At 48.1% G+C, this 141,383-nt stretch overlaps 7 protein-coding genes and 1 pseudogene across 9 annotated transcripts; 4 read left to right on the top strand and 4 right to left on the bottom strand.

Annotated features, from left to right (window-relative positions):
• The first annotated feature begins 13,376 nt into the window (after nt 1-13,376).
• Nucleotides 13,377-14,315, top strand: LOC123370272 (olfactory receptor 5B21-like). The gene has a single exon (XM_045016651.1). It carries the CDS (start codon nt 13,377-13,379, stop codon nt 14,313-14,315), a length of 939 nt encoding a protein of 312 aa, XP_044872586.1.
• Nucleotides 14,316-22,510: 8,195 nt separating this feature from the next.
• Nucleotides 22,511-23,455, top strand: LOC123369090 (olfactory receptor 11L1-like). The gene has a single exon (XM_045014453.1). The coding sequence runs from the start codon at nt 22,511-22,513 to the stop codon at nt 23,453-23,455; it is 945 nt and encodes a 314-aa protein (XP_044870388.1).
• Nucleotides 23,456-37,224: 13,769 nt separating this feature from the next.
• On the bottom strand, nt 37,225-38,157 carry LOC123369091 (olfactory receptor 10Q1-like). Its single transcript, XM_045014454.1, has one exon. The coding sequence runs from the start codon at nt 38,155-38,157 to the stop codon at nt 37,225-37,227; it is 933 nt and encodes a 310-aa protein (XP_044870389.1).
• A 10,654-nt stretch (nt 38,158-48,811) lies between these two features.
• LOC123370234 (olfactory receptor 10Q1-like) lies at nt 48,812-50,931 on the bottom strand. Its single transcript, XM_045016597.1, has 2 exons — nt 50,799-50,931; nt 48,812-50,110 (listed from the first exon to the last, which is right to left on the bottom strand). The coding sequence occupies exons 1-2, from the start codon at nt 50,842-50,844 to the stop codon at nt 49,155-49,157; spliced, it is 1,002 nt and encodes a 333-aa protein (XP_044872532.1). The 5' UTR covers nt 50,845-50,931; the 3' UTR covers nt 48,812-49,154.
• Nucleotides 50,932-67,100: 16,169 nt separating this feature from the next.
• On the bottom strand, nt 67,101-86,296 carry LPXN (leupaxin). Of its 2 annotated transcripts, XM_045012719.1 has the most exons (10): nt 86,148-86,296; nt 81,473-81,737; nt 77,293-77,447; nt 76,868-76,920; nt 74,766-74,868; nt 73,999-74,181; nt 73,494-73,667; nt 73,283-73,364; nt 68,176-68,324; nt 67,101-67,816 (listed from the first exon to the last, which is right to left on the bottom strand). In XM_045012719.1, exons 2-10 carry the CDS (start codon nt 81,507-81,509, stop codon nt 67,550-67,552), a joined length of 1,203 nt encoding a protein of 400 aa, XP_044868654.1. In that variant the 5' UTR covers nt 81,510-81,737; nt 86,148-86,296; the 3' UTR covers nt 67,101-67,549. The 2 variants fall into 2 exon arrangements, with proteins under 2 accessions (XP_044868654.1, XP_044868655.1); XM_045012720.1 differs by lacking the exons at nt 81,473-81,737; nt 86,148-86,296 and adding an exon at nt 80,750-80,838.
• Nucleotides 86,297-99,835: 13,539 nt separating this feature from the next.
• On the top strand, nt 99,836-130,437 carry ZFP91 (ZFP91 zinc finger protein, atypical E3 ubiquitin ligase). 2 transcript variants are annotated; one of them, XM_045012718.1, is made up of 11 exons: nt 99,836-100,827; nt 101,769-101,794; nt 114,509-114,724; nt 115,220-115,256; nt 117,513-117,602; nt 118,472-118,600; nt 123,869-123,919; nt 124,395-124,473; nt 125,054-125,168; nt 125,773-125,872; nt 126,086-130,437. In XM_045012718.1, exons 1-11 carry the CDS (start codon nt 100,478-100,480, stop codon nt 126,594-126,596), a joined length of 1,704 nt encoding a protein of 567 aa, XP_044868653.1. In that variant the 5' UTR covers nt 99,836-100,477; the 3' UTR covers nt 126,597-130,437. The 2 variants fall into 2 exon arrangements, with proteins under 2 accessions (XP_044868653.1, XP_044868652.1); XM_045012717.1 differs by having other exon boundaries at nt 99,841-100,827; nt 117,510-117,602.
• Nucleotides 130,438-132,143: 1,706 nt separating this feature from the next.
• Nucleotides 132,144-139,056, top strand: CNTF (ciliary neurotrophic factor). The gene is made up of 2 exons (XM_045012744.1): nt 132,144-132,364; nt 136,325-139,056. Exons 1-2 carry the CDS (start codon nt 132,248-132,250, stop codon nt 136,799-136,801), a joined length of 594 nt encoding a protein of 197 aa, XP_044868679.1. The 5' UTR covers nt 132,144-132,247; the 3' UTR covers nt 136,802-139,056.
• A 2,174-nt stretch (nt 139,057-141,230) lies between these two features.
• LOC123369649 overlaps nt 141,231-141,383 on the bottom strand; it is a 2,700-nt pseudogene continuing 2,547 nt past the window's right edge.

Consider the following 141,383-nt stretch of genomic DNA (forward strand, 5'->3'; position numbering starts at 1 on the left):
TTGTACCCAAGAGGCAAGGTTTTTTTTGTCAAACTCAGATCAATAGCCCACCTCTGTCTATTATTCTATGAAATTCAAAAACTTAATTTATGTAGGGCTCAGTTTAGCACTAAGATTTTCTAAAGAGTCTAACACGTGCAAGATGCTCAAACTAGTCTCCTCGCTCCCTTTAGAAGCCCCCTACCCCCCTCACTTTTTAACACCCAGAAGTCAAGAGGCACAAAATTAAGGTTACATGGCATTGTTTGTACTGTCATTTCAAGGGTGTCCTTCATCCCGGCAAGGCATTTTGGACACTGCAGATTTGTGACGCCAGCTTCTGTGACATGGATAGAGACGTCTGTGACACAGGACTTCATTAACAGACATGTTTCCCTGCAATCGTCTACCTTCACAGTTCAAAATGTACCCCTTTTGAAGGTGAAAGGAGCTGTAAAAAGCCTGCTTTTTAACTACAGGAAGAGAGGATTTTCAAATGTGTTGTAACTTTAGAACCATGTCACAAAATTGCTTTAAACTTGAGGATAAAATTCAACTCCATCCTCACAGGCAAACATTCAGAGGCAAAAATCTTTCCGCAGTCCTCAATCCGAGGCAGAGGTGTGTACATTTGTGAGGAAGTCAGGCCTGTAACGAGGGCTTGGTTGCAACCTTAACATCTCTAAGAACATAAGAACGGCCATACTGGGTCAGACCAATAGTCGATCTAGCTCAGTAGCCTGTCTTCCAACAGTGGTCAATGCCACTGGTGCTTCAGAAGGAATGAACAGAACAGGCAACCATCGAGTGAGCCATCCCCTGTTGTCAGTCCCAGCTTCTGGCAGTCAGAGGCTATGCAGGGCCATCCAGAACATGGGGTTGCATCCCTGACTATCTTGATTAATAGCTGTTGTTGGACCTATCCTCCAGGACCTTCTCTAATTCTTTTTTGAACCCAGTTATACTTTTGGCCTTCACAACATCCCCTGGCAACGAGTTCCACAGGTTGCTTGTACGTTGTGTGAAGACGTACTTCCTTTTGTTTGTTTTAAATCTGCTACCTATTAATTTCATTGGGTGACCCTGGTTCTTGTGAGATGTGAAGGGGTAAATAACACTTTTTTATTCGCTTTCGCCACACGAGTCAGAAAAGCAGGGAAGCACCGCATGATGGGGGATCTCTGCTCCAGATGTTAATGAACCCGCCTGCACACACCCAGCTCAGCAGTTATCAGACCAATTCTAGTAATAAATCCTTTATTGGTATTCAAAATACTGAAGCCCCCTAATTGCATTGTGAGCTCCCTGGAAGGAACATCATCCATAGCCAAGAGTGATCAGCTCCTATTGTCCAGCCTGAATAAAACAACTTTGGTTTACTCCATTGAGCCATCATTTACCCATAAACAAATCTAGTGATCTCCCTTGAACCATGGTTCTTTCACTACAAAACCCCCTACCCACGCTCAAGTAAGTGCTCTGATGCCTGGATCCAACATCTGCATCAGTTCCATTGGGACTTCATCTTCTCCTGACTGATGGTGCTGGGGGCTGTGCCTGTCTCCAGCACTCTGGACCCTTAGCTACCACCACCACCTGGGACCCGCGATCGATTCAAGCTACATGGAGTGGTGAGAACCATCTCTCTCTCTCTCGCTCAGTATAGGCTTCTGACCCTGACTTGTGTGATCAGTTATAGGTTTCTAAACCTGACTTTTATATTCAAATTTAAGTTAGATTTAATATTATAACTGTTTTGTTTGTTTGGCTCCCCTTGTATGGTTATTACCTGGCAATAAATAACTTTCATGGTTAAGTTGGTTGCTTCTCTCTCTCTCTCATATAGAATCATAGAAGATTAGGTTTGGAAGGGACCTCAGGAGGTCATCTAGTACAACCCTCTGCTCAAAGCAGGACCAATCCCCAAATAAATCATCCCAGCCAGGGCTCTGTCAAACCAGGCCTTAAAAACCTCTAAGGATGGAGATTCCACCACCTCCCTAGGTAACCCAATCCAGTGCATTACCACCCTCCTAGTGAAATAGTGTTTCTTAATATCCAACCTAGACCTCCCCCACTGCAACTTGAGACCATTGCTCCTTGTTCTGTCATCTAATACCACTGAGAACAGCCTAGCTCCATCCTCTTTGGAACCCCCTTCAGGTAGTTGAAGGCTGCTATCAAATCCTCCCTTACTCTTATTTTCTGCAGACTAAATAAGCCCAGTTCCCTCAGCCTCTCCTCGTAAGTCATGTGCTCCAGCCCCCTGATAATTTTCGTTGCCCTCTGCTGGACTCTCTCCAATTTATCCACATCATTTCTGTAGTGGGGGCCCCAAAACTGGATGCAATCCTCCACATGTGGCCTCACCAGTGCCAAATAGAGGGGAATAATCACTTCCCTCGATCTGCTGGCAATGCTCCTACTTATGTAGTCCAATATGCCGTTGGCCTTCTCGGCAACAAGGGCACACTGCTGACTCATATCCAGCTTCTCATCCACTGTAATCCCCAGGTCCTTTTCTGCAGAACTGCCGCTTAGCCTGTCGGTCCCCAGCCTGTGGCAATGCATGGACACTATCCCTACCTTCCAGCGTGTCTACCTCTCCCCCTCAGCTTAGCGTCATCTACAAACTTGCTGAGGGTGCAATCCATCCCATCATCCAGATCATTAATAAAGATATTGAACAAAACTGGCCCCAGGACCAGTCCTTGGGGCACTCTGCTTGATACCAGCTGCCAACTAGCCATTGAGCCGTTGATCACGACCTGTTGAGTGTGACAATCTAGCCAGCTTTCTATCCACCTTACCGTCCATCTTACAGTCTCTCCCTGTCCTTCTTACCTGTGGGTGTTTTTTTGGCTTCCCCATTTGCTCTGCAGCAATGCTCCTTGTATCTAAGCTAAAGATCCCTGCAGCACCCAAAAATCCTGTGGGGTTTGCTCATCAAGTGGATTACTACCAGGAAATTGTAATGTGAAAGTGAGAATAGGGATGTACTGAACCTGGGACATATGAGGGTGGGAGATTGAAAGTGCTGCCCAACCCAGCCTGCTCAGACGTATTCTATTCCGGTGTGGTGGTGCCCATGGCATAGGAGGGTGACAGCATGGTGGTGCTGTTCAGCCCAGCCTACAGAGTCCAGGGACATATGGGGTGTCGGCTTGGGAGTGCTGATTAACCTGGGCCTCTCAGACGCGCTCTCTTAATGTGTGTGTGTGTTTGTCTGATTCTGGGGCTGGAGGAACCCAGCCCTGGGGAACCTAGGTCCTGCAAGGTAGCTCCATTGGAAGGGAACTTGCAGAAGGGAGAAGTAGAGTGCTGTGTGAGAACATGGGTGACACAAGCAGTACATCCACGGCGTTACAGAACACCCCTCCCCTCCGACCAGAAGACTAACCCTAATAAATAAGCATACCCCAAAGTAACGGCTGGGTGACCTGAAGTGAGAGCTGGCCTTGTGTGAGATGGTAGCAAGCGTTCAAGAGTCGGTCATTTCTCCCCTGAGCCTGCAGATCTACCCAGTCATAGACCTACCTCAGCAGCAGCAGCTCCTCAACATCTCCTTCACATGGTACTATCTTAGGACATGCTCTTGCTTCATGAAGCACATTATCTCGGGCACAGAACTGATCAGAGCCGCCCAGGTGGAGAGCATGTCAGAGCAGCATCTCGATTCATTCCCTTTGCAGTCAGAGTCCTGATGTTTATAGAGCATCGCCCTCTCTCCAAGGGCCCCACCACAGCCAATGGGGTGAGGAGTCAGGTGTAATCCTGCCTGTGATTCCACAAAATTCTGAACTTGAGATGTTCCCGTGAGACATTTTGGGTTTGACGAATTGGCATTTTCTGCCCAAACTCTTGTTTCATTGGAAAATTCCTGACCAGTTCTGGTTGTGACCTCTGTGAAATGATCTCAGCATCACCAAGCCCAAGCGGTCATGAATTATGAGTCAGGCACCCAAAATCATGAGATAGTTTTACAAATCATGCGATTAAAAATACTACTACTGCATTTTTGGGTTCTGTTTATTCACCTCCTGGCATTTGTACTGTTTGCAAACTTATCTCTGTAACCAGGAGGGGGCTAGAAAGTTACTTTTTTTTTTAATTAAAGGTGTAGTCCCCTGGATCCAGGAGCTCAGGCTTTAAGGAAAACAGCTAATATCTTGAGAAGTGCAATACAGTTGTGAGGGGTGGTGAGTTACTGGGGTCATGGGCCCATTCTGAGTGGCAGCATCATAAAAGCACCCTCACAATTAGTCCAGATTGTCCCTCATGCTGCCAGTGGCAGAGAAGGCAGTAGAGTGACCAGATGTCCCGATTTTGTAGGGACGGTCCCGATTTTGGGGTCTTTTTCGTATATAGGCTCCTATTACCCCCAACCCCTTGTCCCAATTTTTCACACTTGCTGTCTGGTCACCCTAGAAGGCAGGATGGGACCAGAACATGGAGACCAAACTCCATTCCATCCTTAGGGCTTCTCTACACACAGAAGTGACACCAGTTTAATGAAAGATGTGATGTTAAACTGGCTTAATTAATCCAGTGCAGCCATGAGTGTAGATGGATATCCCACCGGGTCAGGGGTGAGGCAGGTTGGTACAGGGGGAACTTGTGCTGCCTCTGCCTACGCTGTGCCTGCTTTGGAGCTGACAGCTGTGTCTTCTCTGCAGAGTTAACTCGAGTTATCAACACCGGAGTGACTCCTCTGGAGCGAGCCAAGCTCAGTGTCCTCGCTGGCACTGCACTCCCTTGTCTGTGGCACTTATGGGGCACAGCTCATGGTTCGTAGCAAGGCAGCAAGTGGAGCAAATTCTTTCCCAGTGAATTGTGGCAGAACTTGTCTGTCCCTTCCTGGGCATCCAGGGGGATTGTGGAAAGGCATTGGAGGGCACTTGGGAGGCACTGGCTTGCGTCCTCACTGCAGAGTGGTGGTGTGAGCAGCTGGTGAGTTGTGCTCCCTTGAGTTTAGCCAATATTCCCCTGATGGCCCAGCCAAATGGAGTTAAAAGCATCACCAGGGTTTGTGTGTGGATGGGACTCGGGTTAGAGGCGCCACTTGCGTTATAACTCGGGATAACTTTTCCGTGAAGACACAGCTGTATGCAGGCTGCCAGTGCGACACCTTCTACTGAGAGTAAAATTCCGTGATACCCCCAATAAAATTTACTGATCATCCATAGTGGGATATTTACTGCACGCTTTGCCAACAGCCCAGTGGGATGCTGGCTGCTGACTAGGAAGATCACATGCTGCTGAGCCCCAAAGCTGCCCAAAGATGAAGGAAGTTTCTCCATGGGACGGAAAGAGGGAGAGAATAGTTTTCGGTGCTCCACAGGAAACTCCTCCTGCTCTTGGGACCCTGCTAAGTACTGTTAGGGGGCGCAAAGGGCCTCATTAGGAAGTTGTTTTCATGACCAGATGTTGTTCTGCAGCTTGCTGGAGCAATGGTGAATAAAAGGCCACTAAGTATTGCTAGGTGCCTGGGGATTTATTAACACTGAAGAAACCTGCACTGGTATCCTCTGAGGTGATGCTGGGTGTGTCACGGAGAGAGGGTGGTGGTGCGCAGAGGCATCTGGCACTGGACTGGTGATTTAACTGTCGGGAAGGCAGGGGCTGGGAGAGGGGAGATGAGCTGTTATTAGCGCTGTGTGGAAACCCAAATTGCCCTTTTGCAAGAAATGCCACGGTTTCAAAATTTGTTTTCCTTTTGCACCAGAACGAAACCAAAGTATTGTGACATTTCTGGAGAGAGAATATGTTAAGAAAAAAAATGTAGTTTCAGGTCATTGGTAAAGTTGTGTTTCAATAAATAGCGAGGGTATGTCTACACTGCAATCAGAGGCATGACTATAGCATGTGTAGACATTCCCCAATGTGTGTTCATCTACAATAGCAGTGAAGCCACAGAAGCAGTGGCCAAGCCAGTGGTTCTCAAACTGTGGTCCCCTGACCCCTGGGGGTCCGCAGAGTATGTCTAAGGCAGTGTCAGAGAGTCATAGACTTTAAGGTCAGAAGAGACCATTATGATCATCTAGTCTGACCTCCTGCACAATGCAAGCCTCAGAATCTCACCCACTCCTGTATCAAACCCCTAGCCTATGTCTGAGTTACTGAAGTCCTCAAATAATGGCTTAAAGACTTCAAGGTGCAGAGAATTCTCCAGCAATTGACCTGTGCCCCACGCTGCAAAGGCAAAAAAACCCCTCCAGGGCTCTGCCAATCTGCCCTGGAGGAAAATTCCTTTCCAACCCCAAATATGGCGATCAGTTAAACCCTGAGCATGTGGGCAAGACTCACCAGCCAGCACCCAGGAAAGAATTCTCTGTAGTAACTCAGATCCCATCCCATCTAACATCCCATCGCAGACCGCTGGGCATACTTACCTGCTGATAATCTAAGATCAATTGCCAAATTAATTGCCAAAATTAGGCTATCCCATCATACCATCCCCTCCATAAACTTATCAAGCTCAGTCTTGAAGCCAGATATGTCTTTTGTCCCCACTACTCCCTTGGAAGGCTGTTCCAGAACTTCACTCCTCTGATGAACCTTCATCTAATTTCAAGTCTAAACTTCCTGATGGCCAGTTTATATCCATTTGTTCTTGTGTCCACTTTGGTACTGAGCTTAAATAATTCCTCTCCCTCCCTGGTATTTATCCCTCTTATATATTTATAGGGAGCAATCATATCTCCCCTCAGTCTCCTTTTGGTTAGGCTAAACAAGCCAAGCTCTTTGAGTCTCCTTTCATAAGACAAGTATGTCTTATGTGCCCCCTCCTACAGCATAACCCCCTGCCCCAGCCCTAACCCCCCTCCCAGAGCCAGCGCCTTGTACCCCCTCCTGCACCCCAACACTCTGCCCCAGCTCAGAGGCCCCGCCTTCACCCAAACTCCCTCCCAGAGCTTGCACCCCTCACCCCCTCCTGCACCCCAACCCCCTGCCCCAAGTTCAGCCCAGAGCCCCTTCCTACAGTGAGAACCCCTCAGCCCCAGCCCAGAGCCTGCACCCCCCCCCAAGCCTCAAACCCTTACCCCAGCCCAGTGAAAGTGAGTGAGGGTGGGAGAGAGTGAGTGATGGAGAGACGGGGGGATGGAGTGAGCAGGGTGGGGCTTTGGGGGAGGGGCAGGGTAGATCTTGGGTCCCTAAAATTCAAAAAGTGATCTTGGGCATAAAAAGGTTGGAGACCACTGGTCTAAGGGTTTTGTGAAAGATTGAGACTGCAAACGGACTGAACAGAATTCAACTCTCCAGAGAATAGATTTGCAAAGGGGTCCACACTTCCATCTGAAATTTTGTAGGGGTCTGAAAATGAGAACCACTGGGCCCTACAACTCTGCCGAGGACCTTAGGCATTTCCTCAAGTGGCTAATCTGCCACCCATTGTTTGAGCTCGGTGTGTCTACCAGTGTTGCAGTCATACCTCTGATTGCCGTGTAGATGGACCCTAAAACTAGAGGAATGATGCTGCAGTGATTCGGACTTGGGTGACCTGGGCCCTCTTCCCTTTTCTGCTACAGACTTGCTGTGTGACCTTGGGTAAGTCACATAGCCTCTCTGTGCCTCAGTTTCCCTTTTTTACATTCATTTGTATGATAAAAAGTGGAGCTATCAGCACGGTCCTATCTTGCAGGGATGTGAGGGTAAAACCATTAAAGCTTGCAAAGTGCTTGGAGAACTAGAGCTGAAAAGTGCTCTCTAATTATTTAATTGTGACTTTTTACATGTTTAAACATTTTTATAATAAAAAATAAAAATCAATTTTGAAATGACAGGTCACGTGGAAGTATTACATTCCCCAAATGGTACCTATCCTCAGCATCAAAATGCCTTCCCCACCCCCGCAATTTAAAAAAATAACGAAATTTCATTGGAATTGACACATTCCTGCAGAAAGTTTGGGTTTTAACAATTGGCATTTTCTGGCAGAATAATGGGCCATTGGAAAATTTTCAACCAGCTCTACCTGTTTATGCAAATTTGCATGGATATTTTCATATGCAAATTTGAACCCCTAGAGGAAATAAACAAGCCAATTGGCACCAAGATGTTGGAAAATTAAAATATTCTTTCATAATCTGAATTTGCTGCTCCTCTTTCCCTGCATTTCTCCTGGTTCCTATCTGTGTTCTGGGAGGCCGGGTTCAAAGTCATTTCAGAACTCAACTGCTGGAGTTCTGCATGGTTGGCTCAGCTGAGTGGAGTTGAAATGAGTGGCCAAAGGAGGCATGAAAGCAGACCCTCGGCGAATCCTGCAGATGTGGTCTTCCTCTCCTCATGTCACCCAGGGGGCTGTATGTGGTGGTGGTGGTGGAAATCCATTGGGTGATGTGTGTGTGTGTTGTGCATGTGTGCTCATTTGTGTGCATGTGTGTGTATGCGCATGTGTGCATGCATGAGTGTGTGCTCACTTGCATGCAGCGGTGTTTGTGTGTGTGTGTGTGCATGTGTGTCTGATGACTTACATGCAGCTGTGTGCATGCGTGTGTCTATATACTCATTTTTGGACATGTGCATGTGTGCTTGTGTGTAATGTGAGCTCATTGGTGTGCAGCTGTGTGTGTCTTTGTGTGCATGCGCGTGTGCTTGTCTGCATGCACATGTGCATGCATTTGTTTGCCTGTGTGCATGTGTGTTTGTGTACTGGTGTGTGCTCATTTGTGTGTGTTCAAGAGCATGTGTGCATGCATGTACTCATTTGCGGGCAGCTGTGTGTGTACATGTATGTGTGCATATTTGTGTGCATGTATGTGTGTGTGCACACTTGTTTGCATGCAGCTGTGTGTGTTGGTGTGCATGTGCAAGCTCGTTTGTGTGCAGTTATGTGCCTTCATGTGCAGCTGCAGGTGCATGGACGTGCAAGTGACAGGTCACTCAATAATGCCGTCAGTGATAGTAACCAACTTCCAAAGAAGACACTGACGGGTGAGATCAGGGCTCTTGGAGGAAAGTACCATCAAACTGTGTGAGAGCTGGGATGCTCACCCAGGGGATCACCCTCTAGCTGCTCCTGGGGTCTCCAGATCCTTCATGCAGCCCCGACACCAGGAGTGTCTTCCTTCCTGCAAGAGAGAGAGATGGAGCCGCGGCTGGAAGGAGAACCATGCATGTCCCCTTGTGTCCTAGCAGTTTCCATTGGCATGTCACCTGCCAGAGAAAGTCACCTGGTCTCTGCAAGTTGACTTGAAAGTCAACTGGCCAAGCATCTTTCCTTGGTCTTAAACGTCCAACAAGATCCTTGGCACCTTCTAATCCTGTCTGGGCCTGAGAACATTGAGACCAATTGCCTGCAGGGGGGTACAAAAGTTCTTACTTTTCTACCGATGAAGAAACTTCATCCCCAAAACTTCCCAGCTGTCTGATATTGGGGTTCTTCTGGCAAGGAGGCGTGGCCTTCCCACCCCACACTGCTGTGCTGTGGAGACCTTGTTTTAATGGCTAATTTCCAGGATTCCCAGGCAATGAACAAACCACCGCATGTGCAGTGTGGGGCCTGTCGGGGCAGTGAAACTGAGCATCTAGGATTGTGAAAGAACAGTTTTAAAGACAATGTTTGTTAAGGAGTGGACTGGTCACTACAGTCCAGACATGCACGCTGCCCCTCCCTCCCTTCTACCAATGGACCTCAGCCTAGACCATGAAGGATTTAGGATCAAGAGAGGAGTCAGTTTCCATGGCCATTCAAGCTTTGGTCTCTCTGCCTAGACTCACAACATGAGATGCCAGTTGTTTTTGAGATGTGTCCTTCTGGGAGCTAAATGGAGAATCTCCATCTCATTTCACAGAGACCAGCAAACAGCCATCGCACAATAACAGAGTTTGGTCTCTACAGATCTGGGACTAGACTGGAATCAGTGAGGCTAGCGCTGGATGGATCCCCTTCCCCAGAACCTTGAGCCATTTGGGGTTGCCCAGGGGCTAGTCTGTGTCAGCAGTAACACCAGAACAAAGGGCCATTCAATGAAATGAAGAGGTGACACATTCAAAAAGGACAAAAGCAAATATTTTCCCCACACAACACATAATTAGCCCATGGAACTCACTGCTATTGGATGTTGTAGAGGCCAAGAATTTAGCAAGATTCAAAGAGGGACTGGAAGTTTATATGAGTAACAAGGATATCCAGATAGTTAAGGCTAGGGGAGATAGGGAAGGGAGATTAAGTCTCATGCTTTGTGGATTAAGCAGATCAGACTATTAGGGGTAAGGTTGAGACTTCATGGAGGATCATTCAAAATCTGCCTGCTTTGGGGTTTCTTGCACCTTCCTCTGAATTTTCTGGTAACAACCACTGTTGGAGACAGGAGACTTGGCTAGATGGATCACAGGTCTGACCTGGTACGGCAGTTCTTATTAACCAGTGCTTTTCCCCAGTGTGTGCACACATACAGAAAACTTCTGAAGTGTGGGGGGCTCCTTTGGGGATGGATGGCGCGATACATGAGGGGATAATTTTGAAGGATACAAATTGCCAAGCTGTGCCACTCGCCTTGCCGCTGAGCAGCTCTGAGCCTCCTTCTCAACTGCCTCTGAACCTTGTGCATCACTCACCATCAGCACAAAGTGTGTGCAAAGAGCTGCCATTGTGATATGGCAGTATTTCATCCTAGCTTTTCACCGGGGTAAGTGATGACATAAGGTGCAAGACCAGGGAGTCTCTAGCTCTTTGACTGAGGTGACTGACTGTATTGTGTACTTGGGAGGAGAATCCTGGGGGCTCATCTAGCCCCGATATGAAGCTCCTTAGGTGAGTGATGAAAAGTCCCAGCATCTCCACAGGTCAAGCTGGTCTTCAGACATCTGTCCAGGAACAAGAAGTGCGGGAGTTTCTACTGCAAGGTGGGTCTTTAGCTGCTTGGATATCACAAGCATCCTCTCCTTTGTAGATTTGCCTTGTGCCTTGGTGACGACAACCAGGGGAGCTGGGAATCAACTCAGAGAATAATCTGTAGTCTGGTTGAGTATAAAATTCTGTATCAGTCACAGGTATTGGTTACTGCACCTATCTATGGCACTTATGTGGCCTGCATGACCCCAGTATCTGAGTACCTCACAATCATTAATATATTTACCCTCACAACTAGAGCTGGATGAATAACTGATTTTTCAGTTTGCTGGGAGTTCAGAAACAAAATAATTGTTTTGGATTGTCCCCGAAAAAGAATTTAAATCTTTTTTCAGCAAATTAAAAAGTTGGAAAAAATTGTCGTGGGTCAAATGAAATATTTTGTTTCAATTCCAAGCATTTTAATTTTTTTTCTTGAAAATTTAAATGAAGTTGATGGAAATTTCAGAATGATGGGAAATTTGGTTTTAATTGAAAAAAATAAAAAAAAATTATGATTTGGGGGGGATTTTGTTTTGTTGGGTTTTTCCTCGACTGAAACAATTTGGCAAATTTGCCACAAATTTGCAAAATGTTTCGGTCATCCTGAATCTGCGTTTTTCACTGCAAGAAGATTTTGTTGAAGAATGTCACCCAGCTGTATTCACAATCCCCTCTGTGGCAGAGGGGGAACTGAGGCAAAAGCTATGGGCCAGATTTCTAAAGGTGTTTACGTACCTCAAGAGCCCCTACACATCTAACTCTGGAGTTAGGCACTTAAGCACCTTGAGAATATAGCTTTAATTGACTCACACAAGGAATCTGTGGTAGAGCAGGGACTTGAAGCTGAATTTTTTCGATCCCAAGCTAGTGCCACTGGACCAACCTTCTAGGGTGACCAGATGTCTCGATTTTATAGGGACAGCCCTGATATTTGGGGCTTTTTTTATATGGGCCCCTATTACCCCCCACCCCCTGTCCCGATTTTTCACATTTGCTATCTGGTCACTCTAAAACCTTCCTTCCTGCCTGCTTTCTTTAGGATGGGTGGGTATCGATGGGCAATGGGACACAGTTATGCACTTCCAAGTAAATTAACTCCACTGAGATGTCCTGCTCAACCAAACATAAGAACCATTCATGAATGCAGTTAAGTCTTCCCCAGTCAGTGTGCTGGGCACCAAATGCCTGAGCCTGAATTTGGTTCCTGGGTGACACTGGTGAGCTCCAGTGGCCTAATCCAAGGCCCAGTGGAAGCGTTTTGAGGCAAAAGACTGTCTTTTTTTTATTTTGTATTGGTACAGCGGCTGGCATAGCCCTGCCACAATGCAAATACAGAATAATGATAATTATTGATTGCAGTCCATATGAGGCTTTTTAACTGACTGCAAAGGGCTCTGGCCATAGAATAATAGAATCATAGACTATCAAGGTTGGAAAGGACCTCAGGAGGTCATCTAGTCCAACCCTCTGCTCAAAGCAGGACTAACACCAACTAAATCATCCTGGCCAGGGTTTGTCAAGCCTGACCTTAAAAACCTCTAAGGAAGGAGATTCCACCACCTCCCTAGGTAACCCATTCCAGTGCTTCACCACTCTCCTAGTGAAAAAGTTTGGAACAAAGTCCCTAGTTTGCCAAGTGTTCTCACCTCGACAGTCTCAGTCAGAACTGACTCCAGTTGGCTTCCTGCTAGCAATGGTGATTGGCAGGCCAAGCATGGGATGGGCCAGAGACTGAACCGACCCTTGCCTCTTACCTCAAGGTGAAGGTACATTGGCAGGGTGTGTCTGAGAATGAGTGGTGAGGTGATCAGCACACCTCCCGCTGCCCGTGTCGTGCCTGTTCTGTGGGCACGGGAGCTGGGACTCCAGCACTAACCGTGTACTGTGTCCGGGCCGGCTCCAGGCACCAGCCGACCAAGCACGTGCTTGGGGTGGCACCTTGGGGCAGGGCGGCGATCGAGTTTTGTTTTTTTGTTTTGGTTCGTCGGGGCAGCACTGGAGGGGTTTTTTTGTTTTGGCGGTGGGGCGCTCGGGGGGGGCGGGGCTCTGGGCGGTGTGGCACTCGGGGGCGGGGCTTTGGGCAGTGCGGCACTCGGGAGGGCGGGGGCTTGGTACGGCGCTGGGGGGCGGGGGCTTGGCATGGCGCTCAGAGGAGGGGTGGGGGCTTGGGGCAGCGCGGCACTTGGAGGGGGTGGGGGCGCAGCACGGCGCTTGGAGGGGGCGTGGCTTCGGGCAGCATGGCGCTCGGGGGGCAGGGTTTCAGGCAGCGTTGTACTCAGGGGCAGGGCTTCGGGCGGCGTGGTGCTCAGGGGGCGGGGGCTGGCGCAGAGCTTGGAGGGGCGGGGCTTCGTGCACCATGGCATTCGGGGGCGGGGCTTCGGGGGGCGTGGTGCTCAGGGTCAGGGGTTTCGGCAGCACGGCGCTCACGGGGGGGGGTACAGCAGGGCGGCACGCTTCTTTTTTGCTTGGGGCGGCAAAAAAGTTAGAGCCGGCCCTGACTGTGTCTCACTGAAAGGTGTCTAATGTCCGCTCCCCTCGGCAGGTGAAGCACCCCAAGGCGATGGCTGCTGGAGGCAATGGCACCGCTGTGACCCATTTCATCCTGCTTGGCCTCACAAACCGTACAGACCTGCAGGGGCTGCTCTTCGGGTCCTTCCTGCTGATTTACACCGTGACACTGATGGGAAACCTGGGCATGATGGCCTTGATCCACGCTGACCCCCACCTCCACACCCCCATGTACTTCTTCCTCAGCACGCTCTCCTTCGTCGACGTCTGCTACTCCTCCGTGGTCACCCCCCGGCTGCTGGCTGATTTCCTCGCCATCGACAAGTCCATCTCCTACACTGGCTGCATGGCACAGATGGCTTTCTTTTTACTCCATGGCACAGCCGAGTGCCTGCTCCTGGCCACCATGGCCTATGACCGGTTTGTGGCCATCTGCCGCCCCCTTCTCTACCACACTCTCATGTCCAGGGGGATGTGCATACGGCTGGTGACTGTGGCCTACACCCTCAGCATAGCCAACTCAGCCGTGCAGACCAGCAATGTCTTCCGGCTGCCCTTCTGCGGCCCCAACCACATCAATGACTATTTCTGTGATATCCCCCCTCTGCTGCAGCTTGTCTGCAGTGACACCACCACGGCCAAGGGAATTCTCTACATCTTCTCCGCCCTGGCAACCATGACCACCTTGACCATCATCCTGGTATCCTACGGCTACATCCTGGTCACCGTTGGGAGGATGAGCTCAGCAAAGGGCCGCCGGAAGGCCCTGTCCACCTGTGCCTCCCACTTCATGGCCATCTTTCTCTTTTATGGCACAGTCTTCTTCATGTACATCAAGCCCAGAGCGGGGGACTCAATGGACGAGGACAAGGTCATCTCAGTGTTCTACACCATTGTCATCCCCATGCTGAACCCCCTGATCTACAGCCTGAGGAACAGGGAGGTAAAGGACTCCCTGAGAAGGAAGATCTGTGGGAAGATATTTCCTTAATGACCTCGATAGAGAAAGGGGGTGGGAATTACTGGGGGGAAGGGAACGCACAGCCCCACATACAGTCATTTGGTCTCATAAGGAGGAGCTGCTAACCACTACAGTTTGGGCACAGAAGGCATTTGCTAAACAGCAAATGTGACTTAACATATTAGAAGGAAAAAACATCTTCAGCCTATTTTGTGTTCAGGGAAATACAAAATGACGTCAGTTTGGCCCTTCTGTGAGGAGCAGAGTCTCCTGGCCAGACTGAGCATCACTGTGTTTGACGTTCTTAGATTTCACAGATTCATAGATGTGAAGACCATTAATATGAGCTTGTCATAGGTGATGACTCTGGACTATTCTGTCATAGATTTCAGAGATTCATAAAGTTTAAGGCTAGAAGGGAAAATTAGATCCTTTAGTTTCACTTCCTGAGTCACACAGGCCATTAAATTTCACCCAGTTACCTTTGTATTGAGCCCAACAACTTGTAATTGGCTAATACAAATCTTCCAGAAAGGCTTGATTAGAGGATTCCAAGAGATGGAGAATCCACCAATTACACTGGGAATTTGTTTCAATGGTTAATCAACCTCCCTGCATGCCTTATATTCAGCATGCATCTCTCTAGCTTTAACTTCCAGCCATTGGGTCTTGTTATGCTATTTTACACTTTTAAAGGGCCTTTTTGCAAATGGGTACTATCGCTAATTGCTCAGTCATACTGTTACTAACAGGAAAGTACTGATGTTGGAGAACAGTAGAGTGAGTATGAGCAGTGTGATGCTTTGATGAACTGAAATAAAGTTGTTCTGACAGTGTTGCCAATCCTGCATGTTCAGAAATTATGAGTTGCCCCTCCACCCCAATCCAGAGATCAAGTGAAAAGTCTTGAGATTTTAAAAAAGCATAAATTTGGGATTGTTATTCACCTGCTGGTTACCGAGCCTGCAAGGTTCCCTGGCTTTGCATTTGTAAGCTTTCTTCTGTCACCACCAGTGGTAGAAACTGGCATTTTATATTGAATGGAAGCTGTGAGTCTTAGCCAGTCTTGTGAGTCCAAGAGCTGGGGCTTGAAGAAAAAACATGAGCTATTGCAAGATACATGATAATATCTCAAGAGTTGGTGACACTGTCCTGAATTCTTGTGGACCCTTGGCTGGCTTTTGTTGACTTGGAAATCGCTGACTGTAATCCTCCTCTGCACCCTAGTTAGTCCTTTGTGACACTGCACCCTATATTCTTCATAGTGATATTAGTATAATATGATTATATCATAATTATGATGTATTTTATGCAAGATGAGGCATGTGAGATGTCATTGGAAAGGTTGATTTGATGAATATGATTATCCTATCTGTATGCATGTATCATTTCTGTATCTAAAGTTATTAATAATTATTCTGTATCTCACATGTAGTTACATCTGGGTAATGCCCACTAGGCAAAATGCTCTCAGTCTAGATGGCTGGCTGGGAAGGGCCCATTCAAATTAATAAGCCATTAGGAAGAAACAATAGGCCTTAGGAGAAGCTTATCTCCCACCTTGTGAGCCTTCCTAAGGGTGCTACGGACAGCCTCCAAGTAATGGCTGCTGTGACACTTCAGGGACATGTGACCAGGTCACCTGATGCTGGACTCCATCTTGGGATGTCAGTATTTTTCCACTGCCTGGCGTGGGAACCAAGCTTTAAAACAAAGGGTTCCCGCCCTATGCAAAAGCTATTTAAGGCAGGGGAGTGACATCATCTTGGTTCTTCATTGACTCCCCACCCAAGAAGACTCCTGAAAATACCTGAGGAACAAAGACTGAACTGGGGGAAGTGCTGGACCCAGGCTAAAGGGATTTTTGGCCTGTAAATGGAACATCTGGGCATTCCAAGCTGTAAGGAAGTGCAGCTGGCCCTTAAGAATTTGCAGCCTGCTTGTATCATCACTTAGGGTGAGGATCTGCTATTCAGATCCAATCTATTTAGTATATTAAGCTTAGTTTGCATTTTTGTTTATTTGCTGGGTAATCTGCTTTGATCTGTTTGATATCCCTTATAATCACGTAAAGTCTACCTTTTGTAATTAATAAATTTGTTTTTGCTTTGTCTAAAACCACTTTCCTGTCAGTCAGCTCCCCCCTTCAGTCTTCTTTTTGCGAGGCTAAACAAGCCAAACTCTTTTAATCTCCTCTTCAGTTAAAATAGGCCCTCCATTCCCCTGGTCCCATTCCTAGCAACCCTTCTCTGAAGCTCTCTGTGACTTTAGAAAGCAGTGCTCCACCAGCTACTGTTACCCTGTCTGTGTGATATAGTATAAGTAGACTGAATGGCTTCCAATTGTTCCTTCCCAACAGAACCTAGAGAGCAGTGCTGGGTACCTGCCCCTCTTTCTCCAGGGTCCTCACCTCCATCCTGGTGTTTACACTCTCTGGATAGAGGTGCTAACCTAGCAGAGAGCTCATCATCTGCTCTTCCAATAGGATTAAAGAAAGATATGTGTCTGATATAATTTGTAATTCTTCCCCTTTAAAATGAACTCTTCTCTAGTATGGATTTTTTTGGGGGCCACTTAGAAAGCTCAGTGCTACACAGGACTTGGGCCTGGAAGTTGCACGTGTACTTCTCCTCCAGGACACAATGACACATGGTAGGTTGCCTTAGCTAGTTACAAAGCACTTGGATGCACCCCTTAATTCTACAGAGAAGAGGAAAGATGGGCTGGTAGAAGTCTAAGATGAGAGCCAGCAGGATGGTCCATTGGGATCCTAGCACTGGATGTGGAAGACCCAGGTTCAATTCACTGATTTCCTGTGTGCACCTTGGGCAAGTCACGTAGGTCCAGATTGTCAAAGGTATTTAGGTGCCTAACTCCTATTGAAATAGGTGTCTTAATACCTTTGAAGATCTGGCCTTTAGTCTCTGTGTGCCTCACTTCCCCACCTGTACAATGGGAATAACAGCACTGCCCTACCTGACAGGTGTGTTGTGAGGGCAAATACATGAAAGATCATGAAGTGCTCAGATGCAGAGGTGATGAGGCCATACAAGTAGCTAGTATTCAAGTACAATTAATCCTGAGATCTTCCCCATGACATAGTCAAAAGCAAAAATCCTATCCCAGGCAGAGTTATTAATCCTAAAAAGGAAGACGTGCCAGAGACTCCATGAAGTCTACCAGGGACTTCGCTGTCACTGTTAATTTTCCATGGATGGTGCACAGACTCTGCAGTGAGGGGCAGCAAGATGAAACTCTAAGATTAGTGCTGATTTTTGCCCTGACCCAGGGAAGCCACTGAAGGTGCAATGGGTGTAATCCAGGGTAATGCCAGGTCCAGTTGCTGAACCATAAAAGGTTCAATTGGAGGGAAATGGGAGAAGAAAATCCATGGAAACATTTCAGTGGCTGAATAGAGATTTTTTGGAGACAGCTATCAGTTTCCAGGATGCTTTTACTGAGGGAATAAATATTTTAGGGGATGAAAATATTTTGGAAAGGAAAGTAACTTTATTCCTCGTCTCCCCACATTGCACTGATCCCTAAGCTACCATGCCCAGCCTTTAAAATAATCCCTTGATATGGCAGAGCAAGTGCTACCTTCCAATTAGTCAACAAGAAGATAATTGTTTTGGGGCTCTGTCACACAAGCAGCAAAGAAGGGTCCCCAAGGTCCCTGGATGGAGTTAAAGGCAGAGCAGCTTCTAACAGAGACTTTAGTGCAACAGCTGCTGTCTCCTTTGGCTCATCTGGTGCGGTGTCTGCAGATGGGACCCCACAAGGGTCCCTCGGTTCTGTTTGTGGGTGTGGGGATGCCCATCCAGCAGCTCGCTCAGGTCCGAGGACCCCACTAAATATTCCCCCTTGAAGCACCTGGCTGCTGGTTGTAGCAAAACCAGACATCAGCGAGCATCTTTCCTCCCTCCAGAAGAACGTGACCTGCTGAAGAACATGATTTTGGAGTGATCCCTTTCTTAGTGGACAGGGGGAAGCTTGGCAGGTATTGTATGGACTATCTATGTTTGCAGTGGTTGCATCTTCATGTAAGAGTGATGGTCTTGCAATTAGGCATGGAGCTTTGTTCATGAATTATGGCAGTGCAGCGGTGATTCTATAGTTAAGGCTGAGTTTGGAACTCCATTGCAATCTTCTTCTCACCTGCCCCCAATTCCCACCCTAACTTTTGATCCACATGAGACATTTATTTGCAAATTTTTCCGTGTAAGAGTCAAGAGTGAAAATTTGGTGCCCAACCTGCTTAAGCACCTTTGAAAATCCTGCTAGGCACCCAAGTGCATCTTTAGTAGCCTAAATACCATTGGAAAACTGTCCCTAAATCCCGTTGAGATCAGTTGGAGCTGTTAGGGCTGAGAAGTTTTGAAAAATCTGGCCCAGTGTTTAAAATTCTCACATGAAATTCTCAGGTGATGTAAATTAATGCACTCCCATTCATTCCTCTCTCTCTCATGGCCCTCAACATCCTTCCATCTTTGCCAGTCTCCTGCTGCAGTCTTAGCTTTTGGTAGCTTTCAGTTCTGCTTCATTGTGCATGTCCATGTTATCCTTGGTCTACCTGGTCGCCTCTTGCCCTGGGGGTTCCAGTCTAATGCCTGCTTTGTTATGTTATTTGGGTCTTTCCTCCATGTATGTCTTAGCCATCTCCATTTTCCTTCCATAATTTCCTGTGCTATCAGTTTCTGTTTTGTCCTTCTCCATAATTCTTGGTTTGTGATAATTTCTGCCCATCTGATATTGAGGGTTTTTTCTAAGACAGCTGTTTATGGAAACTTCTGGAGTTTAGACAGTAAGATCTTAATAAGTCTCCAAGTTTCAGCATCATATAAACACCATTCACTTCATTGGAGCTATTGTGAGAGGAGGTGAACAGCAATGCCTGAGCAACCTTCTCTAGATCATTCATTATTATATATCCCATGTCATGTCCCCATCTCATTCCTCTCCTCTTTAAGCAAACCTAAACTTTGATTATTCTTTTTGTACAAGCATATTGGTTAGTTGGTGTTGAGTAATAACATGAGAAGACAATGTTATTAAAATTAATCTAGCCGTTTATTAAGAGAACTATTTACAGAAATGCTGCAACTACAGATAGGATTCCAGCCATGTGCACACAGACTAATTCTCTGGTGTCTCCTCCAAACTCTTCCCTCTGCAACCTGGGCTTCTCCCTCCCAGTTCCATGTACGTAGCTATGTGGTGCTGAGTGCCTTCAACTCTCTGCAGGAGGTTTTGAGAATGCTCAGCATCTCACAGGATTGGCCTTAGTCCCCGTTGAACAATAGGGAAGTTCTAGTATCTCAATATTAATAGATTCCAAGGCCAGAAGGATCCATTATGATCATCTAGTCTGACCTCCTGTACAACACAGGCCATAGAACTTCCCCAGAATAATTCCTCTTTGAACTAGAGCATATTATCTAGAAAAATATCCAGTCTTGATTTATAAATTGCCAGTGATGGAGAATCCACAACAACCCTTGGTAAATTGTTCCAATGGTTAATTACCCTCATTGTTAAAAATTTATGCCTTATTGTCAATCTGAATTTGTCTAGCTTCAATTTCTAACCATTGGACGTTTGCTTTGTCTGCTAAATTGAAGAGATCATTATCAAATGTTTATTCCCCAGGCAGATACCTATAGACTGTAATCAAGTCATCCCTTATCCTTTTTGTTACGCTAAATAGACTGAACCCCTTGAGTTTATCACTCAACTGATTGCAGAGACAGCAGAAGAAGCTAGGAACTTAAGCAGCTCCCATATACATCCTTCATCCATCCTCCAACCCAATAAAGGATGCTGGCCTGGGGACTCAGATGTATGAGTACCTTGTCTTTCTCTAGGGCTCGGGAAAACGTTTCCTCTGAAAGTTTCTGATTATTGCTGTTGGTACCGCAGGAGAAAATGCATCTGGGTAACTATTTGCTCCTCGTAGAAACTAGGGATGAAAAAAATCAGTAGGTCCCCTCCAGCCCATAGGGTATGTCTACACTGGGGGGGGGGGGATAGCTCAGTGGTTTGAGCATTGCCCTGCTAAACCTAGGGTTGTGAGTTCAATCCTTGAGGGGACCATTTAGGGAACTGGGGTAAAAATCTGTTTGGGGATTGGTCCTGCTTTGAGCAGGGGGTTGGACCCCCTGAGGTCCCTTCCAACCCTGATATTCTGTGACGCCTGGGGCAGGCTGGCCTATGGCTGCTGAGTCAGGTTAAGGGGTTTTCTCATTGTGATGCAGACATATGGACTCAGGCTGCAGCCCAAGCTCTGGGACCTTCCAACCTCATAGGGTCTTAGAGCCTGGGTCCAGCTTGAGCCTGCACCTCTACACTGCAATGAAACAGCCTGTAGCAATGTGGGACTCACCCCTGCAGCACCTCCTGCTGGTTGTCTCAGGGAATTAGCTCATCCAGCCTCCAGAGCATCCTCTGCAGGCCAGGGTCCTGCTGCCACTTGGCCCCCTGTGTCCAACCCAGTGACCTTTGTCTTTGGTCACTGCCCCCTGGCAATACCCCCACAATCTCAGGGTCTCCCTACCAGGGGAAACCCCAACCCTCTATCCCTGCCTTGCCTCAGTCATGGGCTACTGTCAGTCACCAACTAGCCCCCATTCCTGAGGCAGACTGCAGTATAAGCCACTCATCACTGGCAAGGAGGGTTTGGACCTGCTGCCCCCTGCAGCCCCAATACCCATTGGCCTTCTGCTAGGCTGCAGCCAGGGGCTTTCCAGACTGGAGCTCCCCAGCCTTTCCCCAGCCCTGCTCCACTCAGGTACCCTGCCTCTAGCTCCCTGCAACAAGATCCACCTCCCTCTACAAACAGAGAGAGGCTCCTGGCTCCCAGCCTCTTTATACAGGCCAGCTGGGGCCTGATTGGGGCATGGCCCAGCTGCGGTTGTTTCCCCAATCAGACCAAGGTTTTCTCCCTTCTGCAGCCCCAGCCCTCTGCAGGGCTTATCCAACCCCTTCAGGGCTGGAGTGGGGGTGTTCACCTGGCTACACAGCCCATTAGCCTGAGCCCCGTAAACCAGAGTCAGCTGGCATGGGCCAGCCCCAGGTGTCCAACTGCAATGTGGACATATCCTTAGTTTGCTCCCTGTAGTGAACTGTGCAGTTAGTTTTAAATGATTCAAGAGATGTGACTCCCAGGGCTTCTGTGTTACACAGGCTGGCTGGCCAGGATATCAGGAAATGTCCCTCATCTTCTGCCTACATTTTCCTTTTATCAGATTCAGCCCATCATCCCTAGGTATGTATCATCCTTGGAGCATCCTAAACAATTCCTCACCATCCTGGATGTGTCTATGGACTATGTCCCCAGCTGGTGTCAATTGGCTGTAGCTCCACTGGAGGTAATAGCTGCACCAATAGTTGCACCTCAGCTCAGGATCTGACTCAATGATTCTATCAGATTCTCAGTTCAGCCCTTTACTAAGCCCTCTCTTCATGCTTAACTCTGCTAATATTTCCTCATAACTATAGCTGAGCTAATAATTACTTTTTCAGTTTGATGGCTGAAATGAAAAATCAAAAAAAAAATTGTTTCAGGTCAATCTGGAATTTTTGTCATGATCTTTTGTTTTGTACCATTTGCAGGTGGATTTGTGGTTTTTTTGGAAAAAATAAAATAAAAATAAATGTAACTAAATATGTGAAACAAAATGCCTTTTTGAAATGAAAAGCCAGAATGTTTTGTTTCAAAAATGTCAAAACTAAATGTTTCAACTTTTTAAAAACAATCTTTTTTTTTCTGGCTAAAACTTTTTGCTGAAATTCAACCTGAATTCGTGAATAGTTTTGGTAGCTTCAAAACTGCATATTTCATCAAATAAACTATTCCTCTGAAAACATTTCACATTTCACCTTGCTCTGCCCATATCTCTGTCTCCAGGGCCCTCCACTTCAGATACCATCTTATGGTATCAAGGTGCCCAAAACTGAACAGAAGGCATCAAAGATCCCTTTTCTCCCCTTGCAGGATGCAAATAAGATACTAGGAGCATCTTGTATCCTGCAAGGGAGAGAATATAGCCCTCGGTTTGGTCACAGCAGAGACACAGAGAGAGGCACCAGCCCTTCTCTGATCTCTGTGCCTGCTGTCCCCTGAATTCTCTCTCTGCTTGCCTCTTGCCCTTAGCCCCCATCCCATTCCTCCTCCTTCTCTCACAGCTGCTGTTCCTCTGAAGGTAACACCCTTGGCCTATACGAGCATGGAGAATCGAACGTCTGTCACTGAGTTCATCCTGCTGGGCTTCCCTCTCCTGCGCCAGCTTTGGCTCCTCTCCTTTGCCATCTTCCTGGCCATCTACCTCGTCACGCTGCTTGGCAATGCGGTGATCATCGCCCTCTCCCAGCTGGAGGCTGGCCTGCGCACCCCCATGTATTTCTTTCTCAGCAACTTCTCCCTGCTGGAGATGTGCTACACCTCGGTCACGGTGCCCCGGCTGCTGGGAGATCTCCAGCATGGCCATCGTGCCATCTCCTTCCGCGCCTGCATCGCCCAGATGTACTTCTTCTTCTTCTTCGGCTCCACAGAGTTCTTCCTCCTGGCTACCATGGCTTACGACCAGTACCTGGCCATCTGCCACCCGCTGCGCTACCCGGTGCTCATGAATGGCCGAGCCTGTGCCCGGCTCGCCCTCGCCTCCTGGGTGAGTGGCTTCCTTACCCCCTTCCTTCCCACAGCCTTCATCTCGCAGCTGCCCTTCTGTGGCACCAACCGAATCAACCACTTCTTCTGTGACACAGGGCCCCTGCTGAGGCTGTCAACCGGTGATACCCACATGGCCGACATCTTGGTCTTCCTGGTCTCGGCGGTGGTGGTGCTCAGTTCCTTCCTCCTGACTCTCACCTCCTACACCCTGATTGTCTCCGCCATCTGCCGTATCCCGTCAGCCACGGGGAGACACAAAGCATTCGCCACATGTGCCAGCCACCTCACCGTCGTCACCATCTTCTACGGCACGGTCATATTCATGTACATTCGTCCTGGATCTGGCCGGGCCTCCGACATGGACAAGGTGGTGTCGGTCTTCTATGCCATTATCATCCCGCTGCTGAACCCTGTCATCTATACCCTGAGGAACAGGGACTTCAAGAGAGCCCTAGGGAAGGCCCTGAGGAGAGTGAAGGTTGCCTTTACTGTCCTGACCTGAACCTCATCACACCCCATCCATGGGATCAGGAGTGGCCAAGCTGGCTATATATATGCAGAGAGGAATGATCTTCATGGAGCCGACTCGCCAGCTGGGACTCATTTCCAGACATCTTTCATAGAGCTTAAGGCCAGAAGGGACTATTAGATCATCAAGTGTGACCCCAAAAGCTACTGTAACCCCCAAGGAGATGACCTAGATTCCTGGAGCTCTGTCTGCTGGCAGCTCAGGGAGGAGGAGCCAAGGCAAACTCAGAGTCTACCCGGCAACCACTAGGGAGTGAGATGCCCCTCCCAGGGAGTTCAGAAAAGGGGAGAAGCTTTTTGGAGAGGCTGGAGCCAGCCAGGGGCCAGGGCAGGACTGGCTGTGTGGGGAGCTAGTGAGTCCCAGGCCTGCATGCAGGGTTCCCCCTGAGAACTGGCCTCTAGGGACCCGACCACAGATCCCTCAGCTGGGTTTTCCTTCCCCATGGATGATTCCCAATTGTTACGTTTGGGGAGAAATTTCCCCAGCCAGGCTGGGTTCACCTCCAGCTCCCCTGGTGAGACCAGTCCCCACATGGTCAGCGCTGCTAGTCCAGGGAAGCTGCCTGCGGAGAGTGTGACTGGAGGCTGGGCTAGGAGGCTACAGTTTGGATGTTAGGGTAGTTGTATAACTTACACCTTGAGCCCTGCACCCCTTTGTGGTGAAGGGAGATCCTGGGACCAACGCAGTCTGATTCCTGCCTAAGGAGGATCCCTGACAGCGGACCGCAGCCCCTGGAATCATCCAGCGTCATCTTCAAACCTGAAGATCATTCATGGAGTTTGTGAGTGCACCAGCTTTTAGTTAGTTAGTCAGGGAATTTATTTTGGGGACCCCCTACTCCCTGAACTGTGTCCTCAAGCCAGGGAGTGAGGGTTTGAGGATTTTATAACCGGCTGCTTATTACACCTGTGGAGGGATTCGCCACCTCCTCCCACTTGTGGGTCTTTTGGGCTGTACTGAACCCAGTCAGCCACACTGCTAAACGACTGGAGGGAATTTTATGGGTCATCAAGGGCCGCAGCAAAGTACGCGTACCAACGGGACACTAATTTTACACTTGTTACATCAAGTCACGGGTATTTTCAGTGTGGGCACCGGTGACCCTAAAAATAGTGTTTCACCCTGTTATGTTGTATTTGTTGCCTGTTTAATATAATTATTGTGTTGAATATATTTTTAGGTGTTGTGTTATTTCTTGGAAGTCTCCAACTATCTGACAAGTAAGTGGGGATTCCTCTGTAGGTAGAATTTTCCGCCCAAGCTGCCCTGATGACCCTGCCAGGAAGGAGCGATGGGGGTGGAGGCACTGCCAAATAATTTCATAGCAAAAAAGGAAAAAGATTCACCCTGCTGAGTGAGTGGCGGGATCCAAAAGAACCCAGACCTGCCCATCAAAACCTGTAATCGGATTGCCATCAAAGGAGGTAACCAGGTGGAGAGGGGTGCTTCACTACAGCTGGAACTGTGACAGGAATCCTGGACCCTCAGATTAAAAGTTTGTTACTCTTCTGACTGAGCTATCCAGGCAGGGATGGAGGTCAAGCAATAAAACCAATGTACTCAAGGTGTGTTAAACTCTCTCCCTTTCTTTCTAAGATCAGACATTTCCTGTTATTGTTAATTATTATTATTATGGCCCTATCTAGAGCGCCCAACTGTTTTCCGTTGCGCTGAGGACTGTACATGCACAGGCAGCTCGTTTCACAAGGGGGGGGGTTATACATCTATTTGTGACAGTGCAGGTGAGCCAGCATGCCGGAGTTTAAAAATCCTAGTGGTCAGAGAAGGTGATACGGGCATGGGGCTTTCTGAGTTCTAAGCTCACTGTTGCTATTGATTTATGTGCCTTTGGGCAAGTGGTTGCATTGCTGTGCCTCAGTTTCCCCAGTCATGAATGGGAACGACGATAACACTCACCTACCTCACATTTCCCCTATGGAGAACCATGAAAAGTCTGATCTAGTTTTATGGAAAAAATAGGTGTGACTCAGTTTCCCCTCTTACCTTGTATTGCTATCTGGCGGAGGGGAAGGGGTTAATTTCTTTCTCGTCCTGTGGGACGCTGTGACAAAGTGAGACCTTATAAGTGTGGAAACATCAAAGACTATTATATTGAGGTGCTGCAGACACTATTGGCACATGGGGTAGTCACTGTATTGTATTAAGTGACGTATGTATCTCTGTGTTCCTGGCTCACTGGTGCGTTACCTGGGGAATCTAGAATCACTAGTGGGGAATTAAGGCAAATCCCTAGACAGTTAAACAAACCTGAAGCAGTACCAGCCCTGGTGACTCCATGTGTCAGATGGGTGATGCCTGATAAGCTTAGCATGCATGTAGAATATGTATTGTTTTATTATAAGTTTCCTCTGTAATGCTTGTGCCCTAAATAACTGTACTGTGCTCTGTGCAAAATGGCTGTTCACTAGTAACCCTGTAACACTAGTAAGCCTGAATTTATCTAGCTTCAGCCTCCGGCCATTGGATCTTGTTATGCCTTTGCCTGTAATTTAGGAGCATAGGCATTGCCAGATTGGATCAGAGCCCAGCTCCATCTAGCTCAGTGTCCTGTCTCCGACAGTGGCTGGTATCAGATGCCACAGAGGGAGGTGTAAGAACCCCACAGTAGAAGATGTGGGATAATCTGCCTCCACATTAGGGCTCATTCTGGTCTCTGATAGCCAGAGATCAGCTTCAACTCTGCAGCAGGAGGTTTAATATCCCAACCGCAATATTTGTTAACATTGACTGTTCTAACTCGGGAGAGTCTTGTCATCCATAGAAATGACCAGTCCCTTCTTGAATCTTGCTAGGTTCTTGGCCTCAGCAACATTCTGTGGCAGGGAGTTCCACAGGTTAATGAAGTACAGTGTGAAAAAGTGTTTCCTGTTATCAGTCTGGAATTTACCGCCTCCCTATCTCACTGACTGTCCCCTTGTCCTTGTCTTAGGAGCCAGGGAGAACAGCAGCTCCTAATCTCCCTTTTCAGAATCAATCAGTATTTTATAAACTTTCAACCTGTCACCCTCCTCCCCGCCCCCTCTCTAAGGTGACAGTTCTGATCTTTTCAACTGCTCTTCATAGGACAGTTTTTCCAGCCACTTGATCGTTCTCATCGTTCTCCCTCTAGTCTGTGATAGCCTTGTGGAGATGGGATGCCCAGTCCTGCACAGTATCCAGATGAGACTGCACCACTGACTGATAGAAAGACAGTAACATATTTTCCATGTTATGCTCCATCCCATTCCTTATGCATCCTTACATCTTGTTTGCTTGTTTGGCCACAGCTCCACCTCAAGCAGGGAACTCCATTGAGCTGTCGACAGATGAGCTCCACCTAACGAAGAGAGGGAAGAGCATCTTTGCAAGCAGGCTGGCTAACCTAGTGAGAAGGGCTTTAAACTAGGTTCACCAGGAGAAAGAGACCAAAGCCCTGAGGTAAGTGAGGAAGCACAAGCAGGAGAGCACAAGAGGGGAGGACTCCTGCCTCCTACTGAGAAAGCAGAACAATGAGCGAGTTATCTTAAGTGCCTATGCACAAATGCAGGAAGCCTGGGAAACAAGCAGGGAGAACTGGGAGCCCTGGCACAGTCGAGGAACTATGATGTGATTGGAATAACAGAGACTTGGTGGGATAACTCACATGACTGGAGCACTGTCATGGATGGATATAAACTGTTCAGGAAGGACAGGCAGATCAGAAAAGGTGTGGGAATTGCATTGTATGTAAGAGAGCAGTATGACTGCTCAGAGCTCCGGTATGAAACTGCAGAAAAACCTGAGAGTCTGGATTAAGTTTAGAAGTGTGAGCAACAAGGGTGATGTCGTGGTGGGAGTCTGCCATAGACCACCAGACCGGGGGGTGAGGTGGACGAGGCTTTCTTCTGGCAACTAACAGAAGTTACTAGATCGCAGACCCTGGTTCATGGGGGACTTTAACAACCCCGATATCTGCTGGGAGAGCACTACAGCGGTGCACAGACAATCCAGGAAGTTTTTGGAAAGTGTAGGGGACAATTTCCTAGTGCAAGTGCTGGAGGAACTAACTAGGGGCAGAGCTCTTCTAGACCTGCTGCTCACAAACAGAGAAGAATTAGTAGGGGAAGCAAAAGTGGATGGGAACCTGGGAGGCAGTGACCATGAGATGGTTGAGTTCAGGATCCTGACACAAGGAAGAAAGGAGAGCAGCTGAATACGGACCCCGGACTTCAGAAATGCAGACTTTGACTCCCTCAGGGAACTGATGGGCAGGATCCCCATGGAAAATAACATGAGGGGGAAAGGAGTCCAGGAGAGCTGGCTGTATTTAAAGAATCCTTACTGAGGTTGCAGGAACAAACAATCCCGATGTGTAGGAAGAATAGTAAATATGGCTTTGGCTACACTTACACTTCAAAGCGCTGCCGCGGCAGCGCTGCCGCGGCAGCGCTTTGAAGCGCTAAGTGTAGTCAAAGCACCAGCGCTGGGAGAAAACTCTCCCAGCGCTGTCCGTACTCCACATCCCTGTGGGGAATAACGGACAGCGCTGGGAGCGCGGCTCCCAGCGCTGGGGCTCTGACTACACTGGCGCTTTGTAGCGCCGCAATTTGCAGCGCTGCAGAGGGTGTGTTTTCACACCCTGCTGCAGCGCTGCAAATTTGTAAGTGTAGCCAAGCCCTATGGCAGGCGACCAGCTTGGCTTAACAATTAAATCCTTGCTTATCTTAAACACAAAAAAGAAGCTTACAAGAAGTGGAAGATTGGACAAATGACCAGAGAGGAGTATAAAAATATTCCACAGGCATTCAGGAGTGAAATCAGGAAGGCCAAATCACACTTGGAGTTGCAGCTAGCAAGAGATGTTAAGAGTAACAAGAAGGGTTTCTTCAGGTATGTTAGCAACAAGAAGAAAGTCAAGGAAAGTGTGGGCCCCTTACTGAATGAGGGAGGCAACCTAGTGACAGAGGATATGGAAAAAGCTAATGTACTCAATGTTTTTTTGCATCTGTCTTCATGAACAAGGTCAGTTCCCAGACTGCTGCACTGGGCAGCACAGCATGGGGAGGAGAGGACCAGCCCTCTGTGGAGAAAGAAGTGGTTCAGGACTATTTAGAAAAGCTGGACGAGCACAAGTCCATGGGGCCGGATGTGCTGCATCAGAGGATGCTAAAGGAGTTGGTGGATGTGATTGCAGAGCCATTGGCCATTATCTTTGAAAACTCATGGTAATCGGGGGAGATCCCAGATGACTGGAAAAAGGTTAATGTAGTGCCCATCGTTAAAAAAGGGAAGAAGGAGGATCCGGGGAACTACAGGCCAGTCAGCCTCACCTCAGTCCCTGGAAAAATCATGGAGCAGGTCCTCCAGGAATCAATTCTGAAGTACTTAGAGGAAAGGAAAGTGATCAGGAACAGTCAGCATGGATTCACCAAGGACAAGTCATGCCTGACCAACCTAATTGCCTTCTATGATGAGATAACTGGATCGGTGGATGAGGGAAAAGCAGTGGACATGTTATTCCTTGCCAGCAAGTTAAAGAAGTATGGGATGGCTGGGGCCAGTTTTGTTCAAATATCGTCATTAATGATCTGGAGGATGGCATGGATTGCACCCTCAGCAAGTTTGCAGATGACACTAAACTGGGAGGAGTGGTAGATATGCTGGAGGGTAGGGATAGGATACAGCGGGACCTAGACAAATTAGAGGATTGGCCAAAAGAAATCTGATGAGGTTCAAAAAGGACTAGTGCAGAGTCCTGCACTTAGGACAGAAGAATCCCATGCAGTGCTACAGACTAGGGACCGAGTGGCTAGGCAGCAGTTCTGCAGAAAAGGACCTAGAGGTTACAGTGGACGAGAAGCTGGATATGAGTCAACAGTGTGCCCTTGTTGCCAAGAAGGCTAACGGCATTTTGGGCTGTATAAGTAGGGGTATTGCCAGCAGATTGAGGGATGTGATCATTCCCCTCTATTTGACATTGGTGAGGCCTCATCTGGAGTACTGTGTCCAGTTTTGGGCCCCACACTACAAGAAGGATGTGGAAAAATTGGAAAGAGTCCAGCGGAGGGCAACAAAAATCATTAGGGGGCTGGAGCACATGACTTATGAGGAGAGGCTGAGGGAACTGGGATTGTTTAGTCTGCAGAAGAGAAGAATGAGGGGGGGTTTGATAGCTGCTTTCAACTACCTGAAAGGGGGTTACAAAGAGGATGGAACTAGACTGTTCTCAGTGGTAGCTGATGACAGAACAAGGAGTAATGGTCTCAAGTTGCAGTGGGGGAGGTTTAGGTTGGATATTTGGAAAAACTTTTTCGATAGGAGGGTAGTGAAGCACTGGAATGGGTTACCTAGGGAGGTGGTGGAATCTCCTTCCTTAGTGGTTTTTAAGGTCAGGCGTGACAAAGCCCTGGCTGAGATGATTTAGTTGGGGATTGATCCTGCTTTGAGCAGGGGGTTGGACTAGATACCTCCTGAGGTCCCTTCCAACCCTGATATTCTATGATTCTATGAATGTTTTCAGAATGGAGACAGGTAAATAGTGGTGTTCCCCAGGGGTGTGTACTGGGACTAGTCCTATTCAATATATTCATAAATGATCTGGAAAAAGGGGTAAACAGTGAGGTGGCAAAATTTGCAGATGATACAAAATTGCTCAAGATAGTTAAATTCCAGTCAGACTGTGAAGAGCTACAAAAGGATCTCTCAAAACTGGGTGACTGGCAACAAAATGGCAGATGAAATTCAATGTTGATAAATGCAAAGTAATGCGCATTGGAAAACATAATCCCAACTATACATATAAAATGATGGGATCTACATTGGCTGGTACCACTACAAAAAAAAGAGATATTAGAGTCACTGCGGAGAGTTCTCTGAAAACATCCACTCAATGTGCAGCGGCAGTCAAAAAAGCAAACAGAATGCTGGGAATCATTAAGAAAGGGCTAGATAATAAAAGAGAAAAGATCATATTGCCTCTAATAAATCCATGGTACGCCCACATCTTGAATACTGTGTGCAGATGTGGTCGCCCCATCTCAAAAAAGATATATTGGAGTTGGAAAAGGTTCAGAAAAGGGCAACAAAAATGATTAGGGGTATGCAAGGTTTGCTTTGAGGTTTGGTTTTAAGCAGTCTGAGGCCCTGAGCCAAAACCCATTGGAACTGCTGGGAGATTTTCCATTGACTTCTGAGGAATTTGGATCAGGTCCTAAATAATAACAATCCCTAGCTTTTCCTCAGCAGACCCCAAAGCGCTTTTCAAAGGACATTAGGATCATTAGCCCCATTTTATGGATGGGTAAACTGAGGCACAGAGAGGGAAAATGAGTTGTTCAAGATCACCCAGCAGACCAGCAGTGGATCAAGGAATAGAACCAGCTCTCTGAAATCCCATTCCAGTGCTACACCCTGTAGAAAGCACATAGGGCAAGGAGAGTCCATTATTTTTTGTCAAGATCCACATTTCTTGGTCAAGGTATAGTAAAGATCCAGACACCAGAGAAAATAAAATAATAACAATAATGATAATTAAGTAAATAAAAATATTTTGAGAACCTTTCGAAAGTGTCTGGTGATCCAGATTTGGCCCACGGTCTACCTATTGACTACCTCGACATAGAACTACGTGTGGACTAGTGGGCTGAGCATTGGGCTAGGAGCCAAAGACTCCTGATTATATAATCCTGGCTTTGGCACTCCCTTCCTTGCACATGTTAGTTCCCCCCATGCCTCAGTTTCTCCATATACCTACTGTCATAAACAGATAGTTAAGGGTTAATGTCTCTTTTACCTGTAAAGGGTTAACAAGCTCAGTGAACCTGATGGACACCTGACCAGAGGACCAATCAAGGGACAAGATAATTTCAAATCTCTGTGGAGGGAAGTCTTTGTTTGTGTTCTTTGTTTTTTGGGGATTGTTCTCTCTTGGGATTAAGAGAGGCCAGACGTACATCCAGGCTCTCCAAGCTTCCTGAAATATTTCCTTCTATTCAGTATAGTGAGTATTAGCAAGGCGGATTAGTTTTGTGATTAATTTCTGTATTTGCAAATGTGTGTTTGCTGGAGAAATATCTTTATTTCTGTTTGCTGTTACTTTTGATTATTCTGAGAAAGGAGGGGGGGGGGGGAGTCCCTCTAGGTTTATAAGCTAGACCCTGTAATATTTTTCATCCTGGTGTTACAGAGATAGTGTTACTTTCTTTCTTTCTTTTAATAAAATCTTTCCTTTTAAGAACCAAATTGTTTTCTTCCCTTGTTTGGAACCTCAGGGGAAGAGGACGGGGGAAGGTGAATCCCTCTTTGTTTTGATTTAAGGAGTTTGAATCAAGGTGATCTCTCCCGACGGCTAAGGGAGGGGGAGGGGGGGAATGGGCTATTTCCCTTTGTGTTAACACTGGAATTTCTAGCTGGTGGCAGCATTACCAGATCTAAACTAGGATTTAAGTTTAGAGGAGCCCATGCAGGTCCTCATCTTGTGGACGCTAAAGTTCCAAGTGGGGAATAAACCTCTGACACCTACAAAACATGGAGTGCAGATTTCTCAGTGCATTTCTGTAATATGTTGTCTGTGCGCAAAGGAGCTATATATGTTCGTTAACCAAGCTGGGCAAATAAGTTTATTTCTTTGTTGGCAATTTCTAAGTTAGAAAAAAATAGTTGTGAGTCTGATGAAAAATAACACATTTTTGAAATGTTTGGTGAATCAAATTTTTTTTTTTAATTTAAGTTCGGGTCAAACAAACTGTTTTGTTTTGCTTTTGACCATTTCAAAATGGTTTGGAATTAAAAAAAAAAAGTCAAGGAATTTTTTACATGAAAAGTCATTTCAAAGTGAAAAATCAAAACAGTTCAATTTTTTCCATTCCCTTTCCCATGCACCCCCACACCAAAACAAACAGTTTGGCCAAATGATCATGAATTCATGAACCGTTCTGGTGTTGAGGAATCTGCATATTTCACAAGAAAAGGTTTAATTTGAAAAATGTCACCCGGCTGTAACCATGAACTCTGACGTCTGCGTTTCTCTTGTGTCTTCTTTGGAGAGATGGCGGGACATAGCTTCATAGCTGAGCTCAGCAGCTATGTAACCTACAGGTGGTGCTGTCAGCTCAGTCCATCCCCTGGCACCTTACATGATACACTTTGTCTCAAATTTAGTGCAATTGTGCAACAGTAGTATAAACAATTATATAAATGGTCATCTTCAATCCTACAGCATCACACTGTCTACAGTGATTGTCAAGAGGTAATGAATGTGAAGGGAATTGATTATCTGAACTGAAGGTCCACACCCAGCTAAGACCCTGCTTGTAGCCTGTATAGTCACAATAATGTCCCCACACATCTCTTTCCCCAAACTATGGGGATAGTAGGTAGGACCATGCAGCAGAGCACGTGGTCCTTGCTCAGAAATCCCCAAGTGAGACCCCCTCCCATCAGCACTTATTGTTTCATTGTACACACCCATCACTCCGTATCTCTGTCTCCCCGTGTTGTCTCTTGCCTAATACGTAGATTGTGAGCGTTTTAGCGCAAGGACTGTCTGATTGTTTGTTCTGTGTCTCTACAGCACTTAGAGGCATAACGTCGTTGTTTATGAGTGGGGCTCCCAGGCACTACATTAATGAAGAAGAAAAGAAGGAAAGAATCACTCTGTATCCTTTAAGGGATAAACACAAAAACATCTCCTTTCTAGTTACATATGCCTGGAAGTCTTAATTCGGTCAATGGTGCTTTGCAGCCCAGCTATCTGTTCTGTCAGGACCTGCATTTGTTGGGCAAGTTCCTCTCTGGTGCTCACCATCAGTACACCAGCTGTTCATAGGGGTGCTGTGCTGGCTGGCTCAGATGTTTGGGCTTCCCAGCATTCACTGGCAGCCTGCCTTTCTTCCTCCTCTCTGACCTCTTTTATCAGCTGGGAGTAACTCGGGGGACGTTCCCGTCGTTCTCTGAACCGGAGATCAAATAGAATCGGATTCTGACATTGAGTTCCTCTTTCAATTTGAGCCAGTCTGGTCTGATCCATCTGCTCAGCAGTCACTGCTCTCCTCTGGACAACTCTCTGAAGCAGCCTCTCCAGCCTCTGTATATAGACTGAAACCTTCTCACCCCTTCGCTTTTGGGAATTAAGGAACTTACAATAACTATCCTCAGAGCCCTCTATGCTCCCAAAGGTGTGATCGAGGGCCTCTAGGGAGTCCTTCACACCGACCCCAGGGTTAGTGAGCTTCAGGGTGCGAATCACGTCTAATGCTGGGCCCCTGAGGCTCTCTACTAGACAGCTTCACTTTCCTGCATCTGGTACAGCCCACTCCTGCAGCATTTCAGTGGTATGTTCCAACCAGGGTTCAAACTCCTCTTCTCCAGGTATTGGGATGGAACTCCCAGCAAATAACCTTAACTTGCAATAGGAGCTTGATGTAGCATGGGACAACACAACCTTTTCCAATGTTTGCCCCAAGGTTTGCCCCAATCATCGGCCAAGGCTGCAGCCTCTGAGCTAGGGGCTACTGAGTCATAGCCCAACAAACCTGACGCATTAGCAATTATACAAACAGTGATTTCCCCAAAATATAAACACAATTGTTTCTCCAACTTAGTGGATCACTCAGGAGGTGCTTGCGAGGGGCACGGACCCGGTATCCCCGACGAGCCCTGCAAAATGTAACCCTTCTGCCAGGTGGAGCCAGCAGCAATCAGGGACGGGTTCAATATCTAGGGGTTCCTTTTCAACAATACAGCGCAGAACTGGCTTGAGCCCTGTGACATTACTGACATAACCTGTGACCGTATAGATCATTGTTGCAACCACTGTTATATATTTGCCACAAATACTGTACAAAGATTGTCATGTAAGGTGTCTATGGAAAGGTTATGATTTGCCGATTATGATTACGCTGTCTGTATGTGTGTATCATTTTTGTAGTTGAAGTTATGAATATTGACTATGTACTGGCATTTCAATGTGTTTTGATTCTAAGTAGCCTCAGTGAAGCATTTGGACAGCTTCTTGAGAAAGGACTATTCTCAGTAAGTGCCCAATCAAGAAACACTTAACTGACAATGGAGTTTGGGAGACGCCAACCCACATCTGAGCTTTCCTGGGAACGTTCGAACTAACATGTAAACAATGGTGTCGGCCTGTAAAGAGCTGAGTCATGCATGGACATGTGACTTGCCCATGTGTCTCCAAACTCCATCTTGCTGCTGTGACCTTCCAAGGGCAGAGGATATAAAAGGCCCCCAAAACCCCTCCATCTTGTCTTTGATCCTGCTTCTTGCCTCTGGAGGAACCTTGCTACAAACTGAAGCTCTAAACAAAGCACTGAACGACCCATCCCAGCGGGGGATGTACTCCAGAGATTTGATTTGAACCTGCAATTTATTTCATCACTGCTACAAGCCTGAACCAACAACTTTGCCATTACTGTATGTAATTGATTCCATTTAACCAGTTCTAGCTCTCATCTATATTTCTTTCTTTTTATGAATAAACCTTTAGATTTTAGATTCTAAAGGATTGGCAACAGTGTGATTTGTGGGTAAGATCTGATTTGTATATTGACCTGGGTCTGGGGCTTGGCCCTTTGGGATCAGGAGAACCTTTTTTCTTTTACTGGGTTATTGGTTTTCATAACCATTTGTCCCCATAACGAGTGGCACTGGTGGTGATACTGGGAAACTGGAGCATCTAAGGGAATTGCTTGTGTGACTTATGGTTAGCCAGTGGGGTAAAACCGAAGTCTTCTCTGTTTGGCTTGTTTGGTTTGCCTTGGTGTGAAAAAGGAACCCCAGCCTTGGGCTGTAACTGCCCTGCTCTAAGCAATTTGTCCTGAATTGGTACTCTCAGAAGTGTCCCACCAAAGGCAGCATTGTTACAAGCCCCCACCCAGTAACCTGGGAAAATTACACACCACTCCTGGGCGCCGCTGAGAGGCAACACTTCCCCACTCGCAAGCACAGAGTCTGAGTATAGAAAAGAAACTTTTAATGAAAGGAGAGAAGTCACCTGACATTAATTAGAGAAAATACCACAAATGGCGTTCATAATCATAAAGCTGTGAGCAGGACACCCACCCCAGAGTGTGTGGGGCAGTGCCTTCCACCTCATGTTTGCGAGTTCTACAACCACAAGTTCCTTTACTGTGCCCTCCTCTGCTCCCTCATCATACCCTGCTCACAGTGGTTGTCCTTGGTCAGTGAGGACCCAGGGTTCAGAGTTGCATCTGTGTGAGTTCTCCTCCCATCTGGGGAAGAAGGCACCTTGCTTGCTCCACCATCTGAGCGCTTGAAGTTATATATATGTTGATATACACCATCACGTGCCAGCAATCCCCTCTATCATGTACATTGGCCAGACCGGACAGTCTCTATGCAAAAGAATAAATGGACACAAATCAGACATCAAGAATTGTAACATTCAAAAACCAGTAGAAGAACACTTCAGTCTCCCTGGACACTCAATAACAGACTTAAAAGTAGCAATTCTTCAACAAAAAATCTTCAAAAACAGACCCCAACGAGAAACTGCAGAACTGGAATTAATTTGCGAACTGGACACCACATCAAATTAGGCCTGATTAAAGACTGGGAGTGGATGGATCACTACAAAAAGTAATTTTCCCCTCTGCTGATACTCACACCTTCTTGTCAGCTGTTGGAAATGGGTGACGTCCACCTTGACTGCATTGGCCTTGTTAGCACCACAAAAGTAATTTTCCTCCTTTGATATTCACCCCTTCTCATCAACTGTTGAGAATAGGCCACTTCCACCTTAACTGAATTAGCCTCGTTAGCAATGACACCCCACTTGGTAAGGCAACTCCCATCTTTTCATGTGCTGTAACATTTATACAGCTTTCTGTATTTTTCAATCCATGCATCTGATGAAGTGGGTTTTAGCCCACAAAAGCTTATGCTCAAATAAATGTGTTAGTCTCCAAGGTGCCACAAGGACTCCTCGTTGTTTTGGCTTAACAAGGTTCTTTCAGCTGAGAGCGACCCCCTCATTTGGGACAGGTTGAGCACAGTTCTGCTCCCCTTTATTCATACAATATTGACAACAATATTGATAACAACATTTCACTATTCCTGCATTCAGTACTAATGCGATTTGTAACCCAACACCAGCCAAAGTTGATTACTTTGAGCAACACCGCTCTGTCTGCCGGTTATCTAAGCAGAGTAGGTGTGTTCATTTAAATAGAAGTCTCTCTCCCTCCCAGTTAGCTGTCAGGGGAGAATTCATTCAGACCCTGCTTACACAAGAATCTTGAAGCTCTGCGTGCTAAAAGAATTTTCACTGGAGACATCCAAGTCTCTCTCAGAGAGAATCCACCTAACACAGTGAAGTAACTTAGTTAAGCGTCAGCAGAATCTTACGACTGGCATCTGCTGTGAATCCAGACAGGATGAAAATTCAGAGGGTTCCAATTTGGATTCTCCACAGCAGAAATGGTTTAGCCTATGGGGCTGAGAAAAAAATCCCACCCTGTCCCCTACGGTACACAAATCTAGATGAGTCCAGATGCATTATTCTGTAGCTTGGATTGATTTTTGCTTTCCTCTGAAGCATCTGTCCCGATCCCAGGCTGGGTGGATCATTAACCTGATCCAATGAAGCAGGAAGTAGGCTATAAGGTGAGCTGAGCTATTGGTCTGCAGGAGGCAGGATACTCAGTGAGGTGGACTAAGGGCAGCTACTCACTGTGGGAGATCCAAGATGTCATTTCCCATGATGACCTGTATCCTCTGCAAAGCTGTTACCCTGTTCGTCTCCTGAAAACTTTTGCAATGGCCTCCTTGAGCTCCTTGTTCCTCAGGCTGTATATCAAAGGGTTGAAGATGGGGCTCCCAAATGTGTATCCCAGCGAGATCAACCGGTCCAGTTCATCTGACCAGCTGCCCTTCGGGTGCAAGTAGACCAGGCTGAGGCAGCCGTACTGCAGCAGCACCACCATGAGATGGGAGGAGCAGGTGTGGAAGGCGCGGCGCTGGCCCTCAGCCGAGCGGATGCGCAGGATGGTGGTGATAATGTAGACGTAGGAGACACAGATCAGGAGGAAGGGGAGGATGACTATCAGGACACTGGCGATGAACTGGGCGATCTCCTCAGAGCGGGTGTCAGTCCTGGCCAGCTTCAGCACCTGGTTGACGTCGCAGAGGAAATGGTTGACCCCATTGAAGCCATAAAAGGGCAGGCGGAAGATCAGCACTGTGATCTGCAGGGAAAGCAGCCCTCCAAGGGCCAGCGAAGCGGCCACCAGCCACAGGCAGAGCCGCCGCGTCATAATGAGTGTGTAGTGCAGTGGGTGGCAGATGGCCACGTACCGGTCATAGGCCATGGCCACCAGCAGGAAGCAATCTGAGCTGCCCAGACCAAGGAAGAAGAACATCTGGGCCCCACAGCCCCCAAAGCTGATTCTCTTCCTCTCCTGCAGGGCATTCACCAGCATCTGTGGGAAGATGGCTGCAGCGTAGCCAAGCTCAATGATGGACAGGCCCTCCAGGAAGAAGTACATGGGGGTGTGCAGACGGGTGTCCTCCCGTATCGCCACCAGGATGAGCAGGTTCCCTGTCACAGCGGCTGTGAAGACCAGGCTGATGCCCATGAAGAGAAGGGTCTGAAGATCAGGGTGGGTGGGAAAGGCCAGGAATACAAACTCCATCACCACTGTGTGGTTCCCTGGGGGCATTGGTCTTGCTGTCTCATGCTCTGCTGGGAGACAATGAGAGACATTGTGAGATGGATAAGACGCCACCCAGGGGGCCAGATTCCTCAAGGCACCCAATCTCACTCCTTTACCCCATTGCTTCTCGTAGCTCTCCTCAAATCCCACAAATATCCTCCCACCTCTCCTCTTCCAGCCTGGGAGACCTCGCAGGTTCAAAGGACATGTGCTCTCCAGTGCAGCTGTTTTAAAAGGGGAAGCAAGAAGGCTGGTGTCACTATCTCTCATGAGGCATGAGGTTCACTCACACCGGGCATCATTCATGCCTCAGCTCAATTCGGGCAGCCTGGGTGGCCTTGCTAAATTAGCTACTCACTCGGAGTCCCCTGAACTGGATCCGAATTGGACCCTGGTCTCTCTTTCAAATGTTTCAGGAGTCTGTGGGCCAGAAATGACGCCCTAAAAATGACCCTTCTGCTTAGAGGATCACACCTGTATTAGCACTGAGGATCTTCTAGCTCCTCTTTTCCCCTGAGCGGCCTTAATTATTCTCTGCTCTTCACAGAGCGGAGGCACCAGACTCCTCACAAGGAAGGGAGCAGATATCCTTATCCCCACTCACAGAGGTGGAGCTGGGGCCTAGAGAGGTTTCGACCTGTGTCCTCAAAAATGGTCTCTGAGTTCGGAGAGGAGGAAGCCAACCCAGGCCGTGGGTTATAGCCCCTGCCATGCAATGGATGGGAATCCCTGAGGATATACAGGTGGAGATGGGATGGAAGGGTTGGTCGGCACACAATGTGAGAAGCTGATGAACTGGGAGAGAAGGTACCCAGGAGCCGGTGGGACCCATGGGCCAGCCCCTCAGCTGGATAAAGTCCTTGGCACTATGTTGATTTGAGAGCCAGGTGGGGAATATTTGGTGTCTGGAATGAAAGGGTCATGGCCAAAATAGTTACATCTGAGTGTAGGGCAGGCCTGGGGCCCATCGACTCCATTGAAAGTTGCACCCAAGCTTAAAGTTAAATATGTGCCAGGGTGCTGCCCTGAAAACATCCGTTTAGCTAAATCAGGGCCTGTAGCAGTAAAATCTGATTAACTTCAGGCACCATGATACCTGGGAGCTGCTGCATCATGAAGCCATTTGCAGTGCGACAACTGGACCATGCAAATATCACACGTGCCAACTCCACATAGCAGGAAGTCACCAAAGAAACCCTGAAAAGTTGCTAGATGTCGCTATTTAAGCAGTCAAAAAATGTCAAAATTGTCAGTAAACAAACTTCTCACAGAATTCAAAAGCGAATTTATATATACCTGCCCGGGTGAGAGGACACTGCCAGCTGCTGAACAGAAAGCAGCAGCACTGCTGGGTGCTCCCTCTCCGGCTGGATAGTGTTGGCAGCTGAGTTTATGAAGTTATCACTGAGTGGCTCTGTTGGTGTCGCTCAACTGGTAGGGGGCTGGCAGGGGGTTTCTGGCTGACCTGGTTACACAAGATGATATCAGGCGAGCTAAAAGAGGGCTGGGGGAACTGGTGCAAGGAATCAAATGCCACTTTACAGGGTCGCCATTTCCACGGCACCAAATTGCCCAGCCCTTTGCTCTCTTCCACTCCTTGTTTCTGTGTATTGTCTTTCCTTGTCTTTCTTCCCTCTATTTTTAACATTCTTCATTCCCCCTCTCCTTTATGTAAAGGGCTATTCTCTGTCTCCGGTTTCCCCCTGAATGAATCTCATGGAGAAGCAAAGTCCCTTTGCATCTCACTCTTCTGAATGTTTGCTACCAGGCTAGCTGTCGTTGGAGTGGTCTAGAAATGTGCAGATCCCTGTTCCATTCCCCCCCCCCACACACTTTCCTCCCCAAACAACTAAACCCCCAGCAGACAAAATCCGCACACAGGCTGACGGCGAGAATTGAAGGGAAGTTCAGAGAATTCAGAGCCAACAATTGCAGCAAAGCCCCTAGTGATCTCAGGCACAGTTTGGGGGTTTTGCTGGCTGGGAGCTGAGCCCCGGGATCTAGGGGAGGAGTGACCCTCTGGTGGGATTTGATCGGCACAAAGAGTAACGTGTTCTATGGCTGGAGAGACCAAATTGCCCCTCTTGGGCAGCATGGAAAGAATTCCAAACAAGCCTTTTCTCAAGGCAACGTCTGCTCCGGGGGAGGCCGCTCAGCCCCGCAGGGGCGAAGGGAATCTGGGCTGCGCCCCCAGACAGCAGAGCTCCAAAGGGAGGCCTGGTGTGGCAGCCAAATGCCAGGTTAAGAAGTAGGAGGACCCCAGCCCTGCCCCGTGTAGCCAAGACCTCCAGAAACCCCCTGCCAGCCCCCTACCAGCTGAGAGACACCAACAGAGCCGGTCAATGTTAACAAAATAAACTCAGCTGCCAAGACTATCCAGCCAGAGAGGGAGCACCCAGTATTGCTGCTGCTTTCTGTTCAGCAGCTGGGAGCGTCCTCTCGCCCAGGCAGGGTGAGCGCAGAAGCCAGTACCAAGGGCAGGTTCAGCAGAGTCCCAAGGAATTGCTCAGCCAGACAAGCCAGCTTCCCACTCCTTGGAGAGAGTTTTTGATCATTTCGGTGGGCAAAGGCTCAAAAGATCTGTTGACAAATGTTTTTTCCTGCATCGGCCTCGCCCAGGGAGTGGTGCCTGCCCTGGTCACTAATAGTTTTTATTAAGCAGAAGATCATGACCTTTCCCCTTAGTGTTGTATCCTCTCCTCTTCCAGCCTCTCCTCCCCATTAAATCTGGCTTTTCACCCCCTCCCCGCCACCCAGGAATCAAAGCTGAGCCCCAGTTATGTGCTAAGCATTTATTCTGCCACCGGGAGCTCTAGTCACACCAGCCTCTCATTCACAGCCTCTAAAGCCCAAGAAACCCTGGAATGTGCGTCCTTCTGAGGCCATGCCCAAGTGAGAATTCATTGGAATGACATTGACTTGGTATGCAAACGAGTGCAGCGTGGAATGGATTTTATTAACACTATTGAGCTGCTTGTGAATGATTTTGTGACTGTACAAATTGGCAACTTCTTTCTCTGAATACCACTGTAATTGGCAGTGAAAGTCACTAGATTTGTCACTGGTCGCTTTGACGCTTATTTCCTCGCTAGGGAAACCAAAAAGTCTCTAAATGTTGTGACAAAATCACTAAGTTGGCACCTGGGGGGGTGAGGGAACGGCATATAGCGCATCCCCTGACGTCTAACCATTGACAGCCACGTTGGTGAGGTGCAACTGGATTGCAAATACAGTGGCAGATAAAGGGCCCATTTGTTTATAGGAGAGTTCCTGTGCCTACCGAGGCAGCTTTAAATGTGGTATGGCATGGTTTGTCGAACCTTGAGCAGGCAGATGGATCTGCGGGTGTCTCTGTGGAACTCCATCCAGAGTCACATTTTAAAATAGCAAAATTGGCAGCAGGATCCCGGATAATAACAATCCCTAGGTCTTTTGGAGCCCTTTTCATCAGGAGATCTCAAAGTGCTCCACAAAGTAGGCCAGTATCATTATCCCGCTCTGTAAGATGGGGAAACTGAGACACGAAGAGGAAAAATTAATAGCCCCACAGCCTTCCACCAATACCCTTTCCCCCCACCCCCACCCCGTATGGCCTTCCCACCATTCACCACCTCCTGAGGAGGGAAGGGTGGCAATGAGGGAACAGTGTCCTTCAAGCCAGAGGGGATAAATCTGCACAGCAGGACTCTGAAGGTACCTGCCTTACCTAGATGGGCAGCTTCTCCCGAGCGGTCCAGCCTGCACAGACGGGAGTCTCCGTTGGATCTCAGCCCCCAGGAGAGGACACGGGAGTCAGGGGGACCAGCACAGGGGTCAGGTGGCTCAGCCTGGAGCTCAGCAAGTGGATATGGTGGGGAAAACTGGAGCTGCCCAGCAGGGAGGGGTATTTATCTGCCAGGCGAGACCAAGGGCTCCTCCCCTCTGAGCTGTCAGGAGGAGCTGGGCTGAGGATAGGAGAGGATTGAAGGACCTGGCTCCCTGGAGCCTACCTGGTCTCAGCCCCTGGAGTGAATCCTGTGCCAGGCTCCCCTTTGGGGGCACGGTGTGACGATGCAGTTCTGGCGGGACCCAACTGAGAGTGCCAATTCAGGACCAATTGCTTAAACGGGGCACTTACAGCCCAAGGCTGGGGTTTTTCCACCTCTAAGGCAAACCAAACCAGCCGGACAAAGAGGACTTTGGTTTCGTCCCACTGGCTAACCACAAGTCACACAAGCAATTTCCATAGACACTCCAGTCTCCCAGTATCACCACCAGTCCCACTCGTCCTGGGGATGAATGGTTATGAAAACCAACACCCCAGTAAAAGAAAACGGTTCTCTCGATCGCAAAGAATCAAGCCTCAGACCCAGGTCAATATACACATCAGATCTTACCCACAAATCACGCTGTTGCCAATTCTTTAGAAACTAAAATCTAAAGGTTTATTCATAAAGGGAAAAAGGTAGAGATGAGAGCTAGAATTGGTTAAATGGAATCAGTTACGTACAGTAATGGCAAAGTTCTTAGTTCAGGCTTGTAGCCATGATGTAGTAAACTGCAGGTTCAAATCAAGTCTCTGGAGAACATTCCCGCTGGGATGGGTCATTCAGTCCTTTGTGTAGAGCTTCAGTTTGTAGCAAAGTCCCTCCAGAGGTAAGAAGCAGGACTGAAGACCAGATGGAGATGAGGCATTAGCCTTACATAGGCTCTTCCAGGTGTAAGAACACTTCTTTGTTCTTACTGTGGAAAATTACAGGAAAATGGAGTCTGGAGTCACATGGGCAAGTTCCTGTATACTTTGCTGAGTTACAAGGCGTATCTGCCTCCTCTCAGTGGGTCAATTGTGTAGCTGATGGTCCTTAATGGGCCATCAAGCAGGCTAGGCAGAGCTAAGACCAACTTGTCTGGGGTGTCTCCCAGAAGTACAGCACGAATTTGAAATACAGACAGGATAGAGCCAATATTCATAACTTCAACTACAAAATGATACATACATATAGACACCATAATCATAACCAGCAACCCATAACCTGGTCTTAGACACCTTATATGACCCCCTTTACATAAGATTTGGTGCCACTACAGGACCTTGGTTGCAACCATGTTCTATACAGTCCCAGATTATATCAATAACGTCACAGATGGATGCTGGGGAAGGCCTGTCACTCTAATGTCAATGGGCTGGTAAAAAGGCCCAGTGGCTGAACTAACCCTCTCTCTGGAGCTGGGGAAAAGGTGTAGTTGGTGCCAATGGCTCCCCTCCCCCCACCATGGGACATTCCAGCCTCATCAGCCGGCGCTTTGACTGAAGTTGTTTCAAGTGCCCCAGAGCTCATCCCTCTGATGTGGAACTGAGGCCCCAGAGGTGAAAGGCTCCACATCCCCCCACCCCCACCCCCCGCACCAGCCCCTCACCCTCAGTCGAGTTTGGTGAACTGTAAAATCTTTGGGGTGTCTTTTTGTTCTTTTTGTACAGCACCTAGCCCAGTGGGGGCCTGCTCTGGGTCTGGGGTTCCTGGGCAACAGCAGAACACAAATAACGATGGAAGTGAGAAACTATGGCTCCCGTTCTCCCACACCTGCAGTTATCCAGCCTCAAGCCAGGTTAAAACCAGTGACTTAGAATGCAAGAGATCCTGCTGCGGTGTCCTGAGCAAACCATTCTCCGTGCCCAGGGGCGGCTCTAGGTTTTTGGCCGCCCCAAGCAGTCATGCCCGGGAGGCGCCCCCGAGCCGCGGGAGCAGCGGACCTCCCGCGGGCATGACTGCAGAGGGTCGACTGGTCGCGCGGCTCGGCTGGACCTCCCGCAGCTGCGGGCGGTTCGCAGGTCCGGCGGCTCCGGTTGAGCTGCCGCAGGCATGCCTGCGGGAGGTCCAGCCGAGCCGCGGGACCAGCGAACCGTCCGCAGTCATGCCTGCGGGAGGTCCACTGGAGCCGCCGGCCGAGCGTCCCCTCCGCAGTCATGCCTGCGGCAGGTCCGCTGCTCCCGGGGCTCCGGTGGACCTCCCGCAGGCATGACTGCGGCAGGTCCGCCGGCCCAGCCTGCCGCCCCCCCGGGAAAGGGCCGCCCCAGGCAGGTGCTTGCCCCGCTGGGCTCTGGAGCCGGCCCTGTCCGTACCCCAGCCTGCATGCAAACCACTGAGCTACGAGTGAAGTACAAGGATGGAGAAGGAGATGTCACATCTGTGAGGGCATCAGTGCTGAACCCTTGGGAGCCCTGGGGCATTTCCTGTGCAAACCTTTGGAGAGGCCGGGGCAGTATGAGAGAAAGGTGGGAAGTAGGTTGCCCTGGGATGGTCAATTTGGCTTTTCCCTTGTGGAATTTCATTGCTGCTTTCCCCACACCTACCACTGGGCCCATTCTAATATATACCTCTGAGCCCCTTGGCAAATGTTCCCTTTGCCACTGGGAAATGGTTTAGGTGGCAAAGGGGCTCGTTAGGGAGAGATGACAGTTCTGATCTGAGAGACACAAACTTGGCAAAATGGCAGGTGAGACACAGACAAGGGTTGTGCCCAGCAGAGACAAAGGGGCCATCATGAGTGGGAGCGAAGGAACTCCACTAGGTGCAGGGTCAGCTCCCCACACACAGCTCTGATGATGCACCTCCATTCCTGCTGCTAGTGCAGTCCCACGACAAGCACAGCAGCAGCTCCTAGCCTGCAACACTCCTGCCAGTCCACCCCTCCCAGCTCTGTCAGTTCCTCTCAGCCCCTTTCCCTGAAGCACCTTGTGCTACTTCAGTCCTGTCCCTCTACCGCAACATCATCCTCATCCTCTCTACTACAATCTTCCTCCTGATCAATCAGAGTCAGTCACTGAAAATTGACCAGGCTTAAGAGTCTGACACAAGCCAAGCCGAGTTGTCATCCAGGTCTCTTTAGGCCCTACCTTGATGGACCAAAAGAGTGTGGTTCTAGCTCAGTGGCATTATCTTGGCTTGACCAAAAAGGCTCATTAGGAGATAGGCTGACATATGAGAGGTGACTAAAGGCACTTGGCTTGTTTGCTAAGCCTGTGTGAAGGACCAGGACATGGGTGGTCTTGCCTAATGGTCAGGGCAGGAGGCTGGCCTAGTGGTTGGAGCAGAAGTGAACAGAGTCCAAATCAGGAGCCACTTTACTGAGCCCAGGGAGTGGGCTGGAGCCAAGAGCCAGGAATCAGGAGCCCAGGGTTGGAGCCAGAGTATCAGCTGTAGCAGGAGTAGGTGTGGAAGCAAGGATCCCAGAGTTATGGGGAGGAAACCAGGCATGAGCTACAGGACCAGAAACACAGCTGCAGGTGTGGAATGCCACGGAGCAGCCAGAGACCCATGCCTGTCGCAGGGTTTCAGAATGTGCCTACGGCAGTCATTGGCCAGTCAGAGGGCCAGGTGTGTTTGATGAATCAGCTGAGGGCAATGAGCTGTGTCTGGGCTCAGCTGTGGGTTCCTGACAGCCTAGCAAACCAGCAGCTGAGAGGGGATCTGATCGCTCTCTCTAAATACACCAGGGAGGGAGAAGAGCTCTTTATGCTAAAGGATGGCATTGGCACAAGAACACATGGCGATGACACTGGCCTTGAGTAACTTCAGGCTGGAATTTGGAAGTCCCTTTTGAACCATCAGAGGAGGGAAATTCTGGAGCAGCTTCTTGTGAAGACTAGCAGGCACAAACGACCTAACTAGTTTTAAGGTAGAGTTTGATACATTTATAAACAGGCCTATATGACGGGGCTTCCTGGGAGAGCAGGGGACAGGACTCAAAGACCCAGGAGGGCCTTTCCAGTCCAATGTTCCTATTTGATGCTTAGCTCCCTTCCAGCCTATAAAATGGCCAGCTAATACGGCTACACACATCAGCCCATGTGCTAAGGGAACTCCTTTGAGCTAGCACATTTGAAAAGCACTTTTTTTTGCCCATGAAGAGAAGGCCCTAGCAGCTCGGACTGGTCTGGAGGAAGGATTGCTTTGACTGCATTCCCTGGTTTTCTTACATTTGTGGTTTGGGGGGGTTTGTTGTTGTTGTAACACTAGTGTTCCTTTAAAGTGTAGATGGGGCACCATGACTAAGCATTTTCTCAGGGTTGATTTTCCAGCAGCTGAGTCTGGGGTACAGAAGTCTCACATTGATATATTCAATGCTCATATGGCCAGAATTCAAACTGGAACAGGTGCAGGGAATGGCTACCAGGATGAGCAGGGTAATGGAGAGCCTATTTTATGAGCGGAGACTAAAAGATTCATAGATTAAGTGACCAGAGGAGACCATTGTGATCATCTAATCTGACCTTCTGCATAACACAGACCAGAGAACTTCCTTGACCTAATTCCTGGTTGAACAAGCACAAGAAAAACTTTCAATCTTGATTTAAAAATTGCCAGTGATGGAAAATCCACCACAACCCTTGGATCATTATCCTCACTTAAAATGTTGCACCATATTTCCAGTCTGAATTTGTCTAGCTTCAGCTTCCAGCCATTGACTCGTGTTAGACCTTTGGCTGTTAGATTGAAAAGCCCATTCTCAAATATTTACTGCCCACATAAATGCTTATTAACCAATGCTCTGGAAGGCAGCCACAACTTTAACTCCCCCTCCACAAAGTTTTGTGTAAATGAATAGTGTCTCGACAGGACAGACTGGGCAATATCGGTCTTAGTTCAGGTGAATGAGGTGCCTGCCTCTGTGTGTCTGTTTGTGGTGGGTTATTTGTTATGGAGCAGACTGCCCAGTGCTGGGCATCCCAGGATTTCCCGGCTCCCCGCTCTGGGGCAGCGCTTCCAGGCTTTTCCTTCAGCTGGAGAGATCAGTGTCAACCCAGAACATTTCTGAATCAACATTTTTGGTAGTTTTTTGTTGTGTGAAAAGTTTGAATGTGTTCACGTTTCATCCCAATTTGGGATGAAAATGATGAACAACATATTGGATTCCCCCACCGGATGGAAATTCCAATGTTTGGACCCCCAGCCCATTATTCTTATTTACTAGCCACTAACTTTGGGTGCCTCCATGGCTGCTGCCTAACTTGAAAAGGGCTTTTCAGCGAAGCTGAGCACCTCTAACGCCCGTCACTGTCCCTGGGAGCTGCAGGTGCTCGGCCCCTCTGAAAATCAGGCCAATACCATTCAGGTTGAGCATCCAGACATGCAGGAACCCAATATTAGTTACCACTTATTAACAGCCCGGACACCTTAATCATAGGTTTTAGTAACACATGATGCCAGAGAGAGGAGAATCATTTGTCACATATTCTATTAACCAGGGTGCCACGTAACCAATAATTTCTTCTCCAGGCTGAAGCAAGTCCCTGGCATCGCTATCTGGAGCTGACTCTAAAAAGAGGATACTTGGCCTGCCCCCTTTTTATTCCCCCTTCCCATACAGCCAGTCCAGTAAGAGACAAGAACAGGAAAATCAATGATCACTTGGTTCTGGTGTATTGTGATCCTTCGGCCAGGTGTTGTCAGCAGCAAAATGGGCCAGGTACAAATATCTAAGGGTTCCCCTTAAAATCAACCAACACACCAGCTCGAGCACCCGCAAGCAGCCTCGGAAAACCCTTCCCTAGGAGCCTTTAACAGGCAACAGTTCCCCTCTCATGAGCAATGAGCCTGTATAGAAACAAGGAAACGTTATTAAGGGGGAAAGGAACACAGCTTTCATTTGGGAAAACACAACAAATCAACTGTATATTTATGTGAATAGTAAGTAAAACACAATATCATGGGCAGTAGTCCTTTGCCTCAGTTTCCCCACAGGCCAGTGTGCCTGTCTACATAAGAACAGCCGTACCGGGTCAGACCAAAGGTCCATCTAGCCCAGTATCTGTCTACCGACAGTGGCCAATGCCAGGTGCCCCAGAGGGAGTGAATCTAACAGGCAATGATCAAGTGATCTCTCTCCTGCCATCCATCTCCATCCTCTGATGAACAGAGGCTAGGGACACCATTCCTACCCATTGTCTGATGGACAAATGTCCCTTTCACACACCCCTTTCTCCCCTTCCCCACTCCAGTCCAGGGTTAGCGTAGTCCAGCCCAGCGTGCACTCAGACAGGTCCATCCCCAGCCCCCGGGGTGGGAGCATGGTGCTTGACTTCTCTGAAGAGATGCCTTGCCTCTGCCTCTCTGTCATGCCCCCTCGTCTAACTTCAATGCTAGCTTTGTGTCACCGCACACCACACCATCACCGGTAGCCTCTACGCCAGATCTGCAGCCTGAAGCACCAAACACTATTGCTATTATAACTCTAGGGGCACCTTGCTACGGAGAACTATCTGTCAGCACCGTATTCTCAGGATCCTAACCCACACCCCTTCCCCTATTCACTCACTTCTATCGGAGAGCAAGTTAAAGAGCTAAAATGAGGATTAGACATAATCCTTCCATGCTTGTTTGCATGCATGCATGCACTCACTCAACAAACCAAACAAAAAAAAAACCCAACTGTACCCCCACTTCCATTTCCCAGGGGTGCCAGATGGAGATTTCTCATTTTGGTTAGGGTGACTCTTCACTCAGTGCACATTAAATACAGTCCTATTGCCTTTTTATCACACAGTAAGAATGAAAACATTTCATATCCTTATCCCCCAAAGTTAATTGTATTTTAATCAGAATGACCAAAATGTTGTTCACATTGGAAGGGCCGGTAACAAATGTGCAAATGAGGTCAGGCATTGTGCCTTTTTCTCCAGTTCACCAGGAGATGGTGGCAGAGAGCTCCTTCTCTATAGTAGCCACAGGCTGACACTAGTTTTCACCCTGATCCTCTGATTTCTCCTGTCCATGCACCTCATGCACTGCAGAACTAGGGCTTCATTTCAGAGCCTGTATGTTCCGCTCCCAAATCGGGCACCCCTGCCTCCTACCTGTGGCATAGAAACAGGTGGCTTCTGCTGCATGGAGTGACCAGGCCTAACAGTGGAACCTGCGTCTCCCCATTGCAGAGGGGCAGGGATGGGGCTGGCAGGCCTGGCCTGGGTCTGCCCATGGTGTGGGGGGCAGGGACTGGTTGCAGAGACATGGCCGTCCGGCCCCTCACTGAGGCTGGGATGCCAGTGCCCGCCTCACGGCTCTGCTCAGGGCCTGCTTGACGTCCTTGTTCCTCAGGCTGTAGATGAGGGGGTTGAGCAGCGGCGTGACAAAGGTGTAGATCAGAGCGATCTGTCGGTCCTCGTCCTCTGCTGAGTCGGCCTTGGGGCGCAGGTAGACCAGGCCGCAGCAGCCGTACTGCAGCAGCACCACCGTCAGGTGGGAGGAGCAGGTGTGGAAGGCGCGGCGCCGGCCCTCAGCCGAGCGGATGCGCAGCACGGCAGCTGTGATGAAGGCGTAGGAGAGGCAAATCAGGAGGAAGGGGATGGCCAGCACAGCCACGCCCACGCTGAACAGCACAGTCTGGTGGAGGCGCGTGTCGCCACAGGCCAGGCGCAGCACGGGCGGCACATCGCACAGGAAGTGGTTGATCTGACGACTGCAGAAGGGCAGGGCAAAGACCAGGGCCGTCAGCTCCAGTGAGAGCAGCCCCCCGAGGAACAACGCGGCGACCACCAGCCGCCGGCAGAGCTGTCGTGTCATGATGAGGGCGTAGCGCAGCGGGTGCCGGATGGCCACGTACCGGTCGTAGGCCATGACTGCCAGCAGGAAGCAGTCAGCACTGCCGAGGGCCACAAAGAAGAACATCTGGGCCCCGCAGCTGGCCACAGGGATGGTGGTGTGGGCATCCCAGACACTGACCAGCATCTGGGGCACTACCACAGTGGTGTAGCACAGCTCCAGCCCTGAGAGGCTGCCCAGAAAGAAGTACATAGGGGAGTGTAGGGTGTGGTCGGTGCAGACCACCCAGAGGATGGAGGCGTTGCTGATGATGATGGTCAGGTAGAGCAGGAGGAAAAGCACCAAGAGGAGCTGCTGTGTCGTAGGCACGGACGAAAAGGGGCGGAAGACGAATTCGGTGGTGAAGGACTGGTTGCCGTGGCCCAGATGCATCTCACCTGCTGGGGAACCACAGAACCAGGAGTTACACAAGGAGACGTGTCTCTCACTGCGACTATCGGCTCTGACTGTGCACCACACTCAGACTCCTAGTGCCCAGACTGGGGCGGGGAGTGTTTGCAGGGCCGAGCTCCATGGCATTCGGTGGGGAGGGGGGCCCACAGCTGCCGCACACAGATTGGGGCAGGTTGGCAGTTGGCACAGAACCCCTGATCCCTGTGGGAAGAGACAGGGTCACAGATGCCTGGGCTCAGCCAGCTCTCTGCCCGGATCCCTCCCCTCCAGGCCTGCTGCGGAGAGAGGCCAGGACACAACCAACCATCCCCTTGGCTGGGAGTCATGGGAACAGGCGTGGCACACACATGAATATACACATATAGGTGTATACACACACGTGGAGACACAGACATGCACACACGGAGGCCCACGTACATGCACATACACATATACACACTCTCATGCACGTGCACACACATACACAAGAATCCCGGCTGCCAGGAGGGACCATCCCTGGTAGGTTAGTTCCTCTCAGGGCACCCAGCCCACAGTGAGAGCCAGCCGTGCCTGGTACATGGCCTGACTCCCCGCCAGCCCCATGGGGGAGCCGTGTGGTTGGGGTTGTGCCCATTCCCATCACTGAGGACTCAGGTAAGCAGGGGCACGGTGTCCCAGCAGCCAGGACAAAGTTACCTGCCTCCTCATTATTACCCCCATCTCTGGGCACCACAAGGCACATCTGCAGGCCAGACGCCCCAGTTCCCAATCTCACCGACAGACCCTGGGCTGGTATAAATCACCATGACAGTCAATGCAGCTCATTGACACCAGCGGAGGGTCCCAGTAACCCCACGGGGAGACATATCAGCCGTGCTAGGGCGAGAGCTGGGGACTGCACTGCACTGTAGGGAGCAGCCCTGAACGGGCTAGGGGGAAACCCAGTGGGGTTCCCCTACAAGAGCGGATGGTACATCCCACCTTGTAGGGAAGAAGGATGGCCCAGTGGTTAGACCACTAGCCTGGTTCCACTACCCGTCCTGCCCGTGTCACTCAGGGTACGTCCGCCTTTGAGCCAAGAGGTGCGATTCCCACTTTGAGTAGCTACACCTGCTCGAGCTAGAGTCTAGAAATAGTTGGGTGTCTGTGGCTGCATGGGCTAGCGGCCCGAGTTATACACCGCGGGGGAGGGGTTGGATTGTACCCGGAGAGTCTGACCAAGCCACTGGGCGCACGCTGCTATCTTTAGGCAATAGCATGAGAAGCGCTAGCACGGGTGTGACTCACCCCTCCCAGCTCAAATGTAGGTGTGCCCACCATCTCTCTGGGCTTCACCGCCTCCTCTGCCCAGTGGGGGTAACTGTCCTACTGCATGAGGGAGCTGGGAGGCACCCAAGTTCGCGGGGGGTGGCTAAGTGCCCGGGATAGCTGGGCAAAGGGAACGGATGGAGATGCTGCAGGAGTGACCGGCCTGAGGTAGTGAGCCATGGCATAGGTACAATAAACCACAGCGATAAATCAGTTCTCAAGGAAACCTCTATCCCTGGCTGCCTCTTCTCCAGTGTGGGCAGCTGACTGTGGCACGGGGTCAGTGAGTCTCCAGCCTCGTGCTTCAGCACCCAAGCCGAGCAGGGAGGAGTCCTGCATCAGCCGCTGTTGGATACCGGGCCAGACAGGCTGGCAGTTGCTGTGGTCCCCCTCCCATCACCATGTGGGTAGGTGCAGCTCTTTGATATCAACAGAGGATCCCAGAAAGCTAACAGGGGAGACATTAGTCACACCAGGGTGAGAGCTGGGGAACGCACCGTAGAAAGCAACCCCATACTGGCTATGCGGGACTCATTGGGGTTCACTCACAGGAACCCATAGTATGTTCACCATTGCAGGGAAGGAGGATGGGCCAGTGGTTAGGTACTCCTTCCCCCCAGATGGGTTGTCATCCTGGGGATCAAACCCAGGATCCAAAGACCTGAGCCCAAGGACCCATCTCTGCTCCCCAAGGCTCCATCAGACTCAGAAATCTCTCAGTGGTGCAGCTGCTAGCAGAGGACAAAGTGCTACATGGAGTAAGCCAGGGTTACAGAAACATCCAGGCTGCAGCTACCGACTGAGTCAAGTTATCAGACCCTAGAGATCATTGCTCTGCTCCAGCTAGAAAATTTCTGAGCTTACCGATGCTGGTCATGGGCTAAGTGCCCAAATATTCTGACCTGGCGCTGGATGGAGCGGCAGTGAGGAGAGAGCCCCCATCCATCCCAATCACAGCCAGCAAAGCCCAGGGACAAGAAATGGGGGTGGGGTGGGGTGGGGGGGATCTCCACTAAGTCATTGCCCCCCTGCCCCGAACTAGGACACTGCCATGAAACTGGTGCATTCTGGGTAAATACATATGCAAATGAGCATGCTGAGCATCTCCCCCCCCACACACACATTCTGGGCTTCCCAATTCCAGACCCCGGGCTCCATGGGACGCTGAAGCAGGATTTGCTGGCTAAGCACAGTGGTTGAAATTATGTCCTTACCCTGACGAGTCCGGTCAGGTTCCTGGAGCCGCTTGGGGTGGTGATGGATTGAGCTTCATGCTGTCATCTGGCTAGGAGGCCAGTCCCAAAGGCTGAGGGTGGCCCATGTCCCAGCTGAGGCCTTGGGGACTATTGGGAAATGGAGGGAAGAGAACTAGTGAGTCTGGCAGTGTCCAAAGGCTCCTTGACAATGGGCTCTGGCTGCAGAGGGAGCTGGTATAGAGATCTCAGAAAGGGGGAGTGTCTTTCTCTAGCAGCATCAGGAGACAACATCAAAATGTCCCCCTCTCCCGTGGCTGCCTCCGCCTCCACCCTGATGCAGCTGAGGTATTTAGCTTCCTCCCCGAGATCTGTCTCGGGGGGGGGCGGGGGAGAAGGGAGCACCTGCCCTGCCCCCTCATCCAACACTGACATGCACTTCCTCAGTCAGAAGCAATTGCTCCTGGTGCCAGCCTACCTGTGCCATTCTGGGTATGGAGGCCACACACCTCTCCCGCCCCACCCCCCAGCAGGGTCTTTGCCAGGGTCTCACTCCGGGTTCAAAGAAGAGCTGGATAATTTCATGGAGGATAGGTCCACCCATGGCTGTTAGCCACAGTGGTCAGGACACAACCCTATGCCCAGGGTGAACCGAAACCTCTGCCTGCCAGGAGGGGATCGATCTAACTGCCCTGCTCTGTACACTCGCCCTGGAGCTCTGGTACAGGCCACAATCGGAGACAGGATATTGGATGAGACCATGGTCTGACCTAGTGCGTCAGCTCTTATGTTCTTCTCACTCACAAGGTTCAAGGGACCAGAAATTTGACAAGGGCCTCAGATTGTTCACACCACCCCTTTGCCTCTGATGGGCACCAACTACTCAACTACCGAGTGCCCTCTTAGCCTAACCAGCACCTTCTTCATGGAAGTGCGTCTATGGGCTACCCACCACCTGACTCGCCACAGTTACTGGATGCTACAGCTCCGTTCCCAGCAAAACCTCTACACCCTCTCCCCACCTTCTCTGTACAACCAAGGCTTTCTTCCCAATCTCCAGTGTGGCCCAAGGTTCCCAGTGCCCTTGCTGTGTGCCACCAGAGCATTGTGAGTCATGGGTAGTTCAAATGAGCCTCACCTGGCAGCCACCCCAATTTGGCAACTGAATTCATTTCTCTTGGTTCCCCTGAGCTCCCTAGCTGCGAGTAGGCAAAGCATTATGGGTAGGGTATATGCAAATGAGCAGCACTTAGGCATCCCCATTTGGCATCCAAATTCCTTGGTCCCACTCAGCTCCCTAGCCAAGAGTTGGCAATGCATTGTGGGTAGTATCATATGCAAATGAATGGCACTGGGTATCTCCATTGGGCCTCAGAATCCTCCGATCCTCTGCCACCCATAGGCGCTTCAGGGACTGCTGGCAATATTTAACCCCAATAGAAATCATGGAGGCCTGGCTGCATTGGGACTGGAAGGGTCCCTACATCCATAAATCTGCTGTGTGTTGGATTTCAGGGTATTTTATGCCAGATAGAATGTGTCCCCTAGCAGCCAGTCCCAGGTAGCTCAGACCCCACTGCAGCCAGGCTGTGCCAGTCACAACCAGTCCCCCCACCCCCAGCCACTGCAACAAGCTATTCTCATGTCACCCACCACAATGAGTGCTACCTACCCAGACTGGACATTAGGGCTATTTCCTGAATCGTATCGGTCTTCATGTGTCTCTAGCAGTGCTCCAGATAGCAGCTCCACTCTTCCCCTCTGCCACCCAGCACCTTTGCACCCCCTGCTCTCCACCAGCACCCTATAGACCAAGGTAGATGGCTGTTCCAGATGCTCCAAGGTCAGACCCTGGGCATGTTCTCAGTTGCCCTGTTCCTGTGCCCAGGACAGAGGCAGTACTAAGCCACCTATGACCTCCCTGCCTTCCATGGCCATGCATGGCACTGCCTAGCCCCTGCTGGATGGGGCAGCTGCGGCTGTTAAAAACACACGCTCTCCATTCCCTAATGCAAAGAGTGTGCCCAACGTGAGTTAGAGCAGTGTTGGGACCTAGAACTCCATGCACTCCGGCCATGCCACTGATACATCCCCTATGCCGGAGGCTGAGAACAGGGCCGATGCAGGTTCTTATGCCGGTTCCACACCAGCCAGAGAGGCCCCTGCTCTGGGCGATTCTCAGAGAGACTTTAAGGCCCCTCTACTCTACCAGAATGATGGAAAGGGGTCTGCATGAAAAGCCATGCTGCTATTAGACAGGTGAGGCAAGACTGTCCCAGGAGCTGAGAGCCTGGAAGCCCTAACTCATAGACTTTAAGGTCAGAAGGGACCATTATGATCATCTAGTCTGACCTCCTGCACAATGCAGGCCACAGAATCTCACCCACCCACTCCTGTAACAAACCCCTAACCTATGTCTGAGTCATTGAAGTCCTCAAATTGTGGTTTGAAGACCTCAAGCTGCAGAGAATCCTCCAGCATGTGACCCATGCCCCATGCTGCAGAGGAAGGCGAAAAACCTCCAGGGCCTCTGCCAATCTGCAACCTCTAAACTCCTCTCCAGCTCATTGGGTGGGCAGCCATGGAGCCTGGGAGACCAGGGAAGTGGGTCTGCAATTCTCTAAAAATTCAGTTTGGAAGGGTTTTTTGGGGGAAGACAGGGGTTACCAAAAAGTTGAAATTTTCAGCTGAAAATTTCAACAATTTTTCCCCACTTTCCTTGAAATTTTCTTGGGGAATAAAACCCCATTTTCCAAACAACTCTAGAAGACAGAAGCAATGGACTGGAAGGAGAGAGGATAAATCATTGTTATGGGTGAATAATTATGGATTAAAGGATGGATAAAAAGGAAGGTTCCCTTCTGGTCTTAAAATGTATGACTGTAAGCATTGTAACCACTGAATATGGATGGGTGGACCAATGGATGGATGAGTGGATGGATGGATAGACCACTGGATGGACCAACCACTGACAGACAGACGAATGGAGCTACTATAAGGTGGGTGCATAACTGGGTGGAAAACCATCCCCAGAGAGTAATTATCAGTGGTTCACAATCAAGCTGGAAGGGCATATTGAGTGGGGTCCCGCAGGGATCAGTTCTGCATCCGGCTCAATACCTTCACCAACGGCATAGAGAGTACACTTATAAAATTTGCGGACAGTACAAAGCAGGGAGGGGTTGCAAGTGTTTTGGAGGATAGGATTAAAATTCAAAATGATCTGGACAAACTGGAGAAATAGTCTGAAGTAAATAGGATGAAATTCAATAGGACAAATGCAAAGTACTCCACATAGGAAGAAACAATCAGTTGCACACATACAAAACGGGAAATGACTGCCTAGGAAGGAGCACTGCAGAAAGGGATCTCGGGGTCAGAGTGAATCACAAGCCAAATATGAGTCAACAATGTAACACTGTTGCAAAAAAAGCAAACATCATTCTGGGATGTATTAGCAGGAGTGTTGCAAGCAAGACACGGGAAGTAATTCTTCCACTCTACTCTGCACTGATTTGGCCTCAACTGGAGTATTGTGTCCAGTTCTGGTCACCACATTTCAGCAAAGATGTGGACAAATTGGAGAAAGTCCAGAGAAGAGCAACAAAAATGATTAAAGGTCTAGAACGTGACCTATGAGGGAAGATTGAAAAAATCTGGTTTGTTTTGTCTGGAGAAGAGAAGACAGAGAGGGGACATGATAACAGTTTTCAAGTACATAAAAGCTTGTTACAACTACAAGGAGGAGGGGAACAATGCAGCAAGATCCCAAATATTGGCAAACTGCTCAGGTTGAGGGGCAACACTAATCAGCCTGCATCAAGTCTCATCCTGGTGTCTAGTAGAGATCAGCTTAAGCCCTGAAGCTGTAGGTTTACTATCCTACCACAAGTTTTTCAGTATTAACTATGATAATATTCTCAATAGCCATAGAAATATCAACAAAATTCTGTCAAAACTGTTTTTGAAGGCAACTTTGGTTTATCTCAACAAAATATTTGTGCGAAAACTGAGCAATTTTGGCTGAAAATCAATTTTTTTTCTCTTCTTTGGGCTGGGCTCCCCAGCTGGACTACATCTCCCATGATGTATCACAGCAATGTGGCTCCCATGATGCACCATGGTATCTCAGCAACAGGGGAAACCATGATGCATTATAGGAGATGTAGTCCAGCCAAGGAGACTGGTCCATGGGGAAAATGGGCATGGGACACTAAAACCAGGTCCCATGAAGCACTGAAGTTGCATTTCTAAATTAAATTTTTGTTTTTTCAGCCCTAAGTTTTCCATTTGGGTGGGGGAGTGTTTTGGCTCTAAATGTTTTATTTTTCACCAAAAATATGACACTTTCAGGGTCAAATATCTAGAGGTTCCTCTTAAAATTAGCAAACGCACCACTTACTTTCCCTGGATGCCTTTAACAGGAACTACTTCCCCTATCACAAGCACTGGGTCTGTGTACAAAACAAGGAAATGTTAGTAAGAGAAAAAGGCATTATTTTGGGGAAACACAGCAACAAGAAATCAACAATATATTTATATGGTTGTCAACTTGTGGGAGCTCTAGGGAAGGAGCTCTCTGCTGCCATCTGTTGGTGAAACTGAAGGAAGAGAGTGTTAGAAAGCCTTAGTTGCGTGTTTGTTATCCACCTCCTTGCCCCCCAGTGGGAGAATTTTGGTTAAAATTCACTTACATTTTGGGTTCAGGGGTAATGAAATGTTACTATCCTGGTTGTAAGACAAAAGGGCCTCAGGACTGTACCTAATATTCCCTAAGAGAAGAGTCACCCAAATCGATACCTCCCTCTGGCACCACTGGGTAATGGAAATGGGACAAGCAGAAAAATGAAAAAGCTGCTTCTTGGAAAGGAATAGGATTATAGAGGTAAGGATTCTGCTTCATGTTGCAATATGCTGTTGAGTTCTCTTGACAATGTCAGGGGATAACTGAGTGAACTCCAATAGGGAATTAGATCTAGTTCATGTCCAACCGTTCTAGAGTTGTCTGACTTACTAAAGAACCTGAAAACCTGGGCCTGGTGTTTTAACAAGATGTGTCGGTGCAGTGAGAGAGCAGTCTGGTGATAGCAGACAATACAGAGGCAGTGGTCAGTTGTTTTTCCATTGAAGAGGAGCAGAACTTCCCTTAGGGGCAGGAGACGGATCTGACCATGTGTACGCCTAAACTTCACCTACTACTGACACCACACCATGTGTAAGCGTGTGCAGAAGAGGAAAGGGGTGTGTAAAAAGGGATGTTTGTCCATTGGTTGTTCACGCTGGCCGGTGGGGAAACTGAGACAAAGAACGACTATCCATGATACTGTGCAGGCTAGACATGTCGAAACATGCCCAGGCAGGGATATTATATCTGTGTCTGACCATTTTCTTGCTGTTACCCCAAAGGAGCTCATGTGGGGTCTCTGCTGGAAGTGATGGCTGAGCTGATTGCCATGGTTATTGCAAGATGTTTGTCCAGGAAACAACTGTAGAGTTATGGAACACACAGGATCTTGGGTTCCAGATCTGGACTCCTGGCAGTGAAACCCAGTGTAACCTTTGGGTGGGCTAGAATTCGCTAAATTGCCCTTCTCCAGTGCCCTCCAAAACACCCCAAACCACCCAACTCCCATAGAAAAGCAACTGGAGACCCAGAATTTAGTCTCTAGGGATTTTTAGCAAGGTTTGCACAGGGTCAACCTTCCCACATTCAAGTCCCAAAAGGAATGAAAGCAATGAATTTAATCAAGTAACAACTTTATAAAATCTTATGATAAAGAAACATAAAGTATGAGAATTTAATTTTTAGCAAAAATGATTAGGGGTCTGGAACAGCTTCCATATGAGGAGAAATTAGAAGACTAGGACTTTTCAGTTTGGAAAAGGGATGACTGAGGGGGGATATGATTGAGGTCTATAAAATCATGACTGGTGTGGAGAAAGTAAGTAAGGAAGTGTTATTTACTCCTTCTCATAACACAAGAGCTAGGAGTCACCAAATGAAATTAATAAGCAGCATGTTTAAAACAAACAAAAGGAAGTATTTGTTCACACAATGCACAGTCAACCTGTGGAACTTTTTGCTAGAGGATGTTGTGAAGGCCAAGACTATAACAGGATTCAAAAAGGAACTGGATAAGTTCATGGAGGATATGTCCATCAATGGCTATTAGCCAGGATGGGCAGGGATGGTGTCCCTAGCCTATGATGCCAGAAGCTGGGAATGGGCGACAGGAGATGGATTACTTGATGATTTTACCTGTCCTGTTAATTCCCTCTGAAGTACCTGGCATTGGCCACTGTCAGAAGACAGGATACTGGGCTAGATGGACCTTTGGTCTGACCCAGTATGGCCATTCTTATGTTTACAACATAATATGGCTACCTTATAATCCACATACATTATCTTCATAGTTATACACAAATAAAGAAAACAAATTAAATCTAAACAGGTCAGTCCCCACAGAAACACAATGAGAAGAAACTCAAAGTTCCCAAAAACTTAGGTTGAGTTCACCTGAGTCTTAGTTCAAGTCTTTGATCACCAAATCTATACAGTCTCCTGAGTCTAAAACAACATCTTCCCTTCACTTTCTTGTAGGAATCTTCAGTTGGAATCCATGAAGACTCTTCCTCCTCCTCCACTGAAATCACTGTTAGCCAGCTACTGTAACTGATCAACCAACCATTAAGTATATAGATTTTTTTTAAAAACCCTGTTACGAGAAAATACAAGAACTGGGAATAGCAAAATATAAATGACTCTTTCCTCATTACTACATTTAAAGAAAAGTTGGTGAATCGCACTAGCTGAGACAATTTAACTAAAACAGTTTGGCTAAAATCAAAACCACATTCAAGGCATACAATTAAAATAGAAGAAGTTATTTTCCCTCCCAATTTCCCCTTGCTATAATTAACACTGCCTAGGCTTCCCTGTTGAAGGGTAACAATATCACTAACCAGCTGCAAAATGCTTCAGAGTTAGGGGAAAGAGCCTGCTTTCTGCTCCTGGGCTCAGCTTCTCCCAACTCACACAGGGCACATGGCCTTTTGCAAAGCAGCTGCCCTGACTGCTTGCCCTCATGGAGTCTGACCCTTGCAATACGGAACCTACTGGAGCAGCCCCAAAACTACCACACCTAAAATCCAGAAGCTTCTGGATGTGGAGTGCTAAATCTGCCTAGCAACAATGATCCAGCCACAACTCACTCTTACCCCCCAGATGGGCCTCTTAAAGAATCATCTCCGTATTGGGCACATGGGTTACACTAGCACCTGAAGAGGGGAGGTCTGAGAACTGATCCAATCAATTTGATAACCAGGGACACCCCTGGAGACAGCTGCTGTTCACTGTCTGGAGTAGATGCAGGCGGGAGAGTTACAAAGACAAACCCAAGCGTTCTAGGATTGCACGGGAGCAAAAGGTTGGTGATCCGTTCATGGAGGGGGCTCTCTGTCAGCAGCAGTGGCTCATGAAAAGTGGGTCCCCGCTTTTTGGGCTGGTCGAGAGCCTAGGTGCTGGAACTAGGGATGCTGCCACACCCCCTGGCTTGAAATGGTTTCCATTACATACAAGGTTTACAGTTTGGTTCAGTGGCTCTCAGCACCCCCACTATGCAAATTGTTCTAGCACCTCTGGTCAAGAGCTGCCAGAACTAACCATTGAATGAGAAATACCTTCGTAGATGTGAAGGTCACTTAACGAGACTAGGTGGGTGAGGTGATATCTTTTGTTGGACCAACTTTTGTTGGTGAGAGAGACAAGCTTTCGAGCTTACACCAAGCTCTTCTTCACGTGTGGGAAAGGTACTCAGTGTCCCAGCTAAATACAAGGTGGGAGAGATTGTTTAGCATAAGTAGTTAACACACATTTCAAGGGACCAATCAAGGTGAAGTGGCTATACCAACTCCGTATATAGGAAAGTCACTTGTTAAGAAGCACAGACTCTAGATTTCATTTTATGTAAACAATGGCATCGGCCTGCAAAAAGCTGAATCATTCATAGACATGTGACTTGCCCAGGTGGCTACAGACTCCATGTTGTTACTGTGATTTTGCGCAGGAGAACAAAGTGGTTTCTACCCACAAGAGAAAGAATATAAAAGGCCCTGGAAACCCCTCCATTTTGTCTTCAGCTGGCTCAAAAGATAGACTCTCCACCCCAAAGAGATACCTGAAAGAAACTGGAACAAAGGACAGTAACTATGGGGGTGTGAGTGATTGCTGGACCCAGACTAGGAAGGGGTCTAGTCTGTGAAAGAAGCTTATTGGAACATCTCTGAGGGTGAGATTTACCTGCATTTAGTTTCCTACTGTATTAAACTTAGACTTGTGTGTTTTTAGTTTTATTTATTTTGCTCTGTGTTATTACTTGGAACCACTTAAATCGTACTTTTTATACTTAATAAAATCACTTTTTGCTTAATAATTGACCCAGAGTAAGTAATTAATACCTGGGGGAGCAAACAGCTGTGCATCTCTCTCTATCAGTGTTATAGAGGGCAGACAATTTATGAGTTTACCCTTATAAGCTTTATACAGAGTAAAACAGATTTATTTGGGGTTTGGATCCCATTGGGAACTGGGAGTCTGGGTGCTAGAGACAGGAGCACTTCTGAAGCAGTTTTTAGTTAAGTATGCAGCTTGTGGGAGACGTGGTTCAGATCTGGGTCTGTGTTTGCAGCAGGCTAGCTTGTCTGGCTCAACAAGACAGGGTACTGAAGTCCCAAGCTGGCAGGGAAAACGGGCTCAGAGGTACTCAGCACATCAGGTGGCAGTCCCAAGGGGGTCTCTATGACCCAACCCGTCCCAGTGGTGTAGTCGAGCAGGATCTGCGCACAGCTGATTGCTTTGAGATGCTGGTAGTGATTTTAAGTGTGGTGGCTAGAGAACAGACAACGTGGTTACTGGTTTGTTATTTTCTGTTTGTTTATTTTGGGTGAGGGAATAAGCACAAGAAAGCAGGAAAATGACTACCAGTGAGGCAGCTACAAAACTAGAGCTGGCCAGACTGGAAGCAGAATAGAAGGCAAAGGACCGTGAGTTTCAAAAGAAGCTCAAAGAAGCAGAGGCAGCCAGGGAGGAAGCTGCTCACAAAAGAGCCATGGAAACCAGAGGTTAGCCCTGCAGTTAGCCAGCTTGAGGCCCAGAAGCATGAACTGACTGTTATGGAGTGGAAGAGACAAAACCCTTCAGCAGCTGGCTCCACTTCCCCAAAAATCCACAAATGGGAGCCACTATGTCTGCAGTATGATGAATCCAGTGATATTGCTGAATATTTCATCACCTTTGAGAGACTGTGCACCCTCTATGCAATTCCCGAGGATCAAAAATTGACTACGCTGATGGCAAAATTGACTGAGAGAGCTCTGGATATATTCAGTAAGATGTCTATTGATGAGGCTTCAAACTATGGTAAATTTAAGGAACTGGTTTTGAAACAGTTTCAGATTACACCTGAAACCTACAGGGTTAAATTCAGGAGTCTTAAGAGGGGACCTGGATTAAGTAATGTGGCTTATGAAAATGAAATGAGAGATTTGTTAAATAGGTGGGTGAGGGGGAAAGGCATTACAAGCTTTGAAGGAATGTGTGATTTGGTTACTCAGGAACAATTCCTGAATATGTGCAGTGATGATGTAAAACAGTATTTGTGGGACAAAAAGGTGGATGCAGTGGGTGGATTGGCTGAGTTTGCAGACTCTTTTGAGCAGACACATGCTGCAATTAAATATAAACCACTGGCAGAGGGGTACAGGATTGGTGGAGAGCAGAATCACTGTTTTACCCCTGGGAAAAAGAAGGCTGGGCGTTCACCTCCCCATTCCCCTGTTACTTGTCCCAAATCTCCTGTACAAGCAGAGGAGCCCAAGTGGTGCTATCATTGTAAGTCCACTGAGCAGTTTGCAGGTCAGGATAGCAGAAGTGATGTTAAATATGCTACTTTGTAATAAGTCTCTGGTTCACCCAAGCAGGTTGGGGGTCATCCAGTCCTTTGTTCAAAGCTTCCTTAGAAAATCACAGTCCAGAGATGAGAAGAAGGAATGAAGACAAAGCAGTGATGTCATAGCTTGCAATTTATTGCTCACCCATGTGCATGGAAAGTTACTGGCCAACATGGAGTCCAGGGTCCCGTGATCATGGAAAGTTACTGGTAAAAGATGACAGAGAGTCCTGTGGCACCTTTAAGACTAACAGATGTATTGGAGCATAAGCTTTCATGGGTGAATACCCACTTTGTCAGTCACATGCATCTGATGAAGTGGGTATTCACCCACAAAAGCTTATGCTCCAATACATCTGTTAGTCTTAAAGGTGCCACAGGACTCTCTGTTGCTTTTTACAGATCCAGACTAACACGGCTACCCCTCTGATACTTGGTAAAAGATGGTGTCTTAGGTCATACGTCCAAATCACATGACCTCACATGCTTTGCTGAATCACAAAGTTACCATTGGCCAATGTCCCCACACTGTCTTAGGCATTTTCAGGAAGGGCTCAGCTGATTTCCCTTAATGGCCCATCATCACACGGATGGCCCATCAACCAGTGATGGCTAGTCTGAATGAAAATTTGCCTGGCAGGTGTCATCCAACAACACAACACATGTTTGAGATACAAATACATAGCAAGTATTCATAACTTCAGATACATAGAAGATACATGCATATAAACAAGATTGTCATATTTAGCAGATTACAACTTTTCCATTGATACCTAACAAAACATACTTTGTATCAGATTTAGTGCAATTGTGCAACAGTGGTGGAACAGGAGCGTACACCTGGTCATCATTCTTTTCTACACAGGGACAATGGAGATGTCCCCAACCCCTCCCCATTATGTACATCTCCGTGGCGGTTGCTGCACGCTGCTTATTGTCCAATATTGGCGAGAGCACAGGGGAGCGTAGACAGCAGGCTACAGAAAGGGCATGTTTTTCCCTGCTAGTGGGGCGGGGAGCTTCAGCACTCCGGGCACTGTGATACGAGTCGCACCCCACCTTCTACTGTGGCTTCCACCAGCTGTTTCCCCTTAGCTGGGTGCAGGAAGCAGATGTATGAGCATCAGACTCCGTTGTGATGCCGATTAGCAAATGAGAAGCTCGTAGGAACTCTTCTCTCAAGATGATCTCTGAACAGCCATGGGCTCACTGCCCTCATTTCAGTATGGCTGGCTGGGCCAGTGCCTTTATAGCCCAGCCCCACTGCAGCAATCAGTGAATCAATGAACTAACAGCTTTTATTGTTTGCCGCACAGGACACCTAAAGGCCCCCGCTGAGATCCAGATCCCACTGTGCCAGGCGCTGCACAGATCCCCACCAAGGCTGGGACCCCATTGCACTAGGTGCTAGACAGACCCGATCAGGGACCCCCGTTATGCCAGACACTGCACAGACCCCCATTGTGCCAGGTGCTGTGCAGACACATAGTACGAGGCTCTCCCTGCCCTGAAGAGCTTACAATCTAAACAGGCAAAAGGGAAACTGAGGCAGGGGGCAATGCAATGACTTGCCCATGGTCACCCAGCAGGTCAGCAGCAGAGCTGGACTAGAACCCAGGTCTCTCATCCGCTGCCCCTATCATAACTATATGTTCAAATTTGGCTACCTCTCTTATTTACAGGCCACCAAATCTCAAATCCAGCCCGTGGGAGCTCAGGGCTGCCAGCAGGATTCCTCCCTGAGGCATGCCCACTTGTGCCCTAACAGTGGATAACCGCGGAGCTGTGTGACCCAACCCAGAGAGGCATGAGCAGGGATTTGTGTTTTACTAAACTGCAGGGCAGCTAGGCTGGTAAAAGGCAATGTATACATATGGGCAGAGGCCCCAGTGCTTATTGCTGGGCAGCTTCTGGCAGCACGGTCACAGCAGCTAGGATGGCACTCAGGGTACCCAGGGAAGGAGGGCTGGAGATGTAACAAATGACAGGGACTTTGTGTAGCTCCTAGAGGAGTTGACCACCCAGCCGTGGTGGCCACTAGCTTTGTCTCCCAGACCCTGTCATGGTGGGCCAAGACCCATGCCCCCATCCCCAGCCCGAGCGCTCAGTCCCTCTCCACATGCCCAATCTGATTAAAAGCCTGAACCATCCCTGCTGAGATGAACTGCTCCTCTTCCCCAGAGCACCATCCCTTCCCCCACTCGAGCTTCTACTGCAGCCTAAGCAGTAAGCGCTGTTCTCACTGAAGGAGGGTTTGGGGCCCTGGTGCTGAGAAGCTGTAAGATCGGCAGGTGGCCTGTCCATAACCAGAATGGCCATTACCATCCTTGCTCAGGATACTGGACCTACAGGTGTTCTTCTCTCTCCACAGCATGGTCAGTCCAACTGGACAAGCCTAGATCCAGCCTGATTCTCCACTCCCAAGCCTTCTGCAAAGGAGGGCTGAGAAGCCACCAGAGCAGAATGGCAACAAGGCGAGGCCCAGATCCTCAAAGGCATTTAGGTGCCTAACTCCCATGGGAGGATCTGGTGCCTAAATGCTTATGCAAGGGGGCATGGCAAGTGGAGAACCATGCTCAGTGATTTTTGGCTGCAATCTCCTTCCGCAGCTGTTGACTGCATTCTGCTAAATTACCATCAGCCGGAATGGATTAATCATGCCAGACCACAAACAGCACCTTCCAGGAAATCAGCTTGCTACAGCAGTTGTTCTGAGGCATGCAAAATGGCTAGCAGCAAGGAGGAGGCAGCCTGCTGTGGTTTGGTGCAGCAAGCGCCAGGCGATAACACCTACCAAGGCATTTCCTGTTTGTATGAGCAGCATGGGCCTGTGGGATGGCAGCTGGCCAGTTTGTGCCGTGTCAGAAAGACCCAGTTACGGAGAACTCTGATACTCAGGGCAGTTACGACAGGCAGACATTTTCCATCAACATGAAAATTTGGATTTTTAACTAGACTTCCCCCACTCCCAAAAGGTTTGCTTTCCTCACCATTTTTTGTTCAAAAACTTCAACTCCCCCAAATAATTTGATTCTCAAAAGCCGCTGTGGTTCCTCATGGGAGTTGTAGAGTGGGTACCTCATGCCACCATTCTCTGCAGGTCCCTGTTGGACTTCATAGAGTCATATATTAGGATTGGAAGAGACCTCTGGAGGTCATCTAGTCCAACCCCCTGCTCAAAGCAGGACTTCATCTCCCATGATGCACTACAGCAACGCAACTGCTAGGATGCAACCACCTCCCCTCACCAAGAGAGGAGATTGTGGAGATCTTGGGAGATGTAGTCCAACCAGGAGCCCAGCCTGTAGAAGAGGATGGGAGCAGGAGACACCCTGAACAACAGATCCCATAAGACACTGTGGCTTCACTGGGAGCAGGATGAGGTGCTCAGTTAGTGCTGGAGTCAAGCATTAACCTCTCCAAAGATGGAAAGACAATGATGGAAGAAGCTGACGGACCCTGTTTACTGTTTATTTTGGTAGGTGGAATGTTTTGTTTTAATATCCCAAAAAAACTCACATGCAAGCCATACCTCTGTCTTTCCCTGTGTGGCGAACATTATAACGCCATTCTATAAACCCCTGGGGTGGTCTCATCTGATTACTGTGTGCAGCACTGGGCAACCCATCTCTAGAAGGATGTTGCCGAACTAGAGGGATTCAGAGAAGGTGACAAGAATGATCAAGGGCCTGGAAACAATCTCTTATGAAGGGAGGTTGAAAAGATGGGGATTGTTACTCTAATGAGGAGCCAGGTAAGAGGGGACTGGATGGAACTGTATAAAATAATGAATGGTTTGGAGAAGGTAGATTAGGAGCTTCTATTCTTCCTGTCTCCTAACACAAGAACAAAGGGACAGTCAGTGAAATTGAAAAGTGGGAAATTCAAAAGGGAAATACTTTTTCAAAAATGCGGAATTAGATTGTGGAACTCAGTGCCACAGGAAGTCACTGATACCAAGAACACAATAAGATTTAAAAAAGGGAGTGGATATTTACACAGATAAGACTATCCAGAGTTAGACTAATTCATGATTGCAAAAATATTGTGGAACCCATTGGTTTAAGCCGATCTCTGACTTTTAGAGAACAGAATGAAACCTAATGCAAGGGGCAGATTATCCCACATCTTCTACTGCAGGGTTCTTACACTTTCCTTTGCAGTATCTAGTACTGCCAATGTCGGAGACAGGAGACTGGGCTAGAAGGATGTGGGAGTCTAATCGGGTTGGGCCGTTCCGAGAGGAGCCCAAAATGGAAACGGGGATATAATGGCCCGGGAACGGAAAATAAAGAAGGATTCTGCTAATCAAAGGAACATATCAGCTGCCGGAGGGATCCAGATCTTTCCCTGGAGCAATGAGCTTGTTCTATGTTAACCTGCTCTCCCAAAACCGAAACGTTCTATCCCACCTCTTGACCCCACTGCGTTTGTTCTTTATCCTTATTGTTCCCCTCTGAGGTGAACTCCAGGGATGCAGTTTTGGAAGTCTCAGAATCAATCCTTCCCCTCCACCCACATCCCTGTCCAAACCTATACGCAGAATCAGCTGCAGAGAATGCCAAGATGTTTATTTCCAGGCAGTGCCCTCATCCGGTTACATATACCAGGAGTATAGCTCAAAGGTGAGAACAGAGGAGCAGGTGAAGTTGTGCATTGGAGGGGAGAGAAGCAGAGCACAGTCTGAAGGAGCAGAACGTCCAGGAAGGGATGATCAAGGGGAAGGAGACCACAGTGGCTGTCGCTGGGGAGGGAACCCCCGACTTTCCAAACATATTGGGCCAGACCTTCAGCTAATATTTACCAGCAAGGACATCAATGGAGCGCTATTGATTCAAACAATCAGTGGTTCGGGCTCGTTGAAGGAGGCTGTTCTTTGTTGATTCTGGTCTGTGGACCCTCTCCCTGTATCTCAGCCCCTGGCTGAGGATGCCGGAGGGGGCTGTCCCACAGAGCCAGGTTCGGTACGTAGCCCCCTCCCCTCGGGCCAGCGCCGGAGTCACACGAAGAGCTTGCCGTAGCAGGCCTGGCAGTAGGCTTTGTCGCCGTGGTCCCGGAAGGTGCCCTTCTGCAGCTGGCCCAGACAGAAGGCACAGATGAAGTGCTCGGGGTGGAACCGGCGCCCCATGGCGCTGATGCAGCGCCCGGTGATGGGCTTCCCACAGCCATGGCACAACGAGCCCTGGCGCTCGTGGAAGTGAAGCTCGCAGTAGGGGCGGCCGTCTATCTCGAAGAAGGAGCCAGTGGTGAAGCTGCTGAAACAGTCCTGAGGGAGGATGAGGGAGCATTGAGACCTCATCCCTAACTAAGCACCTCGCCAACCTGCATATGGTGTTCTGCCCCCTCACCCATCTGGCCCCTATATGGGCCCTGCTCCCTTGCCCATCCAGCCCCCATATGGGACCTAGTCCCCTCACCCATCTAGCCCTTGGCCCCTCTACCCTGGTGCTTCATGCAGCCATCCCCCATAAGGGAGCTGGGCTCACACTCAGCGGCTATAGAGGTTCTTAGTGCTCCGTAGGGAAGAACCTCCTGACCCTCACCTGGCCATGCCCTGCATCACCTTCCTGAAGATGAAAGCCCAGGTGTCCCTGCAGCCCCCTGTGTGGGACTCCGCACACTCACCCCACACACAAAGCACTCGGGGTGCCAGACGCCCTGGAGGGCGGACAGGTAGTTGTCCATCACCGGCCGCTCACAGGCTCTGCATTTAGGAGAGAACATGGCCAGGAAGTCCTTCTGGCAGTACGGCTTCCCGTTCTTCTCGTGGAAACCTGCGGAGGCGAGCAGGGAGAAGACATCCATGAAGTGCACCGGAATCCCTTGGGAGGACACAGAGAGGGACTCCTCCTGCCAAGCTCCAAACCTACCCCAAGGAGCCAGAGAATGTACCTGAGTTACACTGCCCACTCCGATTCATGCTGGGCTTGGGCAACAAACACTGCGCAGGGATATTCCTCTTTAAGATGCAAATTTCTCATGCCACACTCCTGCGTTCCTTCTCATTTGCTCCCCGTTGCCAAACTCGGGAATTACAGGGAGAGATTCTCACTAGTCCCTATGGCCCAGATTTTCAAAGGCATTTAGACATTGCTGTCCTTAGTGTTCTGATGACTAACTGATTTAGGAGCCTAAGTGGCAGAAAGTGCCTAAATCCCTTTTGAAAATGAGATTTTAGCTCTTAACTCAGTCAGGCATTGCAACGCTATGGAGCTAATTTGAGGGGGAAAAGAGTCCTGGCTGTATTTTAAAGAAGACTTATTGAAGGTGCAGGAACAAACCATCCAGATGTGCAGAAAGAATAGCAAATATGGTAGCGACCAGCTTGGCTTAACAGTTAAATCTTCGGTGAGTTTAAGCACAAAAAGGAAGCTTACAAGAAGTGGAAACTTGGACAGATGACTAGGGAGGAGTACAAAAATATTGCTAGAGCATGCAGGGGTGTAATCAGGAAGGGCAAAACACAACTGGAGTTGCAGCTAGCAAGGGTTGTTAAGAGTAACAAGAAGGGTTTCTACAGGTATGATAGCAACAAGAAGAAGGTCAGGGAAAGGGTGGGACCCTTACTGAATGGGGGAGGCGACCTATGACCGATGATGTGGAAAAAGCTGAAGTACTCAATGCTTTTTTTGCCTCAGTCTTCACAGACAAGGACAGCTCCCACACTGCTGCACTGGGCAACACAGTCTGGGGAGGAGGTGAGCAGCCCTCAGCAGTGAGAGAACAGGTTAAGGACTATTTAGAAAAGCTGGACATGCACAAGTCCATGGGTCCAGATCTAATGTGTCCGAGGGTGCTGAGAGAATTGGTTGATGTAACTCCAGAGCCATTGGCCATTATCTTTGAAAACATATGGTGATTGGGGGAGGTCCCAGACAATTGGAAAAAGGCAAATATTGTGCCCATCTTTAAAAAAGGGAAGGAGGAGAACCTGGGGAACTACAGACTGGTCAGCCTCACCTCAGCCCCTGGAAAAATCATGGAGCAGGTCCTCAAGGAAACCATTTTGAAGCACTTGGAGGAGAGGAAGGTGATCAGGAACAGTCAACATGGATTCACCAAGGGCAAGTCATGCCTGACCAACCTGATTGCCTTCTATGATGAGATAATTGGCTCTGTGGATATGGGGAAGCAGTGGACGGGATATATCTTGACTTTAGCAAAGCTTTTGTTATGGTCTCCCACAGTATTCTTGCCACCAAGTTAAAAAAGTAGGGATTGGATGAATGGACTATAAGGTGGATAGAAAGCTGGCTAGATTGTCAGGCTCAACGGGTAGTGACCAATGGCTCAATGTCTAGTTGGCAGCCAGTATCAAGCGAAGTGCCCCAGGGGTTGGTCCTGGGGCCAATTTTGTTCAACATCTTTATTAATGATCTGGATGATGGGATAAATTGCAACCTCAGCAAGTTCACAGATGACACTAAGCTGGGGAGAGAGGTAGATACACTGGAAGGTAGGGATAGGGTCCAAAATGACCAAGACAAATTGGAGGATTGGGCCAAAAGAAATCTGATGAGATTCAACAAGGACAAGTGCAGAGTCCTGCACTTAGGATGGAAGAATCCCATGCACCACTACAGGCTGAGGACCAACTGGCTAAGCAGCAATTCTGCAGAAAAGGACCTAGGGGTTACAGTGGATGAGAAGCTGGATATGAGTCAACAGTGTGCCCTTGTTGTCAAGAAGGCTAATGGCATATTGGGCTACATTAGTAGGAGCACTGCCAGCAGGTCGAGGGAAGTGATTTTTCCCCTCTATTCGGCACTGGTGAGGCCACACCTGGAGTATTGCATCCAGTTTTGGGCCCCCCACTACAGAAAGGATGTGGACATATTGGAGAGAGTCCAGCAGAGGGCAGCGAAAATGATCAGGGGGCTGGGGCACATGACTTACAAGGAGAGGCTGAGGGAACTGGGCTTATTTAGTCTGCAGAAGAGAAGAGTGAGGGGGGATTTGATAGCATCCTCCAACTATCTGAAGGGGAATTCCAAAGGGGATGGAACTCGGCTGTTCTCAGTGGTGGCAGATGACAGAACAAGGAGCAATGGTCTCAAGTTGCAGTGAGGGAGGTCTAGGTTGGATATTAGGAAACACTATTTCACTAGGAGGGTGGTGAAGCACTGGAATGGGTTACCTAGGGAGGTGGTGGAATCTCCTTCCTTATAGGTATTTAAGGCCCGGCTTGACAAAGCCCTGGCTGGGATGATTTAGTTGGAGATTGGTCCTGCTTTGAGCAGGGGGTTGGATTAGATGACCTCCGGACGTCTCTTCCAACCGTACTCTTCTATGATTCTATGAACGCTGAGCACAACAATTCCTGAAATACCTTTAAAAACGTGATATATGCCATCATGTGCCAGCAATGCCCCTCTGCCATGTACATTGGCCAAACCGGACAGTCTCTACGCAAAAGAATAAATGGACACAAATCTGACATCAGGAATCATAACATTCAAAAACCAGTGGGAGAACACTTCAGCCTCTCTAACCACTCAGTGACAGACTTGAAGGTGGCAATTTTGCAACAAAAAAACTTCAAAAACAGACTCCAAAGAGAGACTGCTGAACTTGAATTAATATGCAAATTAGACACAATTAACTCAGGCCTAAACAGAGACTGGGAATGGTTGGGTCATTACAATATTGAATCTATTTCCCTATGTTAAGTTCTCCTCACACCTTCTATGGGTCATCTTAATTATCACTTCAAAAGTTTTTTTTCTCCTGATGATGATAGCTCATCTCAATTGATTAGACTCTTCCTGTTGGTATGCATACTTCCACCTTTTCATGTTCTCTGTATGTATAAACATCTCCTGTCTGTGTGTTCCATTCTATGCATCCGAAGAAGTGAGCTGTAGCCCTCAAAAGCTCATGCTGAAATAAATGTGTTAGTCTCTAAGGTGCCACAAGTCCTCCTGTTCTTTAAAAATCTGAGACCACTGGATGTTGCTTCATGACTTTCCCAGTCACTGCTGAGAACTCTCTCAGATAATTGCCCTGCCTTGCAGAGAAAGGCTGGGTTTGTGCTTACACTGGGCCTTGCACTGGACCCTCAGATTTGGATCCAGTGCCCAGCTCTGTCACAGACTCCCTGTGTGACCTTGACAAGCCACTTCTCTCTGGCCCTGAGTTCCCCTTCTATAAAATGAAGATAGCGATCCTTCCATTCTCCCAACCTTCATCTTGTCTACTTAGCCAAGAAGCTTTTTAGGGCCAGGACTTTCTCTCACCATGTCCGTGCAGTGCCCAGCACAATGGGGCCCTGATACCTGGGGCAGGGCCTGTCTCTCCTTGTGTGTCTGGGCAGCGCCTGGCATGATGGGGCCCTGATCTCAGCTGGAGTCTCTAGGTGTTACCATAATAATGAATAATAGTAAAGGCAGAAGGTGGATTCCTAGAACAAGCCAGACATCCCTAAATGCAGGAATTCAAATCCAACCCACCAGCCCATGAGCTGAGTTAGACAATTTCATGACAACGGAGTGTGCTACAAGAGACGGGTGCAGGCAGAACTGGCTGCCACCTGTAGGAATTGAGCTGCGATAAGGCAAGATCACTGTGCCAAGAATGGTATTGGGATCATGGAAGAGGTTAGGATCATGGCCCCATTGTACAATACAGTGCACAGTCCCTGCTCCGGTGAATAAGCAGCCTATCGCTAGCCAAACTCCTCAAACTTAGCACTAACAAGAAGTCACTGCTGTGGGGAGAGAGGCCCCCTGGAGAACAAAGAAAGGATGCAGGAGGGGACAAAGAAAGAACCGGCCCCAAGAGGAGCTGGGGCCTGAACTCATCAGTTAAACTTTCCACAACACTGCTGTAATTAGCAGCGTGGGAATGAGCGAGGCCCTCGGCACCGGCTCTCTCTCAGGTGCCAATTACTGAGCAGGGCTGGCAGGAACACAGCCGCCGAGTGCCTGCCTAGAAAACCAATCCCTTGGCAGGAACGGAGTGTTTTTGCTCTGGCCACGTGGGGAAATTAAGGAGCACCTAGCACGGGTGGCACAGCAAGCAAGCAATTAACACACACGCACACTGCAGGGGGGGAGGGAGATGGGGCCTTAAAGGGGAACTGATGGCAAAATGCATGGATGGACAACAGCTGCTGCTGTGGGGATTTCGTGCCACTGGCTGGGCTGTGAGCAAGTGGTCACCGGGGTTGTTACAGGTTCCGCTGTGCCACCATGACACAGTTAAACGCTGTCTGTGTGACACCTATGGGGAATGGTAACCAGCACTCCACACTGGTGCTAATGGCCGGAGCTCTGGCCCCAAAGCCTGCATCCCGTAGGGCCTCAGAGGGAGGGAATCTACTCATATGACTAAGCACTTTAGCAGCGAGTGCCCAGCGAAACGACTGCTCCCTTCCAGAACTGTCCCTGATCTGTGCACCTGACAGAATCACAACTCACGACCAGAGGCCCAGGGTAGGAATAGCTGGAGGCGGGAGGGTGGGGAACCCAAGTAAGGAATATGGGGAACTGGCAGAAGTGTAGGAGGAAGGCCAGAGCTAAGATAGCAGGCGGTTGCAGTCGGGATTGAGGGGCATGGGCAGAGCAGGGGCGGGGATAACAGGGGCCTGCGGGTCAGGATTAAAGTCATAAGCAAAGCTTTCGGGGGGAGGCCAGGGCTGGAATAGCAGCGGGACTGTGCATCAAGAGAGAGGCCTAGATCCCCGCGGAATCCCAACTTTCTACGTAGGGCAGGAGAAGAGCAAGGGACGCACCGTCATTGCTGAACACCTTCCCACAGTGAGCACAGAAGAAGTGCTCCGGGTGCCAAGTCTTGTCCATGGCCGTCAGGACTTTCTGCAAAGAGAATGAGGTGACTGGGGCGTGCACTATGGGCAGAGAACTACAAGGGGAGAGGGGCTAATCCAACCAGGAACCTCCCCTGGCTGGAGTTAGAACCAGGAGGGCAGAGCCAGCTCCATTTACCGCCAGGATGGGCGCGGCACAGTAGGCACAGCGGGGGGAGAAGAGCTGGTGATAATCCTCCTGGCAGTACGCCAGCCCGCCTCGCTCATAGAAAGTGCTGGAGCCGATCTCCTGTCCGCACTGGGTGCAGGTGAAGTGCTCGGGATGCCACGTCTTCCCCAGAGCAGTGATCATCTAGAGACAGGACAAAACCCAGGAAGTCTTTGCCCAGAGAATCTCAGCCACGGAGCCCATTGGTACACGGGGGACCCAGCAGTCTGGGGAAGCCATGATAGGAATAGGGACCCTCCCATGGTCCTAGAGGTGGTAGCTTTGAGAGCAGGAGACTCAGGTGTTGTAGGACATTTTGGGGGGAAAGAGATCCCCTCCCCTAAAGGAGGGACTGGGGGAAATACACTGTCCGACCAAGCTCTGAGCAATCAAGAGTGGAAGGATCCAACCCTGGTGAGACAGAGGGACATGCAGAGAGACTGACAGCCGCACGGCCCATGCCATCCCCTCTCACCTTTCCAGCGATGGGTTTGCGGCAGGAAGCGCAGTCGCCCTTAGGCACGGCAGAGATGCCGAGGTCCTGCAGCTCTTGCGTCAGGCCCCCCAGCATGCTCTCAAGGGTGCTGCCGGGACTTGGCCCCACTGCTGACGGCCCCTTGGCACGTTCCGGCTCCGCAGCAGAACCCACCGCTGAGATCTGCCACAAAGGAGGAGACGAGGCTGTGAGAATGTTCAGCTTCATGTTCCCGCCAGGGGCTGTGCCCTACAGCTCCCCCCTTTTCCTCTCACCTAGGGAGCTGTTTCTACTGCACATGGGACCCACCAGCGCCAGGCTTTGCCATTGCCAGCTGGAACGTGGGACAGGGCAGTACCAGGTTGCCAATGGCACCATGGTGCCGGGCCCACACTCAGAAGGGGTCCCGGCGCCCAGACCATGGCCCTGCTCCCCCACTCCACCTGCGTGCTGTCCTGAGGCCCCGACCCCACTTGGTCTCTTCCCCTGCACAAGACCCACCCACCACTCGCTCCTCTGAACCCCCACCCACCCCATGCAAGTGGTGGTCGGGGCCTCAGGGGATGAGGCTTGAGCAGGGGTGTGGTCTCAGGGCAGAGTGGGAGGGTGGGGCCAGGGCCCAGCAGTGCTGGGCCCACAAAAGGTTAATCCAGCCCTGGGCAGGGGCCATTCCAAAGGAAGAGCCCAGGGCCTGCATCTCAACTGAAGCTTTGCGAAGTGGTGCCCCCGGTTCTTTTGGAGGAGGGGGTTGCGTGGCCAGGACTCACCTTGGACTGCATCTGGCCCAAATGAGATAAGAGGTCGTCCAGCTGCTGAGCAGCTGTCGGGGGAGGAGGGGAAGGAAGCGACAGCTGCGGAGTTGGAACCTCACTGCGGGTGGAAGAGAGACATCCATGAGCCGCGTCAAAGAGAGTAGGTCATGGCTTCATCCCCACCAGGAGCCCCCTTTACCCAGCTCCCAGCAGCCAGATCTTCCCTGCCACCACCAGACCACAGGAACACCAAAGTGTTCACTGGAAGCACGGTGCCCACCCCAGTGAGCATGGAAGTAGAGCAGGGTGTGAGGGACACCCCTAGAGAAGGGAAACAAATGCATCTCCCCATCGTCAGTGATCATCTGACCCCCAGAGCAGATGCCGGGTGTTCCTGTTCAGGAACAGAATTAAGATAAACTGAATTAAGGGCACTTTAATTCTGAACGAGAACATCCACACAGGGGTTTAATGAGGTTTAACTAACCCCATTTAAGGGTCATTTAGATGAGCTTTCCTGAGTGTTCCCATGTAGACAGGCACTAAATACATTCAGGGACTTGTAAGTGGCGGGCAGGACAGGTGGGGATGTGTCTGGGGAGGGAGCTGTGGAGTTTAGGGAAGTTTTCCCTCAATACCCAGTCAGCGAGCAATGGCCCACTGAACTAGTGGCAGGGAGGGAGGGGTGGAGTCAGTTCTGGGTGTTTGGAGGGGGAGGAGTATAAAAAGAAACTAGTGGAGGTGGAAGAAGAGGAAAGGATTAGTAACTGGGGAGAGGGTCAGTGGAGAGGTGGGGGTACCACCCCCTTAGCCAACTCATGCCCACACACCTAGATACCACCCCCTTAGCCACATCACTCCCACACACCCATGTACCATCTCCTTTGCCACATCACTCCCACACACCCATGTACCATCCCCTTAGCCAAGCCACTCCCACACACCTAGCTGCTCCTCCATTAACCAAGGCACACCCACACACCCAGATACCATCCCCTTAGCCATGTCATTCCCACACACCCAGATACCATCTCCTTAGCCATGTCACTCCCACACACCCAGATACCATCCCCTTAGCCAAGCCACTCCTGTACCATCCCCTTTGCCACGTCACTCCCACACACCCAGGTACCACCCCCTTAGCCACGTCACTCCCACACACCCAGGTACCACCCCCTTACCAATCCAGAGACCATCCCCTTACCCAACCTGGCCTACAAACTCTCCAGCCACCACCCCCTTAACCAAACCCCTCTCACCCCCCAAGTACCACCCACAGCCTTCCAGTAACTGGATATTTCTTGTACAATGGTCAGCAATGACTTAAAGAACACTGTGATATTTAAATCATTATTAAGCTCCCAATTCAGCTATTTTAATCAAAGATTGTAAGGCCTTCAGGCTAGAGGCCTTTTTGCCAAGTGTACAGCAGTTAGGACAATGGGGTGATCTTGACTGAAGCCTCTGCTACCCCAATACAAATAAATAATTAACCCACTAGTACAGCTCCCTCCTAGCCCATCCTGTGCCACACTTCACATCGGGCAGCACAGGGAGCCGAGGAGGCTTGGGCACACAGGTACCAACTGGTAGCTTGGTTCAGTTTTGCTGCACTGTGGTCACTATTACCAGTCCACTGGTTGTAAGCAGAGGTGGTGGATTCTCTCCACCTTCTGTAGGGAGTGTTAAGCCTGTTGATTTGTATAATGGCAGATCCACTGGTAACTCCTCTGCACCACCATGCCACCAAACCCCTCCTCCACACTGGCAGTTCTGCCATGTTTAGGCCTCATTCGATGTCCCCGCCTGCCTGCAGACTCAGCCCTGAACTGGGTCCTGTTCAGACTGAGATGGGCACAGCCAGAAGGGTTGGAAACTTCTTTTTGACCCATGCTTAGAACCTGCAGAAACTGACGAGGCCACCAGAGAAGGGCTGGTATGGGCAGTGCCACCTCAAACCGTCTCTGTCCGGCCATGGCTGGGGATCAGGGTAGGGTTAATTTTTCATTAAGCCTCATGGGGGAGCAGGTGTTTGTAGGAAGCAGTGCTGAGGAGATACAGATGGGTGTACTGGAAGGATCAATAAAACAGCTTTCCCTCCCTGATACAGCATTTACCTGTAGACATTTTTGTCCTCTGATTCCGGGAGCCGAGTAAATGCAGACTGTACCTGGAAACACAAAGAGCAAGGGATACACAAAGGAAGCAGCCCCTTTCCCTACACCCAGTCCAGTTATACTGTATTTCCAGATCCTGCCTCACTGTGAACATGGCTAATTAAGGAGAATTAGTGGTTAACTGATCATCTTTAAGGTGCCACCAGACTCCTTGTTGTTTTTCCTCCACTCTGGGCATTCTCCTAAATGATAGGCAGGAGGGGCTGGATGGGCCCGTAACATCTCTAGGGCACAGATGCAACTGTCTGCGTGGGACAACCTTCATGTGCTGAGTTCTGCAGGATCTCAGCCTTCCTGTTGTAGAGGATGGATTTCTGCCGGGTACCTTGTGTGTCGGCAGCCCTTGTAGGCACTGATGGGAATACCTTACGGGTCCCTGAGGCGACTAGCTTCTCGTTCTGGACAGCGCCGGTCTGGGGCACTGCTGCGGCTGGTCTCTGCTCACTGGAGCTGTGTGTCAGAAGGCAATAGCCCCCTTTGGGCTCCTTAGAGCTTTGTTCCAGTTCTGCCAGCAAAGCATCTGAACAAAAAAAACAGTTAGAGACAAACAATATAAACGGTGCCCTCCACACCGGACACATAACACTTCCCACAGCGCTCTCTCCCTGCACCAGCACGTGGGCCCCAACCTGCTGCAGGAGGGGTGCCCCTCTCCCGGCCCCAACTCAACCTGTGGCCTGGACCTGCTGGGGCCGGAGCAGCCCAGCCCCAGACATGGCCGGCCTGCTCCAGCTGCACCTGGGTCTGGGCCACTCCAGGGTCAGGCCGCACCACCCCGGCCGTGCCTCGGGCTGGGCCACTCTGACCGTGGCAGGTCCAGGGCTGGGCTAAGTGGGGGTCAGGGGAGTCCCCGGGTGGGTGGCGCTAAATAGGTTGCTGCACGGCCACATGGCTTACAGGGAATTTAGTCATGTCTCCTCTTAACCTTCTCTTGGATAAGCTAATTTGATTGAGCTTCTTAAGTCTTTCATTAAGGTTTTCCAGACCTTGAATCATTCTTATATCTCTCTTCTGATGCTCTGTCTGCCACAACACCCATAAGAATCACCCAACATTTAGCTTGTTGTTTGCCAGAGAGCCTAAGGATGTTCGGCACCCAACTGCCATTGAAAGTGAATGTGAGTCTGGCACCTGAAACCCTAAGGGTCCTTTGGAAATCCCAGCCTAAAATGCCTAGGTCGAGGGGCAACCTGAGAAAGTAGATATTACTGATGTATTGATGTAGACAGTCAGCTAAATGACCTCACTATCAAAATGTACACAACAAATTGCATGTGTTCCACTGCCTCTCTTTCCCCCATCCTATGTGTATGTTATGCAAGAGGGTGTCAATGGCAGCCATAAATCATAGACCAGGTTGAGGCTGATGGCTGTGTTCATCATCCTTCATTCAGGCTAGATGGAAGGAGCAATTAAGTTGTCTATGTAGTGATAGTGGGAAACAGTAGAAGCCACCATCCAAGGCTGCAGGAAAAGGCTTGAGCCAGAACTAAGTCAGGGAGAAAGAAAATGGTTTCCCTGGGACTGACTGAAAACAAAAGGACCAGGGAATTGTTTGGCACGCTGTGTGTGTGAGTGAGAGAAGAGAAGCAATAATCAAGCGAAGCCGCCATGAACATAGCCCTGGGAGGAAGACAAAAAGACAGTGCTTGTTTGGAGTACTCTCTGGAAATGTAGACTTGGATTTCTGAGCAAGAAAACAATCTCTCATTGTTGTTTTTCTATAGTGTGCAGGGAAATGGGACTTTGTGTCCATTCTGTGTAAATGAACAGGATTGCACCAAACAACAGATCTGACTCATAGCTCTGATTTCTCATCCTAACAGAAACAAGTCAGCAAGGCCTGGAACATTGGTTAAACGTTTGGGCCAAAGAGGTAGCATGTGTCCTTCTTCTCCTTAGCTGGTAAGATCTTTGGAGCAGGGACCAATGCTTTGTTTATACCAGGGCTAGCACAACGGGCCCTCCTTTTCAAGCCTGTGGTTTCTCAGTGCTACTGCAATAACAAGACAGCCAGTCTTGTGGCTAAGGTACCAGCTTGTAGTTCAGGACACGTGGGCTTGATTCCCAGCGCTACCACCATCCGGTGTGACCTTAGGGAAGTCACCTCACCTTCCTGTCACTCTTCTTTATATTGGGCATACAGCTAGAAGCCCCAATCAGGGACCCTTTGTGCTAGATGCTGAACACTCAGATCATGAAAAGACTCATGATGCTTTCAGTCAAGACATCTAGTGGATATAGCCAATAGGTGGAGCATGTGCTAACCCTGGAGACCCAGGATCTTCTGCCACTGGCCCACTGGATGACCTTTGGTAAGTCACTTCCCCTCACTTTCCCCATCTTTAAAATGGGGGAAATTATACTGCTTGCCATCATAAATCATTTTGAGATCTACTGATGAGAACTGATATAGACGAGCTTGGTATTATTATTGCAGTGTAATAAGCAGCAGTCACAGCACACAAGCTGTGTGTCAATTGTTTCTTAGGCATCGTGGCAGGAGATTTAAGAAGAGACATGAAGGTGCCTCAGCTTTCTGTCTGTTTCATCTTATGGCAAAGGAGTTCCACAGTCTATTTAGGCACTGTGCGGGAAAGTATTTCCTTTTATCAATTTTGATCTCACCAACTTCTAATTTCACTCAGTGTCCCCTTGTAATAATACTCCCCTACCTACCAGGGGTGTTTTGAAGATAAATCACATATCCGTGAGGTGCTCAAATACTACAGTAATGGGAGTCAAATAAGGACCCAGAGAGATAGTAAAACCATCAGACTGCTGGGTTGTGCAAAGCCAGTAAGACTGATCTTCCTAATCTGGAAACAGGCCCTGTGTGCTGAGCAGCCACTTCTGAAACATTGCTACTGCCAGGCTGGATCAGACTGGACAACCATCTAGGCCAGTACCCTCTCACCGACAGTGGCCAGCACCAGGCACTTAACAGGAAGGTGCAAGAAACTTCTTAATTCCTAGTGGTTAGAGGCTGGCCTAAATACTGAAGCATGAGGTTGAATATCTCTTCCAAAAATGTATGCAAGCACCATTATAAGCAGAACATCCAGTTATCGATCTGTGTCCAATCCCTTTTTGACTCCTGCTAAGTTCTTGGCCTTTCTTACATCTTGTGGCAAGGAGTTCCACAGTCTGCATGGGGAAAGATTATCTTTTAACCATTTTGAACTTGCCACCTTTTAAATTTCACTCACTGTCCCCTTGTTCTTCCATTATAAGTCGGGGGGGGGGGAGAAACCCCACCCAACAGAACCTCTTAATCATCACCTCCCGCCATTTTCTTTCCATCTGTGTGATGACTGTCCCTTGTTGAGGTTAGCAACCCTACACACTGGTCTCTCTATCTATCTCATTATCACGTCCTCTTGATACATCATTACCAGACATCTCCCTCTCAGTCATCACCCAGCCTTTGATATCACACCTCCATCACCAATTAGCCTTTGCTAACTCTGCATTTCCTGAAACACAGTAGCAACTGTTAGTTCTCGATGCTGATGCAGTCTGTTTTCCTCTCCAATGCCCTTAGTAGCACACAACTTCATTGTAACCATCCTCCAGGCACCGCTTTAACTGGGAAGAGAGGGGTCATGCTGCAAAGGGTATATTAGAGTCACAGCCCCTTCTGTTTCGTCTTCTAAATTTGCAATTCAGGGGAGGAACAAAGAGTAGAAGAGAAGATGAAAGACAGAAATCCTCATGCCCTCCTGGTAGCCTGGATGCTGTGGTGTCAGCATCAAACCCAATTTGGGGGCCTAACTCAAGACTCCACTCCTTGCTCTTCCACTGGAAGGGGGGTGCACTTACCCAAGTCATCCATTGCACAGAGCCCTGTCTCCCCTTTGCGCCAAGGAGGAGAGCCAAGACGTGTCGGGTGGCAGGATCACAGGGGAAATGAGCGAGGCAATGAGCGAGAGGAACTTTCAGTTCCTCTCTTCAGCCGCACTTCCTCTCTTTAGAGGCCGGGGACTTTTGGCGTGGGTCATGTGTTTCAACTAAAGCATGATGAACTCAAATCACTGAGAAGGGAAAGCAGGGAGGACTGGCCCAGGCAGAGTCTTACAGATCTACCACAAAGGTGATCCGGGTGCTTTCTTCCACTTGATCAGGGCACTCTGCTGACCTTGCGTCCAGGAGAGCAATTGTACACAGAGACACTATCTCTGAACCCATTCTGGTGGGAGTTAATGGGTGAAAAACCCCTCATGGCTCTTGAAAGCCAGCAAAGATCCATTAGTGATGGGGATTGTTAATTGCTCAAGAAACCACCCTACAATGTTAATATCTTTATCTGTTACCATTTTGTCCCAAGCCTACCCTTTCTGGGGAAGTTCACTGCATAGGTCATGGGACGGAAGTTCCAGCTTAACAGCATTCAGAAAGCTGAAGGAATCTGCACCAAACTAGTTTCCAGCCTACACATGGTGCAGAGGCAGCATCAGCATTCTCCATCGCCGATTTCCTTCTGCCGATGAACAATGGTCATGGGGCCATGTAGATTATAATAGATCTAGCATCAGCCTTCGATACATTTCAGTCTGAAGTGTTGCTGACAAGCCTGTGACATCTAGCAGGGAGGGATGAGGCACTGGATGCTTTCTGGGACCATCAGGCAGCTTTTCATCCAGCCCTCTCAGGTGAGGCCCCGCAAGGCTCCTTCCTGCTCCAGACTGCCCAAGGATATGGAGGTGTTTGGGGTGCAGTGGCTTCAGTACGCTCTTCTCTATGTCTCCTTTCCGTCAGATCTGGACCATGCAGTTTCCTTGCTTTCCCAGTGCCTTGCTGAGATAAGGCTCTGCAAGAAAGTTGACTGAGATGTTGGATACAAACAAGTCAAGAGGCACTCATTTGGGAAAGATGAAAATGTTGGTTAGCAAAGGGGAGCAACTAGAGAAACTGGCAAGGATCGCACTGCTCCATCCATCAGCAGTTACCTCCCCAAAGAGGTCTGCAATTTCAGAGAACTTTTTTTTGGCCACCAGTCTGCCCTCGGATTCCCAGGTGTGACACTACGCCCCATATTCTTCATAGAAATATTGTTATAACATTATTTTAGCATATTTAAGGTGTATTTTACGCAAGATGGGTCTTGTGAGATATCACTGGAAAGGTTATGATTTACTGAATATGATTATCCTGTTTGTATGCATGTATCATTTTTATAGCTAAAGTTAGGAATATTGACTATACAGCTGTGTACAAAAGTGTTTGCATCTGGGGAATGCCCACCAGACAGAATGCAATCAGTCTGGCTGGTTAGCTGGGGACAAATCAATGAACCATTAAGGAGAAGAATAGGTCTTTAAAGATGCTAATCTCCCACCTTCCTTTGATTCATGGCTGCTTTGACACTGCAGGATTCAGTCTGGTGGGCATTCCCCAGATACAAACACTTTTGTACTACAGCTGTATAGTCAATATTCCTAACTTTTAAGATTGGGAGTGAGATGATTGGGGCTCATTATTCACTGAATCCCTGCCCAGGATGACTGCTGAAAACATATAAGAAACAAAGACTGGGGTGGGGAGGAGCGAAGAAGGACTGAGCCCAGGCGAGAAGGTGTCTGGCCTGTGAAAGAAATACCTGGAGTTTTAAGCTGCAAGCAAATGCAGCTTGCCTTCAAGATACTCTGCAATCTGCCTAAAACAACATTTAGGGTGAGAAATTTTTAATTATAACCAAAAACAATGAGGAGACCTTGTGGCACCTTAGAGACTAACAAACTTATTTGGGCATAAGCTTTTGTGGGCTAGAACCCACTTCATCAGATGCATGGAGTGAAAAATACAGTAGGCAGTATATGTATTACAGCACATGAAAAGATGGGAGTTGCCTTACCAAGTGTGGGGGGTCAGTGCTAATGAGGCCAATCCAATCAAGGTGGAAGTGGCTTATTCTCAACAGTTGACAAGAAGGGGTGAATATCAACAGAGGGAAAATTACTTAAATTTGTTAGTCTCTAAGGTGCCACAAGGACTCCTCGTTGTTTTTGCTGATATAGACTAACATGGATACCGCTCTGAAACCCAGTTATAACCAGTTTCTTTAGTATTAAGTTTAGCTGGCATATTTTTTCATTTGCTGGGTAATCTGCTTTGATCTGTTTGCTATCCTTTATATTCACTTAAAATCTATCTTTTGTGGTTAATAAACTTGTTTTTGTTTTCTCTAAAACCAGTTTGTGGAATTCATAACTGGGGGCAAAAAGCTGTGCAGATCTTCCTCCACAGTGAGGGAGGGGGTGAATTTCATGAGCTTATGTTGTATAGTTCTCTGTGCAGCACACACCACCACAATTTTGGGTTTACACTTTAGAGGGGGAGTGCACTTGAGTGCTGGGCAATTCCCTAGCTGAGCTTTCCCATGCAGAGCTGATCTCAGTGTCTGTGTCTTTCTGCAGCTGGTTGTGGCCCTACCGGTGTATGTGCTGGAGGAGGCTTGCGGGCCTGGCTCAGCAGGACAGTGTAAGGGAGCTCAGGCTGGTGGAGCAGGCAGGCTCAGTGGTATCCAAGTATATCAGCTGGCACCCTGGAGGTGGGAGGGGATCCGTAACATCAGCTACCAGTGAATCCACCTTCATGTTGTTGAAAGATGCAGCCTTTTCCTAAGAATGAAAATTTTTCCACAGCCATGCAAGGCCTTTGTCACTTCCAGGTTAGATTGCTGTATTATGCTCCACTTAGGGCTGCTCTTCAAAGCCATGCAGATATTGTAGCAGGAGCAGCTTGCTTTCTCAATGGAGTAGGGTCTCCATGAGTCAATAGTGTGCCCTTGTTGCCAAGAAGGCCAATGGCATATTGGGCTGTATTAGTAGGAGCATTGCCAGATCAAGGGAAGTGATTATTCCCCTCTATTCGGCACTGGTGTGGCCACACCTGGAATATTGTGTCCGGTATTGGTCCTGCCAGTACAGAAGGGATGTGGACAAAATGGAGATAGTCCAGTGGAGGGCAATGAAAATAATTAGGGGGCTGGGGTGTTAGAGGGCTTATTCCTTCACCCTCCCACTTCCCTGGTCCTTCTCGCATGAACAGAGAGCAACAATACCCGAAGTCCAAAGGTGCAAACAATTTGATGTTTATTGGGGTGAACTTCCAGCAAGCTTAAATCCAAGTTCCTTTTTCCTTATTTTTGAATCCCAACTTCCTGTTTGCCCCTAATTTATATAGTAATATTCTCAGCTATACCTTAACCAATCATTTTACTGAAATTTACCTAACCAATCCTAACATATTGTAACATGATTAGCTAACCAATTATATCCCACCACCTTAATTAGTTTACACCCAGCAAAATTAATGATACAGCAGACAGAAACAATCACAGAACCAGACAGAGACCATGGAAATAAACAATAGCAAAGTGGGAACTATAACGACAAAACAATACAGAAGTGAGGATTTCACAACTACATCTATAAAGACATAAGGGTTTCCCAACTATGTTGATTGATATGTGAGTTCTTGCCAAACAGAAAACTATCAAACTAAATTTCCTTTTACATCTTCTAAGCTCTTCCCTTTATCTGGAGGTGATAGATTGCCTAATTTCAATATGACTGGTTTGAAATGTGTGAGGACGTGACCATACGCTTTCCAGCTTATGGCTGCTCCCAAAGCTTAGCCAAAGGCCTTAGCTTAAGCACAGGGCCTCAGACTGTCACGGTGAGAGAAGGCCCTTACACAGGCAGACAGTGATTTTGATTCTTTTATACCTCTATAACTAGCTAAATGATAAACATGTACCTACATTCTTAAAGTATAGGCCTTTACAGACAGGCCTGAATATCTGTATTCTAATACTCCATCCCCCCCACCTTTTTTTTTCTTTTAAAATCCTCCTGCCCAGGTATCCCTGGAAAAGCATAGGACATATAGTGGCACACATCCTGATAGGGCCAGGCATCAAGGTGGAAGTTGTCGATATTCCATCTGTCCCACTGCCCCTTCTGTAGTACCATGCCCTGCACCTTCTCACATACTGGCGTACCACACCTATTCCAATCAGCGTTCCAGACTTCCCACTATAGTGGGCCCAAGAAGGTTGGGTCCGGGTTGTCTAGTTCATTGGGGGCAAGGGCTTACAACATTACTTATAGGTTATAATTAGTGGCTGTTCTCTAGGGGGTTGTGCCCCCCTTGATCATTTCCATATGCAACATAACACAAATACAGTTAACAATACACCAGCTGCTATGATAATCCGCAGCAACACAGAGAGTCCTGACCACTGCAGTATGGTCCAACATCCTGGTAGGGTGACCAGAAGTCCCGATTTTATTGGGACTGTCACGAAATTTGCTTGTTTGTCCTGCGTCCTGACCGATGTTCTGTCGGGACACTGAACAAACAAGCAATTTTGCCCTCCGCTCCCGCACACAGGCAGAGCCCGGAGGGTCTTGTGCACCCCCCACCCCCCGCCCTGACTCCACCTCCTCCTTCTCCCATTGGATCCCTCCCCAAATTCCCCCCTGGCCCTGCCCCCAGCCCTGCCCCCTCACTGCCCTGTTGGATCCCTCCCCAAATCCCTGCCTCTTCCCCAAGCATGCTGCATTCCTCCTCCCTCCCAGGCTTGCGCCGATCAGCTGTATGGTGGTGCAAGCACTGGAGGGAGGCCCGGGGGACGTAGGGGAACACGGGGTGAGTGAGTCCGACCTGGCCCCGAGCGTAGGCAGGAGGGCGGGACGGTACCTGCAGGGGCAGCCCCGGGTCCGGCCTGGGGAACCAGCTCCCTGGTATGCACCCATGGGTGAGGGTGGGAGGCAGCAGCTGCTCGCACAGGGACTCCGATGAGGCTTCACTTCCTGCCACGTGGAGGCAGCGGCAGCCCCGTTCGTTCCCCTGCGGGACCTGAGTGGGACGGGGGGGCTGGGGCCTGCTGCCCCCACTCCGGGGCCACCCGCGGTGCTCTGCGGGGCAGCGGGGCACGGGCTGGGCCCGGGCACACTCGGGGTGATGGGATTGCACCCCCGCAGGGCGGGCTGTAGGGGAAACCCCACCCCGGGGTGGAGGCAGCGGCAGCCTCGTTCGTTCCCCTGCGGGACCCGAGCGGGACTGGGGGGCTGGGGCCTGCTGCCCCCACTCCAGGGCCGCCCACGGGATTGCACCAGCTGGGCACCTTCTCCTACGGGGGGAGGTGGAGACAAGGTGAGCTGGTGCGGGGGGAGGGGGGCGCTCCAGCGGCTTTTTTTTGTGGTCCACTCACCATTCCTTGGGGTGTACCACCCATGTAATAGAGTGAAAGCACCCGCTCCCACAATGGCTCCCATACGTTTGCTTGTCTGCAAATATTCTCGGCTCCAGGCTGTGGCCACTTTACATTTGGATTCTTCCAACTTGGCATCCATATCACCTGTAGGGTTACAGTCTGTAAAATGGTTAACTCATTGTATACCCAGCATCCCAAAGGGAATTTTAGGTCCAATGTAATATGTACATAACAATCACACCTTCGGGGATTATCTTCCATGGAAGTACCATTGTGGTTACATATGGTAACATCAGAACAAGGAGGAATGGTCTTAAGTTGCAGTGGGGGAGGTTTAGGTTGGATAGTAGAAAAAACTTTTTCACTAGGAGGGTGGTGAAGCACTGGAATGGGTTACCTAGGGAGGTGGTGGGATCTCCTTGATAAAGCTCTGGCTGGGATGATTTAGTTGGGGATTGGTCTTGCTTTGAGCAGGGGGTTGGACTAGATGACCTCCTGAGGTCCCTTCCAACCCTGATATTCTATGATTCTATCACTCCCTAAATGTGGGGCCCTATTTTCCCAAGAGGGTTCATTTGCTCCAGGAGACCAGAAGGTTATATTCTTTGGACCCTCTGTAACAAACCACATAGCTGGGTAACTGAATTTTCCACTATCATTAATCATGGCAGCACCCAGGGAGTACCATGCAATATTTCCTGATAAATTTGATATTCTCCACCAGGTTGGGATTCCCTCATCTAATTCATAAACATATACCGACATTGCCAAATTCCTGTTGGTGTATTAGTGGTACATCTTTCTATGGGGAGATTCTCATAGTCTTCATTAGCTTTATTACCACAGGTTGCATGTTTCCTCCCTTTGACACTTCACATCGTGGGATCTGAATAGAATTTGTAAATGTGACAATTGTGATTAGCACTAGTAATTGTTCCATCCAGGGCCAGAGAATTTTCATCCTTTTCTCCTTTTTGAATTAACCTGTAATACACACATAACAAAATTTACACGTCCTCTTTCCCAATCCTCTGTTTGTACCTTTTTATTTTCATGCAGTGAACTCACTCCTGTCCTCCATTCTCTGTACCCAATAATAGCAGACTGGGCCCTAATTGGTCAAGGACAAGATAGGGGCCCTTCCATTTAGGAGCTGGGAATGGATGGTGTTGACCTGGAATCTTGTACATCACTAGATCTCCCACAGTGGGTAGATTATGCTCCCCGGGCAAGTCCTACCATGCTTTGACTCTTGCTGCTCCTTGCTCATCTCAGCCTTTGATACCATTCAGCACCATGTGTTGCTGACAAGCCTGTGGGATTTAGCAGGAGTGGATGAGTTTCTGATCCTTTCTGGTAGCATCGGGACGCTGTCCATCCACCTTCACTTGTTCTGGCTGGCCGCCCCAACAGCTGCCATTCCCTCCGCTGGCCGCCCTGCCAGCTGCTTGCTGCTCCACTGGCCACCCCACCAGCTGCTGTTCCACCGGCCATCCTTGCTGGCCGCTCCACCCGTCTGTCACTTTCTGCTCCCACTTCTCTGCTGTGACCTCTGCGGGTCAGTCTTTTGAGGTTTCACCCAGCTCCTAGTGACTGTATCTCTTAGTGGGAGAACTGCCTTGCTGAAGCAGGCTGGGCAGAAATGCTGCCCCACAACAAGTGATTTACTCTAGTAAATCAGCTCTAGTGATCACTTTACAAAACAAAAAACTCATGAAGCCTTAATTGGCTCTATCTTTGGGAGGGGCAGGTTAAACCATGCCTGGGACTATGAGATAGAGCCCACGTCTCCTGGCAGGGACCTCTGTCCCCACCCTTTCTTACCTTCACAGGGGTCTGGCATTCGAGCCCCTGGCTTAGCAAGTTCATTTCAGTTGAGGATGACCCGCTCAGTCAGGACAGGCTAAGCACAGTTCTGCTCCCCTTTACTCATACGATAAAGATAACTACACTGATAACATTTCACTACCCCTGCGTTCAGTACTTAGGTGATTTGTAACCCAGCTCCAGCCAAAGTTGACCACTTTGGCAACACAGCTCTGTCTACTGTATACCTAGGCAGAGTGGGTGTATTCACGTGATCCTGAAGCCTTTCCCCACCCCAGCTAGCTGTCAGGAGAGAGTTCATTCGGACTCTGTTTACATTAGAATCGCAGGACCTCAAGAGGTCATCTAATCCCGTCCCCTGCACTCATGCCAGGACTATGTATCATCTAGACCATCCTTGACAGGTGTTTGTCTAACCTGCTTTTAAAAATCTCCAGTGACAGAGATTCCACAACTTCCCTAGGCAATTTATTCCTGTGCCTAACTACCCTGACAAGTAGAAAGTTCTTCCTAATATCCAACCTAAACCGCCCTTGCTTCGATTTAAGCCCATTGCTTCTTGTCCTAACATCAGAGGTTAACAAGAACAATTTATCTCCCTCCCCCAAGTGTTGCTTCATTTTATTGTTCCCAGTCAGTAGAAGGAGTGCATACCATTTATTTTATTTATTGTATTTTAATAAGGAATGCACTTTGCATTACCTGAACTAGCCACTGGGTGTCAGGGTAGCACCACAAGAGAGACCAAGATCTCAGAAAAATGCTTTCCTGATTTTACTCCCTCATCACGTTGAGCTGTGTGTATAATTTGCTGTAATGGGGACTAATAGATAATGAGCTGAGACTGTGGATAAGAAAGGGGCATGAGGGAATGTCAAATTCATCACTCTTGTAACCAAATTCTGCCCTGAAGCCAATGAATACACCTCAAACATCACCCCAACACTCAGTGAGACTTTATTAAATGTATCTCAAATGTATCTAGTCATTTTACATTAAACCTGGAGCTTAAGCCTCCATCCTCCAAGGCCCAGGTCCCCTCCGATACAATGCTAGAGTGCTTGCTGAATCAGTACTCCAAACCTCAAGCTCCAGGGCCAAAGGCACACCTAATCCTACACCCTGGGTCGCTCAAGATCAAGGTCACTCCCAATCTAGTGTCATGACCGTCCTTGCCTGAGATCTAGTGCTAGAGTCATCCACAACTCCGTACAACAACCCAGCAATCCCCTCAAAACCCAATGCATGAATGGCCCATTGAAGCACAATCAGCACTCCTCGGTCCCAGATCAAATGCCCAAAATGCTACCCAATCCCCTGCTCTGAACTTTTCACCCCAGTCGAATGCAATGAGTTTCTCTCCCCCATGAGACCCCAGGCCTGAGCTCCTAATCAAGTTCCCAGCCAGGGAAAGAACAGGGTTTTATGTGGGGGAAAGGTAACCCCTTAAGATGCACAGCAAGTCGGGGCTGAACAGGGGAGGAGAAAATGGAACTTAGAGCAGAGAATTGTCATTCCCACCACACACCATTCAACCCCTCAAGGGAGCTGCCCTCGCCACAGCCTCAGTGTCCCATTCCCACCCCTGCTCAGCTGTCACTCTCTGTAATCCCCGCCCCACCCCTGGGATAGCTCCGCCTTTCACAACTGTCATCCCCAACTGCCACGGAACCTACTCTCTCCAACATTCCATTGCTGCTCCTGTCATAGCTCCAGCCAACTGTCATCCCCAATGGCACAAGGCCCAGCAGGATTCAAACCCAGGCCCACAGAGCTACCAGGCAGGGAACACCGCCACACTGCCACCCAACAGCTGCTGTAAGCAGCTTCACCACCCATGGCCCACTGAGGACACAGACCCCAGGAAGCCCCATCTCAAAGGGTCCGACAGGCTGCAGCCTCATGGCTCACCAAGGCACGGTGAACATTTCCCATGCCTCAAAGTCCAGATCTGCCTAAATGTTCCACGGGAGCATTACTGAATTCTCCCACAGTGGGCACTGGTGGATTCTGGTGCAGCAGACAACTTCACAGATGCCAATACAGCCCAAGCCTTGGCTATTCTGGTACAACAAAAAATGGTCCCCAACCTAGTGGACACTACAGATTGCTCACTCCTGTCAATGGGGCCAATAACACAGAAGACAGTTCCTCTGGAAGTTGTCATTTGGGACCATTGGGAAATGCTTCTGCTTGGGATGATTCGCTTGCCACACTTCCCCATAATCCTAGGCATTTTGTGGCTGGAAGCTCATGATCTGCACATCCTTCAGTGTGAGTGCCCGGTTAGCTTCTGCTCCAAGTTCTGCCAGCAAGTCTGCCTCCATGCATCACCTAACAAACCCCAGAACCAAGACACTACACACCAGGCCCTGGCCATGGGAAAGGTGAGACCATAGTAGACTTTGACAGTGTCCCCAAGTGCAGCGAGTACAATGACATCTTTGAGAAGAATGCTGACACCCTACCGTCACACTGAGATTATGACCGCCAAGGTGCCATTTGGCTGTATTTACGCAATGGTGGAACCTGAGTTGACTGCCCTGTGTTCTTATCTCCAGGAGAACCTGGCCAAGAGCTTCATCCAGCCATCTACTTCTCCTGGTTCTTTTTGTCAAAAAGAAGGATGGAACCTTGTGTCTGAGTGTGAATTACTGGGCCCTTAATCAGGCAACAATCAGGAATCAATACCCCCTTCCACTCATCCTGGAACTACTGGACTGTGTACGATTGGACCAGGTTCACAAAACTTGACCTGTGGGGAGCTTACAACCTGGTTTGGATCCTAACTGGGGATGAGTGGAAGACAGTTTTTTTAACCTGGTACAGCCACTACAATTACCTGGCAATGCCTTTTGTCCTCACAAATGCCCCTGCAATGTTCTAGCACTTTATGAATGAGGTCTTCCATGACATCCTAGACCAATACATCGTAGTCTATCTAGGCGATATCCTCATCTTTTCTGAGAATCTAAAGCAAAACACTATGCACGTCTGGTTGGTCTTGGAATGGCTCAGCCAACACAGCCTATATGCAAAGCTAAGAAAAGTGCAGCTTCAACCAGTTTTCCATGAAGTTCCTGGGCTACATCCTGTCCTCTGGGGGACTCCAAATGGACCCCTAGAAGGTGGAGGCAGAACAGACCTGGGCGCACACACCCCCCAAACATCAAGCAGCTACAATGCATTCTTGGGTTTGCTAACTTTTATAGGCAATTCATCTCTAGGTTTTCAGGCCAAACTGCCCCACTGACAGCACTTCTTTGCAAAAACACCACCTTCACCTGGTCTATGGAGGAAACAATGAGTGTTTGAACAGCTCAAGATGATCTTTACCAGTACCTCATTCCTGGCCCATCCTGACCTGGCATGACTCTTTGTCATCAAGAGCAACACTTCCAATGTGGCAATTGGGGCCATACTCTCCCAAAGATGTGGTCCCCAACAGCACCTCCTCCCTAGCACCTACTATTCACAACAGCTCATTCCAGCCCAACAGAATTATAAAATTCTAGATAATGAGCTTCTAGCCATCAAAGCAGACTTCAAAGGTCATACTACTATCTGGAGGGTGCTCTGTACCCAGTACGGGTGAGGTCTACACAGACCACAGAAACTTAAAGTACCTCTTCCAAGCCAAGGAGCTGAACCAGAGGAAGCTACACTGGGCCCTAACCTTTACATACTTCAGTGTTGCCATCACATAACAATTGGGGGCCCAGAACAAAACTACCAATGCCTTATCCTGAGAAGGGGAATATCTTACCAGCCCAGGCACCCGTCCCCTCCCCCCCCCAAGCTGAGCCCCACACATTCTTAAACCCCGGAACTTCCTGGATGCTGTGATTCCTTAAGATCTCATGTCACTGATCCACTCAGCTGCAGGGAAGGAGCCCCCTCCCAAGGAACCTGAGGCAGCAAACCATGGGCAACACCAGGTCCAGGATGTCCAGGGCCACTTGTATGTTCTACTGGGACCCACTCAGTTAGAGGCACTATGGTTGTCACATGACTCACTTTTAGCCATCATCTGGGTCACCTCAAGATCTTCCATTTCGCTGACCACTCCTTCTGGTGGCTCCGAATGAGCATGACCCACTCATATGTTGATTCTTGTCAGGGATGCCACACCAAGATGCCACACTCAAAACCCCTCGGTGCCCTAGTACCTTCTGAAACCCCATCCAGACTGTCATGCTGCCTTATATGGGACACATTTAAGAGCACCAATCTCAGGTCAGACTGCCAAAAAACAGGGCATGTACCCAAAATTGGTGGTATACTCCATCATAAGATTTCACCAAGCCAGTAACAAATGTGTGCTTCCAAAATACTACACTGGTTATCATGGAGACACAGACAGTCCCCTTAGCCCTTCATGCACCACCCAGACAAACCAGGTTTATGTGATATATGTAATTTCTTGTTTTAATAATTTATTAGGTTCTCCCAGTTCCAAAGAACCAGACACTCACCCCAGATCAATATGTACTTCTGGCTCTCACCCAAAAACCATGCTAGAACTAATCCTTTAGTAACCTAAACAAAAGGTTTATTAATATAAAAAAGAGAAGAGAGTTATTAAATGAATCATATACATTACAGAATTTGTAGATCAGGAAAATAGCAGTGCTGTTAAATCTGCTAGCTTGCAGTAAGTTTCTCTTGATCACCCAAAAGACTAGGGGTCCTCAGTCCACTGTTCAAATATTCCCTTTGTTAGAAATCAAAGTCCAAATATGTGGAGCAGTAAAGAGGCTAGGGGATGATCGCACCATTTATATCCGCAGCCCATGTGCATGAAAAGTTACTGTCTCAAACATAGAGTCGGGGATCACATGTTCTATGTGCCCTTCTGAGTCACTGAACCTCCATTGTCCATATGCTCTTTGAGGTGTCCTCAAGAGGGCACCACTGGAAGAGTTGATTCTCCTTAATGGCCCATCAGCCACGGCTGGCTGGTCATGATGTAAATCTGTCTTGTGGGTGTTACCCAGGAACACAACATGTTTCAAATACAAACACTTAGCAAAGATTTATAACTTCATATACAATCATAATACATACATATAAACAGAATAACATTGTTCAGCAGATTACAACTTTTCCAATGTTACCTTACAAGGCATACTTTGTATAAGATTTATCACAATTGTGCAACAGTGTTGATACATCGTGTTTGCAACAGTGTTGATACCTTAATGTAAGCATGCATCTTTCTTTTTCTACAGCGTCATACAGACCCTCGGAAGCCATTACCCTGGACTTTAAAGTCGAGCTCCCCGTATCTAATGGGCACATTGTAGTCCTTACCATGATCGACCAATTGCCAAAAATGGCCACTTCATTCCCATTGCACACCCACAGAAGAAACAGCTCAGCTCCTGGTCACTCAGGTCATCCATCTCCATGGACTCGTGGAGCAAGTCACAAGTGACTGCGGTCCATAGTTTGTGTCATAGTTTTGACGCAAAACCGTATGCTGGTTCGGGGTCCATGCTTACATATCCACTGCCTATCACTCACAAACTGATAGTAAGTCCAAGTCAGCAAATCTGGCCAGAGTGTGTTCTATGCAAACTGTGGCTTCCACACCCATCTCCACCTGCCATACCTGTCACCTTCACCAGTCCTGTGGCTGCCGACTGGATATGCCAGATCAACACGGTCCAAGAACTGAAGGCACATCTGAACAGGACCAAGGAAGATTATAAGCGATACACTGATACACCAGAAGGCCTGGCATTCCCCAGCAGGGAAGAAGTGTGGCTCCCAGCCCAACACCTCTACAAACACAGGCCATGTCATAAACTGGATTACCGATACCTTGAGCCACAGATAATCAAACCAGTGATCCTGAGGCTTCAATTACCTAGATCCCTCAAAATGCACTCAATGTTCCATGTACCTTTGCTAAACCCTTCATGGACAACCCCTTCAAACACCAGGCTCAACTACTGCCCCCTCCAGCATGGATCCAAGGAGTCTGAGAGCCACAAGATACTGGACTCAAAAAATCAAACACAGCTACCACTGGGGTACCTTGTAGATTAGGAGCTATGGCCCAGAAGAGCGATTCTGTGAACCAGTGTCTCAAGTACATTCCCCTGACCTCATGGCAGGTTTCTACACAACCCATCTGAACAAACCCAGACTGGCAGAGGGCACCCCTCAAAGAGGTTGTGTGTAAATGTAAGGCCAAGATGTGGCACTCTGTATCTCAAAATAGCACCCTGGCACCCCCATATGCACCACTGTGATATGAATAGGAGATGTTTTGTACAAAGTACAACTTGAGAGGTATCATTTAAAAAGTCATGATCTGTTGAACATTACTATCCTTTTGGATTGTCTGTACTATCATTGTATGTGACGTTAGAAAGTATTGCTATATGTTTGTTACTGAAATACATGGTAAGTGGGAAACTCCAACAGCTGGTCTTTCAGTGGCAACAAAGGAGCAACTAACACTGACAAGACTAACGAGGAGTCCCTGTGGCACCTTAGAGACTAACCAATTTATTTGGGCATAAGCTTTCATGGGCTATAACCCACTTCATCAGATGCATCTAATGAAGTGGGCCATCTGATGAAGTGGGTTATAGCCCATGAAAGCTTATGCCCAAATAAATTTATTAGTCTCTAAGGTGCCACAAGGACTCCTCGTTGTTTTTGCTGATACAGACTAACATGGCTACCCCTCTGAAAACTGACAAGATTGATTTACATCAGGACCAACCAGGCATGTCTTGATGGTCCATCAAAAAGAATCCACTCTCCCAGAGACTCCTCCAAGAGGGCACATACACACTGAGGACTACCGAACCCCTACGTCACAGCAAGAATCTTTCTAGCAGACAGAAAGTATAAATGAGGGTCAATGACCTCACCACTTGGAATCTCTCCTCTCTCATCTCTACACCTGGAAGATCATTTGGAAAACAAAGATTTTGAACTGAGGAGATTGGTCCCAGGCTAAGAAGGAAATTCAGCCTGTATAATAAGAACTGTAAACTGCCTGGAACATCCAGTGGGGTGAGAAAAACTGTTTGATTCAAATTTTGTTTAGTCCGTAAAAGTCAGAATTTACACTGCGATTCTATTTTTATTTCTTATATAACCAATTTTGACCTCTGTGCCTAACACTTATCCTCACTTAAAATCTCTCTCTCTGTAGTTAATAAACTTTTTAATGTTTTATCCTTACCAGTGAGTTTGTCTGAAGTGCTTGGGGAATCTGCTCAGGTCCACACCTCCTTGAGGCTCCCAACTATCTATTGGTCTATCCAGAGCCTTCCCCAGAGGAAATGAAACCTGGGGAAGGGGGGGATTTACTTTATAGTCCTCCTTTTCTCAAAGAATCCCATTTCTAGGTCTCAGCTCCCTAGCAGGAGACTGATGGAATGTCCCAGCTCTTTATTTCTTCTGGTCCATAAAGAGAGCACTAGAGGCTAGCAACATGAGACACAACCCCTGATCTTGCACCCACCCAGTCCCTGGCTGCTGACTTTTGACCGTTTCCGGCAGTTCCTGATTGAGCAGGAAAGCACTGCGCCTCAAAATAAATCAATCACAACATTTAATTTAACTAAGAAAATATATGACAAGCTAAGCCATGGGGCCTGGGTAGAAAATGAAGAGTCAGAAGCCACCACTACATAAAGATAACCCTCCAAGGGGAGGTGGCTGGGAGTGAGATTCATGCAATAGCACGGCTTGATTTGGGCTACTACCATTCCAAATAATTTTACCCCATTCCTTGCCCTGACCTTGCTGCCAAAGGCACCAAATTTGAAACAACAGCTGCTGAACTGCTGCCTAGTGGCCTCAGTTTCAGGCAGTTGCATACAGCACAGGACCAGCAGATGTGCTGAAAGACCCAAAGATGCTAGAGGGCAGGATAACTGGGGCTGCCGTATTTTGCAATCCAGTTCTGAAGGGAGTAGAGGACTATGTGCAATTCCTACTAGAGGGCAAATCCAAGCAACAGTGCTTTGTATGCATATGAAACAAGGCTTGTGGGGCTACCTTGAATACATCCATTTCTGAATCATCTTTGAGTCTTGATATAACCCTCTAACTTCAAGCCAGGACACAGCAGTGCCAAATGCAATCAGTTATTTAAGTCATTGTCTTCTTAGTGAGAAGGATGCCAAGGGAACTGGTGTGAAAATAAGCAAATAGCTGGGCTATGACCTTTAGAAGAGTCTTAATGGAATCTGCCCACAGAAGGCCCTTTTAAACGGCAGGTAGGTTAAGAAGAACCTCATTGGGTTTAAAGGCATGGAGAGAATGGCAGGATAATGACGGTCTCATTAAAGCACAGTTCAGCCATCTATTGTCCATATGAATTGGGATTACCTTTTGGCATCACTGAAAGCCCTTAATGCCTGTCTCCAAAACACTAACATGTAGACTTTCTTCCTATAGAGACTGAGTTTTCTGGGCAGGCATAGGCTCTGCCTCTCAGCTTTGATGAATACAACATGGTCACTACAGTTTGAATGTCAGGAGTTTGAAAGACTGTCCAGTTTAAGGATTGGGCCTAGACTAGACCCCCACCAGGCCAGAGAAGCCCGGAGACAGTCCATCACCTGGATGCGATATGAAAGTCCACATTCTACTGGGATCTCAGGATCAGCTGAAGTGGTCTTACATGGAGATGTACCATGGGCACTACAAATATTATTGCAGCCACAAGACTCAGTATTTGTTGCATGGTTCAAGCTGACACCAGCTCTTGCATATCCTCTCCCCCAGGCTGCTACTGTCTTAGATTCTGTCCAGGGGTGGGAAGGTTTTGGGTAGGTTCCTGTTGGGGATGAGTCGGTACTGTGGGGTTTAGGTTAAATTATCCAGTGTCTCTAACAGTGGTTTTATCTTTTGATTCTTTCCAGAACGGTGACCTTGACCAGCCAATTGTCTAAACAGAAGAACACAGACATTCCCCCGCTGCGGAGACAGGCTACAACTACTCAAGCATTCATGTCAACACATCAGGTGCCAACAAACACCAGACATGAAATTGGTTGTGTTGTTTTCCTGCCATGAATCTGGAGAGACATCCATTGACTGAGATGTATCCCTATGTGCAAGTAAGGCCCTGTTTATAATAGGGAGATTTTCTAAAAATTTCCCTTTTGAGTCTAACTGATGTTAGAAATGTTGGGAGCTGTACTGTAGATCAGATGCTGCTGCCGCCATTTATAAACATGATGTTATGAAACTGAGCATAGGTAAGTTTAATTGACATTCAAAACAGTGTTAAAGGTGACACACACAGCTCTTTGGAATGTTTCTAACTCTCATACATTAGCTTGCATTAAAGTCCTAATAAATTAAAAACAAGGCAAAAAGAAATTAAGTCTGTTTTTTATTCCTCCTTGAAGTTTGCATTTTGATACCCTCTTTTGCCCTCAGCAGCTCATGCAACTTGGTTTACTGCAAAATAAAGACATCACAGATCCTATGGACATGTGAATTACTGAGCTGCAATTTGAATCTTTTTTCCTCCCCCAATCTGCTGAGAGGCAGCATTGTAACAGCTTTAAGCAGGACAATGTAGCTGTGTGTTAAGTAGAAAGAGTGTTCCTAGATCTTGTCTAGGTAGGGGAAATTGATCGGCAGAGCTAGTCCAGTGTTATTTAGCTATTCTAGAATAACACCCCTTTGTAGACACTATTCTGAAATGAGTGATTTTTTTCTGGAATAATTACTCTGCAACCAGAACAGAGTAATTATTCTAGAAGTCACTTATTTGGGTATAGAGAGTATTCGCATGGGGGAGTTATTCCAGAATAACTATAGCAGAATATTATTTTAAAATAGCTGTACTGGTCAATTTCCCCCACAAACCTTTAGACTAGAGAAAGACATGTTATTTTTATCTGCTTGGAAAACAGCAGTAATGCCAGAGATAACTGTAACTTAAGTGCTTCTCACTTAAGATTTTCCTTGAGAGGGAGAACATTTTTGAATTTCAAAATGTGTGACAGGAAGGATTTTGTCAAAAAAATTAGTACAGAAGTGGATCTTTATGGATCACAAGTCTCAAACTGAAAACATAAGCAAACTAAGAAAAAACTTTGCAGATTACTTATGAAAATGCCAGTGACCCATCCTCTACATTAGGGCTCCCAACATTGCTGACAGGAGTGGAGCCAGAAAATCGCCCTGGCATAGACAGAGCCAGAGCTTCTACAAGGTTCTGATCTTCTAATGGAAGGCAACTGGTTGTAAGTAGTGGGATGATTTCCAGGATGACTATCTTGAAGTCTTTTGGCCTGATACAGATTTGGGTCTCCAGATGTACTTTTTGATATTATGGGAACACAAGGAATAAAGCCCCTTCCCTCTTCATACTGTGGCATAGCCTCGAGAGGTCTCTTTTCCAGGAGACACTGGATTTTATGCAGCAGCTCTTCATAATAAGATGGTACCCCAGAGCATTCTCAAGGGAAGACAGCTGGAGGGTTTTTGAAAACCTGACTATGTAGCTTCACCATAAAATGTTCAGGACATAAGAACAGCCAGACCAGTGGTCCAGCTAGCCTAGTATTATGTCAGGTGCTTCAGAGGGAATGAACAGAACAGGATCTATGCATCCAAAGTGACCAGAGGCCTTTGGGAATAAAGGCTATCAACTTTACTGCCACCAATCAAAGATCCCGCCAGGCTATTGAAAGTGATTAGCTGGCTAAATGCTCTGGAATTCTTCAAATTTCCATTGTTTTTTATGTCTGTAGAAAGAGGATGCTATACTTTACAAATTCTGCTACTGAGGTTAGGCACCCTGCATAGAGGAGTACTGCACATCCTTGAAACCAAATGTGTAAGTAAAATCTGGCTTACAAAGAGGAGTCTCCCCTTTCCCATCCCCGGGGGGTGGGGGTGGACAGGACCTAAGGAGCAGTACACAAACCTAAGAAACTGCAGGGTGGCCTGCCTCTCCTTGCCTTTTGTAAAGGCACCTCCACCTGTTCCCCAAAAAGGTTCTCTCCTGTGTAGGGTAGGTTCTCGTGTTTTTTTCTGGATCTCCAGTTGAAGCCAGAGGCCTGGAGCCAAGAAAATTGATGAGTGACCACTCTAGAGGCAGCAGCTCCCGCTATTGTATTGCCCGTATCAAAGGCTGCTCAGACCTGATGCTGAGTCAGATCCATACCCTTGTTTTATTATTCCTAGTGTTGATCCTGGAGAAGGGACTTAGCCAGGGAAGAAGCCTTTTTCCAAAGCTCAGCTTGCCCCTTTGGCCGTGTTTACCTAGTAATTCACAATATGAAGAGTTGCGGCTGCAAAATGGTACAGCCTTTATCCAAATGGATCCAAGCATCAAAGGGCACGGTTCTGGGGGATGGCACCATGCACCGTGCTCATCTGTCACCAAGATATTCCTGTTGCATAGGCACTGCCAGGGGAAGCTGCCTCCCCCACCCATAGGGCCAGAGGGGAGGGTTGGGGGAGGCAGCAGCAGGTGGCATTGGGCCCATCTCCATCATAAACCCTGTGCCCAGGAGGATACCAGATGGGAGGCTCCAGGAACTGTTGCCAACGGAGATTCAGCGAGACCTTGCGCAAGGACGGCCTGAGAAGGAGGATTTCCCAGCTGCCTTCGGGGCAGCTGCCAGGTTAATTTCTCCTGCGCGCCAACTCCCAGCCTTTGAACTCTGAGACTACAACTCCCACAATGCGCTGCCCCGGAGCCAGAGCGCATGCGCGACCGGGAGCGGAAGTGGGCGAACGTTCCGCAAGCCGCGCCCCCCTGCGCTGGCCGCCATTTTGTAACCGACTTTCACCCGCCGCCCGACAGGGCTTTTTTTTTTTTTCTTAAAGGAGAAGCGACAGCCAAAAAAACTCCTCCCCCGCTTCGGCACCGCGAGTGGCGGGGACGGTGCGAGAGCCAGAGCGGGAGGGTCTCGGGGGCAACCGGCTCCCTCGCGGCCTCTCCCACGGACCAGGGACTCGGGGGGACCAGAGGGGCCCAGGCTGCGGCGGGGGCGGTAGGAACCACGATCGTAACAGCAGAGGCTGGGCGAAGCAATTACGCCTGCGCGGTGCGCGCCCACCCTCCCCCGAGCCACGCGCGACGGGGGCTCCTGGGCCGAGGGGGTGAAAAGGTCACCGAGTCGGGCGCGAGACGCGGCTGTTAATCGGCTAGTGGGAGGGGGTCGCGGCGCGCGCCACGGTTGGGAACACCGACAGGGCGCGCGCTCCCGGGCAGCTGCGCTGGCCGATTGGTAAACGGAGCGGCGCGCGGACTAAGCTCGGCGAGGCTGCTGATTGGGCGGCTCTGGAGAGGGGGTGTGGCGTGTCCCAGCCCTTGCTGTTTGATTGGTGGGTGACGGGGCAAGGGCGGAGAGTCTTGCGCGCGGTCTGAAGCCGACGCCGGCTCCTAATTGGCTGCCGTTGAGCGGGCGCGACTGCGTAGGGCGGGGGTGGGCGGCGCGCCGTCGGGGAGGAGCAAGGAGGAGCAACCGCCGCGGCCCCCTCCGCTCGCCGCCCCGATGCCGGGGGGGACCGAGCTGTCGGGGGGCGCCGCGGAGCAGGGGGAGACCCAGGGGCCACCCTCCGCCGCCGCCGGCCGCCGCCGCGCCCCCGCCCCCGCCCCTGAGCAGGGGGAGGAGTCCGGGGGCAGCCGGGTGCTGAGGGGAGGCCGGGAGCGGAGCCGGGCCGCCGCCGCCGCTGCCGGGGAGGCTGCGGGGGGAGCCGCCGCCGCGTCCCGCCGCAGGAAGGCTGAGTACCCCCGCCGCCGGAGGAGCAGCCCCGGCGCCCGCCCGCCCGAGGAGTCCGAGCCGCCGCCGGCAGCTGCCGCCCCGCCGGGAGCCGGGGGCAAGAAGGGGACCTCGCGCCCCGTGTGAGTACCGGGCCCGGAGGAGAAACCGGGACATCGCCCCCCCCCCTCACACACACAGTGACGGGGGAGACTTTGGACCTCCACACACACCTCTCGGGGGGGCGGAGCTCTGCGTCTCCCCTTCACACACACTGAGCCACGGGGGGGGGGGTTTAGTCTGGATCTATAGAAAGCAACAGAGAGTCTTGTGGCACCTCTGCACCCCCCCTTCACACTCAGATACCGGGGGGCGGGGCTCGGGGTCTCCCCATCACACACAAGCAGGGGGGCTCTACGTCTCCTCTTCACACACAGATACTGGGGGGGGGCAGGGCTCTGGGTCTCCTGGTCTCCCCTACACACAGATACTGGGGTGGGGGGAAGAGGGGGTAGACTCTGCTCTCTAGTCTTATCAGAATCTACTTGTACTTTACTTCTCTATGTTCATATGCACTCACAGTACAAGAGGGTCTTCTCCTCAGAAGAGTGCAGCCTTCTCCAGTCTGCAAAAACTGAATTGCTAGTCAAAGGCATTGAATGAAGATCGTGATAATTTGGCAGCTACTTGAGTAGTGCTGGGAGGATGTAGGGGGGTCTCCACTGGCTTGAAAGGTGCATGGAGACTCTTAGGACTTCTCTATGTGAGAAAATTGCACTGGTTGAGGATTCAGTTCATGCCTTGGGTGGAATTGTGTGACTTTTTCATGTAGACAAGCCCTTATAGCCATAGATTTTACTCAGTGAGGGAGGGATGCCTTGGAGAAACTGCCAGTTTTATTTGAAAGTGGTTAAAAACCAGCCTTTCAAGATAAGGGAACTTTTGTTTGTTTGTTTACTTTGCAGGAGCTGCCCACACAGTTTGGAAATTGAGCTCACCTTACAGTTTAATGGGGTTAGATGTTAGTGTGTGTAATATGGCAGCAACAATCTGTTACTTATATTTACTTTTATATTTCTTTCAGGCATGCGCATAAAGCAGCTGGTAAAGGTAAGAGCTGAATGCCTCCTCCGTTCTGATTTGTTCCTTATGATTAACATGTGGCATCAGGGAAAGGGAGACTTTCCCTAAGGCAGCCTTCCATCTGATGCATCTTCCATTTTAAGATAACATTTCATGTTTGTTTGATGTTTAATATTGCAATAGTGCCCCAAAGCTCCACTCAAGATTGGGGTCCCATTGTGCTAGGCTCCATATAAACATAGTCCTGGACCTGAAGAGCTACAAGGCTCTGGTTCTCAACAGTCTCTGTGAACATCATATTACAGGATCAGGCCCTAGTGTGACATACGAAAGGTACAGGGAGAGGGATACATTCCAATATATACATTTGTATATGCATATGTATTTGCTTTCCACTGTAAATGTTGTCATCTAGCCCCATCTGCCTCTCTGTGGATGGCTGTAGATTTTTTCTAGGTGCTGCAGCAGAGGTGACTGAGGAGAAATTTGGAGGAAAAGGTAGTGGCCTTGTGGATCAAATCATGGAGAGCATTCAGTGTGTACGGGGCAGTATGGGAGGAGTAGAAATATTATGTGCAAAAAGCTGACAGTGGTGGAGCAGGGGGATGATAGAGGCTTCCTCCTGAAGCAGTTTACAAAACAAAGTATTATGTAGTGTTTGGCAGGCTGAAATGGACAAAGCCTCACAGAATGGGAAGTCTCCCAGCAAACTCAGAATGCAGAGACTATATACATGCACAAACAGCTTACTTTTCTCTGCTGCAGCATTCAGTTTAATTTTGATTTGTAGGTATTTATGCCCAAAAACCTTGGGGCATCTCTAGTCAATGATGTGCTGCAACTTCCTATTGGCAGTAGTCTGTGTTGCCCTTTGTAGACAGACAAATAGCCAAGGATGAAAAGGCTGCAGTGTTATTAACAAGCAATTTGAGCCTTGAATCCCAAGCATATAGTGAGACCTTAAGAAGGGAGAAACCAGGGGCCTCTTCAGAGTTCAGTCCAGCTGGATGTTAAAATGTCACTCTTCTACCTACCACATGGTAAATTAATTCTGTGCTGATTGCAATACGTGCTTTTGAATTCATTTAGCGTATACACTGCTAATATATATTCACATATTACTGAGTAAAGAATATAATTAGTGATGTGTGTTGAGTTAATGCCTTCTAGGTTAGAGTTAAGGTTGCTGGAATGTGTAAGGGAAGTGTCATTGCTGTTTTCTGAATGTATGAAGCATAATTGAATATTTATGTAAATTATTTTATCTAGTTACTCCCAATCTATTACATCCCATACCAAGTAAGAGCCTTTTGTAGCTCAAAGTGTGCATGAAAATAACTATGTTCAGTGATTGTACAGCACCTAGCATAATGGGTTTCTACTGCAGGGCTGGGACCCCAGACACTGATAGTACAAATATTACACACTTGCACATTTGTACTGAGTGAACCTGGGAGTACATGGAAATATCCAGTCAGCTATATTACTGTGCATTGACAAGGATGCTTGGAGCTGGGGAAAAGTTAAAGGTGTACAGAAATTACCCATAGTCTGGTTCACCTTAGCGTTATCGTATAGGAAGATGCCAGCATCCTTTTCAGCCACACAGCTCATGGTGTGCAGGAGAGATGCTAGAATATTTTGGTGGCATCTATTCAAATAGTACCAGATTGTGTAATTTACATGGTGGCAGATTTTGCTAGCCAGCAGACCTTTGAAGTCCTGGAGGGTGAAGTTATTGCATGTTTAAAGATTTAAGTCAATAAATGCTAACGTTAAGTTTATATGTGGAATTTAACTGTGCATCCTTATGTACTTTCATTATGGTGGTATTTAATTCACATACTATTAAATACAATACTGTATACAGTTTTTTATTTAGATCAGTTGTTTTCAACCATTTTTCATTTGCGGACCCCTACAAAAAATTTCAAATAGAGGTGCAGACCCCTTTGGAAATCTTACTCATAGTCTGTACCCCCAGGGGTCTGTGGGCCACAGGTTGATTTAGATACATCTGTACAGCATCTTGTAATCACTGCTTGTCTGTGTATGGCAGACAAACAGTTCATGAAAATCACTTAATTGAAAAGTACACAGTAAACCATATGTATACAACATGCGTCTTAGGTATTCGACTGAGCAGAAGTGTAAATTTTCTGCAGTATACAGGTCACCAAAATTTTTAGCTCAATAAGCTCTTTATATTTGGAATTGTACTTAGAGTTGCAAGCAGCTGTGCTGCAGCTTGCAAAGAAAATATATAGTTTGAGTGCAGACAGAATTACTATTATTTAATATGTTTATTACAATAGTGCCTCCAGGCCAACCAAGAGAAGGGGCCTCATTTGTGCTCAGCATTGCACAAACATAGAGTGGCTGCTACCCTACAGAGTTTACAAAGGGTGGGAGAAGGGGCATAACACACCAACAGTGAACCATGGGATGGCAGAATTATTAAAATAAAACAAGTGAACTTACACTATCAATAAAAACCATAAGGAATTGCTATGCCAGTATAACTTGTATTGTGTAAAAGAATAAAAATAGTTACAGTGTAATGTGTATCTAAGGGCTCACTGGATCATTGACTTCAGTGCAGAGGCACAAAGGTCTTCCTTTGTGCATCTGATAGCAAGATTGTGGGAAGGTTAAGGTTGAGGAAGGTGTGTATTGTATTTCATGATTGATATCAATCACAAATACAAAACTAGCACATAAGGAGGCAGTTAAAGTTACAAAGTCAGCCTTAATTATTGTATTTCCTGGCTTGTGTGTTTTATCATGCAACTGTAATAGAATCCTAATATATTTTATGGGATGATTGTATTTTCAGATGTTCCTGTACATGTACTTCTTGCGTTTTATTAACTATATTTTTCAGTATAATTAGTAAGTCCTTTTTATATAGCTGTTTAATTCTGTCCGTTTTCATAAACATAATATTCATAAAGTTCTAGACAAACTGTGTACAATAGTTCATCTGCAGTTTCACACAGGTTTAGATATTCTTCTCATGGAAAAAACTGTTAAAACTACAGTTCTAACTAAAATGCTTATGTTGGAAACTACTGGGTTGCAGATATAATGGTTAAATTTTGATTCTTGCTTTTCTATTATCTCTGAATTGAAAACGGACCTCATAAATTGAACCTGTCAGTCATGCAGGCACTGACTCCTTTAAAGCTACAAAGTAGCTTTCTTTCTAAACCCCATCCCACCATTCATCTGACATTAGTCATTGATATATTTTCAGCTAAAATTTTACCTCTGGTTTCTGCCAGAAGCTGAATGTCCTTTCACCAGTAAGAAGTTATGACTTTTTTTTAAGTCCTTTTTGTTTCTTTAAAAAGGATACTTCTGTGTGGGCTAACTTTGGGAGGGAGTGGGGAGATAGCAGCTGAACTTTAAAACTTGATGCGTAAATAAGGCCTTAAATGAGCAGGAAGTGCTTTGCTAAGTTTGGAAAAACAAACATGAATATCTGAAACTTCAAGACTAAGTGCTTGCAGTGGAAATGTGTGAAGATGCTAACTTTGCATTTAGTGATAGGCTACATACAAATGCCGAGAATCAAAGGTCTCAGTTACTGATTCACAAAATACATATGCTTTGCTTTCAGTCATTAGTGTTTGTAAGCTGTACAAGAAGCCTACTTTTCTTTTTTCCTTTTGAAAAAGAAACTAGCATTCATGCTATACTAAGTTTGGAAGATCAGACACTTGAGTCACAAAATCCCCAAAGTTAATGTTGCTCTGCCAATGTTAACACAACGACATTCAAAGTTTGTACAGTTTTCTATTCTTTCCCTTATTCATTGCAATCCCCTAAAGACAGCATTCTTAAGGTATACCATGAAATGTACACGATGTTTAATATAGTAGTTAACTTTTCCAGAGTGTCACTGAGTGCGCTGATATTGCAAGTTTAATTTCACATTGTTACTTTTTTGCATTTAATACAGAAATTACTTTGTATCCAGATACTTCCTAATTTTATTACTACAGTACACAGTACTACAACTTGCTACATCTGTTTCTAAAGTTGCAAAGAGAAGACTTACTCTGAGAAATAGAATGGGGCTACAAAAGACAGTGCTAGAAACAAGAGGGAATAGTTAAAGATGACCTGTAGGATATTTTTAAAAACTGGTTTTGTCCTTTTTTTACCTATGGTCAAGGATTCCATGACTTACCGTGACTTCTGCAGCAGCTGGTGTGGGAGCGGGCTCAGGGTTGGGGTGGGCTTCTGGTCTCCCACCAATATGTTCCTGCTGCTCCTATTAATGAAATTAATAAGCAGCAGGTTTAAAACAAACAAAAGGAAGGTTTTTTCCACACAGTACCCAGTCAACCTGTGGAACTCCTTGCCAGAGGATGTTGTGAAGGCCAAGACTATAACAGGGTTCAAAAAAGAACTAGATAAGTTCATGGAGGATAGGTCCATCAATGGCTATTAGCCAGGATGGACAGGGATGGTGTCACTAGCCTCTGTTTGCCAGAAGCCGGGAATGGATGACGGGATGGATCACTTGATGATTACCTGTTCTGTTCATTCTCTCGGGGCACCTGGCATTGGCCACTGCCAGAAGACAGGATACTGGGCTATGTGGACCATTGGTCTGACCCAGTATGGCCGTTCTTATGTTCTAGGGACTGGGCGCTCAGCACGCAACCCGTGCCCACCTATTGGCTGTGGTTCCCTGCCAGTGGGAGCTGTGGAGCCAGCGCTTGTGGCGGGAGCAGCGCGCAGAGCCCCCGGTCCCTCTGCCTAGGAGCTGCAAGGGACATGCTGGTCGGAGCTGGGTAGGGAGCCCCGCCAACCCTTCCTCCCCATCCCTAGCGGGGTCCCAGGCTGCCCGCCTCCCCTTCCCTCCCAGTGCCAGTAGGGCTGGGCCTGGGCCATCACCCGCGGTGACCCTGGACTACCCTGGCCCAAGTTTTACTTAGTCGTATATAGTAAAAGTCATGGACATGTGTCAGGCCGTTAATTTTTATTTACTGCCCATTACCTGTCCATGACTTTTACTAAATATACCCATGACTAAAACGTAACCTTACTTATGATGTATAACAAAGGCCTGAAAGAAAGGTGGTGTCTGATTTTTATCCTTAGAACTATCAGAAATATCACTTCTGGTCTCTGTGTTTTGCTGGAGGCTCTGATATATATTATATGCTTATGTCTTAGTTGGAGGGGTGGGGACCTAGGCCCAGAATTAAGGAGTTAATGAGACTCTTGTTTGCTACCACTGAAGAATGATACATTTTATTACAAATGTATCTTTTCTCCCAAGTGTTCATTACATATTGGAGTTGAAGAGATGATAAATTTTAAAACAACCTGACAAAAAAATCCCTTCCTGTCTCAGTTGATTAGTTCTGTTGTGATGTCATAGTTCTCCAGTTACCATGGTCTTTCAGTGTGGACAAGATCTAAATTTCTAACTGAAAAAACAAGCCAGAAAGCCACCTTGGAAAACCCTTTGGGTCTTTATACATTACAAAAAGAAGAAAAAAGGGACTTTGGGCCACTTTATTTTCTTTGCAGGTCACCTTTATGGTTGAATGTGTCATTTAACTCTGCATTTCCTATATCTTGTGTTTAACGGTGCAGCCTTCACATTGCATTATTGCAGTGGTTCTCAACCTATTTATCATTGTGGGTCACATATTCAGCTTGCTGTGTGTGTGTGTGTGTGTGTATATATATATATATATATATATATATATATATATATACACACACACACACACACTATCTGTGCCACAGCAGAACAGTGAAATTGTATTTAATGCAACTTCATAGTCAGTTAAGCGATTGAACTAGTTAAAAGTCTAAACGTACATCCCAGAAAGCTAGCATATGTTAATATAGTTTTGTCTTCAGATTAGTAGCTCACTTGAAACTCTAAAGCACAAGTGAATCATTTTTCATTTACACTTAATTGTCCACGATTAATTTCTGATTGTCTGCTGTGTATGCTTAGAATGCCACTTTCAAACACTCATAATTGAAAGATGAAAGTTTTAAAATTTAACAAAGGTCCTGCAAGTTTAGTTGGTTTGGGTTTTTGTACCTGGGGAAGTGGGAAACGAATATATAAATGGCATATTTGTCATACTGTTGCAACTTTAAAAAAAAAAAGAGAGAAAAATGGATTTTTGCAACAAAAAATTACCTTTGGGCTGAGGTGGAGCATAAAATGTTTCTGAATCGTAATGGGAATTGTAAATAAAAATGGGTCTATAATGAGAAGGCCTGCAAACTTTATATAGCCTCCACTGGCAGTGAAATCAGCAATTCAAGATTAAAAAAGTAACTGTTGTAAAAGCTAAATATAGCAAATTAAACAATTGTCCTTTTAGTTCTTACAGTGGCTTACCATTTAGTTCTTCTTAAATGGTAAGAACTGCTGCTGAAAAGGTACCATGCCACACTGAGGGAAAGGAGCAACTTAAAACTCACCTTCTTCCGTTCCTTTCTCTTCCCTGTCTGCCTGTTTCTTTAACCCCCTCTTCCCCTCCACTGACTGCCATCATCCTTCTGTTTAATGGGAGGATTGGAATTTTTGTTTTTAATTGATGGAATCTCAACTATGCACTCTTGGGAACTGGTGCATGGGGGTGACACCATCAAAATAGCCCACCAAGCTAAGAGGAATGTGACTTTGCATGTTGGTTGTCCTCAGCCAGTTCTAATGTGCAAGTATCCCTTGAATCAGTCACTTGTAAAATACCATTTTAGACTCTTCGCTCATCATGTGATTCATTGAACCTGCTTATTGTCACTGGCTAACAGCGGCTGAAAGGTTTTAGCAGTGATACATTTCTGGTGCACTTGGAAGTCAAGCTAAAGCTTCAGTTGCAGATTCCACAGGAGACTGTGGCTCTTAACAATGGAGCAAGTTACATTGGCTTTTCAGAAGACAAGAAATGTAATAAAGCTTTTGACCCATTTTTGCTCTTTATGGTGAATTACGTGTTTTTGCTGTCCAGTATCTGATACCTCTCCAGGATTTCACTTTCCTTTTCCTCCAGAGTTCTGGTGCTTTCACTTCAAGGAGAGCTTGTCTGTGGAGTGTCTTTCGCTTCTGCTGGGACTTTTTGGTCAGCCAGCATGCTAAAGTATAGATGCACTATGGCACTCTTACATCTCTCATTTGGTTGAAGAGATCAAGAATGTAGACCAAGCTCCTGGAAAACTCCTCTTAAGGAAAAAGCTGGTATGGGACAGTGGTACGCTACTGATGGATAAGAGTGTGTACTAAAAGTGTGGAAATTTCACTATTGCCTTCCAGTGAATTGTCCTGAGAGCTGTGGGAATGAGGTTTTTTTTGCCATGCTGCAGAAAGCTGAGGTTCAGAAGGAAAAAGTTGTCTCAAGCAGTAGCAGAGTGGAGGGCTGCCAAAAGTACTTCAGCATTTAACCCTTTTGATATCTGGCTGCTTCAACTATCCTTACATACGTTTAAAATGAACGGAATAACTCAGGATCTGGGGTTTGAAGGAGAGGACTTCCTGATCTCTGTGAAAAATGCTTCCAGATCAAAACTTGCACAGTGGAGAAAACTGTTTACCTTGTGCATCTAGAGTTGGGACTAATGATGCCCAGCAGATGTTATACTGAGTATGGAGGGTTATTTGGGGGAGGGATAACTCAGTGGTTTGAGCATTGGCCTGCTAAACCCAGGGTTATGAGCTCAATCCTTGAGGGGGCCATTTAGGGATCTGGGGCAAAAACCCGTCTGGGGAACTCCTGAGGTCCCTTCCAACCCTGATATTCTATGAGAGAAGTGAAACACTGAATATCCAGAGCTCTGTCCCCTTCGTTAATATGGGATGGAGCAATAAAAATTTCATAACAAATCTGTGTGGCTAACTCCCTTATTGTCAGTGGATGGTATTTTCTTTGCTTGAAGAAATATTTAAAACAGTTTAATGGTTATTGTGATGGAGGTGGAGTTACTCAGTAATTTACAAATGCAGTATGATGACCTGATTATTGGGATGTTTTTACTATGTGAATGTATTTGTAATAGGGGACTATAAGGGTAAACGAGGAAAGGGAGGAATAGCTCAAGATGGAAGCTGCTTCTCAGCAAACACTTAAGAGACAATACCAGGATAGGGAAAGACCTGGAAACCAGAAGATCAAAAGAACTGAGACAGAATTTGAAGAAGGGACTCTGTCAGGAGACAAAAATAGGTTTTTGCGGATGTGTCTGAAGGAGGACACCAGGTCAGCATCAGGAGAGGGGAAGCCTTTGGGTAAGATGAACATGAATGTAGACTGTTTTCAAATTCTTTTTTCTCTAAATGATTTGTTCCTATTTAAAATAAACAATCTTTTGGTTTTAAAAGGCTGTTTGGTTACTAGACACCAATGGTCATAGACTCCAGAAGGGAAGAACCATGAGTGCCAAACTCACTCAGACCTGCCTGGTAAGCATGGTTGATACACAGGATGCTGTAGCCCAGGGCCCAGTGTAGGGGTAGGTGAATCTCAAAGCAGAGAAGGAGCACCAGGTGGAGTTGTGATATATCTGCAGCACCTCCAGAGGAAGGGTAATAGCTTCCTCTAACAGATTGGGTTATGTGAGCTAGACAAGAATATTACAGTGGAAAAAGGTGCTGCTTTTTCCTTTAAAGGATTCTCAGATCTATAGACACAGATTGATTGCAGAGTTGTAATTGTTAGGGACACGTGAATACTGAATTGGAAGGCTGGCTTCTTCAAAAGAGCCACTCTTTTCCTCTGCAGAAATGGCTAAGCACTGTGAGGAGAAAAGGCTTAATCCTACAGCGGTTCATTGGGATCTCTTCTTTGGACTGATGAATTTCGGTGAACATCAGTTCTGCGTTCACCTATTAGTAAGGCTGAATGTTTGTTGCAGCTGCACCTTGCATGGACACAACTGTGACTTTTACACACATGGCTCTGTATGTACCCAGGATAGTGAATTCTGGGGTTTGTAATGGTTTTAAACTAATAGATGTACATTAGTTCATAACAGCTTTTAATGTAAAACAGAATATTTGACTTATCATAATTTCCCAGTATTCATCAAATATTTGTGTTTTGGCTGTACAGAAGCCAGCTTAACATGCAAAGAGCAATGAGTTTGCTAGACAAAGTGATACTAAAGCAGAGGAACATGTGGAAATGAGAAATCGGGAAATGGCTTATTAAACACTTTTACTTTGAACAAGTGCTATGAAATTGCCACATGTGGTGTTTTGGGTGTACTTTATACATGGTAACTCTGAAGCCTGTTTCAACTTGATTCACTGAATTAAACCTTAAAACATTAGTTTTTGCCAGCCAAATAAATGTGTAGGACATTATGTCCAATCTGCAATATGATTAAACATTTTTCAAGAGCAGCAGTAAAAAGGTTAACATTTATATAGAGGTGGCACTTGATAGGGAAATCTCAAATTATTCCATAAAGTATTCAAATGAAGGGACTGATTTGTAAATCCGTCAAAATGAGAGCGTTTTGTGAATTGAGACAGAGGTAAAGCAGAATAGGGCTAGAGAGCTTAATGACAGGTTTCAGAGTAGCAGCCAGAAGTTAGTTTGTATCCGCAAAAAGAACAGGAGTACTTGTGGCACCTTAGAGACTAACACATTTATTTCATCATGAGCTTTCGAGGGCTACAGCTCACTTCTTCGGATGCATAGAATGGAACACACAGACAGGAGATGTTTATACATACAGAGAACATGAAAAGGTGGAAGTATGCATACCAACAGGAAGAGTCTAATCAATTGAGATGAGCTATTGTCAGCAGGAGAAAAAAAACTTTTGAAGTGATAATTAAGATGACCCATAGAAGGTGTGAGGAGAACTTAACATAGGGAAATAGATTCAATTAGTGTAATGACCCAACCATTACATCTTAATGTAAACTGGGAAGCAGAGAAATGCTCTGAAATTAAAGCTCTGAAATTAAAGCTTGCTCAATATATGTAAAACCATAGATAAATCTTGTTCACCGTTTCACAGTAAACTTGCAATACTTCATACAGGTCTAAACCCCAGTCATTGATTATTTACTCTAACCATTGGAGGTGGGGCTTGAAAAATCCACTTGCTAGAGATAAAGGGGAACTTTACCTGGTCGGGGTGGAAGTGCTAAGCCATGATTTCTGCAGAATCCAAGTCTTCATCCTTTTAGAAAAAAAATGTATTTCTCATCCTTATGTTTGGATGGCTAGGTGGAGACTTTTGAATGACACTCTGTGGGGCTGTATCCTAAGGCTGCAGAGGGAACCATTGTGTTGCTGCTTGAACTTTGAACAGCAGTAGAGTAAAATTACCAACTCTTGTCTGTTTCACAGTTGCTATTCCCTACTTCTGGACAGCAGTGAAACTGTCAAGAATCATATCAGTTTCACAGTACTGCTGTTGCCAAGAAAGTTTTGAGTAGCAGTAGAGGCAAGCATTTGAGCTATTAACTGTGGACAGCTCCAAAAAAGAGACTGAGAAATGAGTAGAGTAGAGAAATACTCCTACAAACCTACTCTACAACAAGGAGGCGGCCCTGGAATAGGAGAAATCAGTAAGTGCCTTTTTCAAATATCTGGAGAGGAGTAGAGCTTCAAGTTTTATGAGACAGCTCATAGCCAGAGGCTGATATAACAGACGGACCTTACATAGGGACTCCAGAGACTGCATCCTGGTAGAAATCCCAGCTGGTGCTGATGGAACACAGGTTTCTCACAGGATACCTGTCTCTCTTGAATTATTGGACCAATCAGTAGCCACGCAGAAGAACATGAATATATTGAAGATCCATGATGGTTGGGTGGTGGGACCATGATATGAGAGTTTGTTCTCTTTGCCAGTCAGACTTTGTTAATTCTGGGACTCTGAATTAAGGTATCAGAATGGTACTTTGGATGGTTTTCACACCCACATGCATATGGGCTGCAGTTTTCCTATTAGAATTCAGCCCTGATGTCAAGAGAGGGTGACTGTCGGGGAGATATGCACTTAATAGCTGCATCTCATCCTATCCTTACAAAACTAGGACTGCCTCTTCTGCAGGTCCAAATGGAAAACTCTTCTTGGTATTTACAGTTGGGCAACTAAATTGCTTACTTAGCTAGGTTATTTACTTGCTTTGCCAGGCTTTCCTAGAAAAGACAGTACATACAAATGAGCTAAAATGGACAAGTAAAAAGGAAAGGATGGATGCTCAATTTGGATTGCAGGTCTCTTGGAGAGCTGTACTTTGTTCTAAATCAGTAAAAAAATACCTGAGCATAGCCAACAATTCCTTTCTTCTGCACATCAGGATTCACTAAATGGGAAGAATCTTGGCTTCATTAGGGCTAATCTGATGGCAAGTGGAAAATGGAAAAAAAAAAATCTTGGCGTTACTAGGGAACAAAAGGTTTTTCTGAAAGTTGCTCCCACAGCTGTTCAACCAGTCTTATTGACTTCCCAACATTTGCAGGTCGGATTGATCCCCACATATATCAGCCCAAAAGGAACAACTTGTGGTAGTTATAAAGGAGTGAAACTGCAGGTTAAGAATGCAAGGGCTTGTTAAAATTGTTACAGGTGATTGTGGTGTTGCTTGCTCTTGCATAGAAACAGTAAGTCTCAGCTCAGATTCTTCAGGATTTTTGCAATGTGTAAATTTCAGTTTAAACAGCAGTGTTTGGCGATTCTATGAACAATATAGTCAGTGTGGGCCAAACTTTTGCAGATCTTTCATAAAACTTGCCCACTGAAATCTGTTTCAGCGCTTTATAATTTCTAGGAGAATGATGGTTGGTTGGGGACAAAGGGCAACAAAGATGATCACAGGCATGGAATGGCTTCCGTACGAGGAGAAACTAAAAATATTAGGGCTGTTCAGCTTAGAAAAGACACAACTAAGGGGGCATATGATAGAGGTTTCTAACATCAGAATGGTTTTGAAAAAGTGAATAAAAAGGTTTTGTTTACCCTTTCCCTCAATACAAAAACCATGGGTCACTCAATGAAATTAATAGGCAGTGCTTTTAATACAAACAGGAGGTACTTTTCATACAATGCGTAGTTACCCCGTGGAACTCATTACCAGGGTATGTTGTGGTGGCCAAAAAGTATAACTGGGTTCAAAAAAGAACTAGATAAGTTCATGGAGGATAAATATCAATGGATATTAGCCAAGATGGTCAGGTACCCAACCCCGTGCTTTGGGTGACCCTCTCTGCCTGCCAGAAGCTGTGAGTGGAAGATGGGTAGATCTCTCCAAAATTTTCCTGTTCTGTACACTCACCTTGAAGCTTTGGTACTTTCAGGGACAGGATACTGGGCTAGATGGATGATTTTTCTGACCCAGGGTGGCAATTTTTGTGTTTAAGTCCTTTCCATGTGAGCCTTAGCCTGAGAAACTTAATTTTTAAAAACATCAGATTATTTTGTTATCTTTAGTCTGAGTTACAGAGATCAGGACGGCTTCCAGAGAAAATACATGGGTAGAAAAGTGTGGTAAGACTCTGTTTATATGCTGTACCAAGAGCTCTTCTCTGTGAGGTGAAGGATCTGGCCTGCAGCCTATCTGTATCACTTTGCAGTGTTATAGTCCGGTTCCACAGCCCTCCACCCACTTACTGAACATAGAGGGACAAATCCATTATTGAATAAGCAACAAACTGGTGGAGAGGTGGCCAGCAAAGTGTAGAGATGGGTTTCTGTTCATCATTAATCTAGGAATTGCTTTGCGTGTTTCCCTCATAGATCCCAAAGAAGAGAGGGAGGAGGAAGAGGTTTCCACCATCCTCACCCACGGGTCTCCCGTCAGCACAGCCAGGCCCAGCCGAGGGTGGCGCAGCAGCAGGACGGCTGCCGCTGCTCGCCAACGTGACACGGAAAATTCACGCAGCTCCAGGTCCAAGACTGGATCCCTGCAGCTCATCTGCAAGTCAGAACCAAACACAGATCAGCTTGAGTACGGTATGTAGCAATTAGGGGAGTGGGCAATATTGGGAGTAAAGTGTGAACAATGCCAGCAGAACAGTTTGAGGCTGATAATTTAGGTGTGGGAGACTGGTGCCAAAACACAAACAATGTGCTAGAGACTACTGGCAAAAAGCCTGGTGCCTCGTTATCCTGAAAAAAGAATAGGAGTCCTTGTGGCACCTTAGAGACTAACAAATTTATTGGAGCATAAGCTTTTGTGGGCTAAAACCCACTTCATGGGAGCTTATGCTCAAATAAATTTGTTAGTCTCTAAGGTGCCACAAGTACTCCTGTTCTTTTTGCGGATACAGACTAACACGGCTGCTACTGCGAAACCTGTCACTGTCCTGAGTGTATTCTCATCAACTGCAGCACATCCTAGTGCTGAATATTGTCAGAAATACTTCCAGACAGATACGCACATTGCAGTCTGGTCTGTGTCCCTTGTGAACAGTGATTTTAATCACTAATGGTGGCTTTTCTTTTCAGAGGTCACGGAAGAGCATCAGTCTCCAGCTGGAATCAGGTAGGAAGCTCTGGTTTGGGCCTTTTTGGTTAGGGCCATGGGAAGAAATGTGGTATCACTTTGAACGGTTCCAAAGTTAACTCTTCAATCTAAAGGATCCTGAGCTTGCCATGCTAGGACCAGTTCAGTTTCCATTTTCATTCAATTCTGGGTCTTTCCTCCCTACCCTGGATTGGAGGTGACCTCTTATAATGTAGAGCGGTGGTTTTCAAACTTTTTTTTTTCTGGCAACCCAGTTGAAGAAAATTGTTGATGCCTGTGAGCCAGTGGAGCTGAGGATGCGGGATTTGGGGTATGGGAGGGGCTCTGGGCTGGGGCAGAGGGTTGGGGTGTGGGGGTGAGGGCTGGGGCTGGGAATGAGGGATTCAGGGTGTGGGAGGGGGCTCTGAGCTGGGGCAAGGTTTGGGTTGTGGGAAGGGGTCAGGGCTCTGGGCTGGGGGGTGCAGGATCTAGAGTGGGTGAGGGGTTTGGGGTGCAGGAGGGAGCTCTGGATTGGGGGGGCCAGGACTCTGGGCTGGGGCCAGGGAGGAGGGGTTTGGGGTGCAGAAAGGGGCTCCAGGTTTGGGGGTGCTCAGGGGTTTGGGTCTTGCAGTTGCGGTGTGGGGTTACCTTGGGCGGCTCCCGGTCAGCAGCGCAGTGGGGGTCCTAAGGCAGGTTTCCTGCCTATATTGGCACTGCAGACCACACTGTGCCCTAGAAGCGGCCAGCAGCAGGTCTGGCTTCTAGGCGGAGAGGCGCAAGTGGCTCTGCGCAGCTCTCGCCCGCAGGCACTCCTCCTCCCACCCCCGCTCAGTGCAGGGGCAGCACGTGGAGCTCCGTGGTCCTCCCACCTAGAAGCTGGACCTGCTGCTGGCTACTTCCGGGGCGCAGCATGGTGTCAGAACACCGCTGGCGGGACTTTTAAAGGCCCGGTCGGCGGTGCTGACCAGAGCCGCCATGACCCAGTGCCTTACATTCCATGACCCAATACTGGGTTGCGACCTGCAGTTTGAAAACCACTGATGTAGAGGACTATGTGATGGTGTGGGGATGTAAATAGTTCAGTGTGGATTGTATCCAGGCTTATTACATAGCAATGGGGCTCCTTCAATAGATCCTATAATCAGATTGCTTGGTGGCCCATTGTTGCTAGAGCCTAGTAAATCTTGAAAAGGTAAAGCAAGGTCGTGTTCCCATGAGGCTGTTAGTGTGCTGTGCTGTACCTAGAGGGTCTATTTTGAAGCTGTCTCTGATGCATACTGTCACAGTTCAGGGCAACTGCATCTCTAGTCCCCCTCCATGGTCCAGCAAGGGCACACACTTAGGCTTCTGGTTCCCCATCTGTCATCTCTCCTGCAGGAGACCAACATTGCTTTCCCTTCTAACTCTGGGGTATTCCCAGGCTGCACAGTTCCCTGACTACACTGAATTCTCCCAAAGTCAGACTGCCTTAGCAGGCCGCCTTGGCCTTCTCTTCAGAGGCTGTAAGCAATGTCACTGCCCCAATTAAGTTACCACACTGCTCTTTCTAAGCAACCACATATATTCTTCAGGTAAAAGCATTACCTAGAACATGAAAACAATAAGAGAACCTACATGCATGCTAACAAACTTACCAGAGATTCCTTAACCCCAACAAGGGCTCTGGCAGTTCTTCAAACCACACCAGGATTTTTTTCCCTGTGGTTACAGGTTCATAAGCACATTGACTCAGAACAAGCCCTCCCATGAGTCATTCTCTTATCCACTTTGGGCCTTTTAATCTGTCCTCACATAACAAGTGGTCAGCAGACAAAAGGTCTCCTCCTCCTCAGGAAGCTTCAAAGGCTGAGTTTGGTGCATCTCCAGAGGCGTTTACAGTTGTACACACCTCCCCCTAGAGACTTCCTGGGAAACTCACTTTAAAAAATTCACATTATTTCAGATAGTGCTTTGAAGCTCAGAACCCCTCCCAGAGCTTACATTTGTCAGGCTCACCCCCTAGAGACGTTCCATAATAATACAGAAACAAGTGCATTTTCAAAACGGTGAACTCCTAAGATACTTAAACCTAGTTCAGTAAAGTTCAACTTAATTCCATAAGGTTTGGCCAGGATATAGGAGGAAATTGTCATATCTGTCACACGTCCCGTTCCGTATTCTGTATAGTCTGTTCATTTTCCCTAAACAGTCTTGGCTGAAGGATATCCTCCCCTGTTCCAGGGAGTGTTATGCAATGACTTATTTCATATGTAAGCAGTTCTACTACCTCTTCTTTTGCTTTCTCCATCATAGCAGTGATGAGGAGGAGGAGATGCTGATCAGTGAAGAAGAGATTCCCTTCAAAGATGACCCAAGAGATGAAACCTACAAACCCCACTTAGAAAGGTATGCTGGATTATATACATGCATAGCTTGCAAGACCAGAAAGGACCATTATGATCATCTACTCTGACCTCCTGCAGAAAACGGGCCAAAGAACTTCACCACATAGCATCTGCATCAGGTCTAGAACTTTGTTCGAGCTATAGCATACATTTTGAAAGAAAGATGGTTCTCTATTAGTCAAGATTGATGAATCTCCACTGCTTAGCGCTAACAAGACAGTTATCTTATCTAACAGCTCAGACGACTTGGGTTTGAGTGCCACTGACTACCTGCTTCTCCCTGAACTTTGGTTTGAGCTATCCCTGTCTCTGCAGGGAGGTATATGTAACATTTGTATAGGAGTCCAAAGCTGCCTATTCAACTCCCTCCCCTCATCATCCTAAATTAAAAGCATAGATCAGAAGGAATATTATGGGGAGGCACTAGGGATGGTTACTACAATTCATTTGCAAACTTAACACCATCAGTTTAGGCTTGAATAGGGACTACAAAAGCAATTTTCCCTCTCTTGGTATTGACACCTCATCAATTATTGGGAGTGTACTACATCCACCCTGACTAAATTTGCCTTCAACATTGGTTCTCCACTTGTAATGTAACTCCCTTCTCTTGATGTGTCAATATATATTTATGCCTGTATCTGTAATTTTCATTCCATGTTTTTTACCCACGAAATCTTATGCCCAAATAAATCTGTTAGTCTTTAAGGTGCCACTGGACTCCGCGTTTTTACTAGAGTTGTGCAGTTCCCAGGGATTGCTCATGTGTGGCGAGGGGGAGAGCAGTGGTGTTGGGGGGTGCAGAGGGCACTATGACAGATGGAGGATTTCTGCTGAGTACTAGAGTGTATCATATTTGTATCTTTGCAGGGACACTCCAAAGCCAAGGAGGAAAGCAGGCAAGGGGAAGGAAGAAAAAGAGAAACAGAAGGAGATTAAAGTGGAGGTGGAGGTGAAAGAAGAAAGTGAGTTTCGGGGAGATGAGGAGCCACCCAGGAAGTGAGTAAAAGATTCCAGGAACAGCTATTCCTGCATGTATGTTTTTGCATAGGCATTCTGGCCAGTGTCTTATATTTCCCCCTCACAGTTTTGTGGGAGGCAGGAGTGGTTCTTTATCCTTCTTCACCCGAAAAGTGATTTGAAATCAATAGGATGAAAGGATCAAAATTCCTTACCATGGTTGGGGATCACCTCTTCTAAGGTCCTCTCTCTACTGGGCAAGGAGACGTTTAAAGATCACTATTTCAGTATGGTTCAAGCTAAATTCTCTTGTAACGTGGCATGGCCAGCCAATCTGGATGAGGCAGCATAGTGTGAAAAATGGCTTTTTTTAATATTGTATGGTTTTTAAACACATTTCTATTGGCCCATCTTTGCTGGTCATCTAAACTATATTAGAAGCCTTGTTAGATGGAGCAGTTATTCACAGTGGCTCCTTAGCTCATTTTTAAGCCCAATGCAGAAGAAACTGCCTAAAGAAACTAGTCTGGAAGAGTCAGATCTTTCTCTGTAACGTGCATCCAAGGAGACATGAGTATTGTTTACACACTGCCATGGGAGAAGAGAGGTACCCCTCTTTCATATCTGAGGCAGGCATGCTTGGATGTGGGCAAACAGAGAACATAAGAATGACCGTACTGGGTCAGACCAATGGTCCATCTAGGCCAGTATCCTGTCTTCCAACAGTGGCCAATGCCAGGTGCTTCAAAGGGAATGAACAGAACAGGGCAATCGTCAGGTGATTCATCCTTTCATCCAATCCCAGCATCTGGCAGTCTGAGGCTTACGGACACACAGAGAATGCGGTTGTATCCCTGACCATTGTGGCTAATAGTCGTCAATGGACATATCCTCCATGAATTTATCTAATTCTTTTTTAATCCAGTTATACTTCTGGCCTTCACAAAATCCCTGGCAATAAATTCCACAGTTGATGGTGTGCTGTGTGAAGAAGTGCTTCCTTTTCTTTGTTTTAAACCTGCTGTCTATGAATTTCATTAGGTGATCCCTGGTTCTTGTGAAGGAGTAAATAACATTTCCTTATTCACTTTCTCCACACCATGGTTTCACAGACCTCTATCATAGCTGAATAGTCCCAGTCATGCATCATATCAACCCTTTAATATATCTTTTTAACAAAACAGCTGTCTTACTCCAAATCTTCTTGTGTCCAAGTCATACCTGATTGCTTTTCTGACACCAGGTTTTTGCTATTTTTGTTATGCCTGTTAGCTATGCAGAGCAGATAGCAATGGAGAGTGAGCTGGCTTCTGTATTAGCTTGACTATTAACATTCACTGAGGGCAGAAACTCTTGTGCTTATATATGAGCCAAAAGAGTCCTAACTTAACTTTCAGATCCCAACTTGTTTTCTGGACAGTTAAAAACACGTCCTATAAACTGAGCAAACTTGATAGTGTCATTGAGAAGCTTGACTGTCCCAGGTACTGTCACATCAGAGAATCCTAAATCAGAGTGACCTCTTCTATTAAGCCATACCCCTCATCACTGTCAGTGCGGGCTCCGATTTCTTTGGTTCTCTGTGGTGCTTGTGTGTTAACAGCTTTTATTTCTTTTTCACTATACAGAAATGTTTTGTGACTACTAGTATATGTGTTAAAGATTCTCTGTGAGCTCTTTGGTACAAGCAAAGTCTTTTGTATGTGTGTGTTTGGTATCTAACATCTTGATGGCCTCTGGATGCTATGCAACAAATAATTGATCTATATGACATGAATACTTGGCTGCAGGAAAAAACAGTAGATGAAAAAGCAGATGAAAGTAGATGAAAATTCCCTGAGGACCGTTTTTGATTTTTCAATGCTTCATTCTGCTTGAGGTCCAGAGCGGTGGGTACAGAAGCTAGCGACATGGACTGAGCATAGCTAGATTAGTGGGTTTGTCACCCTCTTGTGGTATAAGAATACAAAAACCAAAATTCTTGTTAATAGTTCTTATGGAGGGAACATCCCTATGGGAGTGGCACATTCCCACTGGAAGAAAAACCCCTATCACTTGGAGATCCTCTAGTGTACTATGCTGGGGGCTGCAACATGTCTTAGGCCTGGTCTACACTAGTCTGTTATTTTGGAATTAGCCGAGTTAATTGGGGGGGGGAAATGATTCTGTCCACATGACCAAGCCGGCTTTTTCGATTTAAAGGGCTCTCTAAATCGATTTCTGTACTCCACCTTGGCAAGTGGAGTAGCACTTAAATCGAGATCGCAATCTCGGATTAAAGGTAGTGTGGATGCAATACAATGTTGTTGGCCTCCGGGAGCTATCCCAGAATGCTCCCTTGTGACCACTCTGGACAACACTCTCAACTCTGATGCACTAGCCAGATGGGCAGGAAAATCCCTGGGAACTTTTGAATTTCATTTCCTGTTTGGTCACCATCAGCACAGGTGACCGTCAGCACAGTCCACCATCACAGACGGCCATGCAGAATCCACCATCACAAGAGATCACTCAGTCCCGGATTCGCAGACGAGCTCCAGCATGGTCCGAACGGGAGGTACTGGATCTCACTGCATGCTGGGGAGACGAGTCTGTTGTGGCAGAACTATGTTCCGAAAAATAGGAATGCAAATACGTATGCTAAAGTCTCCAGGACCATGACGGAAAGAGGCTACTCCAGGGACACACAGCAGTGTCGTACAAAAATCAAGGAGCTCAGGCAAGCATACCAAAAAGCCAGGGAGGCAAACAGGTCCTCTGGGTCACAGCCCCATACATTCTGCTTCTACCGTGAGCTCTATGCAATTATGGGGGGTGACGCCATCACTACCCCACCACTGTCCATGGACACCTGCAAGGGGGGAGTTGCACGGACAAGGAGGAAGAGGACAGTAGTGCACAGGCGGCAAGTGGGGAATCCATTTTCCCCCCTATCCAGGAACTACGCTTAACGCTAGAGCCAATTGCCTCCCCCCACTCCCAGTGCAGCTCCCGGACCATGACCCTGGAGAAGGTACTTCTGGTGAGTGAGAGCCTGATCGGAGCCACGTGGTGGGGGGCGGGGAGGGAAACCCAGTCACACTGGGCTATTTGCATTTAGTTTAAATGGCTCATCCCTGCCCAGAGCCTCATCAGAGCCATGTGGTGGGTGCGGGGAGGTTGGGTGTTGTGTGAAGTGATCATCCCAGAGAGCCCGCAAACCCTCCTTTATGGCAAACCCACCAGGCATTGCTTGCTATGGGAAAGGGGTCCCAGCAGTTTGAAAACATTGAAATGAATGTAGAAGCAGCAGAACCCCGCGTGCCCCTATGCTGCCTGCAAGCTGAATTCTGTTGCCCAGCCGTGTGTAATGTTTTACTCATTCCAAAGTGTCCCCTTTGTTCTCTGAAATGTATATTTTAAAATACTACCCTCCCTTTTTCTCCTCCCACAGGTGCAAATGTTTCAATGTGTCCCCTATCTACTCCGTTCCAGAGGCTGGTCCAGAGTAGAAGGCAGAAAAAACGAATTCAGGAAGACCTGTTTGCTGAGCTCATGCAGTCCTCCTGCACTGATAGGGCAATATGTGGAGGCAAACAAGTGCGGAGTCCCGTAAAGCATTACAGGAACACAAAGAGAGGAAGGACGCACACAATGAGAGCAGGCAGGACGCTATGGTCAAGCTCATGGGGGAGCAAACTGACATGCTCCGCTGTATGGTGGATCTAATGCGGGAAAGGCAGCAAGACCACAGACTGCCGCTGCAGCCCCTGTGTAACTGCCCTCCCTCCTCCCCAAGTTCCATTGCCTCTTCACCCAGACACCCAAGAACACGAGGGGGAGGCTACGGGGACCCATACACTCAACCCCAGAGGGTTGCCCAAACAGCAGAAAGCTGGCATATGCGAACTTTTGATTTGGTGTCTCGACTCGTCCTTCCCTCCTCCTCCTCCCCCCTAACCCAACCTCACCCAATCTGCCTTCTGATTTCTCTCAGTGTGTTGAGCAACAAATAATAAAGAACAGTTTTTAAACAATTTAGACTTTATTTCCTCTCTCTCTTTCTCTCTCTCTCTCTCTCATTCATATATATAGGGGGCAAGTAACTTCAAGAGAAACAAACACAACTGTCACACCGTACCTTGGCCAGTCATGAAACTGGCTTTCAAAGCTTCTCTGATGCGCAGCGTACCCTGCTGTGCTCTTCTAATCACCCTGTTTTCTGGCCAGTGGTCAAAACTGCAGCGGAGATCTGAGCGGGCTCCATGCTTGCCGCACTATGGTGCCTGCACGGGTAATCCTGGAAAAAGGGCATGAAATGAGTTGTTCAGTTCAAGATGGCCAATAAAAGGTGGTAAATGGTTGTCTTCTGTAGCTTTCATGGAGTCGGGAAGCTCGTTAGAGCCGCAAGAGCGGGAGAGCAGAGTTTGCGGCGGAAATGTGAGCAGAGTTTGTGGCAGAAGCTGTGTGGCTCTGTTCACGATGGCTGAAAAACGGCAGGGAATTGTTGCCTTCTGTAGCTTCCATGGGAGCCCAGGACAGACAGCATGGAAAAAGTGGCAGAAGCTGTGCGGCTCTGTTCATGGTAGCCGAAAAAAGGCGGGAAATGGTTAGATGAAAGAGTAGATAGAAAGACGAGAGGACATGCGAGGTGGATTCATAGTAGCAGGAGACTGGTGGTGCACCGTGCTGCACCATCTGCTGGTAGTATGGCATCTGCTGTAGCTTTCATGGAGGGAGAAGCGACTGACAGCACGCACCCAGAAACACTCACGAGAATGTTTTTCCCCATGATGCACTGGGAGCTTAATCCACAATGCCAATGGGCAGCGGAGACTGCGGGAACTGTGGGATAGCTACCGCAGTGCACTGCTCGGACACTTGATGCTAGCCTCCGTACTGTGGATGCACTCCGGCGAATTCACGCACTTTAGTGGGGAGACACAACACCAAATGTATAAAATCGCTTCCGAAAATTCAAATAGAATAAGTTTGAATTAATTTGGTACTGTAGACGTACCCTTAAAGTCTGGCTGGATGCTGGTGATGAGGTCATGTACTCTATATGACTCTGATCCAAAGGCTATGGAGGTAAGTGCAAAGACTCTCGTTGACCTTCGTTGGCTTTAGATCAGGTCTGTGGAAGCTGTTCCCTGCTCCCCCCAACTGGGACTTTCTCCGGCTTTGAAATGGTGGATTTCTCCCATGACACAGAACCGTGCTCTGGATTGCTCATGTGGAGAAGGCTTCCCTCTTCCATCTCAGTTGTGCCCTTATGCCTTGCAAAGGAGCATAATTTTTAATCCTATCTCTGTAATCCTATCACAGGAGGGGAAGGAGGAGAAAAGATGACAAGAGCCCACGGCTGCCTAAAAGAAGGTGAGTGTGACTTACCTTTTCTCCACCTTCCTTACTGTAGATTTTCATCCTTTCCATTTCTTGAATGGAGGGGCCTTACCCTGCTCAGAACCAGCTATTTCAGACATGTTTTTATTGAGCATAGTTTGGAAACAATTGTAGCTCACTCTAAAACCACCATGATGGATTCTTGCAGTCAGGTCATTTTCAGTTGGTCAGTAGCATGGCAGAAGCCAATGATAAGACTACAGGTGCTCTGTCACTGTCGTCTCTTGGGTGATCACATTGTGGCTAAAACCCATGAGCAGTCCTAGGGGTGGAGAGCTACAGGAGAGAGCACAAGTTCAAATGTGCTGACTCACAAGACAGTTGATCTGGTGATCTCATCACTTCCACATTATTGGTGAGCTTCAATGGCTTTCTTGTTTAATTGATACTGCATCTACATATTTTCCATCTAACCTCCCTATGCATTACTCTCCCATGTATTTCTTAGGAAGAAGCCTCCAATACAGTATGTACGCTGCGAGATGGAAGGCTGTGGCACAGTCCTTGCCCACCCTCGCTATTTGCAGGTCAGTCAGGCTCTTCCACTCATTTGGATCTGGGGTCAAGGAGCTGCCACTCTTTCACCTTTCACTGCTGTGTTCCTTTTTAATGCAGTTTGGTAAGGGAGGCACTAGTTTAGAAGGTGGTGCACTGCACTGGGACTCAGGAGTTTTGGGTTCTGTTCCTAACTCTGGCAGAGACCCACTGGGTGACCTGGGGCAAGTCACTTTCCCTCCCTGTGTCTGTTTCCCTATCTGTAAAATGGGAATAATATGCTGACCTCCTTTTGTAAAGCACTTTGAGATCTACTGAGGAAACGCACTAAAGAAGAGCTAGGTGTTATTACTAGCCAGTAGCGAGTAATGAAGCTAAGCCTAGTCCCATTGTAACCGTACCATATGTGCCTCTTCACCTGTATTTCTGCTTTTCATCAGATCTCAGAGTCTGGTATAATTGCATCCTGTTAGCTTTCCTGCAATGCACAAGGAGGTTGATTGTAGCCCTGGTCTGTCATGTTGCTTAACTTGTGACCTGGGATCTGGTTTTCTGTAGTTCCTTTAGTCAGACAGGGAGAAAGTTTGTAACTTTTTTTATCATCTTTCCTAGCATCACATCAAATACCAGCATCTGCTGAAGAAGAAATATGTGTGTCCCCATCCCTCCTGTGGACGGCTCTTCCGGCTCCAGAAGCAGCTGCTACGGCATGCCAAACACCACACAGGTACTGGGGGAGGTGGGGAGACTTGAATCCTACCCACCATCCCATGGATGGATGGAGAGGGGAAAACACTCACCTCTCTTGAGGTGAGGAAGAGTCTAACCTAGGTAGCACAGTTGGCAGGTGGTTATTCCCTTCCTGCTGGGACTACTGCCTAACTGCTCACGCACACCCATTAGACAGTGCAAGTAGGTGGAAATAAGCCTTTGGGTTTGTACTGTAGCATTATTTTATTTAGCGTATAGGTGCCTTTTTGCAGCAGTGCCATCTTGTTTTCTCCACATTTAAGATACTCTTGTCAGGCTTCACCTTGTCAAGCATGTGGGATTGGTCAGGATTCCCTTTCGAGCCCATCAGCTCTACCTTTAATAATCCACAGGGCTTGCTGTTGAGCATCCTGAGATGCTTCCTCCTTCGTTAGTCCTGCTGGGATCAGACAGTTTTAACACTTAAATTGCTGCCTCGCTTTCAGGTAGCTTCATCCAAGAACCTTCAAAATTAAAAGTGGGGTCTTAGGGCAACTTTCAGATGAGTGGACTTTCAACCCAAGAATGTGATTCTGATCCAGATGCAAGTGTTAAGCTGAGATGTGTCTGCTGCTTTACAGATCAAAGGGATTATATCTGTGAATACTGTGCCCGGGCATTTAAGAGTTCCCACAACTTGGCAGTGCACCGGATGATCCACACAGGCGAGAAGCCTTTACAGTGAGTGCTCCTGCTTTGTCTTGCCTTGCCTTTTGAAATATGCCTCTACCTCCTTCAACTGGCCACATCTCCTTGGCCACAGCTGACTCTACCTCGTGCGCCTGTCTGCGATTCTGTGTCTGGCCTTCATATGCCTGCATTCTCTGTTGCATCTCCTTTTGTGTCCATGTTCCCCTACTGACCTCTTTTTTTCTTTTTCCTCCCACTCCCCAGGTGTGAGATCTGCGGCTTCACCTGCCGGCAGAAGGCCTCTCTGAACTGGCACATGAAAAAGCATGACGCAGACTCTTTCTACCAATTCTCCTGCAACATTTGTGGCAAGAAGTTTGAGAAGAAGGACAGTGTGGTGGCACATAAGGCCAAGAGCCATCCAGAGGTGCTTATTGCTGAAGCACTAGCTGCCAATGCAGGCGCCCTAATCACCAGCACCGACATCCTGGGCACTAGTCCAGAGTCCATTGCCCCACCCACCGATGGCCAGGGCCTTCCCCTCCTTCCTGACCCCCTGGGAAGCACTGCCCCTGGCGAGTGCCTACTGCTGAACCCTGACGGGATGCCAAAGGCATACTGCAGTGGGGCTGAGCGCATGAGCCTGATGGCCGATGGCAAGATCTTCGTTGGCGGCGGGAGCAGTGGGAGCACGGAAGGGCTGGTCATGAACGCAGAGATTCTGGGAGCCACCACAGAGGTTCTGATTGAAGATTCTGACTCTACCGGACCTTAGCAGGCAGGGAGCACGTGGTTGTTGGGACAGCTCGGACTCTGTATTTAAAAGAAAAAATGGAGAAACTTATTAAAAAAGAGAGAAGTTAAACAAATTTAAAATACTAGTAAATAAACGAAGGGCCTGCTCCCCTCCAGCGTGGATCACAGCACCCCCTCCCCCCCGACCCCTTCTCTGTCCTCCTGTCCCTTTTCAGAAAGGGGATGCTGCAGTTACTCAAGCGAGACAGAGCAAAGGAATTCTCCGAGTGAAGGGAAGCAGCCAGAGGCCCTCACTCACCCCAAACCCAGGCGCCTTCCCTGCTCCTCAACAAATCCCTCTTTGCAAACTTGAAAGAGTTTGGGCTCTGGACCAGCTTCTCGTTCATAGGACTCTCTCTGCCCAACTTCTATGCATTGCTGCATTCTGATCCTTGCAGTCTTGTCTTCTTCCTCCTGGGTCTGGGAGTTTGGCTTGGCACTTTAGGGCCCCTCAGCAGGGTGAGCTGTAAAACAGCACCTGTCCCCCCTCTCGCACCCTTCCCCTCCCTCACTGATGGGAAGTAGAGGGCATGGCCTGGCGCTCAGATGGTGCTCGCTTGCTGAGATGCTGGGGCTTGGCTCTGTACGAGAGCCCTGTGTGGGAGAGGCAGTGAAGTCTCCGATTGGTGACAGTCATTTGCACTTTGAACATGTTTCGTTTTTGTGTGGTGGTAACAAAAGTCCTTATTTATTGATCAGAGGGTCTGGTATTTTTAATTACGTTTGCAGGGGATTGGGCTATTCCAAAGTGGGCTTCTTTACATCAGTGGAACTCATAGGAGTTAGCCGTGCTGGAGCAGCAGCTGCTAGGGCTGATCCCCACCACAAAGAGAATCAGGGTGAAGAAAGCACTACGAAGCTGAGTAGCTGTTTGTAAACAGGGCAGTGTGACAGACCCCATGGGAGGAACTCCATTTGCATTGTGGAGTTCTGGAGCAATTGTTTGCTTTGGGGTGGGGTAGGCAGGAGGGGATGAGTAGCTTAGTTTAGGGCTCTGAACTGCGGAAACAACTTATCTGGTGTTCTCTCTCTCCCTCCCCAGTTTATTCCAAGCTCCTTGCATTAACCCTTTTTTCTCACTGATTCATCCTCCCTCCCTGCCATTGGAAGGATTAGCACTGTTAGCCAAGGAACTTGTTCCAGTCTTGTGACAGATGTATAACTAAACGTGGTGCAAGATATCACGTTCCCCATCCAGTTCTGCCTCTCCTTTCCTGAAAGAGATACAGCTATGGGGGGGAAGAGACTGGGCTTAGTTATCTTGCACTTGATTTGAATAGAGGCAGACTGACTGACATCTGGTTGCGGGAATGGCAACTTCTCTCCCTGCACTGACGCCCCTGGGGACAGAGCATGGGGTGTGTTCCCCCGACACATGCTCCTTACAAGGCCAGCTTTTTCAAATGTTCCTAGTTTCTGTGAGACATGGTGGTATAGTTTTGCCTGAGAGCGAGAGATGGGCATGAATAGCCTAGTAATTAAGACAACTGTTGTCCCTCAGAAAGGTTTAGGACATAATGTATCTTAAGTATCGAGCGCAGATCTTTGCTCTGTCCATTGTCAGAAACTTCGTGCAGTGACCTTACATTTGTTTGCTTTTTGGAAAAAGCAAAGAATAATCTGTTTGGTCATGTCCATGTGGTTCAGAAGGAAGTTACAATACCCTGTTTAAACACCGAGCCAGCAAAACTTGTTTGTTGTAGAGCTGGTTGGAAAATGGAGTTTTTCTGCAGAAAAGTTTGACAAACTAGAATTTCATTTTCATTGGAAATTTACCAGAGAATGTTTTAATTTTGTCTAAAAACTGGAAACAGGCTGACCGCTGAAATCTTTTGGGAAAATCACAGCAAAATGTCTTGTTTCTGGTCAGGTCGACCCACATTTGTCCAACATACTGTGAAACAATTCACTTCAGTTTGGATCAGTTCAACATTAAACTGTGTTTACCTGAGCTGCTGCAGGTTACCCTATGAGCTGGGCTCCCTGGTCAGACTGCATCTCCCTTGATGCACCACGTTCTTTCCTCTTCCTGACAGATTGGTTGTGTCATCTAGTCACGTGGTTGTGGTGCATCATGGGAGATGCAGTCCAGCTGAGAACATAAGAATGGAATGGGGGCTTAAGGCGTCGGAGCTACAACTCCCAGCAGCAGCTCAGGGCGATGTACGTTCATGTTGAAATGAGACACAACTAACTTTCATTTGGAATGTTGAAATGTCTCGTTTCAGCTATAAACATCAAAACCGTTTTAACGTTTCCAAATTGAAGATTTTGGCTTTTGGGCAGGAAGCTGAAATTTTCTGCAGAAAATTGAATTAAATAAAATTTGCTCAAAACCAGTTTTGATGGAAAGCTTTCAATTAGCCCTAGATATGTGGTTTTGCTGGCCAGGATGGCTGTGGCCAACTCCTGACACCTCTGTTTAAAACCCTTCTAGTCTAGGTCCTGACTTTGCATGATTAAAAGCTATTGTGGTGCAGGTTAGCTTTGGCTGGGTGGTCAGCCAGCCAGACACTGCTACAGACCAGTTCTGCAGGAGCTCTGTGGAAACCCTCTGTCATTTGGTTTGAAGTCTGATGTAGACGGGGCCTTCCAGGGAACACTAAAAGGAGAACTTAGCCTTATCCATTTCCTTTTATTTCTAAGGATGGCACTAAAATGCTGTGTTGGGTGGAAATCTCACTCTGGGGTGGTGCAATAGCTAGACAGCCTGCTGTGGATTCTACCCCATGACTTACCTGCAGAGTGATGCAGCCCAGTCACCTAGCCTGGGAAATAAGGATGTGGGCTGTACAACTTCTCCAGTAGAGGGGAAGTTCTCACGTTTCCAGCGGGCAGCAATGAGTGGGTAATTTGGCTCTGAAGTCCTTCCTATCCCTGTCACTTCCTTGCCGTCATCCCACACACTCTTCTGGTTTAACCTTCCTTCCTCCCTCCCCCTTTGGTCTCATCCAATTGTTTCTGTCCTTAAACACAGCCTTCTAACCTCCAGGGCAGGAGAGACCTGTGTAACTTCCAGCCCTGGGTTTAAAAAACTTAACAGTCAATGCCTTCCTGCTGCTTCTCCCCCTCCGTGTCTCTCCCACCACTCGCATGCAGTTTGCTTCAATAAATTATTGTAGTAGTTTGCAATAAACATTTTTGTATTTTTTCCCCCCATGTATTTATTTTTTTCTCCGGCGGCGGGAGCACGTTGGGGAGCTGGGCTTAGGGTGCTTCCTTTTCCCCTTTCACATAGGCTGGTTTGTGGTGACTGACTTAACATCACTCCCCACCCCTTCCTTTTAGTGTTCAGTGTGGGCACTCCCCACGTAAGTTGCACTCTCCGCAGTTGAAGTTGCCTCTTCGCGTCCCGCCATTAAGGTTAAGCTTGCATGGGAGTTGTGCAGAGGGGCTTTTGCTTTGTGCATGGGGCATCAGATGCCCGCTGTGTCACTCTGCTGCCACTCCATCTGGCATTGATGCTTCCTGAAAGCTGGCTGGGCATCCTTCAGCTCCTGGGACAGGGTGGGGAGGCAGGGGACACAACCTGGATTAGCATGAAACCTGCCAGTGGGGAGGGGGGTTAAACTTTATACTGCTTAGCAGCACTACCTGCAGTAGCCACCAGGTGGCAACACAGCTGTTGCATTGGCACACCCCTCTAGTGTGGAACAAAAGCTGGGGAGAGGAGATGCATAAGCTGACAAACCTTTGATTGCTATAAATCTTGTCCCACAGCAATATCCACAGGGAGAGGGGGAGCCCAGGTAGCTACCTGAACCCAAGTTGGGGGAAGGATAATGTAAAATGTAATAATAAAGGGATACTCTGCTTTTCAACTCGTTTTCTCTTAATCTGGGTAAAACATAACCAAAATAAATGTATAAAGGAAAACACAATAAAAGTTGTTTGTCTTCGTGCATGCAGCTTGTCTGCACTGGTTGTAGTGGATTATGCTGGGATCACCGGGGAAGGGCATGGTTCTGTATAAGCAGTGTGGGAGCCACTATTTTCAGTTACATTTGAGCAGGGTAAATGCCTAATTAAATTCCCAGCGATGTGGGTGGTAAGGATGGATGGCTCTAGTACCATGCCTGCTGGATGGGGCTTTTTCCCGTCGCATCACCTGTTTGAATCATGGTCAAAAGTCTGGAAATCAGGTTGAGCTGTCTGCTGTTCGGTGACGTGTGTGCAGGGGCTGTCTTCTGCCTAGAAGGACACAGTCACCACTAAAAGCATTGGGACCCTTTGAATCTCAGGAGAGAGCCAAATCTTTCCAAGTGCATATTTGGGTCCAGATAAACTCCTGCCGGTGTGCAGAATCAGTTGCACATGCTGCCCTGGATTTGCGAGTCCTCCGCTATGGGCTCTGGACCTGAGCTCCCACAATGGGAGTGGTGGTCTCTCCAGTCTCAACTCAAGGGGAGAGAAGCGGCCCGTGGGGATAGAAAACATCCCTTGCTTCTCTGCTATGATGGACTCAGGAGAAGAACCTAGTAGAGAGTTTTTAAAACCAGCCTAAAAAGGATGGCTTGATTTTCAAAACTGCTGAGCAGCCGCTAGCTCCGGTGGACTGCTGGGGGAAGTTATAGGGTGCTCAGCATTTTGCGAAATGCAAGTAATTTATTTAGACATCTGTTTTGCAAATCTTGGCCCCTGTGTAATGGTTGCAGTCTCTGGCTGTTGATCAGATCACCTTTGCTGGACAAAAAAATGGATGCAGCATGCATGCGTATTTCCTCTTATATATATTCATCTGGCTGTGATTGGTCATTGCTGAACATTAGCGGGGGGAGGGAGAGCTCAGTGGTTTGAGCATTGGCCTGCTAAACCCAGGGTTGTGAGTTCAGTCCTTGAGGGGCCATTTAGGGATCTGGGGTAAAAATCTGTCTGGGGATTGGTCCTGCTTTGAGCAGGAGGTTGGACTAGATGACCCCTTGAGGTCCCTTCCAACCCTGAGATACTATGACTCCAGGTCTGGGAAAAGAGGGTTATGGGCACTAGACCTGGCATGATAGGAAAGAGCAAGAACTTCCCAGACAGAACAGGGAGGATGCAGGAAATAACAGATCATCTCAGGCTTTGTCTCATCTCAGTGGGGGATTTATTAGGACACCCATTTTGCAACTGTATACAACAGGTCAATAGGACCATGGGCCAGATCCCAATTGCCAGATGCTTTTGAACAGACTCCAAAATCTTTTTATTTACTTATTTTTTTATTCTTCTCTGGAGTTTGGACCTTGACCAAGAAATTTGGACCTTAACAAAAAATAGACAACCCCTCATAACTTGTATGAGGGACAGATGTAGCTGCAGATGAGTGGACTAGAGCTGTGGGGGAGACAGGCTGTGGGGGAGGAAGGGTGGAGTGAGTGGGAGACTGATTCTGGGTCAGGCAACTTGGAGGAGAGACAGGGTAAGAGATGAAAAATCTGCCTTTGTCAATCTCCATGGCAGACCTGTTCAGTCTCTCCCCAGGCCTCAGGGACAGAAGAGCGGGGGAGAGAGGCACGTGAGCGGCTAATGCTCTCTAGAGCTGGAATGTGCGAGCTGAGCAAGGGATTTTTCTGGCTTGACCGTGGTGAAAACAGCCCTGTGTGATCTCTCTGGCTCAGCTGCTATCTGCATCTGGGACAGCCGGCTGGCATGATGGCTTCAGCCGAGCAATCCCCTGTGCCTCTCCAACACCGCAACGTCTGCAGCCGCGTCATCCTCCTGGCCAGAAAGATCCGCTCCGACGTGGCCAGCCTCCTGGAGTCCTATGTGAGTCTCCTCCTCCCAGGCCCATCCCTCGGCCGCTCGAACTGCGACATCGTGCCTGGCAGCCAAGCACAGCGGCACCTTGCTCTGCCACCAGCGCTGCCTTTAAAAGCAAAGGGGGTGGCTCTAGTTTGAACTCCCTGCCTTGGGTTTGGGTGCATCTTCCCATACTTGATATGGATGCATGTTGGGTACAGGTTTATAATGAACGTGGGGAGGGACTGGGAGCGGGGGGTATTCAGTCAATCAGCTCAGCCAGCGGATGGAACTTGCCAGGTGAGTAAAAGGGTCTTTGTGCAGCCTCATGAAGGTAGGGTGTAGACTGAATTCCTCCTGTGCTTTCCCCCCTCTCCCTGCTGGTAGGGAGATGAGTATCCAATGTCTCTTCCACCTGTTGCAGAGAATCCAGGCTCTTCTCCTTTGTCCTACTGTACCTCTAGTGCAGGTTCTGTGTTTTTCTAGCACCCCTGAAGCAGAAACAGAAACACAGCCACCTCGAAGGTAGAACGTGACTGATGCTTGAGGGCATGCATCACGCACACCCTTCTGGGGATTGAACTACCGAGATAAAGATTGTTACAGCCTCACCCACACCTTCTGGATCAGGGACAGAGAGGATATGTAACACGTTCCCCCTGTGCAGCAGTTGAAGCTGTCTCCAATTGACCTATCAGTGGGAGGGAACATACATCTGTGGGCGGTGTAGGAATTCGGGCAGGGTATGGGTTAAAGTTCTTGCCCTTCACCCCAAAATGCAGTGGGAGGTTTGGTGGGAGGAGGGGAAGGACCTTGAGTTTGTCTTAACAGATGCTAGAGCTTGGTTGGGGAAGATGGGTGTTAATATTCAAGGTGCCTCGGGCATGGTGTCACCTTGTGGGCGCTGCTAGAAAAAGAAACAGAGCTGATGGTTCATGAAATCTGAGTCAGTCCTGGGTCTGCTTTCCACCAGCATATTAGTGCCACCCACATCACCATCACAAGAGCCCAGGGAGCACTGGGTGCCAAGCTCTGGAAAAGCCCTGCTGTAAATTCCCCCAATCCTCTCACGTTTCTTGAGTGCTCCTGACTCTTCATCAGAAAGCTTTCCAGCAGGGATTTTCTAGCCAGCTCTAGAGGCAGCTCCTGCAGAGCTCCTGCATTTTTGCTTTTCCATTGGTTTGGGGCTTGCTTAGGAGAGGAGTGACCCCTTCATTCATAGATTCCACCCCTGGAAGGGACCATGGTGATCATTTAGTCAGACTCCTGCAAAACACAGGCTGGAGGACTGCCCCAAAATCATTCCTGGAGCAGAGCTTTGAGAAAAACATCCAGTCTTGATTGTAAAACTGTCGGTGGTGGAGAATCCACCACAACCCTGGGTCAATTGTTCTGATGGGTAATTACTCTCATCAGTAAAAATGTTCTTATTTCCAGCCTGAATCTGTGCAGCTTCAACTTGCAGCCATTGGATTGTGTTAGACCTTTCTCTGCTAGATTTAAGAGCCCATTATTTAATCTTTGTTCCCCAGGTGGGTACTTACAGACTGCGATCAAGTCACCCCTTAACCTTCTTTTTGTTCAGCTAAATAGATTTTGCTCCTGGAGTCTCTCACTATAAGGCAGGTTTTCCAATCCCTTCATCGTTCTCACGGCTCTTCTCTAATCCTTCTCCAATTTATCAACATTCCTCTCGAATTGTGGGCTCTGGAACTGGACATGGTATTCCAGCAGTGATTGTACCAGTGTCAAACACAGAGTTAAAATAACTCCTCTCCTCAAGTATCAGAGGGGGAGCCGTGTTAGTCTGGATCTGTAAAAAGCGACAGGAGTCCTGGGGCACCTTATAGACTAACAGACGTATTGGAGCATGAGCTTTCGTCATGTGATGAAGTGGGTATTTACCTGCGAAAGCTCATGCTCCAATACATCTGTTAGTCTATAAGGTGCCCCAGGACTCTTTGCCCCTCTCCTCAAGAGTCCCCTTTGTGCATGTCAGGATTGCATTATCTCTTGTGGCCACAGCCCCACCATGGGGGCTCATGTTCAGTTGATTATCCAGCACCACCCCACCATTTTTTTTTTCCAGAGGCCTCTATCCAGTCTGTGTGGCCAGTACCGCCATAGGCAGCACCTAGGGCCTGGCTTCTGTTTTTGCTGACAACAGGGCTTGAAACAGGGACTTTCAGAGCTAAACACGTGACCTGCTACATTTTCAGCTAAAGAACCAGCCTCGGTAGGTGGAGACTGTAGCAGACCCATCTCCTCGGTGGATCAAGGACATAGGGGGACACAACACTGGCCGGTAGTTACCCACTAGCTGTCCCAGCTAAGGGCTGACTGAGGCTAATGCAAAACAGCAGAAGCTAGGCCAGGGACAGGCTACCCTGTGACTGTCCCTTCTGGGGGGTTTGCTAGCAACAGTTTTGCTAACTCGTCTCCTCCTTACTCATTTCTCCATTGTTCAGATAATGTGGAGCGGCCAAGGCCCAGGGTGGTGACAGTAGCAATCTTAATAAAGCTTCCCCTTCCTTCCTTGGCGGCCGGCTTGGTGTACGAGTGATACGTGACTGACACGTTCCCCAGGGTACGCTTTGGGCTGCCTGACAGTTATGTCCCCTCAATACTCCAGCCTGGGCTGCCTTTTGTGCTGCTTTGCTGTGAGAACCGCCCCTCCAGGTCTGTTCACACCCAGCCTTTAGCATGCACCATCACCCCCAGCTGTATTACATGGATGCTCTGGTCACCACTCATGAGTTACGTACAGGGCAACACCCGCCAATTCCCAGTCGCAGACCTTTCCCCAGAAATGGACGTCTTGTACAACCCAGCACCCGCTGGATGATACAAGCTCATGGAAAGGCCGACGTTTCATCAATGGACAATGATGTGCACAGACCCTGCTAGCTCAAGTGGAGGTTCCCAAACAGTTCAATCCAAACAACACTGGTTTAGTTAAAACAGGTTTATTAACTACAGACAGAGAGAGAGATTTTCAGTGATTACAAGTAATGAGGCCTAGAAGTCAGAACTGGTTACAAAGAAAAAAAAAGATAAAACACCAGCTTATACCTAACAAGCGAAGTGAACTTAAAACCAATGATTTTTCTCAGTATAAGCTGCCAGCAGTCTGGATTGGCTGAAGGCTGCTGGCTCTTCAAAACACCCATAGACTTGAACAGTAACTTTCAATTGACCCCTCCCCCAGTTCAAAGATGTTTCCTTTCTCTTTCAAGCTTTGTAGCTGTCCTGAGTAGAGACGGGGGCGGGGGGAGAGAATTGATTTGTGTTGTGTGTCCCCTCCATTCTTATACCCTTCTCCCCTCTTGGAGGATTACCTTTAACTGGGGTTCATGCAACAGGCAGTCTGTTTACACAGAAGCTCCCAGTTGTTCTATTGTCAAATATGTAACGTTCTCGCTCACACCCTTCTTCCTGCCGCAGAATGGCCATTTAACTATGTGATTGTCCAACTGATCATGCTGATACATGGCTGGGGTGGGGTGCCAGTGTGTCTGTCTCTGAAGAACTGGTTTGGGCCTGCCTTTCTAACTCTGGAACATATCACAGCAATGTTACACAGGAGAATCTTATAACTTTACATACAATGTTGCCACACATTTTACCCTGACAACAATGTTCAGCAGATTATGAGTTTTTTTGATGATACCTCACAAGGCATACTTTGTACAGAATTTATCATAGTCTTGTTAAAAGGGTGAACGTGGGGTACAATCTGTCTCAGTGACACTGGGATTTCTCTTCTCCCTGGCATGGATTCTGCTTATCAGGAAAGGAGTGAGTGGTTAGGGTGGTGAGGGCAAGTGAATGTGTTTGGCTGCAGGGGCTGGTGAGGTGGAGTGGGTGGTTTTGGGGTGATGGCATGGGAGAAGGGGAGCTGATGAGGTGGAGAAGGGAGGGGAGTGGATGGGGCTAATAGGGGAGAGTGGGGGAATGATCTTTCTGTGACTGAACCTCCGCCCTCAGGTGGAGAGGCAGGGGCTGGACAGAACCATCAGCCTGGACTCGGTGGACGGCGTGCCAGCTGCAGCCATGGAGCAAGGGGGCGAGCTGACAGTGGCTGAGCGGTTGGGTGCCAACCTGCAGGCGTACCGGGCATTCCAGGTGCTGCTGGGCGAGGTCCTGGAAGAGCAGAGGTCTCACCTGACCCCGCTGGACACAGACTTCCACGCCTCCATCCAGTCCGTCCTGCTGCAGGTGGCGGCCCTGGCCTACCAGCTGGAGGAGCTGCTGGCGCTGCTGGGTCACGGCAGGCCAGTCTGGGAGGCAGCCGGCCCCGAGGACCCGGCCCGTCGCAGCTTGTTCGAGATGAAGCTGCGGGGGCTGAAGGTGCTGCAGGAGCTGGCTCACTGGACTGTGCGGTCCGTGCGAGACCTGCGCCAGGTTGCCAAGCACAGCCAGGGCTCTGGCACTGCCCACGGGGGCCAGGCCCAGAAGGAATGAGGCCGCCTGCCTCCCTGCCGCTGGGGTAGATGGGGCCTCCCCATCCCCCCTCCCTTCAGCAAGGCAAGAGCTGGTGGGGGGGAGGGGTCTCCAACCCAAGGGCCAGGTCTAGGCTCTGGCACAGGCAGGCATCCTGCTCAGCCTCCCCCAGACAACCTGGCCAGCTGGGCCAGAGGAGGGACCTTTTATTCCCAAACCACCCAGCTGGCTTGGGGCGGGGGAGGGGAGCAGGCATCAAGCAGCCACTGGCCAGCGCCATAAGGGCTAATGGGCTGCTGTGGCAAGAGGTGGGATGGCCAGATGGGGGAGGGGGGCTCAAATCCCCGATGTGCCAGCTCTGGCCATTCCCCCCTCCTCTTGGGATAGGAAGGTGGGCTGGCTCTGGGGTGGCTCAGCAGAGGGCAGGGGAGTTGAGGGAAGGTGGGGGGAAGGGTACGTGCGTGGCAAGAGGGGGACAGGAGGCGGCTCCCAACTCCCACTTCTCAGCTTAGAAGCTGATGGCCCCACTTGCTTGCTGTGGGGAGGGAGCTGTGACGCGGCTGGAGCCCAGAGCAGCTCCTGAGGGGTGGGGGCAGGGGCTGCCCTGCTGGGAAGAGGAGGCAGGGCCGCTGCAGGGATCCCCCACATGTCCCAGCTGCAGGAGAGGGGGAAATGTCTTCCAGGGCAGGGAGATGGAGATGGGGGGCGGTGGCTCGTCTGAGACAGAGGGAGAAGGATAGAGGGCTGGGGAGGAACCCGGAGCTGCTGCGGGGAGTCGTCCTACCCACCTCCCACCTGGTTTGAGGCCAGCTGAGGCCATCACCGAGTTCCCACCTAGCATGACGTGTCCCCTGCCAAGCCCTGAGATTACAGGAGCTCTGTTTGATGGTCTTGCTGAGCTCTTAAGGGAAGAAGGCCAGACAAGCGCCTTCATCTCACCGCCCCCCGACCCAGCCATGGAGGTTGGGGTCTCCTCTCCCGCCCCTCTCAGCCTTGGCTGCATTTAACCAGTGTGTTGGCGCTTGGCGAGCTACCCAGGAAGCAACGGCTCCTGCTTAAGAAGGGAGACGGGGGCCCAAGACCGGTGGCACTCCTGAGCTGGGGGCAATGTGCCGCTGCACCAGATAGTCCATGAAACCCACTAAGGCCAGTTGGTTTGACGTGATGCCCAGATGCTATGGTGATGGGCAGCAGGATAAAACCTATGAAAGTCAAGTAAGCAGCAGACCCTTTCTGCCTGATGCAGGGCAGGTGGCTGAAGACGCTGCAGAGGCTGGCTTGCTGAACCATGAGAACTGTCTAGCTAGGACCTTAAGCCCTTTCCAGACCCTGATCCCCATTTTCCAGGTGGGGAAACTGAAGCATGGCATTGAGCAAGATCACACAAGAAGCTTGCATCAGCCACAGGAGGGGAGCTGAGATCTGCCCACCTGTCCTGCCCCTTACCCATGTGACCCACAAGACTGGACTGATTGATCTGGCTGCTTTGGGGTCAGACACTCCCACCTGGGAGCTCTGAACAGGGAGGAGCAACTGCCAGCATAGCCCTGCTGTGTCTGTTTGGGCAGCCCTCAGGGTCCCAAAGTAGGTGTAGCCCTCAGTAATTCCATTGAGGCTCCCAGGAAAACTGTTCTCAGCCTATAACCCCCCCCCCCCCCCCCACACACACACACACCCTCCTGCATCTGCTTTGGAGACGGGACAAGAGCAGCCTCCCAATGTACAGAGAAGGCTCGACAAGCGAGTTCTGTTTTGTTTGCCCCGCTTTTCCTGACTGCCTCCTGGAACGGATGGAGAACAGGGGTAGGCTCTGGCATGAGAGATCCAGATTAAGCACGAAAAGAAGTGACTTTTATCCAGACTGTGGGGTTGGGTTTTTTTTAAGCATGCGTTTAACTCAAGCGCTTTTGCAAACAGGTGAGAGAGAAGAGCTCTGTTAAAAATAAATTCAGCTGAGAGCTGGAAATCCAAACCTGCGCCTTCCTTCCAGCTATCCTGCCCAACCAGGCGCACAACTTTGATCCTGATATTTGGAAGGTAAAACACAAGCAGAAAAATAAACTTTGAGTTGTTTCTTTATATGGAAAAACAGCCCTTTCAGGCCTTTAAATCTACGTATCTAACAAAGGGTTTTCTCTAGTTTTCATCCCTTCCAATGTGCTACCTACACGTTTTTCTATAAAGAGGTAAAACAGACCATACCGCCCTGCCACTCTCACTCTCACTCGCCCACTCTCCTCTTCCTCCTCCTCCTCCTCTCACCTTTAACCACTATCCTTCTACTGTGGCTGGGTTTGCACTATGGGGTTGAACTGTTCTATGAAATATTTTGACAGTGGATCTGACTGGTTTTCGGCTTTTTGCTTTTGAAAAATGGGAAGGAATAATTTAAACTGTAACTGTGACTGGAGATATTTTAATACTGACTCACGAAACTCAGCGCTCTGTAATTTTACAATCTCACTCCACGATCTCTGCTTCTCCTAGAGTGGATCTTGGAGTGATTTGTTTTGGCCTGTAGGTGTTCTTATTTTTTCCTGAATGTAACAAACAGATTTAGAAAGAAATTGAACCTAAATGGCATATCATGATTTTGCTTTTTCACTCCCAAAAACGTTGCTTTACCAGTTTTTGTTAGAGACAGAGTACTTTTTTGTTTGTTTGGGGATTTGTTTAGTTTTTTTGGACACACACAATATTTTGGACTTAGCAGGAGTTGAAATGTTTAGTGTAGTTTGGGGAGATCATTGCTGTCAGCTGTTTCATACTGAGGAAATAAGACCTGGAATGTAGCAAATTAAACTTTTGGTGGCTTGGGGAAAGGAAGGTGGGGGAAATACAGGTGAGCGGGGTCTCATTACCTCCCCTGGACCGGAGTGCTGGGTCTGTCTTAGCCCTCCATGTCCCCTGTCTACATGTGGGAGTGCAGAATATTCAGCCTGGAACAGCGGTTCCTAAACTTTTCCACCCTGTGCCATATTCCCAGGGGTTGCACTGCCCCATGATCACTGCCCTGGTGGGTGCTGAGGAAAAGACAAATATTTCTGCAGTGCAACCTCTCAAAACACTTTACAAATACAAGGAGTGAATCTGCTTCACAGCCCTGTCCAAGTATCACCCCATGGTTAATGGGGCAAACTGAGGCACGGAGGTTGGCAGTTGAGGCTGGTGAGCAACTCAGAGTTGGCACCAGAAGCAAATGCCTACTTCTCCGCACTAACCACTAGCCTGTGCTGCCTCCTGGATAGGGTTTGGCAGGACCTGTGCTGGCCTCTGTGAGGGAGGGAGAGCTCAGTGGTTTGAGCATTGGCCTGCTAAACCCAGGGTTATGAGCTCAATCCTTGACAGGGCCATTTGGGGCAAAAATCTGTCTGGGGCAGGAATCAGCAACCCTTCAGAAGTGCTGTGCCAAGTCTGATTCAAGGTTTTGTGTGCATTCCAGTAATACATTAACATTTTTAGAAGGTCTCTTTCTATAAGTCTATAATATATAACTAAACTATTGTATGTAAAGTAAATAAGGTTTTTAAAATATTTAAGAAGCTTCATTTAAAATTAAATTAAAATGCAGAGCCCCCCAGACCAGTGGCCAGGACTCAGGCAGTGTGAGTGCCACTGACAATCAGTTCGTGTGCCGCCTTCGGCACGTGTGCCATAGGTTGCCTACTCCTGGTCTGGGGATTGGTCCTGCTTTGAGCAGGGGGTTGGACTAGATACCTCCTGAGGTCCCTTCTAACCCTCATATTCTATGATTCTATCAGACCCTCCCTTAGCAAGGGAAGAACAGTAATTTAAAGGGACACATCCATATGTGTGAGCATTTATTTGTTAGCAAAAAACCATGCATGACCCAAGAGAGACAGGCGCACACACTCTGCTCTGTTGGGGAAGAGATATACGGGCAGGTGTATGGCAATGTAATTAGCTTTGAGCTGTTCCTCCCACCCCCAAATTACACCACAGCATCCATTTGTCCCTGCTGCCCACACACAAGAAAAAAACAACCAAACATAAAAGGAAGAGAAAGAACTGAAATGAAAGCCCCGAAACTGCTTGGTTGGGTGAGCCTGGAACATTAACCCTTAGAGTGCTCAGTTTGGCACCTTGCTCCTCGGGCTTGCTAACTCCCCCCCCCCCCCCCCCCCCCGAGCAGGGCCCATGTCTCCCATTGTCCCCTGTTGCAAACTGCCCCCTTCCCATTAAGCCACCATAGCTGGTTCCCATCTGCCCCAAGCTGATGGCTCTTCTTTTACTGGCCACTTCCGCCCCACCATTACCTCCTCCAGTTATCAGCAAGCAACTGAAAATCCTTCTGTTCCCCACCACCCAAAATGCAACCTCCATCACAGCCCCTAACCCCCTCCTCTCCCCAGCACTGTCCCAATCTTCCTGCAACCACTGACAAGTAACCCTGATCCCCCCACCCCCACCATCCCACAATCTCCCCCCAGCTGCCAAATCCACTCACTTTTCCTCCATCTGGAATCTCAGCATTGCTGTAAGGGTCTGCAGGCTCCGCCCTGCCCCACAGCAGAGGCTTGTGGGCAGCTGCTGGGCAGCACGGCAGCCCCAAGATGGTGAAGTCTTGAGCCGGGCTGAAGGT

The sequence above is a fragment of the Mauremys mutica genome, chromosome 4 (assembly GCF_020497125.1).
Source record: "Mauremys mutica isolate MM-2020 ecotype Southern chromosome 4, ASM2049712v1, whole genome shotgun sequence".
NCBI lineage: Eukaryota > Metazoa > Chordata > Testudines > Geoemydidae > Mauremys > Mauremys mutica.

What these genes read in the sequence shown, in the direction of transcription:
- LOC123370272 (XM_045016651.1), top strand. Translation starts at nt 13,377, where the DNA reads ATGGCTGCTGGAGGCAATGGCACCGCTGTGACCCATTTCATCCTGCTT.
- LOC123369090 (XM_045014453.1), top strand. Translation starts at nt 22,511, where the DNA reads ATGGAGAATCGAACGTCTGTCACTGAGTTCATCCTGCTGGGCTTCCCT.
- LOC123369091 (XM_045014454.1), bottom strand. Translation starts at nt 38,157, where the DNA reads ATGCCCCCAGGGAACCACACAGTGGTGATGGAGTTTGTATTCCTGGCC.
- LOC123370234 (XM_045016597.1), bottom strand. Translation starts at nt 50,844, where the DNA reads ATGTGCCTTGTGGTGCCCAGAGATGGGGGTAATAATGAGGAGGCAG. An exon ending in GGGTAATAATGAGGAGGCAG is followed by an intron (nt 50,111 to 50,798) that starts GTAACTTTGTCC and finishes GTGGTTCCCCAG; the next exon opens with CAGGTGAGATGCATCTGGGC.
- LPXN (XM_045012719.1), bottom strand. Translation starts at nt 81,509, where the DNA reads ATGTCACAGGCTTGTCAGCAACACTTCAGACTGAAAT. An exon ending in GCAACACTTCAGACTGAAAT is followed by an intron (nt 77,448 to 81,472) that starts GTATCGAAGGCT and finishes TTTTTTGTTCAG; the next exon opens with ATGCTTTGCTGGCAGAACTG. An exon ending in GCAAACCCATCGCTGGAAAG is followed by an intron (nt 73,668 to 73,998) that starts GTGAGAGGGGAT and finishes TCCTGTCTCTAG; the next exon opens with ATGATCACTGCTCTGGGGAA.
- ZFP91 (XM_045012717.1), top strand. Translation starts at nt 100,478, where the DNA reads ATGCCGGGGGGGACCGAGCTGTCGGGGGGCGCCGCGGAGCAGGGGGAG. An exon ending in GCATAAAGCAGCTGGTAAAG is followed by an intron (nt 101,795 to 114,508) that starts GTAAGAGCTGAA and finishes TTTCCCTCATAG; the next exon opens with ATCCCAAAGAAGAGAGGGAG. An exon ending in GATGAGGAGCCACCCAGGAA is followed by an intron (nt 118,601 to 123,868) that starts GTGAGTAAAAGA and finishes ATCCTATCACAG; the next exon opens with GAGGGGAAGGAGGAGAAAAG.
- CNTF (XM_045012744.1), top strand. Translation starts at nt 132,248, where the DNA reads ATGATGGCTTCAGCCGAGCAATCCCCTGTGCCTCTCCAACACCGCAAC. An exon ending in CCAGCCTCCTGGAGTCCTAT is followed by an intron (nt 132,365 to 136,324) that starts GTGAGTCTCCTC and finishes CTCCGCCCTCAG; the next exon opens with GTGGAGAGGCAGGGGCTGGA.